The sequence below is a fragment of the Melanotaenia boesemani genome, chromosome 8 (assembly GCF_017639745.1).
Source record: "Melanotaenia boesemani isolate fMelBoe1 chromosome 8, fMelBoe1.pri, whole genome shotgun sequence".
Lineage (NCBI taxonomy): Eukaryota > Metazoa > Chordata > Actinopteri > Atheriniformes > Melanotaeniidae > Melanotaenia > Melanotaenia boesemani.
Window position 1 is genome coordinate 19,802,763 of NC_055689.1, and position 131,315 is coordinate 19,934,077.

A 131,315-nucleotide genomic window follows, 5' to 3' on the forward strand; every position below is an offset into this window, starting at 1 on the left:
GTCAGTGGTATAGTGTAGTAGTTCTTGGTGAGCTCCTCCACCTTTGGCCTGAATTCTCTCCGTGGTGAGCATCAGGCAGTCTGCAGCTGGAAGTGTTTCTGTGGTTTGGCCAGGTGTCTCTCTGCACTGCCCAGGACAAGGCCTCAGCGGGACCTGGGGCAGGAGTCTGGGAGCAAGCTGGAGGCACATGGAGATCTGGCTGCCCCTCTGCGTTCTAAAATGTCCCACAGACCCACCTGACTGACGGTCAGCTGGAACTGATACAACATGATAGCAGTGCTGGAGGAGGGAAAAGAGAAAATTAAGATGTGTGTGAGCATGTTGGGAAGAGACATGGAGACACAGATCTGTGGAGAGAAATGCAAGAAGAGGAAAATCAGGGGATGATGGAAATTTTGGACAAATTCTCCAACTTATGAGGCCTGTTGGTTAAAAATATGGAACACATACTTTAATATGGTTTCCAGGGGCTTTGGCAAGCAAACATGAACATATCAAGTAAAAAAACATAGTATCTGATATCTCTGCTGCTCTCAGTGGAGATTCAGGGCTGGGTAAGTGGAGATGCAGTGTTTCTAAATCCATTCAGCTGGGCTTTTTTTAAGGGACCCAGCTGTGCGCCCTGGAGGTCCTGAGTTGTAACTGGGGCAAAATCAGTGTAGTGAGGCCAGGCTGCAGTCTCAGAGCCTGGTTAGCCATGACCTGATGTTCCAGGAGACTCAGTAAATTGATGGGCCCCATGAGAGTTGTCACAGGGGCTAACGAACAATCACCCATTCATCCCTGCAGCCACAGTAAGAGGGCAAACACTCTGCGGTCTCACAAATCTTCCAAAAAGATTTTTAAATTGCAATTTGATATATGTGATTTTTTTTTGTTTGTTTTTTTTATTAAAGTGTATTTTTTAAGCCACATGTTTGTTTTGTGTGTTTTGTTGTTGTTGTTTTGTTTTGTCTTCATATGTGAGGATTTAAAATATTTAATATTTAATTGAATATTTTCAGTTTTTTTTTTTTTTTTTTAAGATTTTAGGATAGCAAGTTTTTGTGGCTGAACTGGTTTGGGCCCATCATACCTTATTATTTGCACACTGCCATCACATAAGACAGCTAAGCCAGTCCAGACATCTAGCTAGTCCTTATGTGGACAAAATGGGTGTGTTCACTGCCCTTGCCCAAATCCATTTACCATAACTGCATCAGCCAACTTTTCTCCAGCCTCGGTTGACTCTTTGGCTCCCAAACATGAGGGTCTTGGAGGTCAACAGCGCATCAGTTACATTTTTGTGTGACTTACACCAGTCAGTTATTTATAGAGCTAGTGCAAATATACAATGGAAGGAGAGTAGCGGTTTGGGTAGGAGGCAGGTTAAACCCAGGAACATCTGTCCTTTCAAAGGCATCGCTTCCTTGGAATGCTCAGAATCCACTCCAGGGGTGTCGGCGCTTCACTGGTAGTCAGAGAGCTGGCATGCTAGTCAAAACAAAGCTGAAGAAGGGGGAGTGAAGGACCTCATCCAAGCCCAGTCTTCCATATCGCCAAGTACAATACATGTTCCCAGCAAAGTCACCTGACTCCAGGCAGTACTAGGTTGGTTTCACCAAGCTGATTACATTCTCCCTTGTCAGGGTAAAGAACAAACTCCACTTAAAGTGTAAGAAGAGAAACCAGCAGTAGAGGGGTCTCAGCTCAACCGAGAATTAGAATAGAAGGCATCATCAATTTTATGATCCATGTTTTCAGGATACATAAATAAAAGAGACTTATCTTGGAGCAGTATTTTTTTATTCTCATTAACTATATATATATATTAGCCTAAAGATGGTTTTCAGTGTACAGTACAGTTGCCTTGCACCCAATGCTCAGACATGCAGTATATCTGGACAGCTGATTTCCTCAGCTCCCCTTTGCTTTGTTTCACGTCTGAACATACATATTTCTTCTCAAGGCTGGAACAAAGAAGAGAGCAAACCTGAGGATATATGTGTGTGTGTGTGTGTGTGTGTGTGTGTGTGTGAGGCCAACACAGTCTCTGTTTAGTCTGTCTGCGTCAGAGATGCTTCGTTACACGCTTGTAAATTCAACTGTGCTGACACTCCCTGTCCAGCCGCTCACTCTCCATTTCTCTAATTCTTTCTGACATTCATGGAAGCCAGCGCGCACAGACACACACACACATTCTCCAAAACACACCCTACCACACACATGTAAATTTATGGTAGGACCATGTCAAAATTATGTCACTTTCTGTACCTCATATTTTCCACTTAAGTGGATTTTCTGGACATTTAAACAAGTGTACAGCAAGTTGTAATCAGATTGCTATAATTTAACCATTCCTTCTGACACAGTAATTTCTATTCATAAGGCAATTCAGTCAAAATGTTCAAGAGCAAGGTAAAAAAAAAAAATACATAATTTTGTTTGAATGTATTTAAATAATTCTCACAAGTCTAAAGATATCACTGTGTAACATTTAACCTACAAAGTTAATTTTATTCAAATTCTTTATATGCAAGACCACAATAATACAGCTTGTTGTTATTATTTAAAATATTCACCTAAAGCATTACTCTTTTTCTTGCATGTTTGTGCAAAATGCTTAACGCATTTTGTAAGGAAGCTTCTAAATCATCTAACCTTAAATAAAACTGTGGGAAAGAATTAATTAAATGTTTCTTTCCTTTTCTCTGGTGTCTTTAACTTTCTCAGTCATGCATTGCAAAACAAGTAAGGAAACTTTCAGGATCGATAGCAGACTAAATAAACTAACTGAAAGCAGTAAGATCATATACTTGAACTGCCTGAGGAATGTTTCTTCACTAATGTTTCTCTTGGTGGCCTGTTTCATTCCTTTATTTTTATTTTTGGGTCTTTTTTTATTTTTATTATCTTACTAATGTTTCCAAAACTTTAATAAAAGCTTAAAAACTCCACACAACAGAATAAGTGTAAACTGAAAACAGTAGCTTATTCAACATTTTTATGTATTGTGTGATATTATTCCCAGTTAAACGGATTAAGTAGACATCTAAAAAAAAAAAAAAAAAAGTATCCGGTATTTTACAAGACAAACAACTATCTGAATAGGCGTTGTTGAATGTTGCGTTCATGGGGGATTATAGATTATTCTGCAGAATAGCGGTGTTTTATTTTCGTTACTGTTTTAATTAAAATTGAGCATACAGGTTATAAATAGATTTTAATTTAAATTATTTTATTAGATTTTTGTTAAACCATTTCTTAATTGATAAAAACATTTATGTTACATATTTAGGTGAAGACGTGGCTTTAAAATCAGCTTTGCTTGAGCCCCGACTTACCTCGTTATGTTTTAATGCACGCTGCAGTCCACACGGGCTGTAAAACACACTGAAGGTAATTGACGCTACTTCCGGAAGTCGGGTCAAATTCCCGGTCATGATTCTGGTCATGACAGCAACACAAGGACAAGATTAAACTTTTGAGATCGACTAAAATCGCGCAACTACATGGGATCAGCGTCCTCTTTGAACACTCAACATTCAGGCTTGACTGTTATGAGAAAGATGCTAAACACTTAATTTAAAATCCCATGTTGCATTGCAACCAGGCATATAGCAAACTGCGGTTAATTCAAGGGAAAATCAATGTGCTTGTGACAATGAAATTTCTGTTTTAATTTGTAGTAGAAAATAGTCAGCTCCGACATCCTCGGAGGGGGTATATTGATTTAATTGTTCGTGTTCAGTAAACCAAAACCCCCTGTTTTGTTGAGGCCACAATAAACTTGTTTCCCCGTCATGGACCAGTTATACAAACGTCTTGTAACTCTTCAGGCTAGAATTATATTATAAATTCAGAGAAATCAGGGTGGTTAATGAAATAAATTTCTATTGTTGTTTTATGTTTGTTGGCCTTAAGCATCGATTTGAATTTACAAAAAATATGAGTTATAAAGACCAAGATTGTTGCACAGTAATAAGTACTAAGAGTTATAATGTATTACGTATTTCAGATTGTGCTATACATATTTGTAAATGTATAGCTTGCATGTTATAAGATTAGCTATGGTGTCTAATATTTAACATTTAGGAAACAACTAAAATCAGAAACCAGTATGAGCTTTTAATATTGGGTTTGACTCACGGATATCAACCAGCTATCATCTATAACTGTATCATGAAAAGATGAGAATTCAACAGATTTGTGGAGAAGAGAAATCTCCCTGTAATTACATTTTAAGAGCAGAGGAAGTTGTAGGTATGAACCATCATTTAGCCAGCATTAAATAAACACAAGCCCTATCACACTCTCACATAGTTTCACTGTCAATAATGACTGTCATGACTGTGGGCACAAAAGTCTGAGGGTCATGATCAGGGTATGTGAAGAACAGTCACGCAATTGAGAGCTGATTTATTAAATGTGGGTTAATCATTAAAGCACCAAAGAGTGTAGCATATTATCACCTTAGTGTATCGACAGTTAATACTCCTTCCTGCTCACATATAAAGCTTAAGCTTTGAGGTATGACACAATCGGCAAAAGATGCCTATGTTTCAGTATGTGGAAAGATCAGGAAGCTGCATGTTATTACTCGTCCAGTAGTTTAACACAACATAATATCAGCAGAGTGTAAATGATGGCAACAGCTTTCATTTAGCGAATATCTCAGTTGACGAAATCTGGATGAAAACTATTGTTTCTGAGGAAAAACAAAAACAGTAATTGTTGGAGGGAGCAAAATGCCATTTACACAGAGGTTTGCAGATTGCCACTGAAGTGAAATGTGATATCTAACACATGTCAAGAAATTTCTATTCTTCATCTGCCCCAGCTTGCTTTTGATGATGGGCCAAAACCGACAGTGTAGCACCTATACAGATATGCATTATGGAGGAATTTCGCTATTCAGTGACAAACATTTAGTATGAGCAATTTTACAATTTAAAGCAAATATGCTTTGATAGTGAGAGATTAATTAATTTACAAGTGGAAAGGCATTATTGTCTCACAAAGCCATCCATTTTTAATGATTTCTTTTCTTTAAGTTTAATTCCAAACAAATGAGGTTAGGCAGAATAAACAATGCTGATTAAAATATATTTTTTAAAAGTGAAATAAAGATCCATTGTTCAGTTAAACAGATGCAGTAAACCCCCTACCAGTTTTTGTCACACAGAAGTTGCAGCTTTGTGATTTAGCCTGAACTTTGTAACTTTAAGGTTAACATCAACATCGTTTCAAGTGCCAGACTGAGGGCAAGCAGTCACTCAGTAAAGCATTTTAAAACTCTGGGTCTGTCTATTAAATTGGCAAGAATCAAGGTCACAAGCACAGTTACTTCTCATCAACTGTTTCTGCCTTATCGTAAATTATCGTTCTGTCTGTAAAGGTACCACTAAACCAGTCCTCTAAATGTAGGAAAAAGAAATCATCAATGATACCGCCAGATCCCACACTTCAGGTCTCAACTGTGCAACGCACCAAATATTTATAGTAATAGGTGGTTACTGTACTATCACTGCCACAAGCTGTCAATGTCTGCCCTGGAGCTAATTAAAAAGGCTGTGGCCTTTTATTTGTTTGCATACACTCTTAGGGTAGACTAGGAGAGTCAAGCGTGGGGGGCATGACAAGCACGCCATGCCTCCTTAAATCACTCCCCTGTGCCAAAACGCTGACACTACACCAATAATCCTGACAAAACATTTACACTGTCCCCACAACAGACAGGATGCATGCAGGGAAATAATCATGACAATTATTACTACATCAGGAAAATAATTAAAATACAAAAATGCATATAATTCATATGATAGGTTGTATTCCCTTTCCACATAATGCCCTGAGGCAGCACAAACAATATAAAGCATAATTACTTACAATATTTATAGGTATCCAGGATTTGCATCCATCCAGAAACATATGGGTGTCCTCATCCTTTACCCACTGTGATTCTTTATATTTATGAATAATTTTTGCCATTGTTCAAGTACTTTTCTATCTTCTGAACACCCTGAGAAGTGACAATAAGTTGGAGCTGGCATGGAATAAAAGACACATACACTGTATTTGTGCAGCAGTGGATGGGGCATCAGTTGCTGGACCCTCGTGGCTCTCTGCTGCCACCTGTCTGTCTGTCAGCCGCCATATAGAGAGACACTCAGACGTGCAGGATTTACTGGCTAACATCAAGAGATCAAATGGCCAGAGATTTAGTTGTTTGCTGTCTGTCATTAAGCTGGCGTTTTTCTATGATTGGATGGTTGATTTTTCTACTACAATAAGAAAAAGGATTTACAATTCTAAATGTATTTAAAATTAATTAATAAACATAGGTTAGTGAAAACTCTATACATTTAAAGAACAGTGTATGCACTACCCTTTCAGGAATTGCCTCTATGATCAAATGACACATTCAAGGAAAATACCAGGATCGAATAATTTTTTTTTTGTCATTAGACAAAGAAAAACAAAATTAATTAAAAAGAAAAATGGAGAGTACCATTTGAACCATCTTTCTCTGGATCAAATCTCTGCAAACCAGTATGTACCAAGTGAACCTCAGCTTTGCACGATTTGATAGCCTAACAGGAAGCCATTTAAACTCTAGTATAAATAGTAATCAGGCCCTGAGTAAACCAATCAGCAGCTTTGTTTCAAAATACGCAATAATCAATTAGAGAATGGATTTCCTTTCAAATGTACAGACCAAATCAAAGCATCTCAGGAAACAAGTTACATGCAATCCACAATTCAAACAGCTTTTGGCAATCTGCAGTCCTAACCATCTTTTTATTCACTTTTAATGTGTTTACATTGCAGAGATTTTAATCATTTAATCGATTATACATTTATCTTGTTTAAGGAAAACTTTCAAAAACTTAACAATTACTTTTTTTTTTTTTTTTTTTTTTTTTTTTGCCACCACATGAATTTATTTCAAATTCTCTTAACAATATCTTGTATGGTATGCAGATTTTAAGTGATCATCTTTTATTACATTTGTTTAGATGTTAAAAACTGTCTACTTTACAGGGTGTTTTAAACCTTTTGAAGACAGCCTCATGTGTCCTCCAGTCACACTTACACAGCTGTCTTCCAGGCTAAAGCAGAGCTCCATCACCTGCATCCAGCTGCAAACCACAAACAGATTGCAACGTTTCCCCGGAGGCGGATTGTGTGCAACGAGGTTACTAACTGCATGGCAGATGAAGGGGCAAGTTTTTAACTGAAACCTCACTCCCTATCAACAAATTGTTCTTTACAGAAGTCTCAGTCTTTATGCCAGCATGGAATGATATAGTAGTAGCTAAGAATGTAGTCTGAGCATGTGACAACATTTCCCAGACCACCAAAGATTGGAAACAGATCAATGAGGCAACATATTGTATTGATTTAGTCATTTGACAAATAGCTTTGGAATGAGTATCTTTGTCCAGTCATGTGTAAGTGGTTGCCTTATAAGTAGTGCATAGAAGAAAACATGTTTTTTTTTTCTTTTAAGAAGAGGAAATGAGACAATGACAGGAGGCAAACTTATCACATATTGAGATGATTGTGGAGACCAAGGTGACAAACATTTTGTGGATGATGATTTTATTGCTTCCTCAAGCTTAAACCTTGTTGTGGTTATACCATTCATGAGATTTCTCCTGCATCTGGTGCATGTTCACATGTTTACTAGATGGCATCTGGTTAGCTCCCATATCTGTCATCGCATTTTATCATAGCTTTTTTCCTGATATTTCCAATAGACTTTCTGCAGCTTGTTCTTGTGTGAAGGAATGATTTGCCGAGCTTTGATTTATCTTTGGACAAATTTAGTCTTTTAACTAATATATATATATATTGACAACCATTTAACAGGAGAACAAAATTCCTTGTGCAAATCAATGTGGTACAATGCAGTTATCTCTGCATACTTTGATGACAGACATATTCACTAGAATTTTATCATCCAGACAGAATTTCATAAAACACCTCACAGACAGTGACAGTCTAAAATGTGTGAACAAGCAGTTTAAATTAAGTTCACTCCGCATGTTGGTAATGACAAAGCCATCAGGCCTCACAGAGTGATTTCTCTCTGTTTGATTTTCCTAAAACCCTGCAAACTCCAGAGCGGAACTTCTGTCAATGAGAGCAGTGTAGTTGTGAAAACAGGATTAGTTGCTATAGCAACAACTGCAAGCAGCACGTGTAGGCAGGGAGAAAAATGATCCTGGTTAACTGCAGCAGATAATGACACTGCTATATTTATATTTGTCTTTGGCAAGGGACACCTCAGCCAGCTTTTGTGTCTAAATGGGACCCATAAGACTCTTAGCTCAGTGTCAGAGTGAAGTGAAAAAGCAGAGCTTCAAAATACTAACAGGGTCAATGGTGTCAAGAGTTATGGTTACTTGAAGGAGGGGTTGAGTTCTACAACATGCCAGCAAGGCAAAACAATAAAGTGGTTGGCACATAGAAAAAAAAACACATGAAAAGTGAAGACAATAGAAAGTGTTTCCTTATGTCCATTTATTAGATTGTAACACCTCCAAAACATGATGTTTCTGCCAATGAGCCCATTGTTTCTGTTTCATACATTAAAGACTGCAGGATAAGGTTAAAATTTATTAACTTGAGATTTGTGTGAAGCGCTGACATTTTCCTGGGTGAGAACCCAACAAAAGAAGAGTTTGAAGGCCAGAATGAAGCAGTCAAGTGTGCAGTTGTGGAGATGGACTACCTCAGAGGAGTAAAAGGAGTTTACAAAAGCAGGAAGGGCATGTTATCGGATTTCCTCAGAGCCAAAACAAAACAAGAATGTTTTGTACATAAATTAAGGAGTGTGCCTTTAATTGAAGAAGGAAATTGTCACTGCCTGAAGAAAACCACACAATTCACACATAAACACACATATATGTATTTTTGTTTTCAGCTCCCACAGTTTCATGTGGCATTTTAGGTTAGATCTGCTCCTTGTTTTTGTTTCTGTTCAACATTGGCACTAAGCAAATATTATCAGGATAAGTTAAAGCAGTAGCTGTGTGAAACCTGGAAAATATCTGCAAGCATTACATGAGTCATGACATGCTTATGCAGTGGACAGTCTTGATTTATTTATCATACAATGTCTAAGCTGCTGATAAAGGCAAAAGGCCACAATCCCAACTTAGCAAACCTCTCTTTTTCATATATATATATATATATATATATATATATATATATATATATATATATATATATATATATATATATATATATATAAAAAAAAACCCAGAGTCCCCAGAAAGAGTGCTGGCCTGTGGACTGAACCACTCCACTTATGTAGAGCCTTTTCCGGTCCATCACTGTACACACTGTGCCAAAAAAATGACGGCTATCACAAGAGACGTAGAGTCTAAGGTGAGAAAGGGCAAAGACATGTAAAAACAAAGGTAGTGAGCAAAAGATAAGGTGTCAAACAAATAGATAGCAAGAGCAGCAAAGAGAAAAATGTGTTATCGTCGGGCCTGTTCATCACACACTTAGGTCAGAGGAGGTGTGAGACATGAGCTGGCAGAGTTAAGAGCAGGGGCTAGCTGGAATATGTGTGGGGCCATAGGAAGTGCTGTGTGGAGAAGATAACAGTGTGTGAATATGTACGTGTGTGTGTGATGGAGAGGAGACAGTACGAGTGGGTGGGTTGAGGGTGTAGAGACTAACAGTGTCCTCAGCACTGGCCTGCTTTCCTCTATTCACTACCCACATCCTGTCTGTGTGCTGCTCCTTAATGGCTTTTAATGAGTCACTGGTGAATCCTGCTCCTTCCTGCCCTCGCATAACATACCAGGCAGGAGCGAATGAAAGGAAGAGGGGGAGAGTTGACACTTTAACATAGCAGGCTCCAGCGGGGGTCACTTGTTCTACTCTGCAGGTCTGCATGGCCATCAGTTAAGGTGCCATGAAGCCTGACATGATACAATAGGAGCCACATTTTACCTAAAAAGAAGAAAAAAAAAAACTTACAGCGGGTCAGCTTCAGGAGCAGATCTGATCTACAACACTCTGACAAAGCAGTAAAGTCACAAAAGAAGAGTTTTAGGTGAATTTAGTCGACACTCTCAGCAGGTTGTAAAATGCTATGGATCCTTTGATTTGTGCTTTAGAAAGTAACTACTTAGCAACAGTTAAGAAAAAACTTTTTTTTTCACTGCTTCATTTGCAGAAGTCATTTATCTCTCCCACTATTCATTTTCAAAGTAATTCACCCCCAAAAGCTCAGGCTGTGTTCTATCTTTCCCAGACTCACTAAAACAGAAACGCACATCTAAGCTTTAAAGCTGTGTTCACAAACTGTACGAGCGATCCTGACAACAAATCTTATATTAAGTATATTAACCAACTATGGTGAAAATTGACACCAGCAATACTGGTTCATTAAGAAATGTTAAGCACTGCTAAACACGTCCTGAATGAGACCATAAAAATATTTAATCTCACTAATTAGTGCAGCAATTTCTATCTGTTCTTGCTTATCTTGGGAGCTACAAAAGTAATTATTAGTTTTCAGGATATTTTAGGAGATGCCATATCAAGCTTGAAGCCAATAAAAGGAGGTCTTTTTGTCAGTCTTTTCTTATTTTGTGGTACTTTCACAGGAGTGTTTTTTGGCATCTGGCATGTCAGGAAAATCACATTTCAGGTTCCATTCTCATCATTAAAGTTTATTTCATAAACTCATAGTCAACAGTGATGATCATCTTACCTGATATTTACATAACTGTGACAGCTTACAGTCCATTAGCATGTATTGTTATAAAGTGAATACTTTTTTATTTATTTTTTCTTACTTATTAGATGATTAAAGACCTTTTAAACCAACAAACCTAATCCCTTCTGATATTAAAACACTTGAAATTATTACTATTTTTGTCTTTGATAGTCAATAAGTAACAATTGATTAGACGTTCCTGGTCTATTCCTTACTTTTCTAAAATTAAAGTTTGTACAATGTACAGTAAGTGAATGTTAAACTGGTGAAAAAAAAACTGAACTCTGAAATAAGCAAATAGACATGCGATACACCAGATGAGCACTGTATCTGTTGCGATTGCTCATTCATGTCAAAATGCATGAAGCAGCACTTCACGCTATCTTAAATGTCACCCTCTCATTCGCTGTCTCCCTCTGTCTGCTGTCCCATTGTGCCTGGCAGGATTTCATAGCTCATAGAGTTGTGTCCCGTCGTTGTGATAGATGACAGGTGAGAGAGTCTCTCTGATCCCACTGACACTTCGTAATCGAGTTAAGAATGGTGGATTAGAGGCCCCTTTTGAAGGGGTTGAGGTCAGCTCTCTATTCTGCTTGATACATAGCTTCAGAGAGCAAGAAAAGTCCTCACATTAATTGCAGGAATGTGTGTTCATGTGTGTGCAAGACAGAGAGAGAGAAAGGAGAGGAAGAGGCACAGTTATAGCTCATTTATATTAGATTTTTTGGGGGGCCTTTGGAGGAGATCTTGCCGTTAGGATAGACGTTTTATCTCTTCAGTTATAGTATATAGTATTTTTACTGTATGTGTTGTGTAATTAATAAATAAGTAAAGCTAGACTGAGATTATATGGTCTATGTGCTCATGTTGAAGTTTGAAGCTTGTAAAGACTTAAATATGCACACGATAAACACATTCCTAAATCTGAAATGCAGAATCTTTGTCTCCTCGTTTGGCATTGAGAGTGATTGCATAAATATTGTTGACAGGTCTTTAGCATTTGTCCTTGCTGTCAATCACTTTGATGTTTGAACGCAGTTCTTGTTTTGAACACAGTTTCTTTTTCGTGTGCTGCATGAGAAAATGTTCCTCAGATTTTCACTTTTTCCATATAGGTCACTCTGTTCCTATCAGTACCATTACTTTCCACTTATATACATTGTTTAACAACATTTAAGGCTTAGATGCTTTATTTCTATGGCTTTTTATTGTTCATTGTTACCAGTATTTTAGGCCAAGAAGAAAATTCTAAGAATAGCAAACACTGATTTGAGCTCCTTTCTTCTCTTATCAAGTGGACAGAGCCACTTGATACTCTTCTGTACTGGTAGTATGGCAAAAGTCATCCCAAAAGGCCAGTTGTTCTCATCATGTGAGGTACAAGGTGCTGTCAGTTACTATTTAAGCTTTGAAGCAGTGGTTGCATCAACAGAAAAACCTGGTGAGGTTGTGTGGGTCACCCCCACCCAGATGATATTTCAGGAATAGTAGAGTCCCAACAATGGAAAATGTTTTTGCTGCCAAGGACCAATGCTGGAAGAAAATGTGTCTCACTGAGTCTGTCAGCTACAGAAAATAAATGGAACTATGTTTGAAGGTTTACAAAAAACAATAACCATAGGTTTGTTTTTGTTTTTTTACAGAGTTTGAACCATATTCAAGTAATGAGAGGAACACTTGCATTGCATTCCTTTAAAAATAATTTCTGAAGAACTTGGAAGCACATAAAGTAGAATTCCCAAGTTAGTATATTGTAGTGTTGACAACATTTAACAGATGGTGGTTAGTTTTACATTAGTCTTAATGATGACCATGATTATGCCTGTAATAGCTACAGCAGCAGACAAAGTCTACAGTTGCAGGTGGGACTCAAGGTGGAGGTAAAAAGAAATGTGCGTGAGTGTGTGTGTATGTCCATGCGAGCACCTGGGTGTCTTAGCAGACCTCAGAGGAAGGGTCTCAGTCATCGGACATCCCTGCTGCAGGGCCAACTCCCTCCAGTACACCCGCTAATCAGTGGGAACAAAAGAGGGAGGGGGTGTAACAGCTCCAAAATAGCACAAGAAGGACTGGAAGGATGTAAGGAATCTGAATCAATGTCTATTATTGCATCCTTTAGCTGTAGCCAGTTGACTCAAGAAACAGTGCTTTGTTAATATCTGTCATGCAAAAATTACACATTCAGGAAGCCACAAGTGTAAAGTAGAGCAGGAAGGAAGAACAGATTCACTGTTGTCTGTCTGTTTGGGTTTACCAGGCATTTTATTTTTTTATAATCTGTTTCTGTACACATATTACACAATCACATTGCGGGGATCTTTTAAAAGCAAGCTCCATTCTGTGTAAATCATTACAGCTCTAGTCAATGAGCTGGGTTAAGTTAGGGTAAGAGTTATGGTCAGATATGCTAAAGCTTTGAAGGAAAGTAAATTAATTTCCTACAATGTTAAAAAAAAATACTGTGTGTGTTTTTTCAACTTCCTCAGCTGTTTCTTTAGTGAAAGCCTTACAAACTCTGGTTCTAGTGGTTGTATTGACTTCCTCAATCAACAAGTCACAGTGTTTTCTTTGACTTCACCTAGATGCCCCACAAGATGGACAAAGTGCGTAAAACTCATGGTTCGTCTGGAAAAACACATCACTATCTGTTATGTCAACCACATTAATTTCTACAAATACATGCACATAGATGCATTTTTCCAGACAATGCTGAGTTTTACCATGCATATTGGTGTTTAATGACAAGTGCAAGCTTTCTCGTAATTCACTCCAAACGGATTTCATGGTCTCCCGTGGCTCTTTTCCATGATAAGTCCCTGTCCGTATGAAGAAAAGCCCATCAAAAGCAGGAGATGATAAAGTGGACAATGATCGGGGGCCACCAGGTCCCCCTCCTCTGGGGGCCACAGATTAGGCCTCCTGCACTTCCTTTGGAAAACAGGCACAGGACCCAGAGGAAGCTCCTGTCAGCTGCGCTCCCTCACCTCTCTGGCCTCTCTTGGTCTAACTCCCAGCTCACTCTCTCCCTCTCTCCACCACTATATAGCTCTCTCTCTCTCTCTCTCTCTCTCTCTCTCTCTCTCTTGGTTTCTCTGTCTCAGAGATGAAATGCAGAGCTCTCCATCCAGAACTTGCCACTGTACTCCACCCGGATACCACAGGCCAAGCCTCATCAGGGAGCATGTCATGGTGACGCTGGTGTTTTTTTTTTTTTCTGTTATGCAGTCACATGCTAAGTGGTTGCTGACTTTAAAACTGAATCTTTTTGCGGGTAGGATTAATAAATGTGAATAAAGTGAGTGAAATTAATAGAGAAAATAAAATCTACATATAGATTATCCACTCCTCGAACAGCCGAGCCATATTATAGTTTGAGTCATAATGCAGACTTTGTTTCTTCCAAAGCACCTCCACCCAGCTAATCATTCTGCAAATAGATGTTTATTTTGTATTTGTCTGCATCACATACAGTACATCACAATATCTTTTCTTTATTCATTATTCATTATCTTTCTTTGAGTGAACAGCTCTTACATTGACTATTCATTCAAACTGTGTTATCATGTATATAAATGATTTGTGGTCACACTGGCATTATTATAGCAAAACAGGTCTTTCCATAGTTTTTATTTACAAAATGTTTAAGTATAAGAGGAAATTTACATTATATCTTGATTATTTATGAGTTTTATCTTATTAGTACTTTGGATTTTGACCGTATTTGTCATTTAAAAGTAACTGTTAAAATAATATTTGATTAAAACTACATATTTAGAGGCCTCCCATGGGCTCACAACCTGCAGGAGGGGCCATAGGGGTCGGGTGCAGTGTGAGCTGCGTGGCTGCCAGAGGCCGGGGACCCTGGCAGTCTGATCCTTGGCTGCAGAAACTAGAATGTCACCTCTCTGGCAGGGAAGGGGCCTGAGCTAGCGCGTGAGGTTGAGCAGTTCCAGCTAGATATAGTTGGACTCACCTCGACACATGGCTTGGGCTCTGGAACCACTGTCCTTGAGAGGGGCTGGACCCTCTTCCATTCTGGAGTTGCTCCCAGTTAGAGGCGCAAAGCAGGTGTGGGCATGGTCATTGCCCCCTGACTTGGCACCTGTGCAATGGGGTTTACCCCGGTGGACAAAAGGATAGCCTCCCTCAGCCTTCAGGTGGGGAGACAGGTCCTGACTGTTGTTTGTGCTTATGCACCAAATGGCAGTTCAGAGTACCCACCCTTGGAGGGGGTGTTGGAGAGCACTCCATCTGGGGACTCGCTCATTCTGCTGGAGGACTTCAATGCCCACGTGGGCAATGGCAGCGAGACCTGGAGGGACTGGGAGGAATGCCCCCCCCTGGCCTCTCCAAACCAGGACACTCTAGGCCGCAGTTCAATGATCGTCATATCATCGGACTTGCGGCCACATGTCTTGGACACTCGGGTGAAGAGAGGGGCGGCGCTGTCAACTGATCACCACCTGGTGGTGAGTTGGCTCAGATGGTGGGGGAGGATGCCGGTCCGGCCTGGCCGACCCAAGCGTGTTGTGAGGGTCTGCTGGAAACATCTGACGGAGTCCCCTGTCTGAAAGAGTTTCAACTTCCATCTCCGGCAGAGCTTCAACCATGTGGTGAGGTGGGGGACATTGAGTCCGAGTGGGCTGTGTTCCATGCTTCTATTGTTGAGGCAGCCAGTTGCAGCTGTGGTGACAAGGTTGTTGGTGCCTGTCGTGCTAGTAACCCACAATATTGTTGGTGGACACCAGCAGTAAGGGATGCTGTCAAGCTCAAGAAGGAGTCCTATCGGGCCTTTTTGGCCTGTTGGACTCCAAAGGCAGCTGATGGGTATTGACAGGCTAAGCGGAATGCAGCTTCAGTGGTCGCTAAGGCAAAAACTCGGGCATGGGAGGAGTTTGGAGAGGCCATGGAAAATGACTTTCGGATGGCTTTGAGGAGATTCTGGTCCACCATCCAGTGGCTCAGGAGGGGAAAGCAGTGCTCCATCAACACAGTGTACAGTGGAGATGAGAGGGCTGCTGATCTCGACTCGGGACGTTGTGAAGCAGTGGAGGGAATACTTCGAAGACCTTCTCAATCCCACCAACACGCATTCCGATGAGGAAGTCCGGGGACCCTGATGTTAGTTCTCCCATCTCTGGGGCTGAGGTTGCTGAGGTCCAGCTCTACACTCTCTTCAGGGTCTTGGGGGGGCATGGGAGTTCACTGAACCAGTCTACATGTGCTTTGTGGACTTGGAGAAGGCATTCGACTGTGTCCCGTCCTGTGGGAGCTGTGCCGGACCCCCTTGTACAAGCTGTCTGGTCCCTGCACGACCTCTGTCAGAGCTTGGTCCAGCAGTCAGAGTCGTTTCTGGTGAGGGTTAGACTCTGCCAAGACTGCCCTTTGTCACAGATTCTATTTATAACTTTTATGGAAAGAATTTCTAGGCACAGCCAAGGTGTTGAGGGGCTCCAGTTTGGTGGCCTCAGGATTTGGTCTCTGCTCTTTGCGGATGATGTGGTTCTGTTGGCTTCATCGGGCTGCAATCTTCAGCTCTCACTAGAGCGATTCGCAGCCAAGTGTGAAGCAGCTGGGATGAGAATCAGCCCTTCCAAATCCGAGACCATGGTCCTCAGCCAGAAAAGGGTGGAGTGTCTTCTCCGGGGCAGCAATGAGGTCCTGCCCCAAGTGGAGGAATTCACGTATCTCGGGGTCTTGTTCACAAGTGAGGGAAGGATGGAGCGGGAGATCGATAGGCGGATTGGTGCTGCATCTGCAGTGATGCAGACTCTGCATCGGTCTGTCGTGGTGAAGAGGGAGCTGAGCCAAAAGGCAAAGCTCTCAATTTACCCGTGGATCTACATTCCTATCCTCACCTATGGTCACAAACTGTGGGTAGTGACTGAAAGAACAAGATTGCGAATACAAGCAGCCGAAATCAGTTTTCTCCACAGGGTGGCTGGGCTCTCCCTTAGAGATAGGGTGAGAAGCTCGGTGATCTGGTAGGGGCTCAGAATAGAGTCGCTGGTCCTTCACATCGAGAGGAGCAAAATGAGGTGGCTCCGGCATCTGGTCAGGATGCCTCCTGGACGTCTCCCCGGTGAGGTGTTCCGGGCACATCCCACCAGAAAGAGACCCGGGGAAGACCAAGGACACGCTGGACAGACTACATCTCTCGGCTGGCCTGGGAACACCTCGGGATCCCCCTGGATGAGCTGGTGAATGTGGCCGGGGAGAGGGAAGTCTGGGTTTCCCTGCCTAGGCAGCTGCCCACTTGACTTGAATCCAGATAAGTGGCAGATAATGGATGGATGGAACATATTCAGAGGAAAAATAGGTAGATGAGGAGTAAAATTATTACCTACAGTGTTTCGATTAAAGGAAAATCTTGATATTTTGGGGATAGAGTTTTGATTTAGGATGCCAAATAAAGAAAAAATACAAAAGTTACACAAGACATGATATGACAAGCTTTCCACATGCTATTTCATGACACCCTGCAATATATGGAGTCGGACTATTTGTTTATGATGTTTAAATGATATGATATATACCCAATCATTTTGCTATGCCTAATCTCATGATCAAGTTACAACCCAAATGATTGGCATGTTTAGTGTCACTTGCAAATTGATCCATTCAGTGGTTGAAATCTAGTCTTTGTGCACAGGACAGGTATCTTAGAATACTATAGGTCTGTAGACTATTTGCAGCAGAGATGTCAAAGACAATTTTGATCTCATGCTGCCCAAGTAGAGCGCCTGGTGTGGGCACTCATGGAAAGCCCCAGTAGGTAACTCCGTCAGGCCTCCCTGCAAACCCACTGGTCATTGAAGGCTGGCACTCAGTACCCTCTTCACCGCAAACACTGCCACAGGTAATGTTTTCCTGAAGTCACGCCAGTGTTTTAAGAATTTCCATTTATTGAGGAAAAAGACTCAGGCCTGACTCCTGAAATATAAGCAGCCTTTTCAGCCAAGACCAGCACTAATGCTGTCTGCCTTTACAGACAGCAGGACTAAAGCTCTTCTGTCTTGGAACCAAAGAGGTGAGGGGATTAGGGCTTGCCACAACATTTAATGACATTGAATCTTGTTTGATTCAATCAAGAATGGTAAAAAGCAGGCCCAGACACATCAGACCTAAACTTCCTGTTTCTGACCCTACCACGCAATGCACAGTTATTTTCATGTGTGTGGGCTTTTGTAGGCGCATGCATTTTGTATTTTTGTAGGTGTGTGTCTGCTGCCTGAGAGACCTCTGGCGTCTTGCCACAACATCAATGGGCTGAGATGACAGATTGATCCTGAAGCAAATTTCATCATGTTTTCCCCAAACAAATGTGACAAATTCACAGGAAAATCCCATCCCTTGTAGTCAAAATGCACCTCTAACGAGATTAAAGGTGAGACACTAGGCCTTTCAGAGAAGCATTTACTTAATGTCTGAGTACTGAACCCTGCAAAGTTTTTTTATAGTGACTTACACCTTTTTAAAATATTGTGTCAACACAATAAATGTGATTTTTTGTTTTATTTAGCCAAAACCTCCTGCCTGAATATTCCTTTTGTAGCAATTTAGCATACATGAAATAATAAATAAACCAACCTTCAAACACAGCATTATAGCAGCTGAGTATTAACTCAGCTTTTCACTGAGATGTGTGGTATCATTCCTTCCCTTGCATGTGAGTCAAAAGCCAGACCTTAGCCAGACATCACTGCACCTTATTCCTCTAGAGACTGGTTCAGAGATTTGACAGAGTCTGGGACTCAGTCTGGTCAAGCCAGAGTGGAGCAAGCCACAGAGGAATGACATGTGATAAATGGGTCTTATCTGGAGGTTGTGGTGTTGGGAAGCTGACTCTGTTTCCCTCCGATTACATTAGCAGGCAGGAAAATGGGGCGTAAGGGGAATGGCTGGAATTCCATAGTGTGCAGGCAGACACTCGTTTTCACTTGTTTACTAATTGATAAAGAAACCACAAGGAGGCATAGAAAATGAGTGAAATGACTTTATGACTGTGCAGTCTGAGTACCTAGTTACCTTTGTCAAGCTCTTAAGTTGTACAGTTTGATAAACCACTCCTTATAGTATATTGTAAAAATATTAAATAGAGTTACCTGAATTTCATTATCTTTAAACAAATGATATGGGGTGCTATGTATGCTACTATCTCCTGACCTAATGCCCTCAACAAACAGTTTAAAGCCAATATCCTGGAGTCAGCATGGGTCCACACTGGGTGATTCATTACCAGGGACACCTGTACCACTTGACTACACTTGACTGAATTGTTTCCTATTCATGGCCCTCTACAGGGGTGCATGACTTGGTTAAATAGAGGAGTGTATCAGCAGTGTATTGTGGTCAGATTAAAAAAAAATTAAAGTTACCCAAGGACTCAAATGTTTTAATCTGCTAAATCTTTTACATGCTGTCCATTTTTTTCTGGTTTTTAATATTTCATGTTTAACTTTATGCTTTTCATATAACTGGTTCAACTCGGAAACATAAATTTTGAACAGGAGCGCATAAATTTGTGCAAACCACTCCATATGTCATTTGTACGATTCATGATTTTTTGACAGAAACACCGACATAGGGTATGATACTGAGGGTAAATGAGAGAAAGAAAGAGAAGGTAACTATGATAAGATGTAGGCAGCAGCCCAGACTAACATGGTGTGGCTCTTCCTTACTGACATCCTGAGGAGGAAGCTGTGCTGCTCTGGCCCCTCTTCTCCAAACCCTCAGAGACCAGCTCCTCCAAAGGATGATCCAAGGATCAGCATTTATTAGCACGTTCTCCTCTAGTTTTCTTCTCTCTGAGGCTCGTTTTCTGTTGAACTCAATCAAAAATAATCATGCTGTTTCCCTTACTGTTTGTCTAGATATCTATATCTCTAGTTTGCCCATTTTCTTTACTCCCACTATTGTCTCATTTTCCATCAACCTTCCCCTGTCTGCCTTCCTTTCCACTCACTACACCACTTATTTTCCACACCTGCTTGTCATAGTTCTGAATGTAAATCATATACCAAATACTTGCAGATATCCACCAGAGCAAGAAGAGGAAAATTCTGCTCCCAGCTCCATAAATCACTATTCAGACAATCAAACAAATTGTTGCTCAAATGGCTCCTAACGAAGTTCTAATTGAATAAGGTGGCGGGTGCATTGAGCCTGTGCAGCAAGTTGAAGTCTGGAAATGATATCTAAAGCTGTGTGTATCTGTGTGTGTGTATCTGTGTCTGTGTGAGCATGCGTGTGTACAACAGGCTTGCTGGCACCAGACACACAGTGGTAAACAGCTCACTTTAGCATTACAGTGGTGACTCCCAGTGGGCCTGTCCTCCATTGTAGCAGCAACCTGAAGAGCTGCAGGCACTTAAAAAGAAAAAAAAAAAGGAAAACAATGAGCATATCCAGAAGAGAACCAGACAGTGCTTGTAAAAAATGTTACTGCAAACAAGTAATTTATATGCAAATTATGTGTATTTCTGATCTAAAATTATATCATTTATGTACAGTTTATGTCATAAATGTTTATAGATTTTGGTTAATTACGTTTTTTGTTGTTGTTGTTGTTTTAAAACATGCTTTAAGCTTTCAAACACAGATATCCATGTTGTGAAAAAGGCTTTGCCATCAACAACAAAAGTCACTTTGTTCCACTGTGTTGAGTAGGTATGACTGCCATGTATTGTTATTCTGGCTTCATTTGATTTTTTTTTTCTCACATCTATTTATTCCATCATGGTTATCTACCCTCAACATGCCTGTTCAGCACAGCAGGGGTCCCCCGGGAGAACAAACACACACTGGTGGGTATGAAGCAGTCCCACAGTCCCCCTCTCCTCTCTCCTTCTGTCTGCCCCACTCTGTCTGCCTCCCCTGGTCCCACTGTGTCCCTGCCTGTACGCCCCATCAGTCTGCCCTATGACCTGGTTGCTGATAAGACCAGAGGCCCCTGCAGTGCCCAGCGCTCATTGCCAGCACTTCCCTCTCATACAAAGTCAGTGCTGCATATCCCAGATGGAATAGATGATTAAAACAGCAGCCCTACCAAAAAAATGAATAAGAAAAAGAGTAGAAGCTTACAGAATAGGGCTTGATTACATGGTAGATTGGATATTTATTTTACCCATATAGCTACATTTTTGACACATTTGGGACAAAAGGGAATAAACTGTATATAGAGATATTTCAAGGCACCCAATGCACTTTACACTGAATCCATTATTTATTCATGCCATTTTCTTGTGTTGTCAGCTTTCCTAGGCCAGGCTGAAAAATTATGCATGATCTTGATATTATGTCATTTGGCCTGAAAACTTGAGAGAATACAAGAAACATGCAATTCCCAACTGCTCCACCAGATACATGTTTACATGCAACTCTCTCTCATTCTTTTGCTTCTTTACTCAATAATTCACTGAAGAAAGCATCTATTGAGAGAGTGTGTGCGCTGTCTGGAACAGCTAAGTGTACTCCCTGTTAACATTTGTCTGGACATATATAACAAGGCTCATCAATCTTCTTCAGGGAACTTTTCAGAGTTTGGATAAAAAACATACAGGCCTTGCCAGGCTGACTCATGAGGTGGAAACAGGCTCCTGTGCTGTCAGAAAAGTGAAGAGTGGTCAGTCTAACGCAGTCTTACACAGATAGAAGATGAAGTCTGTCCCGGCCCACGCTGCTGCTAGAGCTATCTGAAATACTTGAAATAGTATTAATATTATACTTGCCTCCAGACCACGGCTGCAAAGACAAGAATGAGCTAGATAGCTTAGCATATAAACCTTTTAATAAATACAGTTAATGTTGGAAATTATAAGAAACAGAATAACTGTAATTGTGAGCCAGTTGCAGTTAAAAGCTGTGCTTATTGATGATATTCTTGTGACTCACTTTATAATACAATTCCAACTGGTTGTACATTGAAACAAAACATTAGAAAGTCTCAGCAGCAAGAAGGATATTGGCTTCCCTTTTGGTCTGTTTGCCTTCCTTAGCTGTTCTTGGCTCTCACAAAGATTAAGTCAGCTACAGAAACAAGAAAGGTGAGACCTGAGGGAAACTCAAGAGTGTGCCCATGTTGAAAGGCAGGTATAATCCACAAAAGGAAGGAAGAACAGGCAATCAGAGGGTGTTTCATAAGCACATTCCTGAACAAAGCTGCGATAGTGCAGACAATAAATTTCTCTGTGGAGACATTTAAGGCAATCCTTGCAAAGAAAAGTGATAGACAATGTGTCTGTGTGCAACTGCGAATTATGAGTCTGTGCACATGTAATTGAACCTGTGCATGTATGTGTCTGTGTGTGTGTGTGTGTGTGTGTGTGGTTGAGAGAGGTGCTTTGACCCCGGTCAAGTCACTTGACTTCTCGACACCTCTGCCTCCCCCAGCTGTATCAACACATCCCCCCTTTACCCTTGCAGGCAGGCAGTGGGCCGGCGTGTAAGGAGCCTGGCTTTAGCCCATCACGCAGAGACGGACTGGGTGTTTGTGTGAGTTTAGGTGGAGAGGATAGAGGCTGACTGCACTCCACTCTACGGAATTCAAATTATTCCTCACCATTACATCCCCCACTGGCAGTCATGCCCTGAGTAAACAAGCAGCCGGGGTCAGGGGCAAAGCAATCAGCGCCACTAGGTAGCTCTTAATAGATATCTGTGTTTTCTGACAGGTGTTTTGGTGGTGCTTCTACATAGGTATCAGTAGAAGTCCCTTTATTGTGTATAGAAATGCACCAGTTTACTATCTAAATATAATAATTATTTGCTAGAAAAAAAGTTCCTTAAATTTCACAAATTATATGATTAATTCAGTGTGCTAACACTTTATTTTGTATTAATTTACCCTGTTCCTTTGTGTCTGTCCTGCTCAATTATTCATCATACAATACCTGCATAAAAGGTAATCAAAAGGTTATTGTTTGATAAAACATTTAGAAACTTGCATGAACCTACCAACGAAGAATCAGTCAGGAGTAGACAAAAACACAGAGAGTACAATCTCTTTATACATTTTTGGCTTCATCAGTTACATAATATGCCCTTTTTGGACATGTTTACAACATTTTCTAAGGTCTCCATGGCATATCTATGACTGCTTTGGTTACAACACCACAAAAATGAGGTTTCACAGCATCCTTTTCACCCCTTCCTTTGCAGCCCTTTTACAAATGGGTGGTTTTAGGATGCAGAGGGAGAGTGGCTCATTCTTAAGTTATGTCTCTCTTTTAAGATTGGTCATACAGCTTTGTGTTGATATTAACTGTCTGCTTAAATTTTGAACCCTTTGTAGTTCCCTCGTCATTTCAGTGGAAGGGTAACTGAACTTCAGATTACAATATGATTTATTATAAGTGATGTGCAGGTACATGTTAGTACAGTTACCCTGAATTACAATAAGACTGAAGCAGGCTCTTAATTTTCTCCTGCAAAGGAACTTTTCCTGCACTGCCTAAAAAGCACTGTTGCCAACACAAAAATAATTGTAATAAATTTTAAATAAACAATAAAATATCCATAAGATTTAGAATAATCCTTAGACATTAAGGGTTAACTGTCACAGGCTTAACAGATGTGTTGACTAGTTTCAGCTTTTAATAGAGTATGCAGATGCCCATATATTTAATATGGGTTTGTTAATCTAAGCAAACTCATTTTATTACTGAAAATGATGATACATGGGCATACAGCTGGGTAGAACTACAGGTTAGAGGAGTGGAAGGAGATGGCAGTACATTGGCTCTATATATTGTATACTCTTTTTAATAATCAATGTCTTACATAAGCACTGAAAGGTCCAAGCTGCTGAGGGGGTATTTTTTATTCACTATGTACAATGTCAACGTTCTAAAAAAGAATAGGGAGAGGATGCTAACAAAATATGAGGAGTGATTTGGAACACGAATTAGTCATCCTTTTATCACTCTGATGTCTTGACAGTTGGCAGCTGTCTGCCATTAAACTTGATTCCAAGGAAATGTAACTGGATTAATAGAGGGTTGACACTGTAGAGACTAATCTGAAAAGGGGGATTTTGAACATGAGTAGCAGACAAAGAAGATATCCAGTTTGGATGACACGATGGAAAACAACAGATTTTCACAAGACAAATCTATTCAAGTTATTAACTGTTTAGATACCTATGCAGTTTAGCTATCTGATTACTTCACTTGATCTAATATATTTTAAGTCCTTTTCCATCCTTACTGTAATTAAACTGACTTGTAAGGGCGATAGGGTTATAGAGCACTTTTCATAATTTCATGGAAACAGGAAGATTGACTGTCTTTTCAAGCATCTCTTCTTAAGCAGCTGTTAAAGACATGGTGCATGTTTAATTTCTATCCACTGGGTGCCTTTTTGAGTGGATTTAAGGATGTTGGATGCCCTCTACAGTGACATTAAAAGCAAAAAGCTACTTTGCAAATCCTCTCTGAATCTTTAATATCATTACGCTGTAAATACATCTTGGGGGAGGAAGAATGAATGGGCCTCTTTGTTTTATTATTATTATTTCTGGCACAGGGAACCACACGTCTGTGCAGCACTGACCAAAGGTCTATACCCAGATGGCAATGGCGCTGCAACGTATTGTACAACAAACACATCTTTCAGGCTTTCCAGCTAGCAACGGCCTCACTATGCCCTGGGATTGGGGCCAAACAATGCATTACCTCTCACCGCCTAACCGTCACTACTTCCATTCTACATAGTTAGCTTTTCTTCTGAACAGGAGCATCCCAATCCCTTGGCTGATTTGCAGTCTAAGGGATGATATGAGTTTCCTGTTGCAGAGTATACAGAAGCCAAACACTATAAGACACAGCACAAAGCCATATGTCCTCTAACACTATTTTACATTCTACAAGAAAATCTAACACCAAGACACTTATTTACTGCTTATCAAATATTGTTTGATAAGATAATTGTTTGTATTGACTGCCATATGATGACTAATGACTTGGGCCCTTGAGTTCTTGGCCACAGTCTGTGTTCTGACAGCTGGCAGAGAAGAAAAAAAAACCTGGCAGAAGCTTTCCCTTCACAAAAAAAGTAGTCAATAACAGGAACTCAATCAAACTGCCCTGGTTTCCGGTAAGCTATGTACTCTGGACTGCCTGGTCTGACAGACGCTGGCTTGCTGAAATACTGTTGGCAGCAGGTCGGCCCCCACCACAGCACGGAGCACTCTCAGTTGGCTCTGTTATGCCACACTCATTTGTACCTCATCTGTCTGTGGTTTTCATGTTATATTCAGCTGGGTTAAAAATGTGCCTACTGCCATGATTTGTACTGAGTCAGGTTAAAGCAACCTGAAGATATGAGTTATTTTTTGTTTGCAAGAGAAAAATGAAGGGAATAACAAAAGAACATTACTGGAAAGAGAAACTTGCCATATGTACATTAGGGTTAACCCTAACCATACCCCTACCCTTACCTAAAGTGGGAATAATCATTATGGAAAAATCCTCCCAAATAAGTTTCTATGTACTTCAAACTATTAGAATACTGCAGAAAAGCAAAATTGGACTTAAGTTGGGGATAACTTCTTTGGACAATATGGTGCCATAGCATAAAATCTGTACAGGCTAAAACCTCATCATGCATAGAGTTATGCAATTTTTTACAGTTACAAGCATAGTGGTACTCAGAAAACACCTTGAGGTGAATGTTGCGGTATACATGGCAACTAATGTCACAGCTAGTAAAACGTCAGAGTGACAAGTAGTGTTAGTTTTCCAAGCTTGGATTCCACAGCGCCTGTCATCATCTATGCCTTGTTTAGTCTACATGTCACTGTCTATCAGCTCACTGTAACACTGAAATACCCTACAGACAGTGGAGGAGACAGTGCTGTGAAAATTTTTACATGCTTTATGGGAGCATTTAAGAAAGGAGAAAGTTCTAAAGTTTTATTCTCTTTGCATTATATTCTAAAGTGATTATTTAATGCAATAATCCAAATTCAGAAGATCTCTAGTGGTCATGTAAGACAGCATTAGCCAGTAAATACCTCAAAACAATGTTCAAGTGGCAAAATTAATTATGACAGAGGTATTAGTTTAGACATTTACAACAGCTGCTTAAGGTGTCATTTATTTTCCTCTCCATCTATAGTTCAGTGCATTCTCAGTTAGCAAAGAAGCATTAAATATTTCTGTTGTCTCTATAATTACTTCTCTATAGCACATGCAATTGCTGTTATAGAGCGGGTCAGTTGGGATGCAAACAAATTCGGGTCTACACATCAGCAATAATATTTTCAGCATCATATTGAGTACAACAAGAAAGAAAAGGCATTTTTACTTTCGCAGCAGCAATACACATTAACACCCTTTGCACCTTTCAGTTGTAATAAGTGAATGGATAAAGAAGGTGTGTAATGCATTAAATATATACACTGTAATTGTATCAATTAATTTATAAAATAGAAGCATATTTGGAACTTCAATAAATGAAGATAACCATGTAGCTTATTTTCATTGTTTGTAAGGTGTTGTGTGAACTTCGTTTTTGTGTTGAAAGCTGAAGCTGAAACCTGAAACTCCCATCCGATGGTTGAACTCAATGTGATGCAAGAGTCCCTCGAGAGGCAGCTAAGTGACACTGAGTGAAGACATACAGAAACAGTGACCTGGCCTGTCTGGGGATTATGAGATGGGACAGACTCAGGATAGCTGATTAGCACTGACTGCTCTTTCAAATGAAATATATGTGTGTATAACACCTTTAAACCTTTATAAGCATTACAAGGGTTGTTCCCTGTGCAGTTTTTAACAATGGCAGCCAAAAGTCTGTCCAGTGCTTTCAGTGTGACGTAAGTATACCCACTGCCCCATGTCAGCAACTCACATCTTAAAACAAGAAATTCTGGGCAGGCTTGCTGTACATGAAACGTGAGCTCCTTGAATAATGAGCCTCAACCATGTTTGTGTTGAAGCTGTATTATTTGTGTATATGTAACACCCTGTACATGTTAACAATGATATTCAACATCTCAGTTCGTCTTACACTTCTGTTATATTCCTAATCATTCTTTGAAAATACAATTTTCTTTCTCTTTATTCAGCATTTTATTTGTAGTAAACATGTCCAATTTTTTCCCTACACACATGATGGTTACACCTTTTAACTTTATACATCAACTTTATTTTTCTCCTAGCACTAGCACTGATGTGTTAGTTGTGTGTCACTGATGCATCTTCACATTCACGTCTACCTTTTTTACTTTGTGGTCTTCCCTGAAAAATGTAAGGCTGTCAATTTTTCTTGAGAAATCAAGGTTGTAATATTTTATATTTCTGAAGGGCTGTCTCAGATACTGTGTTTTGGTCTTCAGGTTTAGTGATGACCCCTCAGGAATGCAATAAACTCTTGTGTGTGTCTTATGAAGCTCCCTAACTTATTAACACCTACTTATGAGATGTTTTGTAGGCGCCACCCTCTGGCTGAAGACCTAATCTGCGCTCTGCAGCTATTCAGCGTCACCAAATAATTTCAGTCTGCGTTCATGCTGTTGTCTTCTGATTTTTGTGTCTTCTGTCCTGCTTCAACTGTCCCACACCATCACCTCCAACATACACAGACCCAAGGACCACCACCCTCTTGCTGTACACTTTCTCACAGTCTTTCTCGCCCTACCATGTTTAGACCCTTGGCTTCAGTCTAATTGAATAAGCAGCGACCCTGTGGACGGCCTCTCTGAGGGATTAGGATATGATCTCAATAGAGCACTCCTCTGAGGGCAAACACAGCCAATCTCGACCCTTTTCATGCTCTGCACTCCAGCACACGAAGGGCCGGCATAGAGGCCACACACACAAGCACAACAGAGAAAAGTAATTCATGAGCCCTCAAATCAAGCAGACTTTAAATTCTGACCTTTCTTTTATGAAGCACAGCTGTTTTTCCCCCTTTTTTTTCTTCTTCACCTCGCCTCCCAAAATCCTGCAGACTGATAATTACAAAAAAACAACATCTGCATTCAAAACTACAAAATTTATAGAAACAAAGAGAACATTAAAATTGCAATTAGCATTTTTACAGATCATTTGTGTAAATTGATTTGAGTGGATTTGAATTCCATTATTTATTTATTATTTTTTAATGCACCCATTAATGACTTTGTTATGTTTTAAATTTTGTGGCTGTAAGCCAATGTCTGTTTATATATATATATATATATATATATATATATATACATATAATAAAATATACCCTTCTTTTTTAGACTGTAGAAAACATTGCTACCATTTACTAATAAAGTCTTTATCTAATCATTCTGGCAGTTGCACTGGGTAGCTTTCTATAATCCTATGCCGATTATGTCTTTTTTTACATGCCTGCTTTGGCTTTTCATTCTCGCACTCAAAAATGAAATTCATAAGCATACACATCACCTTAAACACCATTTCTACAAGCTTTAGGGTTCAGAGGAAGCAAGTCAAACAGTGTGGGTTTTATTACATGCCTCAGCAATCCAGGAAAGGGGAAGCACATGTCTTGGTGAAATATGATCGAATTTAGATTATCTGCGGATATTTTGCCCCATTTTAACCTCTTACATAAAATGAATCATATAAAAGTCTGCCCCAAATCTATAAAGGTTATTTGTTACGTGGAGTGTCATCTTCTTCTTCCTGGAGCGGGCGGCGTAGTAGTTTATGTCTACCTTTCTTTTTCCAGCTGCCTATTAGGATTGTGGCTTCCCATGTGGCGGTGAATTTCTTTCCCCCCTGGCAGAAGTAGAAGTATGCCATTAGTTCACCAGACCTGCCGTTGCTGTCAAAATGTGAGTGGGGAGTAGATCTATTAGATACCTATATTTCCTGGTGGAACAGCCTTCATCTCTGCCTTCCCTTTTGGCACATTAAATAGAAAGACAAAACCCAGATGACTGGTTTTGAATCTATGAAAACATGGACTAAGTACACTGCTTTGGATGTGGATTCTGAAAGAAAATAATGAAAAAGCCACTGGTGGAAAAAAATTGCTTCTCAAAGGACAATTCAACTGAGAAGACACAGTTTGCTGTCATGGTTAGCCATAGGTGCATGCTTTTCTTTCACATTTAGTGCAGATTTTTTTTATAGCTTTTTGTCTTTTATATAAATTCCACACAGGAGTGGGGACTTTTTTTTTTTACTTTTACATGTTTCCCCTACAAACAAGTAGATCATTTTCCAGCCAGTTACAAATCCTCTTTGCCGCTTCACCTCATCTGTCTTTATCATAAGAGTTGGTTGGAAGCCTGGACTATTTAGTAGTGGGTTTCAGTTCCACAATGAGGCCAGTCTGATTCTTTAAATGGGAGAAGGAATGGCACAAGAAAGATTTGTAATAAAAGCCTGCTCAGGTAAATCACTTTTCAACCTGTCATCACCTGCAGGGGTAATATTATTGGAAACAGGTGGTGTGTATAACATGTGGATATTGGCTACTCATTTCACAGTCCCATAAGACTTGGGCACTGATGAATTCCACACTTCTTTTTGAAATATATTTAATGTCTTCTTTTTCCTGCTGTCATTCATTTGATAATTCAGTTTTTAATTTTTTGTTGTTTTATTTTTATTATTTCTTTATTTTTTGTTTAAAAGTAGCAATTTACAAGCAGTAATTTGGCCACAGTCAAGATATGTTTTCACATCTTCAAGCAAAAACAATTCCTAACTTTATCGATAGAAAAAAATGTTAATACTTTATAAAACAGATGTCCTGTATTATAGGGTACTATTAACAAGAAGTACTTAGTGTAATAAAGTGCTTTATACCAGTATCATGGCTACAAATACATTACATATCATAATATCATGTTATAATAACAACAACAACAACAATAATACTACTACTAATAATAATAATAATGATAATATAACACTAATAATAATAATAATAATAATAATATTAATATATTATAATATAACAATAAAAATAATATATAATGATATTATTATAATATAATAATAATTATTATTATTTATTTTTTTTATTTTTTTTTTATTATTATTATTGTTATTATTATTATTAGTAGTAGTAGTAGTAGTAGTAGCAGTAGTAGTAGTAGTATTATGCAGGAAATACAGGATAAAGGATAAACTCTGTATACATACAAACTAAAATGCAGTTATCCGTATCCAAACCAAAAAACTGTACAATATTTAAATTTAAAAAAATATTTGTTGTAGATTAAGTATTCAAGTATTCACATTTTAAAAGTTTCAATAAAATACATGCAACACAATAGTGTACTCTGTTGCAAATGAAAGTATTGGTTTAGAAAGGTTACTTACAGTCTTTTAAACAGAAGGATGTTTACTAACTAATACACTCATAACTCATTTAGTTCCATTTTGATGACATGCGTTAATGTAGAAAATTGACATTTCTGCAGCTGAGCCAGGACTTAACTACTGTTTTTCAAAACCAACAGCAGAAAGATTTTTTCTTTTTCAAAAACTATGAATTATTTTCTCTTTTCATTGATTAATAGTTTGGACTAAAAATATTTGAAAATGATAGTGTAGTCATAACATGAATAGTTGCCTGTTTACTTTGTATGTTAGAAAGTTACTTTTGTAAGTTGTAGAGCTTCAAATTTTTTGAGTATCCTGTGCAGAATTCTCAAAATGTAAAATAGAAAGAAAAATATATAAATATTTCTCCTAGAGATGCCATGGAGTGAGCCCTGACAATGACAAATTGTGAATTCATTAGTAATAGATTAGAATTCAATATGATATTTTAATTTGGGCTTTAAAAGCAGGATGGATGGGCCTTTGTAACACTTTTGGTGCTCAGGCCTAACAATAATTTAAATGAACCAAACCCAGTAAATATACTTTAACGTATTTAACAATTTTTTTTACTTATTATCCTTATCACAAATTAAACCAATTGAAGTCTTTTTTTCATTTTTGTTTTTACTTTAAAGAAAATCTAAGCTAATAAGGTCCCAATGGAAAAAACTTAGTGAGCACTCGTTGGGATATTAATTCAGCAGATATTTGACTACCCCCTCTGTCTGGCCCGGTCTGGCCAAAGCCTTATCCACTAAGCTGCATCTCTGGGCAGTCCACTGTTGTGTGAGCTCTGAATCTGTAGGCTTTATAGGCTTTCCTCTTCCCGAGGCAGGGTGGATGGGCTGCTGACTCCACATTATCATCCCTCCATCCCTCAGTGTCCTGTTTACTCTCAGCCTACAGTTGTGCCACCTCAGAGTCTCTCCAAACCACCAAGGTCCTGGCAACTGCCTTGGCCCTCACCATGGGAACAACAGGGTGAGTGGTTGGGTTGGGTGGGGGAGTGGCACTGTCAGTGGTGAAGATTTTCTTTATGATTTTGACCAGGCCGAAAGATAAAGATATGGTTAAATGTAGCCATCCAAAACATCCAAAATGTATGTTATTGCATTATGTGTGCAGGTGACCTCTTAGAATGTTCCTTGTCTCAACTGAAATTTTAGATTTTAATCTTTACAATAGCTGATTACCTCAAAAGCCATGGAATAATTAAGTAAAATAAGTGGGACTTTACAATGACATAAAAGAAATCTCAAGAAGTTGCACCTTCTAGTCACATGGACATTAAAAAATAAGCAAAATCTCCTCGCAGATTCTACTGTTACATTCAGTCTCAGCTCTGGCTGGCAGGAGGTTTCATACCATCCTCCTTAAATTTCCTCTATAGCCATGAAAGTAATGAGAGATGTTATTTTTGACACTGAGAAAATGGGAGGGAGATGTTGGCATGGAAATGTTCTGGGAGTCTTTCCAATGCATTGGTCGCCCTCTGCTGGTTAGAAGCCACAATGCTCTAAGTTCCATTTCAGCAATAATGTGTTCAGTTTGCACACAGCTACCACAAAAGCAAGCATGGCAAACTCCATCATGACATTTATTTTTGCATGGGTGGTCCACTTTACATTGTTGAACTCAGTGGCAGCAACCTCTTGCAAATGGACAAAGAAAGCAGTGGTCCAATTTTGGGCAGTAAAAGATTTTTTGCTTTGGTCAGTCTGTCAGCGACCCATTAAAGTAAACAGCGCTAGCCAAGCAGTGCATGCAGCTACAGTTTTGAGGGTTTTCTCAGAAACACTCGTTGGTAGGTCACTTTCTTCCCCGCAAAAAAGGTTACTGTTGTGACTGTAGTGGAGTGAATATGGAGAAGTTATTAGTTCTGTCCTATATGAGGAGTCCAGGACTATTTGGGCAAAGTGAGAATGTTTCTCCAGCATTCTCACTTTATCTAAGTTTATATAACAAAGACAAAGTGGTAAGAGGAAATTAGGCTGGAAGGGTGAAGCAAGGAGTACAGGTGTGTGTGTATTAGACTACACATGAAACCACTACACTAATTTTCTGCTGAGTTTCTGGAAAGTGGGCTTCCACTCTGAGGCAATCAGCAGCGTGTTTTCCCCATGCTGATGCATGCTGATGTGGCCTGTAGTTTCTGATGGCTTCTCCCTTTCTGACTGGAAGGAGGGATGTGGGGGGGAGGGGGTCTGCTGAGACAGCACATAAAGGAAAAGTGTGGGGCTTGAAACATGAGTTATTGAGCAAATAATAACTACACAAATACATTTTTCTTGTGTTTTATCATAAGTAGGTCCTCTTCCCAATTTAGATCTTTTTTAAAAGTTATGCATAAAATTCTGCTCCTTTGAGCAATGGCGCCAAAGTTTATTTAAGTTCAGATTTCATGTCTCCACCAACAGAAGGAAACACGCAACAAAAAAACACACTTCTGACAAATGCACTTTCCAGTTGAAAGATGACAAAGTATTGCTTTCAAGTCTTAACAAAAACGTACTCAAACTGAAACAAAACCTGGAACACTGAGGGTGAAAGGGGGGAATGTGGCTCCTCTAAAGTGTTTGTATAGGGTCTTCAAGATTTTGACAGCCACAGGATATGTATGGGCCATTGTTAGTCACTCCAAGTGCTACCTCAGTGGTACAGCTTCCTCCTCTCCCACCAGCCTCAATGCCCACACACACACTAACATACACACACATTTACATATAGTGTATGCACTCATCAGATTTCCATTTATGTCACAAATCAGGGCAAATCTAATCTTTATTATTATGGTAACTTAAACGCTCACTGTTGTTTTTGTTTTCGAACTGCTTGCATAGAAACATGAGGCATAGTTAGCTCCTCATACTGTTTTATTTTGTTTTAATGTTTTACTCATTTGCAGATCTTTTCAGCAACTAAAACAACAAAACAAAAAAAATTGCCCACATAACTGTGTCATTCAATCTAGCAGCAAAATAATATGAAGAAGCTTTAAAGCTGTATTGATCATAATGTCCTTGGGTTGCAGATCTCTAATAGTAAAGCTTTCATTTGAAAAATAATTTAAATATAGATAAAGTGCTCACTAAAGTTTTCAATTGTCTACAGATGTACAGTTTGTGTACATCTGTGTTTGTATTACTTTATGGTTAAATATATAATATGTGTGGTACAAAATCTGTGCTTTAACACTATGAAACATATTATTTCTTAAAATATAATATAATGCTTCATTGAATTTTTTTTTAACATAACTATCAATAATTCCTTAAACAGTATCATATATGGTATTTGTCTGTTGCAATAAATCTTCAGATCCTACCAGTAAGAGTATGACCATCACCCAAAATACCCCTGAATAGACATAGACACAGTAAATCTTTTTTGCTTGCGCTGCCTGCCACACAACACATAAAATTTCTCCCTCAAAATGGGCTCTTTGTGTGGTCAAGTGAATATGGCCTAAAGAATGAACCACAGCACTGTGACTCTTTTCCTGTTTCCCCTGACTAAAAGCAGACTGGCCTTAAAAGAAGGCAGACCCAAAAATGTCAAACCAAGAACAAACCAATGTGGAATTTTTAGCTTAGGTCAGGTATCAGTGATCCCCTGACACTGACTGACAAATAGGTGTTGTTCTCTGAAATAAAGTTTCATGACATAAATGCATCTATCAGGCTATTTTAGTTGTAAATAGTTCCACAAGTGTGTCAAACGTGTTTCTCCTTTTGTCATTCTGTAATACGTTTCAGCCAGAAATACCTATTAAATTATTTAATCTTTCTTTTCACCTCAGTCTCGCACTTGTCTCTTAATGTTAGTGATGTGTCATCTATCTAAACCTTCTATCCTGTCTCGAGCTCCAACGTGGGAAAATTACACACTACAATAGAAGCAGCTATACGGACTGCCATTTGGGTGCCTTGTCGTATTTTTCTTGGCCATGGTTGCTGTTTTTTAGGAGTCAGGCAGAGAACAGAATAAGGGTCTTTTCCCCTCAGTACAGTCCCTGTTGCAGGGAGACCAGGACCCAGCTCATCGATCACTGAGCAGTGGGATGGAGGACAAACTCAGTGGGTGGGATGGGAGCACGTAAATGAGACATGTAGGAAATGGATATATAAGAAGCTTATGTATGACTAGTATGCTGAATGCTGTAAAAAATGAAAGGTGCACGTGTGTGTGTGAGGGGGTATGTTTCACATACAGCGTGAGACTAGATCCAATAAAACATAACATGGGCAACCTAAGTAGATGTTTGCTGGGGTAAAGAGTCAAAAGGGAGTTCATTTGTCTGGATGGAAGGGTCTAAAATGATAAAAACATGTACACAAGCAGCATGTGCACCCACGCCTGCACACTAACTTCTAACACAGGAGTATGCGCCTGCCTCCATTTAGTGCCTTCAGCAAAGACTCCTCAGTTTGAGCTACGGTATAAAAGAGTGAAACATATACACACAGAGGCCTGATAAATTGTGGCTGTTTGAGCCGCAGAGGCCTCTCAGCAGGGCTGGCAGAATGAACAGAGACCCCATGCAGGCCGTGGGGTGAGCCAGAGGGAAGAGTAAATACTAATCTGATGGAAAGGGCCCCAGTGAGAGAGCGCCTGACCAGCAGTAGGGCCCAACCTGGAGGTGATATGGAGCCAAGCAGATGACCAAACAGCAGGGAAACCTCTGAGATCATTAAAGACTTTAGCATGGCCATTTGATCAGAGTGGAAACCAGCTAATGAAAATATTGGACAAAGCAAGCTGCGGTGTCTGGAAATCAATCTGTATGTGGGTGGGAGCTCTTTTCATTTCAAAAGTCATGTTGTAATGTTACTGGGTTAGGACTACAAACATCAGTTTCTGCAATGTTATTTATGCTAATGCATAAATATGCATTTTACACCTTTTAGCTCAACATGATGAAAAAAATCACAACAGGGATCAGCAAATGATTTTTGCAAACAGGATTTCTGGAATATCTCAGTCTGGTACAGTTTTCTGAAAGATCCGCTGTCAGTGACCTAAAGCTGCGGGTCTGTGTGGTCATAACACCAGATCACTTGGAAAACCTACAGTATAACTATGTTTTGCAAGAACAAGCTACTGCAGAAGATAAAGACACTACTCCTCTTAATCACTTTTCTCTCATGTTCAGCTATCTACGGGCAAGCAGACTAGTCTTGTAACATTCAAGATTTTATGTTGCATTAGTGCTGACCTCTACCTCTATCACATAGAGAAATTGTATTCTTAAGAACCAGGGGGAAAAAATAAAAAAACAAGAAAATCAAAGCTGATTTTACCAACTCACAGACTCATCCTCATTGTGCAAAATATATCTGTAAAATCAACTGAGAAAACAGAAACCTGACTCAAAACCTCAAGTAGGGATTTTCACCAGGGGTCTCTTGTAACAGAAATATAGAAGACTTTCCTTTCCTAAAAAGTCAAATGAGACATGTGTGAGTGTCAGCAGGAGGAAACCTGCTCAGTTCCTGTCAGAAGTACAAACACACAAGCAGTGCCATAAGGTTGAAAACAGGAAAAATATGCACAGTTTTGGTTTTTAAAAGTAGCAGAATGGCTGTCAGGGTGAGAATCCTTTGCTTATTAAAACAGATTATATTTTACAACTGTAAAACAGTAACTGTTTATTCTTAACTGCCACAGCAATAATAATTATCAAAACATGGAATGTTCCTGAAGGCATCAGACATAATCTTTTGCTTTGTTTTGTAGTTGGGTAGATTATCCCATTTATTTAAATACTTCCTGTAGCAAAAGAAGGAGTTGAACTGCTAACTCAACTCTAAACTGCTACAGTAAAGACAGGTAATGATCTAATATTTAACATTATATAAACTTATAGACTTATATAAACCAACATCAACAGGCCAAAGATTTACAAATCCACACCACAGTCTCAGGCAGTCTCCACATCATGGATTCATATCTTAATTGAAGGTTACAGTCAATGCTGCAATATTCCAAAATGTAAACCTGAGGATACAAGAATGAGAATATTAATGCAGGATCAAGCAGCTCACACAGATATAAGTCAGATTGAGAGACAATAAAAAGTGTACTAAGAGCTTTGTGGCATAAGTTATTTTACTGACCTCCTATGAACATGTCAGGCAACAGCAACCTATGTCTCTGATTCAGCAAATCCACCAAGTGATAGACAGTCATTCGGTCCAGGTTTTCACTTGTGTCCCTATGTAGGGCCTTGGAAAATTAAGTTAAGGAGAAACTACCAGTTAGTGACAAATTTGTTATATTTGAGTGCATCATTCTGCCACAGGTCAGAGTGCTTTGTTAAATCTTGAAACTGTAAATGTAAGACAAGATAAGGTGCAGTACTGTTGGTTTGCTACAGTTCTTTACACTCTAAGAAACAAGTACACAAAGGATTAACTCTGATGACAATGGAAACTTTGACAGAATCTCAGGTACATACAAATACTTGTAAAATGCCACAACATATTGTGCAGTCCATAAGTGACCCTAGTGAATCACACATCATTAAAAGCAGCACTCTGTTAAACTGCTATAAGCACTAGTGTTATATTTAAAAAGACTAGGGCCTGAAAGTGTAGAAACATAGCTTTACTACAGCTGTTTAAAGTTGAGAAACAAAGAATTAAAAATACTGAAAATGAAAATCTGAAAATGTTTGAGCAAAAATCTGGTGTGTAGAAAATGTCACAGATTTTCACCATACTATTATCATGGCCAGAAAATGTTTCAAATGTTAATATATATTGCTAATAAATATATTGCTTTGTTTTTACCATTTTTGGCCATTGAATTAAAAACAGAGATGAGAAAATGTGAAAACTTTGCAAAAACCCTAGTCTATGATATATAACTGATTGCATGTTGTTAGCTCGAGATCTTTTGATTTGTGTGCAGTAATGATGCAATGAGCATTCTGAAAAAGTGTTCTGATCTATTAAACAAAGCTAGCAGAAGAGTCAGAGAAATATCGCTCTGACAATGTGTGTATAGACGGGCTACTCAACTCGATCCTATGAGGGACGCAGTCCTGCAGGTTTTCTGTGTATACAGAATTGTCCTAGAACCTGCAGAACTGCAGCCCATGTAGGACTGCATTGAGTAGCCCTGGTGGCTACTGTCAAAATGACGCAAAGTGAAAGGTAAGTTTGATTTGCATATTCCCTTTTAAAATGCAAGTTCTAATCATGCCTTAATATAATGGTAAACTTATCATTATGATTCCCTTTTGCAGCTGTGTTCTGAAAGCTGGTTTAAGTTTATCAGCTACTAACTGAGGCTTATATATACAGCACCTGTAATGACATTTTGATCTCGCTTGTGAAACTTCCTTTATTCTGGTTTGCCCCTGTTTAGTTTCCATAGAAACGCTTCCAGCGTCCTCAGAGGAATTCTGTGTTCATATTTGTTGTAACAATATGCAGCACATTCGTCTATTTGGTTGTGGTGTGACTGTTGGCAGCATGTTTGTTTCTGTATCTGCAATTAGGATGATTTGCAGTGTGGTCATCTCTTTGGTCATGTTGTGTGCATGTATTTTCAAACCAATAAAAATATTTTCCTAATTGGCTTGTGTTGGCACTGGATATTTATTGTCCTGACCAGTGTCTCCCTGATCTCAACAGTCTTATGCCTGTTGTTTTATTCTGCCAGCTCTCTTCAAATCCATCTCCTTCTCATCTGTGCAAGTTTAGCAGTGGTTGCAATGCTTCCCCAGTTTTACTTCAACTCCATCAGCCTCAAATGCAATGAATTTAACATAATTAAGAAGGTGCACATCTGTTTGTAAGGTTGTTCAACTGAGTGAAAACCATATCACCAGGTCAAAAAAACTGAGACCTGCAAGACAAAATGATACAGATCTGGTGAATGATACCTGAACATTTTCCTGGACAACCACAGTTGTCATAATTATCAAATGAAAGAAGTCTATCGCCAACATGCTTTCCACATGTGGTTGCCAAGCTAAGTAATCACACATGTCTGGCTTTGGTCAGATGGAAACCAAAAAAGCCAGTGGTCCTCCAGAGATGGAAGAACCTTACAGAAGGACATGAGTGTAGCACTTTGCCAAATAGATCTTTATGGCACTGTGCTCTGACAAAGGAATCCCTCACTAAATGGCACATGAGAGCTCTTTGGGACTTTGTCAAAAGTCACCTGAATGACATTGTAAGAAATTTAATCTTCTGATGTCTTTTAACAAAAATTTAACCATTTGACCACAATTTCCAATCGAGTGTATGAAAGAAACCAGGTGCTGAAGGTTTATAATCCAAAAACATGATTGTACATGAAAACTGGATAAAACTCAGAATCCCTCCTTGCTTTTACTAAATGAATAGAGAAGCAAAGCCAATATTACCTTATTTATTTATTTATTTATTTATTCTTTTTTTTTTTTTTTTTTTTTTTGGTCTAATTTACCTGTTCAGGATTCTGCTTAGTGTTTATGCACAAACTATCTGTGAAAACAAATAAATTAATGTAAAATAAACTGAATATTAATTTTAGGGAAAGCTCAATGGCAGCATCACTTGAGGTGACAATAACAGGTCAAATGCAAAAGTTAAAATACAGGAAGTAAGTGAGTTAATTAATTTAATCTATATAGCTCTTTTCAAGAGCAAATGTCACAGTGCTTCACAATAATAACACCACAATCATACAATGAATTAAACAACTTTAAAATATTATTAAAAGCAGAGTAAATTTAATAAAACACAAATATAAAAAGTCAAATGCATAAAATCATGAAAAGGCAAATTTAAATAAATAGGTTTTAAGCTGCAACAGCACCAGAACTAAAACAGGAAATATTTCACAAGTCATTGATTATACCAGAATAACACTGCATATTGAATTTAGCAAAAGTAAGTTTAACTGTAAATAAAGTCCACTTTTTGTTGGTAAGGACAGTCCTTCTAAACTAAATAGGCATGCTGGGATATAAGAACAGTGATATCTATGTTATTCAGGTGTAACTTCTTCCTGGAAAACTGAAGGGATAATTGGACATTCTTCTTGGCACCAGAGCTCAGCAGTATAAAAAAACAGATCACTCACCCAGCATGTTCCCACCACTGGACGTGACGACACGTGTACTGCTATTAACTGAACATAAATGTGGCCTGTTCACCCACCCCTGCACAAATCAGAACCACCTGCCCCCAGGCCCTGAGAACTGCCTGGTCCTCTCCCGGGACCTCCTTTGAGAGAGAGCACCTCTTGTTTGGACAGACGTCAGGACCAGCTCCAGGGGCTCTTACATGAAATGAAGAGAGGAGAAGGGAATCATACCCTTCACATAGTCTCCCTCAACCCCGAGCCTCATCTCCTCCCTTCTGAGCAAGACCCAATATTTTTTAATTACATCCAGGAAACTCTTGTTACAAAGGACACTTTCTTAGTCAATCTGAAGGGGAGGCTCCAAGGAGTTCTGGGGTCACCCTGTCTTTTTTTCTCATTTGGTCTTTTCTTTCTGAGCGTGTGTGGGTGGTAAGAATATCGACTAACAAAGTGGGGAGCATGCCACCTAGAGATCCGAATGAATGTTGACAGTCTGCTAGCCCAAACTCAAGATGGCAGCAGCTCTGTAAATGTAAGCCTACAACACAAAAAAAAAAAAAAAAAAATGAAAAAAGCTACAACAGCTACTAATTCTTCTTTTGTTCACATTTGCTCTAATCTAATGCTTGCTAGTATTAATTATAATTTGTGGACTATGACAGAGAGCTCTTTTCCACTCCAGGCTTCTTTGTACTGGTGGTCTCTAACTGACAGGAACTCAAGCACTATTTGTTATCTTTAGGTCCAATAAGTCCATCTGGTTTTGGTTTGGCTCCTCGAGATCGCCCCTGGAGATGTGGATGGAGGGGACTTAAGGGTGAGGCAGCGTGGTGGAGGGGCAGCTCTTGTAGTCCTTTTTTTTTCTCCTCATAAATTGAATTTCTCACCATTTTAACAGGGGCCTTGGACAAGGGATAGAGCGAGAGCTTGCATTTGGCTTCCAACCCTCAGGCTTTGCAAAAAAAGGAAAAAAGAAAAGAAAAAGAGCAAGCAAAAATCCTTGGAATAAATCAGTTTCACCTGTTTTCCTGAGCGACTTGCATGTTCAGGGTAATGACTTATCTGACTCAGATTCTCTCTGCCTGTGTTTGTAATACAGGAATGCATGAACTCTCTCTGAACCATCTCTTACATGAAACCCTTCATGTCCTTTGAATGAAATGATGTGTGAAAACAGATAAATAGTAGACTAAACAAAACAATCAGCTCTAGGTAGGAATTCTGTGTTGAAACAATTTGAAATCCTATGTTTAGTGTGTTAAAATAAATAGTAAAAATGTTTGTTTTGATACGTGTACACCACAGCAGGAGAAGTCTTGCAAATGTATGTTTAATGTTGATGTTAAAACGTACAGTAGCTGAGGAAAGTAAAGAAATTAATAATAGTTTTCTAATTAATGTCTTTAGACTTTATTTACATGAGTTTTAATTTCTCTTATGTAGCACATACTTGCTCAACATGTCAAATACAGTTGTTTTTATCCTCATCACCATCAAGAAACATAACTAAACTCAAAATATTAAACTTATTTCAGACGCAACACAAAATCAGAAAAATGAGGAAGTTTCAGAAGTTAGAAGGACAAGAGAAAATACTATTTCCCTGCACCAAGAAGACTATGCTTTCTGTAGACATAAACGTCCAGGGCACAAGGCTGGCAGCTGGAAGTGTTCATTCATTTACAGCAAACCATCTTGACAAACCAACAAGTGTTCAAAAGCAATATTACTTATGAAGAAATAGCTGCCCAAAGCCTTCAGTAGGATGTGAAATCAAAGTATCTGTGCAGACTATAAGAAAACACCCAACAAGGTAGTCTTCATGCCTGAAATCTTGACTCATTACATTCTTGGTCAAAGAACACATTAAAATCAAATCAAATAAGTGGGAAATTTGCCTGTAGAGTACCATAGAGTTAGGTCTGCTTTAATGATGTGATGAAAGTCAAATGGAACTATTTGGACTCATGGATAAGTTGCCTGGCATCAGAATGGCAAGAAAAGGCCATGGGTTGGCCAGCAGGGTGGATTTTACTGCAAGACTGATATCCTTAAATTATTAGAATACCAGGTTAGGCTAAAACTGAATTATTTGACTTTTAAGAAAAGCAGCATAAGGGAAAAGGGAACAACATATTAATAAATACATACATATACATACATATATATATATATATATATATATATATATATATATATATATATATATATATATATCTTGTGTATATCTTTCAATCATAGATTGCAGTTTTACTTATGGACAGTTAATTTTTTTCTTTTTTCAGCAGGCATCAACATGGGATTTTCTAGTATGGATTTAAAGTTATATCTGCATGTTTATCTCTTTGTACACCCAAAGAAGAAGGCTTTTCTCATCAGACTCTTTTGTCACTGTCTACCACTCACTATTTGGATCACAACCGCTATATATGGTAAATAAAAACAATGAATTATTTTTTCAACCCTGAAGATTTTACAGCCATAACCATTTCCAAGTAAGTACATGTACAGTAAAAGTGGTCCACTATGTTTTTTGGTTGGTCTGTACAATTAAATATATTTTTCGCATGGTACTTTCCTCATGCAGTCTGCACTTATCCCTAACTAACCCTGTGGGTTCTGTAAAATAGGACCGTACAGCCCTTTAAAAAATAGAACGGGCTTAAATTTAAGGCTGGATTTTCTGGGAAAGTAGCTCGAACTGGACACATCCTCTAGATCAAGCCATTCCTTTGTTCTCTTTAAAGAAAAAAAAACGCTTTCACACACCTTTGTTTCAGTATATTTGTCTCCATTTCTCAACATCACCATCCCAACACAGTTTATTTTCTCAGGTGATGGTGTTGCACACAATGGCTTCCTCAGATGCTTTTTATTAGACTCCTGGAATCAGCTCTGCTTTATTTCTTCATAAGTCTGTGTGTTTAAATTTTAAACTGTCGAATGGGTCAAGATAAAAAAAAAAGATAAATAAAAATGACTAAAATCAGACGTTATCAGAAATTGTTTGCAATCACAAAGAGATGTCCATTCATTTTCTTTACCCACTTTATTCTCTAAATTTGTTTTTAAAATTTTCACTTTAGGTTTTCTTTTATGCCTTTTTCTTTCAAAAACATAATTTGCTAATCAACAATTACAAAAGCTTTTCCTAATCCTTTTATTTATTATTATATAAAACCAACAACTACATTTAAAAGTGTTATGATATGCAGTGCACTATTATTAGAAATACAATAAAGAAAAAAAAACAAGCAAACTCTTTAAGACACATTTTTTATTTTATGGGTGTGCTCACACTTCACAATTACAATTCACATGCTGATTATTTTAAACACTCAGTGAAGGCAATTGTCCTAGCACTCATTGTCCCAACAATCGACTTAACATTCATCCTCAAGGTAAACTAGACTACGTAAATGTAGCTCCAATAACTTTAGCAACAACAGGTTGGTATTGCAATATATTCAATCAGTGAGCCTTCACAGAAGGCATTTCAGAGATAACTTTGCTATGCGGAAGAAGCATCTACAGTTTTCCATATTCAGCCAAAAAGACACAAGTAGTATCATACAGAGCAGTTTTTAAAAAAATCTATAAAATATTAACTATGTGGGTTGTGTTTAAGCTTCAGTGGCTCTTCAAACATGAAAGTCATGCAGCGAATACAATAACATACTTTTCTGATAAGACATAAACTGTGTTGCTGAAGTGCGTTTCTACAGGTAAAATGTATTTTCTTTATAAACAGGTGCAGCAGACATGAAAAAGCAGCCATAAGTCTGTCCATCACAGTTAGTTGGTTTGTTATTGGTGTTTAAATAAATAAGATTATAAAGTGTGCAAACTACACAAATTCTATTCTGTCCACACACGCTGTACGCATCCAGTAGTTTTATGTACCCAGCCCTGTCTTAATTTAAATTAGCCTATAGCCTATGTACAGCTCAAAAGGAATATTAATAACTGAGAAGGGAAAAAATGTTGTGCAGAGAAATGAACTGACATAATGTGAATTGTTCTGTAACCTTCATACAACAGAGACAAAACTCTACTAGCATGAAACAAAAGAAAAAAGAGTTTTTGATTTGAAATCATGTTTTAAAAATAAAGTATAAAGTAGAGTTGTGCTTTTTTTTAACACCCAGTGCAAAGGTGGCGCACACAATCGGTCTCAAGTATATGTCTGTCAAAGCTTTCTCACATACTTTTAGCACCATTTTTGAATAAACAAATACCACATGATAGAAACTAGCAAACTACTGCAGTACAAATTACCACAAAATCATTGTCCTGACCATTTAAATATTAGGCTTACTGAACATTAACAAATTTATACAACCTAAATGGCAATTTTACTGAATTAATTAACAAATATAGTCTTAATTAGTCCTTGTTTGTTTTTTTTAGGCATAATTGTTACATCCTTTAAAAAAAGATGTTTTGCTAAATACAGCATGATGCACAATTATAATATTAAATTCTGATCAACTAAACCTGGTTTCTTGGCTTATTATGTCATATTAAGACAAGAAGGTGGATTACATGTCAAGAGAAGTTTAACAAGGCCAGAATTTCAGTCCATGTCTCAGGTGCATGGACTGGACTTTAGGTGATTTTCATGACAGAGGGGTTGGTCCAAGAAACCACAGCTGGAGAAATCCCATCAATGTGGTGCTCTAAAAAGAAACATCGAGATGGTTCACTTTTAGAGGACTTCATCTGTCACAGCTTTTCAATTTGGCTGCTCACTACAAAATTTGAGACATGCTTCCCCCTTGTGGATGATCTAAAAGTCACGTAGAATCTCATTCTGATGTATTTCAGTACAAGTGTACAGACTTTCATCTTCAGACTCACCTTAACCATCAGTGGGTGGAACACACGATGATCGCCGTGATCTGCACATTGTTTTCTAAGAAAAAAACAGGTGGAAAGATGTCATTTTAAAAAAAATATATTGAACACTGAATCTTGTGCTTCAAATCTTTAGTTTTTGGTACTTTTTCAAGGACTATTGTATTTTATGATGTTTTTCTGTTACAAATGTGTGTGTGTGTGTGTGTGTGTGTGTGTGTGTGTGTGTGTGTGTGTGTGTGTGTGTGTGTGTGTGTGTGAGTGTGTGTGTGTGTGTGTGTGTGTGTGTGTGTGTGTCCTACCTTTGTATAGAGGCGGTGATGAAGAACAGGGTCAGCAAGCCAAGGATGCCTTAATGATTCGCTTGCTCCCATCCTCCAGCTGATGAAAAAAAACACAGGCAGTTTTCATATTCTACGTCCTCACTATATGTTAACATCAGCTCAGGCAGACGCAGACAGAAAGCCACTACCTTTTATTTAAAATGAGGAGTCTTCTGATAAAGTCTTTGGCTTCTTCTGAGGTATCCACAAATTCAGGTTCATCAAAGTTCCACTGACAGGCCAAGATGTTGTTTAGAGTTTGGTTATCATCATCACCGAGGAAGGGGCATAAACCACTCAGACTAAGAGGAAAAGGGGAAACCATTAGAATTAGTTTATGCCTATATGCGTATGTACTTGTGTGTTTACTTACAGCATGTAGGTGATGACACCAAGACTCCACATGTCTGTGTTAAATGACACAAAGTCATAATTGATGACCTCTGGAGCAAGAAACTCTGGAGTGCCAAAATTTACTCGCAGTTTCTCTCTGGGTTTATATCTAAAAGATGATATGATTATGGTTTAATATTATTAGGATTTTAGGTTTTCAGAATCACACCAGTCAATCAAACTGTTGATAAAATAAGTAAACATCTGTACTTACACTCTGGCAAGACCAAAGTCAATGATCTTTATCTTGTTGGTGACTCTGTTCACACACAGAATGTTTTCTGGCTGGAAGTTTAGTAAGAAAGGAAAAAATATTAACCAATGCTGATCATTTTATTGAAGTAAAAAAAGATTCAATCATTATATTAAACTTGAAAATTTTCTTTTCTTTAAGGTTGTCTGAAAGAATTAGACTGTGCTGGAATCATTAAAAGACCTAAACCGGACTTTTAAATAACATAAGAAATAGAAATTAAAATATGTGTTAATTATCTGTAAATTCTAAGAAAATTTCCAAAGATAATGAAGAAATGAAAAATAAATTGCATAGCAATAAAAGGGTACAACTCAAAATGTACCCTAGAATTATAGTTCCAGCAATACAATCACAAAATCACCCATAAACAGTTTTAACATCTAATTCTCTCTCTCTCTCTCTCTCTCTCTCTCTCTCTCTCTCTCTCTCTCTCTCTCTCTTTATTCTTGTGCCGTCACGTTCGTGTCTAGTTAACGTCCCGTTGAAAGACCAAAGACACCTTGAAATGTGGTTAACACATTTTACTCCAACATACTTTGGTAATCTTCAGATTTGATCATTCCTTTGATATTTTAAATGAGTCCACCACCAGACAAAGCAAAGCAGTGTATGAAATAACTCCCACCATCATTTACGGTTGAGCACTCACCTTTTGTTCCTCTGCTCACAGAACATTATACCAGAAAGAATATGACTTATCTATGAATGTTCTTCCAAACTGTGGTAAATCCTTTGTGTGTTTTTGTTTTAACTATGTTGTCTGTCTTGGTATTTGCCAACGTAGTTCTATATGATATCATTTGCAATGTTTAGTATAGGCTGAAAATCACCACTTTATATTGCTTGATCTTGGTTTATACTCTGTGGGTCGATTTTTTAACTGTTGGCAACAACCATTTAAAACTCCTTTCATTAAGGTTTTTAAGCCTCTTGCCTTTAAAGTGTCATAGCAGTGTCATGACTGTGGAAAATGACTACAAGCTCTTAAATCAGGGATCTGAAGAGCTTTGGTTATTACTCTGTTGCCTTTTTTCCTTCACCAGAAAGAAATTGAAAACATTTATTTAACGTAAACAGCTATTTATTTATCTATTGTTTTATTTATGAAGTTTTTTTAATTATAGTAACAATTAAGGAGTGCTCATTTTCTGACAAGCATTGTTAGTGCGTCTTTCTTACCTTTAAGTCAAGATGCAGGATGGACATTTTGTGCATGTGCTGCAAGCCCTCACAGATCTGCCTGATAAACACCACAGCATCCAGCTCCATTAAAGTGTAGTTTTCATCAATAATCCTGTCAAACAGCTCCCCTCCACCAACACTAATGGTAAAGACAAATGCATAAAAGACATTACACACTCAACCAGCATTTTAAAGTGCTTTATATTCAAAGTACTGATTTCATTTTCAATAACTGCCTACACTACCAACAACAAAAATGTTGTTTATAAATTTAGTCATTAAAAGATAGAAAATAAATAAATTATCAACTGATGGGTGTACGTCTACACTTTCTGAGCTAACTAGTATTTTAAAAATAATAAAAAAATAAACTGAAAATATAAAAGGAGGGTCATACTATTCAAGTACAAGGATGATGTCATTCCTTGACTCATAAGCTGCATAGAGCTGGATCAGGCTGGCATGGTCCAGATTATTCATGACCTGGATCTCATTCTTCACCACCTCCTACCAAAAACACAAGCGCAGACAGATGCAGAGGCAGACAAAAAACACACAGATGCAGGACCCACAAAGACAGATAGACAAACAGGCAAGCACACACACGGACACGATGAGAGGTGTCAGCTGTTCTCTGCTATCAGAGACTAAGCATCTTCTCTTCTAGGTCAAATATTTCTCACCTTAGTGAGGAGTATTCCCTGTGCCTCAGTTCCAAGAGTAGCCTTGTGTTGTTCTAGGAAGTACTAAAAACTGTAGCTGGGCCCCTGCTTTTTATATCATGTGTGGTTTCGTTTTCATGGAAGTTACTAAAATAAAGTAATTCATTGTCATGACAACATATGTCAGGTGTCGTACCTTCTCTTTCTGACTCCTGGCTTTGATGACTTTTGCTGCCAAAGTGAGACCCGAGGAGTTCTCAACACATTTGTGTACCTGACCAAAGCGACCCCTAGAGGAGCGGGACAAACAAGAATCCATTTTACTGTGACTGCAAACTCTTCCAGTTCAGCTCATATATCCCAGTTCTGTACAAATAGTTCTGAAATAAGACAGCAACAGCAAAGTATATATTTTCCCATGACAAATCAAAAACTGATCTTTCTTCAGACGGTAAGGTTTCTGGAGAATGTGGTGTCTAATCTGTTATTTTATTAAATCTGAGCTGGCCTGCATCCCCTCTTTGAAGATTTGGATTAACACTAAGTGATTAGCTACCAGCTGGCATCGAGGATACAGTTTCACATACCAGTCAGACCTAAAGTAAAAATAACTGCCATGACTCTGAAGTTATGAACATCAGAGAGGGGGGCAGAGGGGGCGGTGGGGGGCTGGGGGGCAGGATATACAATTAAGCTTAAATGCGTAATTGAGAGCCACTTTTTCACTGTGTTTGATCTGCAGTAGTTCCAACTTGTCATCAATAGTCCATTTGCTTTGCATTTCATGGAGCTTTAGGGAAAGGTGCGATACTCACCCACCCAAGACCTCCTGCCAGTTGATGGTGTAGAAGTTCCTGATCTGGTTGGGCTTGGCTGACACGATGCGGTGGTTAAAAGGAGCAATTGGAGGGGGTGTGGTGTCTGAAAGTAGGATAGAGAGACAAGAGAGAAGATTTGATTTGTTTTGATAAGTTATGGGGAATGTGAGAACATACAAGCATCACTGATAATCAGGAGCTGCAAGGCTTTTTAAAGTGTACAAAGCTGTCATAATCAAGTTAGCACATTATGTACTAATGTGCTGAAATAAACATCAAGTAGAGGCACAGTTGTTTCAGTGTCACAGAGGAGCAACTGGGCTTTACTGAATTTCATATAACACACGCCAAGTCCGATACTTTTCTAAGAAGTGTATCCCTTTTCTGGACCATTTCAGTGTTAATGTATCAGCTCTCCGTGCTGTTTGCTGAGATGAATTACCTGTACACAGTGTGCAACGTTTGCCTTTTTTGTTTGGTTTTGTTTTGTTTTGTTTTTTTTTTTTTTTTTTGTTTGTTTGTTCATTTGTTTGTTTGTTTTTTTGCTTTTTTTGTTTTTTAGTTTTTAAGTTAGGGAATTAAGAAATATAATCATGTTTACTAAATATATATATATATATATATATATAAACATATACATATATATATATACATATATATATATATATATATATATATATATATATATATATATATATATATATATATATACACTACCATTCAAAAGTTTGGGGTCCCTTCCCTATTGAATCCCATGGCAAAGTGACCCCAAACTTTTGAACGGTAGTGTGTGTATATATATATATATATATATATATATATATATATACACACACATATTGCTTTAAAGCTAAACTACATAGGTTTCCAACGTTAAAACTCTGCTTCTGACTCATTTTGACTGGGGCATCATGTGTCACCAGCCGTTCAGCAGTGCTAAAAATCTGCAGTAGTGTTGATTTAACTCTGTCATGCATGGTGTTCACCACATTAGATTTTCTAGTATATGCATGGGTGAGGATGAATATTAGTGAGTCATCCAATTCACTGCCACTCACTGAAGAGTGCATTAATATATTATAAAAAGTTCATATATATGCATACAAAGTAATTACCAAGTTTGCCTCAGTGATAAACAGGAAAAGAAAATAATATAGCTCTTTTTTATAAGAAAAGATATAAAAATATGACAATATAATTTTGTAAAAAGTTCTATAGAATAGCTAAAAAAATAAATAGAATGTCAAATAAGATTAAAAATAAAGAAAAGCATGATTGTACATGTCCGTAAACACTAAAATATTGTAGCACTGTTTTTTAATATTTCATGCATCAGAGGGTTAAAGCATTAATGACTCCAGATATGGTGCATTCTAGTTGTCCTTGGAACTCGAAATTCTGCTGAAATGACGAAGTGATCTCGTTTTTCCAAACAGTGAACTCATATGTTTCAGAGGACCCCAAGATTACAGATTTAAAGATGGCTGTACCCAGTACCACTTGTAGTCCTTTATTAAAGTTCTTTATCATATATATTGTGTTCGTTAAGTTTGTAGTGTAAACTGCAGCAAGTTGTTCTGATAACTACGTTGATACAGCGGGATTGTTCTTAAAAAATCACATCAATATCTGTGGTTTATTAATCATTATCCCCAAAATTGGCTGTTGTTCTCATGGTGCACATTTATACAAAGAATTTGTTATTTTCTAGTTTTAATTTTTCGGAGTTGGTGCAACAGGAACACCAACTGGTAATGACGTCAAATACACTCGACAGCTCAGAGGACAATTGGAACACACCATTAGCTCCCTACAATAATATTAGTTAGCTTAACTTCTTCCAATATTGATAAATGCTTTTGTGTCCAAGCTTTTTGCACCTTCTCCTGGTATCTTCTACAGTTATTGTCATACAGTGTTCTTCTCATTATTTACTTAATTTTATCACCTATAAAAACTGAAACAATTTTTTTTCTTTTTTTTTTGTTTGTTTTGCACAAATAAACAGGTTTGAATTTCTATCACATGCTTGTTTGTTTTTCTCAACAGATTCATTCAAGATGTTTCATTCAGGTCTCTTGTCTTGACACTGTTCCGCATTACCTAGAAAAAAAATAACTTTCTCTGCTTAAAACCATTATTCGTCTGTTTGATTGGGTCTTGAGAAGACTGTAAGTTAACACTGATGAACCTTGTTTATGTTTTTATCATCAAAATGGTGGACAATAAGTGTTTTATGCTCTTATTTTATGTCTACTTTTGTTTTGTTTTATTATTGCCAAGCAAACATTTTTAAATGCATTCATTAGTATATTATAAAAAAAACACTATAGAATTAATCAGACATTGAAAATACTAAATAAAGTTTCTTCTGTAAAATGCAGAAGTAGATAAATCAACATTTTGATACACTTACTTTGACATTAATTTTAACAAAAATTTAAATAATAGAGAGGTTGTGACTCACCGATATAGAACCGCTCAACATCATCATCATCATTTGTTTCTTCAGTGTCATTTTCTACATTGTTTTCCTTTCTTTCCCTCTCCACCCTATATTTAAGGTCCAACTGGAATTCAACTCCATCGGCCTTAAAAACAGCCCAGCCTTCAGAATCAAGGTTCTCCTCATCCTCCTTGTCATCATCATTTTTCTCCTCTTCATTCTCCACAACAAGGCCCTTTGTGTTTTCCTCCACTACGAGGTCCCCCTGGCTCACATTGATCTGGTCCAGCTCAATCTCTGGTGTGGAATCTTTGTGGATGTCACTGTGGATAAATTTAAAGGGTGTTATTTGTGTGGTTTTGTCTGGTGATTAACTAAAACTAGAGCATTACATCCATACATATGGCAATACCTGGGAGAAATCCCTTCATTTTCATCTTCAAGGGAAAGAGGGGCTTCTGAGACTTCTGCAGCAGAAACACTCTCTTCTTGTGTTTCCTCTGGAACTTTGAGCTTTTCTTCTTCTTTCTGTTGCTTTAATTCCTCCACATCAGGCTTAGTTTCCTTCTCTGGTACTGTTGTTTTGTCCTCAGGCTCCTCGTCAACAACTTTGTGCTCACTATCTGAGTCTTCACCCTTGTGCTTCTCAGCCACAGCAACTTGGGTGTCTTCACGCAGGTAGTCCACCAGGTTGCAAGCAGGGGAATCAGGTTGTTGATCTTTGGGGGACACTCCAGCTTCAAGATCCAGAGGTATGAGCTGGTGGCCTAACTTCTCTGTATTCTCTTTGTTGAGTTTCTGGACCTCTTCGAGGAGGAGAGCCTGCTTCTTCAGGGAGATATCTACATGAAATCCACATAAACTCAGATTTAGTCTCTTGCTGCCTTTTAATTTTCATCACAGCTCTCCTTTAAATTAAATACTGGAAGATACAGGAAATACTGAATATTGTCTTAGAGAGGTTAGCATGAGGCTAACATATTTCACTTGAACCTTCTGTTCTTGGTTTCTACACACGCTAGTAAGCAGCTACATGATAAAAGATGATAAAAATCTTGTCCAATCAAGACACATTTGGAGGATAAATTGTCAGATTTTCCTGATATTTTATGTCAGCTCACTTCAACTGGAACAGACACTTAAATTTAAGTTGGTCACTGCACCTGCTGCATCCGGAGGCTTCATCTTCTTTTGAGCTTTCAGACTCCTCTGACTTAAACTGGCCTTGTCTGTCCCATCTTTTTCTTTCAACTGTGAAATACAAAAGAAAAAGAATGAAGGCAGCAACATTGATCATTTACCCAAATCAAATTATAAATCTTCAAAAGAGAGAAAAGAAATTTTACTTGATGTTGCTGAATGAAAGTTAGGGTTTTATCTTTGACTTAACTGGTTCACTTTGGCCTAAGATAAACCATCAAGCCAATTAAGCATCCTAAAACTAAAACAGAAGGCCACAATATACCTCCTCCCCCTTCCATTATCTCTTTTACAATGTTATACATTTAAGGAAAATAAATCTAATAAGATAGACAATATGAAACCGGCATCTTAATTTCACAATATACATAAGAAGGCACCAGTCTGCATTAAGCCAGAAATGCAAAGCGCACACACAGATAAAATATAAAAAAAAGAAACAATTTCAAGTCTACATTACACACAGTCTGCAAGTATAATAAACCTACAAATTTTCCACATTTACGTGAGGCGAGGAAATGCTTTGGTCCATGGGGCTTTATCTTGTGAGAAGAATGAAGAGAACTGGGTTCACATGCAGAAGTTATCTCTTGTTTCCTTTTACTGGCTTTAAAAGAGGTAGTTTTCTAATGAAAAGACAAGATGGAAATGCTTAGCAGGGTTGTATGAATGCACGGAAAGCATATATTTTATTATGGAAAAAAAAAGGAAAAGATTTATGCAAAGAGTCAACACGAACATGTTGATATCTTGGCTTTAGGCTCATGTACAGCATACAAGACTTTTTTTTTTTTTGTGAAATATTGAACAACACTTTCAATAAATGAAACTTTACCTTACTTTGAAGATAAAGTAATGCAACGGACAGCCCTAGCAACACCCACCCCACCTGAACCCCTCAGCTTCCATATAGGCACATTTATTGCATGGCACCGCACACGGACTGGCTTGTATAATGGCATGCCTTTGCTTATTCATGGCTGATGGATAGATGGCAGCAGGACAGTGAATTTATAGCTTATCACTTGTCGCGCTCTGCAATGGAATGCAGTGCTGACCCTGAGTGGAAAATATTACATGCAACTGAGGGTTGTTGTTCAAATTTCTCAACTGAGGTTGAGGATACTCCCCATACACATTCTGATCAGGTTAGCATGGAAAAACCTGTCTTCAACCTGATGTATCGTACACTTGTTTCTGAATGTTGTTGTCAGATCAACAGCAGAGGGGATATTTCAAGCAACGTTTTCCCAGAGACAGGAGTATGGTTCAAACCTGTAATAGGGAGACTTAGGAGTACATGTAGAGGCTGTATGTTAACATTACATGTTAACAATCTCACACCTCTGGATGTGGAAAAAGATGGAGCAACCACCTGACAAGCACTCTGACGACAACAAAGATTCCCTGAAACCTGAGCCCTGAAGCTATCAGATTGATGAATGGTCATGAATACTTAGAAGATCATTTTGATGTAGTACTTTAATCAAAACCATTTATCAGATCCAGTCAGGAAAGTTTAACTTAGAAAAGCTGAGTCCATGGTGATAGTATTCTTTCCATGTATGTGATAGTGTTATATGACGTTACAACCCCTTTAATGAGTCTGCACTCATTTGTAGCCCTTATTGAGATACAACCTCTGCAGCCACATCAGTGACAGGAGTCTGATAATGTCTGTAAGTGCTATCCCTGCCTTTGCTGCCAAGAAGCACTTAGTGACCTTTTTATAGAGTCATCATGGTGTCTGCGTAATGATGGAAAATAAAGGCAGGTAAATTAGGTTAGATGATTTTATTCATTTTGGATGATCAAGCTGAGGAAAACCTGCCACTGAGACATTTTACTCAATTTATCTTCAAGGCATGCATGTGCACAGTAATGTGCAACCAACAATGACTGCAGTGAGAATAAGTAGGCTATTTACTATTTTACTTTTCTGACCATGTATTAATTGATTACATTAATGAAATGCTATAACGGAAGCTGTGTACATAAAGCAATAAATCTACAGTATTATCACCTAAACTCACATTAATGTTTAATAAAGAGTTTTGCAAAGGATATTGTGGCAAAGACTTCAGACAATGCACTTTACAAATTATGGGCTAGTTGTGACATAAAGCACTTTGCACTGAGACTTTTGGATAAAGACTAGTAGTGATCATGCAACAGGTACACGGAAATGAGTGCTTGAGAGAAACAGACTAAAAGAGAGATGGAGGGAAATTTGACTCATCGTAAATTGCCGGCACATGCTAAACTGAAGGGAGCTTAGAAACCCCACAACCACTGTGACCCTGATAAAAAAAAGCAGGCCACTCCTGTTTCACCCCTGGCCGCCTGCTGGAACCTCGCGTGTGCTGCCAGGGATCCAATAGTAGTATCATGCCAAGGAGGCCACTTTTCACTCATCGTGGGGAAAGATCCAAAAGCTCTAAATGTGAGTTAAATGTAGATTTTATTTGACCTATAAGTGTCACACTTATTATGCAGTAGATACATTTTTTTAAAAATAAATATAAAAGATCTTATCCTTACAAAAAGCAGTTGGCAGGTTTATACATGCCAAAGCCCGGACACTACCTACTACCCCACCTCATTTTGAAGCAAACACACAAGCCAAGGCCACATTCAGGAGCAAGAGAACTGTTGGTCAGCTTTGATGCTATGATCATTTTCATATGTTCTGCCAAGAACACAAGCATAAAAAAAACAGTTTATATGCAGCATTGACAAATACAAAAGTGCATGCTCATCACAGTGGGTGGGCTGTGATACCAGGCATCACTTTTAAGTAAATCAAAATCATGAAGGTAATATGTACAATATAAAGCCAATTATTCATTTCAGTAGGGACAGAAGTCCTATTACATTTAACCAAAACTATGTTAATGCCAAAACAACATATTGTAACATATATGCCAGCTTTTTCTCACCTTGTCAAGCTTCTTAATTAATGCATCTGCAGATGATTTCCTCTTAATAGCTTTTTTTCCTTTACTGTCTTTGTGTTTGGAGCTCTTCCGAGCAGCCGGGCCTTTAAACATCATTTCCATTACTTTCGAACTTTTCACCATATCCCCAACGAAGCTGATAACTTGCTGCATGCTGAGGACCAGTTTTTCCATCCCCTCCAACTTCAGAGCCTGCTGCTCAGACCGCTGGTTCACCACCGACATTATGGTGCTCATCTCCTGACAGATCTCTCTCACCTCTCGCCCCATCACCTGAGTCTGGTTCATCACCTTGGGTGGGAGATGGATTTCCTCCTTGTCAACCTTCAAATTCTCCATATCCTGTTCAATGACGTCAATATCCTGAGACATCCCATCTAATCGGTTGAGGACCTTCTCTTGAATGTGGATGAGCTTGTCCATCTTGCTGCTCAAAGATTCAATGCGGTTTTGGATCAGGTCAAAGCTTGCACTATTGCCCTCTCCTGCTGCATTAATAACCAAGGAATTCATGGTTTCCAGCTGTATAAAAATCACGTCAATGCACTAACTCGGGACAAAAATATCACTAATAATGTCCGTGAAACAGACAAAAATACTTTTTCATAAATGGTAGCCAGCTCTAAGAAAAGAAACACAAAAGCAAAAGAAAATGAATCCAGAAAATACTCCAGACCAAAAATCCGCAGTTAACAAATTACCTATCAGACAAATTGATTTTAAACCTGTGAACCATAAAGCTCAAGTAAACTGAGCTCTGATTGTTATGAAGCCAAAGCTCTGCTCCTCTTCTCTAGATAGGGTATTAAGAATAGAGTGAGTCGGTGTGCCTAAATGTAAATGGTCGGCCTGCGTCAGCAGGGTTCAAGTGTTTGGGGTGGGGGCTTGGCAATGCTTGGGCTATGAGACATTTAAGAGCCGTTAAGTGCTAAGCCAATCTTCGTCATTCGCTTGCTAGGTGTCAAAATTATTACTGTACACAGTTCTTCCTTTCTGTGTAAGACAAGTAGGAACATGTTCATTGATTTGTACCACTACCTTTTCAGCTGTAAATATGATTAACTCATAACAAACAGATAAATGGTTCGTCATTTTAAGTGAACTGTCGGCATCCAAGAAGGAAGAATTTTCTTCAGTCATCATTCAAGATTTAAAAAACGCAGAACTGGAATGACAAATTTAAAATTAGTTATATCAAAATATTCATGGCATTGAAGAGTCTGAAAGGACACAGTTGCCAGTGATATACTTCATGTGGTTTTGTGTGTGTCCAGTTGTGAATGTGAGTCATGCTACAATGCAAATTCCCATCTTATCTCTTGAATGCCAGTAACATCCACTCAGTGTCAGGGGGAAAGAGAAGAAGCCTGTGGTTTCTGGCTTAGGGGACCTACAGTAAGTTGTTTAGCCCTCAGGCTGAAAGAAGAGATGGGTGACACAGATGATTTATATGATGCTTACTCACTGACAAAAACATCCACTGATAACCTTCCTTAAGAAAGTAAGGGGTCAATTTTAACTGAGCTTGTGTAATATGACCATAATCCAGTTTCCTTATAAATCAAAAAAGGTCATGTGTGATTTATTAGAAAAGACATATGTCAATTCACACAATAAAAAGATATCAAGAAATTTCTTGACAACTTTGCCTTTAGAAACTTCCCAAACTCATTCTGTCCCCTTAAATTCATGGATGATGGAACTGAGGAAGAATCCAGCCTGCTCAAGTACCATAAAGTACTTTTGACAACAGGAGCACAGAGTGTAAAGTGGGCTATGGTTCCCCCAGCCAAACTCACTACAGTCCAGTGACTAAAGCCAAAGTCTGGGCCCATGGGTGCAGCAACCACTGAAGTGGGGTAAGGTGAGGGGAGGAGAGGAGTCTACCTGTCAGCTTGGATTTAAAGACGAGTCGCTACACCAGATCGCACATTAATCTCTTTCCTGTGTGCAAAAGAAGTGAGCTGTGCTGTCCAATACCCTCTGAGATCTTCATAGGCTGTTTTTTTTTTTTGGGGGGGGGGGGGGGGGGTTCACTCAAGCAACATGATTACAGTAGAGGGACCAAGTAACTATGACGGGGTAGAAACACATGGCAGAGAAAGCAGCCATCAATCATTTGTGGACAGATATGCTCACACCTGTCTTTAGATGCCAACAGATGATAGACGGCGTAGGTCATTTGCAGAATGGGGGGGTATGCTGCAAATGAGCCTCCACTGTCCATGCCATGTCCATCCAGGCATGAAGAGTTAACTTTATTATTGCTGTGGAACGTGGAACAGACAGACAGACCTTTTCCACACAAGTAGCAAGAAGACATTAAAGAATATGTGGCAAACACTTAAAAAACAGCTAATTAAATGGATAGCTTGAATTATTAAACACTAGAATACAAAAATACAGAGACAGTGTTCTAGAATATCATTCATTGCTCCAAGGCAAGAGGCACAATGACATAGTCAAACCCCGCAGGGGGATATAAACAGGCCTTTGAGTCTCAGAGACTTATGACATACAGCAAATATCAAGTTTATGTCCCTCAGACTTCACAGAGAATTTGAAGCCAAAGAAAGTAACAACATCATATCCACTACTCAAAGATCTCACTTGTGTACTCATGCTTGCTCCTGGCAGAGAAAGTGTGAGTACACACAAGGTGACAGCTGAGCAATCTCTACTGCTGCATGATATAATGTTGTTTAGTTAATGTGACAGCAAAATTATCAGGATGTTTGGCGACAAGTGTCAACTGTAATTAATCGACCGAACAAAAAAAAACAGAAAATAATTCAGTTTTTGTTTACGTGTGTATGTGTCCTTGTTGGCGTAACAGTCGAACTTTAAAAGTGGAAAAAATGCTGAGGTAAACTGATATATAGCACAGGGGATAGCTCCTTTAAATACTAAAGCTTTGAACATTTAATGTCAGTATGCTTCTTTTGTTGCCCTGATGACTGTGGAATCAAAATCTCTTTATTTGATGTCATTTAACTATCATCATATATGGTTTATTGCCCCTATGAGGAAAAAAAAAATCTCAGGTGTAGCCACTGATGTTGATTATTTGCTAATTAACAAGTACATTGTATGTACTATATATTTTTTTTTAAATAAATAACTCAGATAAATGTAAATGAAAGATTAAGTGAATATTTTATGTCAAAACATGTGCTTAAATGCACAGGTGTTTAACTCTTTGAAAAGCAACTTATTTTTCTTTTCTATCAACAGTGCTAAATAAAAAGTGAAATGTGACCTACATGACCCATATTGGGGTGTTAGTCTGGCACAGAGACAAGGCCAGCTGTTAAAAATGGAGTGCCACTGCTCTGACAGAGAACACAATGTCCTGGGGGGCACGAGGAGCGTGTGCTGTGTGGCTACTGTCCAGTCACCTCTGCCGTCTCCACTCACACATAACCCTGCCTGCCAGGTCTGGCTATACTTTCCCTTGGAAACTTTTAGGCTTACGTTAGTGCGGCAGCTATGAAACTGAACTCTCCAAGCTAATGTCTGAGAAGCTGTCCCTGTTCTTTCCCTGACATCTCAAGTTTTCTCTTGGCATGTGAATGCAGAGTGTGGCTGCACTTTGACAGTCTGCTTGGTTCTGTTTATGTAATGTAACAAAACCACGTCAGAGCTTTTTTCCACCAACACATGCACAATGTTATGAGTCTACATTTCACACACCAAGCTAAAGTGTCAAAATATTTCACAGTACTGGGTAAGCTAAAAGAGATATGAATTATAGGAATGCTCATATCTCAAGTTCACTTAAAGTGGTGGAAAGGTTTGGTGGAAATTTAGCACAAATTCAATGAACTTGTACCTTATTTGTATATATTTTTGGAAATACTGCTTTTTTATAAATATGAGTGTCTTGGTCTTCTTTGGCAGCAGTAGATAGTTCTTCATGAAAGTTGGAGGTGGTGACGCTCATCTGCAGAAAAATATGGATCTCTTAAAAAATAGTCCAGTTAAAAACAATATTATCAGTTTAAACTGTTTAACTGGTATATTGGACGTTCCTGGAGCCACCATTGCCCTACAATGTCCAGAGGCTGAAAAACTGCACTTTTTTTTCTATTCCCAGCCTGGAACACCACGTGACAGCTATGTTTTGCTTCACGACAAGCATCACAATCCAATATCTGCATATCAGCATATTGCTGATTGATCAAAGAAACACAAGAGGACATTATCCAAGGAATTGGGGAAAAGAAAAAGAGAAAGTGGCAGAGGAATTAGCCTATGTTAGCACCGAATTTTTTGATTTTATACTCAAAATGTCCACGTAAACGTTTCAGTTTTGAAGTTAAATCTCTGCTGAAATCCAGCAGTTCAACTGACCAAAAGAAGAGCAGAAAAGATGTAAACACAAGAACACTTTATTTGGACAAAGATGTTTGAAAATGTGTTTAGTCTACAAGTAGCACTTATAAAGGCAACCATTTTTCATATAAAAAAATTTGAACGAATTAAAATTTCACCTACTCCGATTTTAGGTCTATGATGCATATGCATCACATATGGTCATATGTGTTAACCACCTCTGACCCAAGGTACATTAAAAAAAATAAATAAATAAAAGACATTTAAAATTCAAGCTTTGTTTGGGATTTCTGAAAAACTATCCAGCAAAACCTTTATTTCCTAACCTCTGAAGAAACATTAAAAATAAAATAAAAGCCATTTGAAAGGGTGAAACCTTATGCTTTTAGAGAAAATCAATTTTACCCTATAAATAGTTTAGAGAAAAATTTATTGTGTGCTTTGAAAATGTTGTCATACCAAACTTAAAAAGTAAAGACTCACAAGTGTCACTCTGGGTCTGGATATGTATAAACTTTACTGTCAAAAAAGTGTCAAAAAAAGACACTGCAGAAGTTTTATTATTATTATTATTATTATTATTATTATTCAGCTTCATCTATCTTAATTGTACTTCTATAACATTTATATCAATCACGGATATTCAGAGGAAGATTTTCCCAGATGCACTATTATTATTAACATGGATATATAAGAGGTGCTTTGCTTTGAAGATTCCGTCAAGGGTGTTAAAGTCAGTGACAGACTGCAAAGAAAGCTTATTCACATACTTGTGGGTATCTCACAGTAAATGTCAGTGTGGATCTCCTAAATGCCAAGAGAGGAATGGAAACAAGAGAAGGTGAGAGGACTTCAGCTAGTCTCTGAGGTTTACTATCACAGCATTAAAGATATCTACACAGCATGTGTATTTATAAGCAATGTTGTATATACAGTACTGTTTGTGTATTTACAGCCCAGCAGACTTCTCTCAGATAAATGAAAGAATTTAAAATTGCAAGAGGGACACATTGTTGTACTAGAAACAAATATCTGTAAGAAATGTCTAAACAGATAAGCTGAGCTCATATGAAGAGCTACACACACTGAAAGGTCATTTCTGGACGAGAAGCTGCTCTGCATTGACCTGAGGTGTCAGGTCTTTTGAATGGGCAGTAATGTCACAATTGCACCGATGCAAAGTGAAGCTTCATCCCAGCAGCCACTAGATGACAGCAAATCAGAAACATGGCATTGTACCTGTCCAGAACTACCACTAGAGTTCACTGTGTGCCTTTGCAGCAGATTCTCCAAAGCCCTGCTCTCTTTAACTCCACTGATTCGCCTCGTTTTATCCTTTCTGCTTCTATCCTTAACATGTCAGCATCTTAACTACCACACTCATGTTTCACAAAGATTCACATTACTGCTGTGAGGATAATCCATATGTTAACTAATCCATTGGAATGTGACATTTACATGCATCACATAAGATGAAAACATCCACCTAACATCACTTCATGTGCAGATAAGTGCGTGAGTTTCTCTCTTGAACATTGTTTTTGTTATTTTGTTTGTTTGTTTGGTTTTGGGGGAAGGGGGGTACAACAGCTCATTAATAAATTCTATCATATGATAATACTGTCCAATATAGAACAATGGTGTCAAACTCTATTGTATGTTTGCTACTCAGTCAATTGAATACTGATATATACTGATGATGTCAGATGTTTTAAGCAAAGAGAAAAGTGTTTCAAACACACTGACTGCCAGTAACAAGAGAAGTGTTTGTTGTCTAAAGACAAAGAAATTACAAAGGAGGCCCATATTTCATTAAATTCATTACATTTTCTTTAAGACATGAATGCATCACCTCTTCACGAACAATGATGCCACAATAAAACACATCTACTGATGATTTAAGATGCCTTACACTCATAAGAGGACGTTGTCTTAGCTATGGAGATAACTTCATTAACAAGCACAAACTTGGGTGGGTTGTAAGAATGAAAAACAAGATTTTTCCACAAGCATGATGGTATAAATGACTTATAGCACATATAGTATATTTCTAATTAAAAAGGGTTTTCTTGTTTGTTTGTTTGTGGCACATTTTACAAATCTAGGTTCTGAAATGTCAGAGAAGTGATATTCTGCTCACAACAAGGAGAAAAAGAACAAGAAGCATGTAGCCCCAATGTGTCAGATAACACTTAATGATATGATTACTTGCTTTTCTTGTAGGACATTCCTATTAGCAGAGAGATTATCAAGTAGCTATTAAAGCTCATTAAGGCTTAAAATGTTGTTACCAACCAGCTGCTGTCGCGCTTTGATAGAAATGATAGCATTAGTCTGACATTCTGTTTAATGACCAGCAAGAAATTATAACACAAGTAGTGTCTCAAGAGAAAAGAGAGCAGAACTCTAAATTCAATAATGCTTTTCTGCAGTATAGGGCCACTTGTGTGCAATAGACATGTAATGATGATGAATATGCTATATTCAGCCTACATAAAATAATTATATGCTAATAGCAGAAGGAGCCAGAGCTTTCCTTTAATGAACTTATGCAGTGGTGCGACCTCAGCATTGCCTTGCAGGCTTGAAGGCATCGTGTGCAGCTCTTTGGAGATGAAAATTTGAATTTTATTTTTTGTTTTTTTTTGTACCACATGTTCTCATAAGAGTTTGTGCTAAAGACATTTTCAGTGAACTAAATGTGAATACAAATATGTTACCTCCAAAGGTAGAAATGATCTTTTATACATTTGGCAATAAATTAAACAAAACATACAAAGCTAATTTTGACCTTCACAACAGACGTGTAAGAAAACACTCTGAAGCAGAATTAGCTCTTTTCTGGGGGCTGACATCTTGTTATATTTTTCAGGGGTTAAACTGAATATTTCTTAGTACCATCATAGTTATAATAGTTAGAATAAAAAATAACTCTAAAATGAATTTGTTTATAAATTAACTAATTTCCAGTGTTACAAATCATGATTTAATATTTTTAATTTTACAGATCTTGCGGTTTGTTTGCAATGAGATTTTTGCTAAGATCACCAAACATTTACGAAATGTAAACTGTTTTCAGCTTGATTGTCAAAAGACTGCCAACACAGGCCGTGTCATCATCCCAGAGACACTTTTCACTCATAGTGGTCAAAGCTCCAACATATAAACAAACACCCACATTTAAATGTTGAGTACAAAGCTCAACATGATGACTCTGGATGCTAAATTATCGATCCATGTGAACATGACCTCCCTGAACATCTATTAAAAATAGATTGCTTGCTTTTATTTTAAAAATTCAAGCAGATTTAAATTTCAAAGAGCTTTGGTGCATGCTGGGAATAATCAAGCGGCTACTTATTAGCTTCAGGAGTAAAGTCAAGTTTTTTAACTCCAAAAATTTCTTTGGCAAGGGAGTATTTGTAATGAAAGCTAAGGTATAAACTTAAAAAAAAATCAAACCCAACAACACTGACTCTAAGAAAGATAGTTTTGGAATTGTCAAGTGATAAATTGTTCAAAAAGAAAATGTAAAATGTTGAAAACTATGTTTACTGAAACCAAATTACCTGCCATTAGTACTTGGTTAATATTTGGGATGTTCAAGAAAAATATCAGTGTTCTTATGCCAATGTTTGAGTGTTGATCCACAAGTCAAATATCTTGGTAATACCTGAATGGCAGATGCTCTGTGCCTCCTCCTGTAGCAGAGTAAACCACACAGCCTGCGCCAGAGGTAGGAAACAACCAGACACATGCTGTTGACCAGCCAAATGTCCCCCACAGTGACAAAATTCTCCATGGCTTTCATTTCACTTCTCATCCTTCCTCTACAGTCTTGCTTCACCTATCTTTAACTACAAAGGGCCCCTTGGAGCTTAGAAAGAAGTACAGCAGATGACAGTGCCTTCTCCACGTAAGCACCGCTCAAACACTGATGCTATGCTATCCTCGGTAGCTTCTGTTAATTCAGTCAGCCCCCTACTCCAATCGACACATTGCAGCCAAAGGAAGGGCAGTGTGTCCTCATGACAAAAGAGTGACAGGTGCCAGCAAAGACAGCAAAGCAGAGAGACAAGCTGTCTCTCTCGTCATGCTCAGTCCCTTCATTTTCATTAGAAAGAAAGTCATTTTTTGTTCCATTTCCTACTCTGTGAAGTGAAATCCAAAAGCAAAATTAATTCACAATACAGAAATGACAGTTAAAACTGAGAGAATTGCAATAGGGGGGTCTAGTCTCCCTGTCAACACACCCACTTAAAAATGGAGTAAATAAATAGCTTGCGCTCTTGGATTACTGTTGCAAATGTCACACTATCACATGAGGGCTTCAGCTCCTTAATAGAAGCAGTTTTATTAATGTTTATTCATTACATCATCCTCTGGGAGCTTTCATTTAATTTTTAAATGATGATAAAATGCTAATCCAAACTGACATTGAGGAAAAGGGAGATATACAGTGTCTCTCAGGTCTTTTCTCTAAGCTTAACAACCTAATCTTCAGTACAAGTCACAGTAAATACTCTTGCCAAGAATGCATCATCCAGTCAGTGGTGGCCAATCAGATATGTATGGCATGCATGGAAACCTCCCCAACCTCTTCTGGCTTCACCACCGGCACTGCCAAATACAATAATGAGCTCACCTTTGGATAAGAGCTTTGCTCTCGCTGCTCAAATTAATCCACTGGCTGCCATTAAGACAAAAACACTGGTCTCAGTTGACTTTGTAGTAGCGTCCTCATGTTTAGCTGCAACATATGATTGACTGAATTCCACAACACGTATTTAAAAGTGGTTTTGGCACAAGCTGGCAATTTGGCAGTTGTTAAAGGTGACATGTCTAAAGTTGGCAGTTTTGTATCTTGTGCTTTGTGCTGAGTAGGCAAGAAACATGGTGTTAATATGTTTCCACTTGATGCTTTGGTAAACTTTTTAGAGTTTGTTTTCCAGAGCTTATAACAACAGATGCACAATGACATTGAGAAATATCTGTGTTTGGCACTCGTCAAAAAAATTCAATAATATATATATATATATATATATATATATATATATACATATATATATATATATATATATATATATATATATATATATATACACACACACACACACACACACACACACACACACACATATATATATATATATATATATATATATATATACATAATATCAAAATAAATATGTAACTTTTTGCAAGCAAGTTGAAGTAGTTTTCTTCTCTTTCCAAAGACTATGAAAGGGGGAAAAGAAAGAAAGATAAAACAAATGCAGTTAACTCTGCCAAACACACATTCTTCACAATTGGTATCTGCCAGAACTAGAACAGAAAAACACACATGTTGTAGGTATGGGATATTTGTTCATAATCAACATACCACTAATAGAGGAATCGTCGACAGTCCTATTAATCACATAGAAATAACGTGTTTTTGTTAGAAATGTATAATAGGTGGTACAACTCTGATGGCGGAAGTTTTCACCTGCACCTAAACGCACACCGAACAGAAACAAAAACAAAGTTTGTAAAACGTCAAAATTTACATGACCATATATTTTTATTTACTTCATTATAAATACAGAAATTGTATCAATCCATGGCAATAAAAAAGTAACACACACACAAAAAAAAAACGAAAACTTTATGTAAATCATACGTGGTCATGTGACTTAAGGTCAACTAACATTTCGCGGGAATCAACATGGCGAACGAGATGACACCTCCAGCACCGGATACGGTGCTATGTCCCGTATGTTTTAAAGACTTCACACCTGTGACAATTAATGGGCATCTTGACGTATGTCTCCTGAAGAGTGTGACTGACAGCAGTCCGGCTACAACTGTCGAGAGCGGACCTCCTGGCAAGAAATGTCGCGTTAGTGCGGAACCTGGAAACAGATCTGTGTCGAGCGCCTCCTCCTCCTCCATGACTGGGACGCAGTCAGCGGTTTTCTCTGTGTTTCAGAACAAGGGGAAATCTTCCGTCCAAGCCGACAGAAGTGCAGTGTTTACCAGTAAACAAAGTCCTGTCAGTGTTCTCGGTAAGGGGCTGAAACGTACGCTGACAGAGACTGAGTTTGAATCAGCAGGCACAGGGAGACTGCAGAGCCAACAACCAACAACTATGCCAAACGAAAAAACTTCAAAGACAAAGGATTTCTCACCGCAGCTATCTTTTGCATTAGACAAGCCGCTGGCAGAGATTCTAAGACCAAACACACTGGAAGAATATTTTGGTCAAAATAAAGTTGTTGGCCAGCAAACGCTCATCCGGTCACTTCTGGACACTCATGAGATACCATCTTTGATCCTCTGGGGCCCACCTGGATGTGGAAAGGTGTGCAGGTGACAGCCGAGATAAATGCAGTATTGCCTTTTACTCCATGTTACAAATATGGACACAACATCTAATATTATTTTCTGTATTGATCAGAATGTTTTTGATTGAACAAGTAATCGTAGGATTTATATATTTCTAATTGTCCAACTAGTACAGAAAGGAATTTAAATATAGGGTTAACTTCATGCAACAATCGGAGAGTAACTAACACTAAACAACAATGCTAAATTTATTTGCTACCCTAGATTTATGTATATCTAGGGTAGCAAATAAGTTTAGCATTGTTGTTTAGTGTCAGTTACTCTCTGATTGTTGCATGATATGAATATTATTGGTTAAGACTGAAAGATCATCAGTGTTATTGAATGAAATCAGCTTCTAAAAACTAGTTGAGAAAGAATTACCCTTTATAAAAATAACAGTTTTACTCACATATTTCACAAACTTTCTTGACCTGTATTTTTTGTTTTAATCTACTAATAATACTAATACTTGAGATATAGCTTTTCCAAATACATTGGAGAGTAAATGACAGTCTGGTTATTGCTTACCTCTGGTTTCATTGTCAGATGACCACTGCATGTTAAAGACTTCTTAGGCATGCTAAGCTACTATTGTGGATTGTTCAGCAGCTCATCATTGTTAGATGTTATCAACATGCCTCACCAACACTTCACCTCTTTAACTCCTCCTGCCACCTGTCATACAGTATTTACTGGTTATTTTTGTAATTGGTTGTAAATATTTTAAGTGCACAGATTTACAAGGCTCTATAAATAAGTTGCATCACTGTACATGACCTGCCCATTCATTGCCCACATTTTGCTCTGATTTGTTTTCCTTCAGACAACCCTAGCCCACATAATTGCCAGCGCCAGTAAGAAAAGGGGAACAGCTCGTTTTGTGACGCTGTCAGCCACCAGTGCATCCATCAATGAAGTGCGAGAGGTGATCAAGCAGGCGCAGAATGAGCTCAGACTGTGCAAGAGGAAGACCATCCTGTTCATTGATGAAATTCACAGATTCAATAAATCCCAGCAGGTGGAGTATTGAGCCATAAGAACTGTGCTCTGAACAGACTTTGTATTGTTAACTTCAGGAACAAAATCCAATCACTGAGGCTCAAGGATGTAACCTGTGTTACACTGCAGATGATCAAACTCAGTTGTGTCTGTTTGGCCAATCTCTCCAGCAGTTAAATCAAGTTGCATTTCTCTGCAGGATCAATAACAAGATAGCTGGCCTGGCCTGTCAGCTTGTCTTATTTCCACCATTGTGTAACATAAACACTGAATCCCTGAATACACCTATAATGTTTGGAGTTAGTACTGTGTAAAGATAACTTGTTTAGAATTGTAGCATTTTCTAGCATTTGGATGTTTTTCAAGTGTGCTAAATAATATAAATAATTAAATGCTTTCTTAAAGTAAATTGACAGTTCTGCTTGTTTCAACTTTTTATTTTATTTATTTATTTGTTTTTATCTTTATCTATGGCTTCAGTATTCTGGGATTTTGGGATGAATACACCTATAATGTTTGGAGTTAGTACTGTGTAAAGATAACTTGTTTAGAATTGTAGCATTTTCTAGCATTTGGATGTTTTTCAAGTGTGCCAAATAATATAAATAATTAAATGCTTTCTTAAAGTAAATTGACAGTTCTGCTTGTTTCAACTTTTTATTTTATTTATTTATTTGTTTTTATCTTTATCTATGGCTTCAGTATTCTGGGATTTTGGGATGTCTTGAATTATGTAAGAATAACTCCCAGGATCAGAAAACAGAAAGGCTTTGGTCCAAATTCCTAATTAATGATGTTATAAGTGTTGAAATGGCCAACAAAGTAAATGAGTGACATTTTTTTGTGATGGTGGCATTAAAATAAGCAAGTGTCCATAATAAAGTTAATTGTAGGGATAGTAGTGAAAATGTAAACTGTATTTTTCCTCTTTGTGTGCATCTGCAGGACACCTTCCTTCCCCATGTGGAGTGTGGGACAATAACCCTTATTGGAGCAACCACTGAGAACCCATCCTTTCAGGTGAATGCTGCCCTACTGAGCAGGTGCAGAGTGCTGGTTCTGGAGAAACTTTCTGTGGAAGCAATGGGTTCGATTCTGAACAGGGCTGTGGCCACACTTGGGATCAGAGTTCGGGAAAAGGGTCCAGCTAAACCCAAAAATGAAGACCATGTCAATGGAAATGAGTAAGTGCTCTCCTGTACTTCCTTACTGAAGTGCCACACAGCACTAGTATCCTTTAGCTTGATGTTAGGACTTGTGCCTAAAAAGAAATCGGCCTAATCTGATTTTATCTTATATGTTGATGGAAGAGGTTTTGTAGACAACTGTTACCTGCAGGTAGTTATGTCAGATGTACTGTAGTCAGGGCATTTAACAGATCTTGGAGGGTTTTTTTTTTCCCCAACCAAACCAGTTCCAGTCCTGATTCAGAACTAGAGCCTTATTTAGAAACTGTTCTTCTGGGAAAAAAAAAAAAAAAAATTCAATACCAACTCTCTGCTAGACCGAGGATTAAATTCTTTAAGTCTGCTTCGATCAAAAGAGAACAAAAAAGTTCCTCTCATCTTCCTGCTTTTAAATCATTTATATTTCTTGTTTTGTCTCTGAATGCTAACAAATGTACCATGTAGAGCAGCGTTCACAATCACTGTTTACAACTGAATTTCTTAACAGTTTTAACAGCTAAATTTCTGAAAATTGTCAGGCGTCTTAATAGAGTCAACTACCATTTATAGATTCCACTCAAAACGGTATGTAAAAATCCTTTAGTATCACAATATATAGACAACAGTTGAAAATGCCAGTCACTGCTGCAGAGAGTATTCACAAACATCATTTGTTGTTTAAAACAGTGTTTAACACGAAGACTGGTGAAATTAAGGCATCTATTTACTGGAAAAATAAGTCAAAGACTGTAATCTGTTATGTTTGTGAAGGTAAATTGTCTGCCTGCGCTATGGTTGTCGACAGGAATACAGAATATGCTGAAAAACCAGAGCAGAACTTGGGTAGAACAACATAAAACTGTCTCAAGTAACTGCAGTGAACTAGACTGGAACCGATTTGGTTGAAAAGGAGTAAAGATAAAATGTTAGTCATTTAATCTGGGTTTTAAACCAGGATGAAGCTGGTTAAACGTTCATCCTGGATACGTCACGGTGGCAACTCTCCACCTGAGGTAAAAAAATCTGTCAACAGGTTACTTTCACCTCAAAATGAAACCAACTCTTGAAAACTGAAATCAACATTTAAAGTATTGCATTTACATCACTGAATTTAAACATTACATCATGCATGTAGTACCAGTCAAAAGTTTGGACGCACATGCTCATTCAAAGTTAATGATTGGGTGAGTACAAACTTTTGATAAGTACTGTACTTTAGCAGACTAGTCATATCAGAACAAATGGCATTATAACATTAATGTAATAAAATATTTGATGTTTATTCATTTTCTTAAACTGATTCTATTTATCTGATATATGCTGTTGATTTTAGGCTGAATATATTCATTGAACAAAAAGCCTTGGAAACCATAGCCTACCTTTGTGATGGTGATGCAAGAGCAGGACTGAATGGTCTCCAGCTGGCTGTACAGGCTCAGATGAACCTAACACAACCGGCACAAGACGGTACTCCCCAAGAAATAGTGGTGACGGAGGAGCATGTCAAGGAGGGTCTTCAGAGGTCCCACATTCTCTATGATAAAGCCGGTAAGCTCAGATGCATTTATTTTGTTAGTGTTTTTAGGACTGTTCTTGCTATTAAACCTTTTAATTATTTTGTCCTGTAATAGACCAATTTGATATGTTCAGACAACTTTTCTGTTCTGTCAGTTTTTTATTGTTAAAAGAAACTTTCATTTTAAGGTTGCCATCACATTTGCACAGTGGCCTGTTAATATTGACTATCTAGTTGCAGACTCAATATCTGGATTGAATGGTCCAATACTAAATGCTGCAAAGCCTTAATTTGTTCACTCCAAAGAAGTTGGGAACCACTGCATTGTGATCGTTCTTCTTCAGAACACACTGTATTTAGTGAGACATCACTCGTAACTTCATATCTTAATATTCTTGCTGCAAAAATGCTTTCTAGTCAGTGTGTTAGAATAAAAGCTTTAGTCTAAACATCTGCAGTCATTGTCTTTACTTATGTAACCTTTTTAGCTTAACATCCCTAACATGTTGCCTCGGTGTGATCTTTATGGGGCTTTCACATGAAATTCCTGATTGGTAGAAGGAGGAGAAAAATCCAAATTTATAGTCTGTTGGTGTTTCTATTTTTGCTTCACTGTTTCTCTGGCTTTATGTCTATTGTCTTTTTTTTAAATATACATGTGGTCACAGTTCACATAATTACTGATACTACTCATACTCAGTTATTACGTATTGGTGCTCTTTTAAAAAGAAATGACTTCACTCGCGTGCTCTGCTGTGCATCCATAAAACCATAAGCATCATTTGGTGAGTTAATCGCTGTGGCAGCTAACTAATGCAGAGGTTTCACATTCTTTGCTCTGAGTCACAGCTTCTATCAGCTTCTAGTGTTTAATAATAGATGGAGTTTTTAAAATCTGCACCCTGCAACTTCAGCAGCTCCAATCATTGACACCTTTTTCAGAGTATCCATGGATAACTCCCTTTATAAGACACATTAGTCCTTGCCCCTGACCTGTTACACAAGACTCAGCTGTCCTAAAAGATTGAGATTTACTGTTCCCTGCTTCACCGGATGATGAAACTGGCACCCATCTTCCCTTCTGACTTTTATAGAGACAGTGTTTGTCACTTTGTTGTTGGATAGATTTTCTTATGTTTAAGCAGCATTTCAGTGCATGGCATAACATGTCAATGCTATGACTTTCTTTCTTTGTCACATGGGTTCCTGGCAGGTGAAGAGCATTACAACTGTATCTCAGCGTTGCATAAGTCTATGAGAGGCTCTCACGAGAATGCGTCTCTCTACTGGCTGGGCCGTATGCTGGAGGGTGGGGAGGATCCACTCTATGTGGCCCGCAGATTGATCCGCTTCGCTAGCGAGGATGTGGGTACGTCTGTTATGGTCTATCATCATCTTAGATTTGATTATTATTTGTGATTTTGAACTGTAACCTTATGTCTGTATCTATGGTTACATTACTGGTGGTATAGCCTTATTTAAGCCAGAAGCCAGACTTTATTTCCTTGACAGGAAGGAAATTTATTTATTTAGTCTTCCAACTTGATCCTGAACACTTCTTGTGATCGGCCAGTTCCTTTTTTAGTATTTTATGGGAATGCTTTTGGGACACATAAGACCTCTACAAATTGGTTACTATGTGCAGAAAAGAATAGACCCTGGACTGAAAGGCACACATATGCATATGTAACACATATGTGAAGGAAATGTCTTTTTTATAACTCGTGTGACTATATGTTGTCTCCTGTCTCTCTCAGGCCTGGCAGATCCCTCCGCCCTTCCTCAGGCTGTGTCTGCTTTCCAAGCCTGTCATTTCATTGGGATGCCTGAATGTGAGGTAGGCTCACTTACCCACTAAGCAGTTGTTTTGCAGTGTTTAGTAATTCTTATAGAAGTTGTTTCTCATCTGTATCAGGTGATCCTCGCTCAGTGTGTCGTCTACATGGCACGAGCACCCAAGTCTGTGGAGGTATATAATGCCTATACCAACGTGAAGGCCTGTTTAAGAAACCACAAAGGCCCCCTTCCTCCCGTCCCCTTGCACCTCCGCAATGCTCCCACCAAGCTGATGAAACAGCTGGGCTATGCTGAGGGCTACAAATACAACCCAGCTTTCAGTGGTCCTGTGGAGCAGGAGTACCTACCTGAGGATCTGCAGGAAGTTAACTTTTTCACCAGAAAGACCTCACGTCCATGAGAATTTCCTGTACTGATTTACTCTGCTGGTTATGAGGTCTAAAACCAAAACAACTCAGAGAAGACAGTCCTGTTTATAGTTGTTAGCCCAAAGATCTAAATGGCAGTAAGGATTTTAGCCTGTGCTGTCATTCCCTGATCATTCACTAAATCAGTGATTCCCAACCCTGGTCCTCAAGGCACACTAAATGAAGAAGAGCCATCAACTCATCCATTTACATTCAGATCAGTCAAATAGAATATTTGTCTCAACCTGAGCTGTAACTTTGTTTCTTCTAGATACGATGTCTTAATTCCATTCAGTTACAATAAAAAGCATTTTTTTCTATAATACTTAAACAGTTAATGCTTAATCTGTGCCTTTTAAAATTTCACTTTTTTTGCTATTGTTGTAAAAACATCTTACATTGTTCAAAGTTATTATATTATTGTTTTATTTTTATCAAAACCACATCATTTCCTTTAATCTGTATAGATTAAAAATGCAGGTCAAATGGAAAACAATGTAATTCTATGTTTATTGTTTAGTCTCTTCACCAGTTATGAAAACGTCCTTAGTTTTGTGCCATTGTCTGCAAGGAAATATAACACAATTAAATTTGCACACTTCACAAAGCGCCTCCTGTTTCTTCATTATGAAAAATGAATGGTTTTGGTTTCTTGGATGACTTACCTCACTGATCCACGGGATGAAAGAGGCCACACGAGTAAAAACTGTGGGTTTTTTAGGTGTATTACATCCACGTCCATCTACAAAACTAGTGACTCCTTCAACGTACCATCTGCCGTCTCTACCCTGACAGTTCAGAGGACCTCCAGAGTCGCCCTGCAGTTTCAGACAGAGATCTGAATCACTGAGCAGCACGAGGAGATCTTAAATTGAGTTCTCTGGTTGTTTCTCACATGGCATGCTGACTTGCTTTCTCCTCCTGCACAGACCATTGTTGTCTTAGCTGAGCTGCCCCACCAGTCACTTTGATTACAGACACTGTGAGCCACCACAGGAAGCAGTGCCTGCTGTAATGTCGTTGCCTGTGGACCACCAGCTACAAAGAAATTAATTTGATACTATTTATGTGAATGACACAATGACACACAACACCCCGCATGAAGAGAGTGATGGCATCAGCCCTTACAGTAGAGACGACCCCAGCCTGTGATGTAACAGGGCTGGTTGTGGGTGAGAGTAGCACCATGTTGTGGCAGGCAAGCAGGCTGAACCTTGTCATGGATAACAGCACTCTTCTCCAGTTTAAGCAGGGCAATGTCATTCCTACATAACAGACCATCAATAATTCAACCTGATTGCTTTGAGTCTTTTCAAGTCTTTTCTGTTTCCACATGTTTATTTAAGATGTCAAAAAAAAGTTGATCAGCTGCTCTTTGTCACAAGGACTTAAGAGTTTGTTTATATTCCATAACAGACATGCAGGTGCAGCTTACCCACATGACACACAGTTGTCATTCCACTTGGGATGAATGAACATTTTTGCCACCCTGATGGACTGTTCAGGTCCCTCTTCTTTGTTCATATCATGTTCAGCAAGAACCACCCTATATGTGTGAAATCTGGATGGGAAAGCAAAAGCTTGTTGACACGTTCAAATTATAGATATATTATTTACAAAATACACTATAAGCAAAGGGAATTTTGTGCAATTATTGCACTAATTCAAATACTTCATGTCATTTTAACTTTAAAAACAAAAGCTTATGTCTGTTATCTAAATGCCACAAAAACACTATTCTTACGTGATGCAGTGTGCAGCAGTCAAGACCCAGTCAGGAGCAATAAGTGTTGCACCACAAGCAGGGAAGAAAGACTCCAGAGAAACCTAAAAAGTTTAGGAAAAATTTACTTCAATAATATACTGTTTTTGTTTTACTTTAAATATATTTTCATCAGTGAACAGGCTAGTAAAATGTTAAGAATTAAAAGCAACTAAACCACTGAAGAAGAAAAAAAAACTTTGTCTAGGACGTGATATTCCACAGAGTAGATTTTAAGCTGATTCACCTGCCATGGCCAACTGTACGGACGAGCTTCCTCACCATTCACCACACGGCTGGTGTCGGGAGGGTAACTAGGCACACCACACCCATTCACTATAACACAGTTAGAGACAAAACAAGTATAAGAAGTGTAAAAGGCTTCCCATAGTATAAAAAGATTTACCAAAGTCATGACAATCAGCTTGTTTTAAATGGATTGTTGCTGTTGCTTTTAATTAATATGAACATGTTTAATGTGAACTTACCAGCTGTGACAGCCAGCAGTAGAATGAGTACCTGTTCCATCTCTTTTTTTCCCAAATGAACTGACTTTTTAAACACAGCTGTTTATAGGAATCAGTCCAGACAAGACCAGAAAGAGCCTGGGAGTTTTCCTTCCATATTCCAGGTGGCAGAGCTACCAACATTAAATTGGACACACTAGCTTTAGCTTGATACATCCCATTAATGCAAACAAATATATAGATTTCTGTTTTTAATCTTGTATTTAATTCTGAATCTATGGTCCTGTTCATCCTTGCATGCAGGACAATGTCAATGCTTATTAGGTGATTAACCAGTAACAAAGCTTTTGTTGTACAGTTTTTTTTTTCACACCTGGTGAGATTTCATCTGAAAAGAAGGGAAGTCATAAATTCCATAAATCCCCCAAAATATTGTTGATATTTTAACAATTAAAATTCTGAATTAACAAACATTGAGATATAAAACAAAGATTTTACTAATACAATCAATAGACGTGGAGCACAACTATAATATATCAGATTGCAACTTGCAGTATTTTCAAGAAAGGGTGATTTTTTTTTTCAGCAACAGATTGATTCAGAAAATTGTGCAAGGAAGAGACACTTTGAAAAAGATGGAACTGTGATTTTCAGTGCATTCAGTTTAGTTTTGTATTTTGAGAATCTTTTGAATTATATCATCAGCCGTAACAGTAATAGACTACGTAAGGGTTGCAGCTTAAAGGAAAACTCATGCACACTGAGGGATAAATGATTAAACAAACTGGGTGTAGGCATAGAGCATAATGGAGGGAGACATATGATACCTTGGCTAGAGCCTTTGTTTGATTTCACCGTTAATATTGTGTATTAGTAAATAAATATGCACAAGAATTATTATTATTATTATTATTATTATTATTATTATTATTATTATTAATACTAATAATAATAATAAAGAATAATAATAAAAAGAATAATAAATAAATAAATAAAAGCATCAGAAAGAATTGCCAAATTAGACAAAGATTTAAAGCCAATACAAAGAGACTCAAACACCTCCAAAAAAGGCACCTGAAAGGCAATCATAACTATGGAGAGAATGATAATGAATACAGACAAAATTTTGAATGTTACAAAGCAAAACCTACAATTTATTCAAGATTTACAGAGATATAAAAATCATTTTAAAATGCTAAATTATTTCTAAACAAAATATCTAAAAGAATGAGTTAGAAAATTAATCACAGATGTAATGATTTTATATGACTTTTTTTTATTATTATTATTCATTTATAATTTCAACCAGAAGGAGTCGCTGTGAAGTCGGTTGTTTTCTACAGATCAGGGGAAAAGAAGAAGAATTTGTAGTTTAAAGATGGCGATACCCGGTGTTCTACTCGTGCGACTTAGACCGCTGTGCAATCTTGCCACATGTGTGCACATTAGAGGAAAAACAGCGTCCAACTGGAGGACAGAAATGCGATGGCATAGGACTACAGCTCGAAGTTTGGGGGAACACGGTACGCCATATTTCCATAAAAAACAAGGTAAGTGACAAACGCCGGTTAGCTTAACTTTAGCTAAGAGGTGACAGCTCACACCAGGAGCGTTAGCCGCAAGGACATTCGTCTGGTTACAACCCATTATTCCATTTTGTCTTTTAGGAGTTTGTTTATTTTCTGTATTTATTATGTTGGCTGGGGTGACCTATAAACAAAGAGGATATTTCTATGTGTCTGACATTTATTTATTTTCGTAAATGTTTATATTTTATTTATTAGGCAACGTTGACCCAAACCTCCTGAAGGAGTTCCCAGATCCAAAAAGCCTCTTGAACAACACAATTTCCCGGTCACTGGGAGTGGGCGACCTGTCAGAGCTCATCCAGTACAGCTGCACAGAACATGCGGGAGTCAAGGTCAGCACAGACATGATGATGGGGTACTTCTGGATTCACCTTATACCACCTACAGCTTCTTGTATGATGTTTGTGTTTATGTAGAAAGCCACTGTCACACTGCTGTGGCCCTGCAAGATTGAAGAGGAAGGTTATGCTTCTAAGAAGATTGATGCAGAGCGATTTGCTGCTGCAGCTGCTTGTCTCAAGCTTCGAGTAAGCTGGTGTAACAGAAATGGCCACATGTTTGAATTTTTGTCTTGCCAATATGGAGATTTAATTTTTGTTCCTCTGTTTGTGTACAGAAAATGGGCGTTATTGGTCCAAATAATCAGCTTCCTAAAAGAAGAGCTGGCCTGGGGAGAGGGGAGCTACAATCCCCAATTTATGATAAGGAAGAAGAACGTTGGACCAATAATGACTATGTATCCAGAACTAGAGCAGATGAAAAGTCTCCTCCTACAGAGGACTCCCTCAAAGTCTTTGAAGCTTTGTCCATCTTTCCTCAGCCTAAGTCTCTCCTGACTAGGATCATTCAGGTGGCTACATCATCCAACAGAATGAAGGTTGGTATATGTCTTCCTCTTCTACAATCCTAGCGTATAACTTGTAAATCCCTATATTTCATAAGTTACTCCGTAATGTACTACTGCAGGAGTTAATACAGTTCAGAACAACCGGGGGGAAGCTAAAGAAGTGTGAACTGACTCTGCTTTGGCCTGAAGAGATGACATTCACTGCCACAGCAAGCACCCGAGTGACAGCAGAGAAAAAGGTTGCAGCACTCGCTTGTATGAAGCTAAAGGTGAAGAGAGCTTTGGTAAACCACATTGCCTATTACCTACATATCAGAACTGCATGTGTTTAAAATTAGTTTTATACTGTCTGATGCAGGAGCTGGAGCTGCTGGATAAAGACAACAATCCTCTGACTCATGCCAAATACCATCAAGAGAAGGTGAAGGAGGCTAGCGAAAGGGAGCGACGTCCACTTACACTGGATATCCCAGAATACCTGAAGCAAAACATGCGGGAGTATCTTTCACAGGTCAGTTCTTGTCCCAAATGGGTGGCAGAGTGTGTTTATTTATCCCTTTTTATTTAAATATGTGGGCTTGATAGCTAAAAATATAGGTGTATTTATTAGTCATGACTCAGTAATCTGTCTTTCCCACAGTACCCAGTAGCAACAGAAGTACAGAGACTATGGGAGGAGGAAGAGGCAAGAGGACAGCAAACAGTAAACCAGGAGGAAGAGGATGAGGAAGATTTTGTATCTGATGCTATCACCGGCAGGCCGTACAGACCTTTGTCTGAACATCAGGCTCAGCAGCTCAGCCTGTATCTACAGAGGAAATGGGAAAGGACCAACCCTGGACTGGGTGTGGAGCTGCCGGTTGATGGCCACCGTCAGCATGTAGTCTCTGCTGTGCAGTCCTCTAGAGTGGTCGTGATTGCCGGTGAGACGGGATGTGGTAAAACAACACGGATCCCCCGCTTCCTGCTTGAAGAACATGTGAAGTGTGGAGAAGGAGCAGAGTGCAACATCCTGGTGACGCAGCCTCGGCGGATCAGTGCTGTGTCAGTGGCGCACCGTGTTGCACATGAGATGGGTCCAGCACTGAAACACTGCGTGGGCTATCAGGTATGTTGAGTTCATAGAATAAAGTTTGTGTTGTCAGAGCTGAAAAGGTTTAAATGTTCCTAGCACTTGAACACATAGACTTGTGTTTTAGGTAATTGTCGGCTTTTTACTTTTATTTTCAGACACAGGTATTTAGGAGGGTAAAAGAAAAGAATGAGGGGGAAAATTGGCAAATTACTTAAATTATTGATTTGAGCATTTGAAACATTGAGATGTGTGTGTGTGTGTATATATATATATATATATATATATATATATATATATATATATATATATATATATATATATATATATATATAATTTTTTTTTTTTTTTTTTTTACTTTTTCTGAAGGTGTTCTTCTGATGCATCCACTCAGATTTACTGTTTGTAGGGAAAATGCCAGTATTCTGTTAATTAATACATTTAGTTCAATGATTCTTCTCTCTGCTAAGGTGAGACTTGAGAGCCGGCCCCCAGAGCAGAGTGGAGGAGCCATGCTCTTCCTGACAGTGGGCGTCTTGCTGAAGAAGCTGCAGTCGAACCCGACTCTGAAGGGAATAAGTCATGTCGTGGTGGACGAGGTCCATGAAAGAGACATAAACACAGATCTGCTGCTGGCCTTACTGCGCTCAAGCTTACAAGAGAACCCTGACCTTCGAGTTGTGCTTATGAGTGCTACTGGAAATAATCAGAGGCTGGCTGAGTACTTTGGAGGCTGCCCTATCGTAAAGGTACCAGGTTTCATGCACCCAGTACAAGACAAATTCCTGGAGGATGTGCTGAGAGAGATGGGATGTCCACCAGCTCTAGTCCAAAAGCGAGTGGTGACGGGCATGAAGGTGAAACTCAACACTCCCAGACTTGTTAGCTTCTGATGTGATGAATCACTTCATGTGGTGATTTTTCTTTTTTTGTGTGTGTGGGTCTTACGAATTTGCTTCATCCATTCTTGTTGTAGGAAGGATTAGACGAGGCCTCGCCAGATCTGGATTTGGTTGCAGATGTTCTAGAGCACATTGACAAAAATGGAGATCCAGGTAACTAACACACTTCTCAACAATGGGACTTTACTGTGTTTGAAGTTTTGGCCTGCATTATATTTTCTAACGTTCCTTTCCTTTCCTTCTGTAGGTGCAGTGCTATGTTTCCTTCCTGGGTGGCAGGACATCAAAGCAGTTCAAGAGAAACTTGAGGAAAAACCACACTTTTCTTCAGGCTCACACATGATCCTGCCATGTAAGAAAGAACAGATCCACCAAGGATTTCTTTCTCCTGCCATAACAATTCCATAATTTCTTCCATTTTCATTTTAGTGCACTCTAGCTTGTCAGTAGCAGACCAGCAGGCTGTGTTCCAGCGCCCCAAAGCAGGCCAGAGAAAGATTGTACTCACCACCAACATTGCTGAGACCTCCATTACAATAGATGACATTGTTCATGTGGTGGATGCAGGAACACACAAAGAACAGAATTATGACCCACGGACAAAGGTTTGTTCATTTGACTTCCATTTTGTTGTCAGCAAAACAGAAAATGAAAAATATTTTGCTTTATAAGAAAACTAATCCACCCATCTGGTTATCCAGGTCTCCTGTCTGGACACAGTTTGGATATCTCGCTCTAATGTCACACAAAGAAAAGGTAGAGCAGGGCGTTGTCAGCCAGGACAGTCTTACCACCTGTTTCCAAGGAAGCTGCTGGCATCTATGACTCCTTTCCCCGTTCCTGAGATCCTTCGCACCCCACTTGAGAGTTTAGTAGTTCAGGCTAAAACCCATAGTCCTAACTGCAAGGTACTAAACTGAGACATTGACTTTCGTAGATTTGAACCTACTTCATTTCTGTCATATTAATCACTCATTAAATAATAAAGCAATCATTTTGAAAAGGATTATTAAAAGTAAATGCATATGGAGCTTAAGTGTTTGATGCATTTTGCTAAAATTTATGACTTTTATGTGTAGGCTGTAGAGTTTCTGTCCCAAGTGTTGGACAGTCCAGAGCAAGATGCAGTAAGAGATGCTGTCCGAAACCTACAAGATATCGGTGAGGGGCTCAGAATTTCCCAGAGGAACGACACAAAACTATTATTGATGAAATGTTTATAAACTTCAATGTAGGATTAAATTTACCACATTGTTTTCATTGACAGGAGTTCTGGACAAAACTGAAACCCTGACTTCTTTAGGAGAGCGTGTTGCCTGTATGTCATGTGACCCTCGGCTTGGAAAAGTCCTGGTCCTGAGTAGCCTCTTCAGATGTGTTCTGCCCATGTTGTCCATAGCTGCTTGTCTTAGCAGGGACCCTTTTTACAACAGCCTGCAGAACAGAGCACTCGTCAACAAGGTGAGATTATTCTTCTAAAAATCTAAGTCCAACATTTTCAAAGAATGCCCATATTTAAATATCTTTTTAAGGTTCAAATGATTATTGGGGACAAATATTTGTAATTACACTGTCTAAAAACTAATCTAGGGGGCAGTTGAATGAAAAGTTGTTGCTGTAATCCTGTCATGCTTTTGTCCACTTTGATGTCAGGTAACAAAATGACGTGCTCTGGATTAATTTGAACTGATGCTATACTAACCAAATAATCCCCAGTTAATCAATTTTGATTTTGATATAGCAAGTTTTTTCTTTTTCAGGTTTATTTCATTCTTTTTTTTTTTTTTTTTTTACACACATGTTAAATAAATTGACTTAAATATTATTTGATCATTTCTGTTCAGGCCAAAGAAGCTCTGAGTGGCTCAAGCTACAGTGACTATCTGGTGTTCAGTAGAGCTGTACTCGGCTGGAGAAGACTTCAGCAGGAGGGCAACAGAGAGGACAGAGACGAGTATTTGGACAAACACACTCTGTCTAAAGCCAGTCTCCGATTCATCAATGGTTTGTCTGACTCTCACTTGAATTTATAGTTTGTGTTAAAGTGTATATTTTTCTTTTAAAATTTTTTTTAATATATTTAAAGTTTATTCCTGGCCTTGTTTCATCCTATGGCAGGTCTCATCTCTCAGTTCAGTGAGAACCTGCAGGAAGCTGGACTGGTTTCTCGTGCTAGTGAATGCCAGCGACACTCTTCTGTATACAATGAGCACAGCAGCCAAGATGAGCTTCTGAAAGCTGTGCTGCTGGCTGGAATGTATCCAAACCTCATTCAGGTACATGGCAACATGCCCGAGTGGCTATGGTGCAGTTTATTTTCTGCCATTCTTGCATAAATTACTGGCAGTAATTTTTGTATGGGATTAAATATGTGCATTGTGTGTTTTGTTCCCCCTAATATAAATGATCATTTAGTAAGAGAAGTATTAGATTTACATTTACATCATATTGTGTTTGTAGGTGAAGAAAGGTGTTGTGACCAAAGGGGGGCGCTTTCGTCCTAATAATTTATCTTTCCGCACTCTCAGTGGACCGGTTCTGCTTCATCGCTCCTCAGTGAACAGGTTTGAGCATGCTCAGAAATTACAGCATTAGAAAATTGCATAATGTGCAAATAAACTTTGTGTCTTTTCTGTTGCAGGGGAAAAGATGATCTCCCCAGCCGCTGGCTGACATTTTTCGGTGCAGTGAAGTCTAACGGGAATGTCTTCATCAGAGACTCTTCAGTGGTCCATCCACTTGCACTCCTGCTGCTCACAGACTGTGATATCACAGAGAGAGGTAGCGTATTGTAGCTGTCTGCTGTTTTAATGGCACAAATACTGTACTGTTTGTGTAAGGTTGCGATGGTGTGTGCAACTGGAGGACTAATGTTTTACTGTAGCGTTCAGTCTGAAATCATTGTTTTAAAATTGAGGGTTTATTGGTGTACCATGTGAAAAATAACCACGTTCTCAAAATGCAGTGGGTTATCCTCCTCACTCCTCCTGCCATGTTGGCCTTGCTGTCACTTATTTGGGAGTTGGTGGGGGTTATTCATTTGGTTGCAATGTTAACATGTGCTTTCAGTCTAAAACAGTCTTTTTAATACATTACGAAATAAGCCAAATAAATCCAGCCAACTTTTCTACTTTACATCCAATTTTTTTTTTTTTCCTTTTCAAAGCCCAACAACACACCATAAAGGTCAGATCTGGGTTTAAGTTGGGAGTGGTTCCCACATTCCTTTAAGGTTAAAATGCCACACTGTAGCAGAGGAATTGATCATTCCCTCTGTCACTGACATGGTTTTAACTTTAGCTAATGAAGAAGCAACCAATAAACTAAAGACTGGCAAATTTCTCTGTATCTTTCTTTGTTAGCATAGATGTGCATGTTGTAGTGGGATTGTTGTCTATGAAAAGGGGGCCCTGCAGAAGAAGTTTGGGAACCAATGAGTTAAAATCAGTTAATGTTGCCTGTAGGTTTGGTAAACTTGCTCCACGCCTTCACATTTGGCTGATAAGTAACTGTTGGGTCTTTTCTGTGGTTATTTATTTATAGCTGTTTGGTTTTGACAAGCTAAACTAAAGCTATATTTTGGCTGTACTTTTTTTTTTTTTTTTTTTTTTTTTTTTTTTTCCCTAAAAAGAAGCTTTTGTTTGTTACAGAAATATGGCCCTCCTGACTTTGTCATACCCTCATTGATCTTTATTCTAGTCGTTTTCTAGTTTTAATTTTTTTTTTTTATCAATTTAATGATTATAGATAGTAGAGATGTTCCCCCTTTTTTCCCCTTCAGCAACAAAAATAGTCATGACATATTTAGACCTAAATTTTCTTATTGTTTTTCTTGTCTCAGTGTACGATGACATGGTGGAGGTCTCGTTTCCTGGACGCTCTCTGGTGCACTGTGAGCTGTCAGTTGAGACATGGGAGCTGCTGTGGGAAATTCGTACTTCCATTCAGACCATGCTGCACCGAAATCTCCACAATAACAACAGCGCAAACGCTTCTCAAGACGGAAAACTCACCTCCTTAATCGTGGAGCTGCTCAGCAATTCAAACCCTTTTCTTCACAATGAAAGCAGAGAAAGTGAGGTGGACTGAAAATTTGTCTTGTCTACATCTGCTTGTCGGACCAGCTTGATGGTGCAGAAGAACCAAACAGCATTTGTTTTTTGTAAACACTTATGCAGATTGCTCATGGGAAATGTAGTCTGTTAATTAAACAGTTCCTGATGAACTGTTTAACTAACAGGAATCTCCAGTGGACTGTTGGCTGTTTATTTACTTTCTTTTTATAAATGTCAAACTCCTCATGGTGTGAGGAAATTCATCATTTGGATTTTGGAATTTCTTTTCCATTTTACTGAATGGTTAATTGCTTTCTGGAAAGCAGAAGTTGGACTTTACTCTAAAGTGTAAAGGTAGTTGAACGAGTCTGTAAATAATGTCATATTTATTGTAATAAACACTTTCATGCTGACACGAGAAAGAGATTAATCTTTTTATTGACTGCAATGACAAAATGGCACTTTGTTTTTGTTTTTAAGAAAAATCCCTCATAAACTTTATTTGGAAGTTGGTCAGGCGGTTCAGGAATTCCTCCATGAGTTCTTGGGTGGTCATAATGCAAAATCTGCAGAGACAGAAGACAGTGGGATACCTTACAGTGGGAAGCTGCATTTTTTTTTTTTCTTTTTTTTTTAATGTTCTTTTGTATCAAAATCCAGTAATGACTCGAACCTGATGTGGTAGGTGCCTTCCTTTTGTCCGTACTCTGCACCAGGACTGGTCATCACCCCGACCTCCTCCAGCAGTTTGATACAGTAAAATGTGTCTGGTTTCAATCCTTCTTCCTAAAATAACCAGTAAGACATGAGCCATTTTTCTTTTGACTACTGTCCTATTTAGTATCATATTACAATAGATCAGTGTGTACTTCATTCTTTGAAATACTATTGTAACCTTGGCTTTCTGAATGGCTTTAGGTGGAAGATGCACTCTTGGGAACGCAAATGCTCCTCCTTGCACTGGTTGGCAGCTGAAACCTGGCAGGCTGTTGACAGCCTCAAAGGCTTTCTTCACATTTTGAATTAGTGTGGCCCTGATGTGTTCTGTCTCCTGCACAAGACAGAGCAGCCTTGTGAAAGTCAAGGGCAATTTCACTGTGACATTTTGGAACAAAATGCTACAACTGCAGTTCTCACCTGATAATAAAGGGGGTATGAGGGGTCTCCTTGCTGTGGAGGGTGTGTCATCAGATCCAAGGCAATCTGCCCCAAGATGGGTGCGCAGGCATCAGTGGAGAATAGAGTGTAGATGTATTTCATAACAGCAGGGTCCAAATTTACAAGCTCAACATATCCACCACGGAGACCACACCTGTTAGAAGAGACTTGAATGAAGCACCTAAATGGTAAAATTCAATCTATCACTGTTTTAAAGTTTCTGCAACAAATGAGCAGCTGTCATTGTTTTGTAGAACAAAAACACACTCTAATCTGTTGGGATAGTTTTAGCACTTGAAAGAACAATAGACATTTATTTCATACTTTATAACACAATACTTTATAACACAAGAATTTTGCTATACTTAAAGTTTTAAAATACTTCTGTAACACAAACACTTGAGTGTCCTTATTCCTTTTTGCAAGCTATAGTGTTTTTAAAAGCAGCTCATTGTTTAATCATTGTATTAAATTGGGGATTTGCACATTTTGAGCCTTTCAGACAGTCTGACACACTTCAGACACTGATCAGGACTGAAAACTTACTCTCCCATGAAACCTTTTGATGCTGAGTGGAAGGAAGCCAGCTCTACTGTCTCTGAGAGAGGAGGCCCCATCTCTTTCAGAACTCTTTTATAGGAGACAAACTTGCTGTTTTCCCCATGAACACAGTCCTGATACACCTGAGGAACCAATATATCTGTAATTTGATTTACACAAGACAGGCACATTGATGTTTCACAATATGGCTGAGTAGACAATGATAATCTGAGCCATTCACCTCATCAGCCAGAAGGAAGAGTTTCTTCTCTGAAACGAACTGGATCACCTCTTGCATTGATTTTCTGCTTTGAATAAGACCTACAAGCAGCAGGGCAAGAAATTACCATATGAAATGCCTTCTTAAATACGAAGAAATAACTAACTTATCCTCTTGCTGTTTGTATTGCACAACCTGCAGGGTTTCCAGGGTTGATGACATACAGAGCAACAGGATTACAGACTCCCTTTGCTGACTCCAGTGCCTGTTGTAGCTCCTCCACCTGAAGCGCCCAACCCTGCTCCTCATTGAGGTGGTAGGGGACGACCATTGCTCCCTGTTGCATGATGGACAAAATGGTGGTAGAGTGGCACGGCACTGGAGCTAACACGCCTGTTCTGGGTGAAGCATCAGCATTCGCCAAGATGTTGAAAATGTTCTAATAATTACAGCGAAAGACATGATGTGTTAACTCGACAATCACCTCTAGGAAGAGACCATATGCAGCGTGTCGTTGATGTTACCGTTAGTGCCCACTGTGACCCTGGGCTGATGTAAATGTTTTTAGGGTTAGATGGAACCCCACCATCTCGTCTTGTTATGAATTCAGAGACTCTTTGGACTATTTTAGGTATACCCGCTGTGGCAGTGTATGAACCTGAAGGAATAACAAAGATGCTGTGAAATGCTCACACATGGATGAATAAGCAAAGTTGCAATGGCTGAGGAGAAGAGATTCTACGTACTTCCACATTATATGGCTGCTACTGTGCTCCTTTTGATCTGCACGTTAGTTTCAGCTCTTGGATAACTTTTACCATGGGCCTTGGTTAGATTTAGTTTTTTAAGGTTATGGCTTGTCCTTCCATCTATCCAGTGTCTACATTCACTTTTTCCAGTACAGGATTGTAGGGGAGCTGGAGGCCATCCCAGCTGCTATCGGGTGAGAGGCAGGGTACACCCTAGACAGAGGGTTGTGGCTTGTTCTGAAAAGGTCATATTATGCCATTCTAACTAGCTGCCAGGACTCTAAATGCGAATATAATGGATGCCCACACATAAAGAAACTTTTCAGGTGGGTAGCTCGTCCATTATAATTCAGAAAAGGTAGTCAACAAAAACGGAGAAGGCTAAGTTGAAATCTGCAACTTTCCAAAAGAAGTGCTTGTTGGATCACTGTAAAGGCAAATCAGAAACCATGTTTTATTTAAAAAACTCGCAGTCCTGGTGCATTTTGCTCCTGTGCAATCAAAGTTAGACTGGAGCATTCTTTCATATATATTTATCTGTTTTTATTATCCTTTTATTATGCAACAAGCAAAAGTGTACATGGAGGGGGAATAGGAAAATTTCATGAGAACATATCTCCAACTGCTGAATCTTGTAAAGAGCTTTTGTTGCAGATGGCAACACAGAGAACATTTCACTGACAGAGGGACACTGAACACAAGTAAATTCTGGAGGTAAATATTAAACTGTGTAAAAAAATGGCAGGGTTGAATCCCATAAAAATGGGAACAAATTCCCAAATAACAACTAAAAGCCTCTTAGCTGACTACTAAAAGCATTTGCAAGCTGTGGTACTTGCCAAAGGAAGTGTTACTGAGAACTGAGTGTGTATCATGTAAAGTTTTGCTTCAGACCCCTTTATTTAATTTATGATTTTCTTTTTTATTTCTTCTTCAGTTGTTATTATTTTAAAACAGAGTAAAGAGGAAAACAGAAATAAAAAGGAATTAAACAGAAATACTGACCTAGAAAGCCCAAACTTTTGCTTATATTTAAAAAAACTGGAACAGTCAATTAGCCGCACATGAGTTAAAAAAATTTGTTACAACAATGTACCATATATATGGTATATGGACCTGCAGATATTTCTGAATGTATTTGCAGAGGCTCTGGGTGTTATATTTTCATCATACAAACATACCTACACTCCCTCCAGCACATCTCCCCAGCAGCATCTGAGCCCTCTGTCTGACATCCACTGGAAGTTTGTCACTATCTATAAGCTGGGGATAAAGACAAGCTGCGAGAACCTGTAAGACAATGTATGACAGATATTTTTGGCCAAAACAAATTAAACAAGCTTTCAAAGTCTTTTGTGGAGCTCAAATTACCTGTCTGACAAATGTCAGAGGCTTCACACCTGCCCGGTGTGGGTCTCCCCAGGACACATCTATCACCTCCTTGTAAGGCTTTTTCACTCCCTGTGGACAAGTGAGTTAAAAACACATATCATAATACAGGTGGCAAAATTGACTTTAACCTGTATCTGATTGTTTTGTCATATTGCAGATCTTTCAGAATTACTGTTTATCCTTACCTGTCTGAGCTCTTTCTTTATCTGATTTGTCCGTCTAGCTAGCACAGAATGCTCTAACTGCTTCATGTTCTTCACATTTGAGCTGATCTCCTGCAGGACAGACATTTTTCTGGTTTGTCTTCACTCTGACTAAAGGCTGAGCTGAGAAGCCTGAACTGCTGAAGTTTGTCTCCTCAGTGTGATGCAAATTAAATTAGCATAAGATACACATAGAAGAAATGTGGTAATATGTTCCATATTAACAGACAGTGTAACTGGGTAATAGTTGCCTTATTCCTTTAAAAACCATTTACTTCTTTTTTATATGTTAACTTAGTGTCGACCATGCATGACAAATTTTGAGTGTTTTCTTTCAACAGGACTGTAAATAGATGAATGCAATTTTTCAAGCATTTTTAAATGTTTATCAGTAGTGTATTGAGGAAGATTAAAGTAACATTAAATGTGTTACTTTTGAAATGGCCACAAACTGAGTAAAATATATCTTCAGTTTATTGATTTATAAACAATATTAAATCACACAAAAGAGATAAAAACATCAACTGCAAATAAGTTCTTAAAAGCAAAAATAACTGATTCTTTACAGCTAGACATCTTCTAAAAGTCCTTCTGCCTTACAAACTCACAATATCTCACCACAAATACCAAAGACAAAAGTACAGATACCAAAAAAAAAAAAAAAAAAAAAAAAAAAAAGGAAAGAAGTGGTGTTATTAAATCAACTATCAACTGCTGTAATCATTGACCATGGGTTCTTATAAATTAAATATGTCAATCCGTTACAGGTGCACTTGCCATGTTAATCATTGTCTATACTTAATTAGCTGATATTACTTCTGTTCTAAAGTTTCTATTCTGGCTCAAAGGTTGCCTTAAATTACATACTGTTTGATGCTTTTCTGTGATTTAATCTTGACAATACAGCAGAGAGCTTCCAAAACCTCTTTAACTAATGTACTGTTAGAAATTAAATCCTCACAAAGACCAACAATGCAGACTTTCAATGTAATGAAGTTTACAATTAAAGTATAATTATAATGGAAATATACTATTTATATATTTGTGTGTGATAGAGTTTGACCTATGCAGAGCTGGACCTTTATTCTTAATAAATTTAGTATTTGATTAATTTAATTATACTCAGTTCCTTTCTTCTTAATCAATTAAAGGGAATGAAACATGTTTAATATATAAATAAGTGTAAAAATACAGCTAGATAAATAAATAATACTTTATTAAACGCTTTCATTTTTGTCTGACTTTGTGTGAGGTAGGAAACATCCACGCTCAGTTTCTCTACGGACATCAATAACAGACGTACTTCTTTACTTCCTGTTTTGTTTTTCTTTCGCTCCTGATCTGTTCGGGTCGGGTAGAAATGGGAAACAATGCGTGGCGAGGAGATGACCACAGTCTGCCCGTGAACAAATGTGATCTCTCAAAACACCGGCGGAATTTATAGACTCAGCAGCTGAAGTGGGCGGCGACCCTCTCTCCGCTCCTGGCGACATGGCACTTAGCTCGGGCGGCTGGGCTCCTCCAGCCTCGGTCCCTGCCTCGTCCCAACAGGCTGCGCAAGGCGGGCCTGCGCCGACCGCTTGCTGCAGTACGGTTCTTATGTCGGTCCGTGTTTCTGTGTCCCATTCTGGGATCCGACCCCTGTGCCTCCCCGGAGCAGGCAGCGAGGCTTTGCGTCTGCAACTCAGCATGGACCCGAGTCGGGCCGGAGAGTTCCGACTGGCGCTTCGAGATACGAGCGGAAACCGCAGTGTGGTGAGATTTCACGCACACACCTGTATGATTAAAAGAGGTGCTGCAGTTAGCTGCTCAAATATATTTGTAAAAACCGTATTGAATCACAATATTTTGTACAGGTATAGGCCTGTACTATACACGTCATATTGAGGCATCTAGCCCCGCATATTTATCCATGGGGAAAAGGACAGACTGTCACAACTGCAAAATGTAGAAAAATACATTTAAAATTATACAAACTGTCAAGTTACCACCAATTTATTCAGCTTTAATTTCATTTTCAGCCTTCTCATAATATAACTCCATGAGGAAATCCAACTTTAATCATTTAATTTTCTTACAGAAATTTGACACAAACCTAGAATCTTCAGCTGATTCGGGTCCTGGCATCAGGCCTCAGAAACTGTTCTAATGATTAAGGATGCTAGATAATAGTGAGATGAAGAAACGTAAATGCAAATTAAGTATTGCCCTTGAAATGTTGGGGTTTGTAGATGTTTATAGAGGTGAATATAGCCATATTACTAGTGAAAAATTTCTATTTCTATTTTACCTAAATCTGATTTATTAAAAAAAAAGAAGCTCAACTAAGAAATGCCCAAATGATGGGCTTGGTTTTACACAGGGTGAAGTCTCTGTCTACAGTATCTCTCAATCAGTTCACTATGACCGCTGTCAAAATGTAAAAGTTTGAAGTGCCCTGATGGTATAACCTGCAGAAAACTTTTCTCTGAAAGATTTTGCATTACAAAAGACAACCCACCCCCCCTACAAAACATGACAAATTTAGTTTTTTTTTACATTAACTTTACATTCTTTGCTTTGGTGTGGGTCTCAATGTTTTACTTCCCTAGTAGCTGCACACTAATGACCATTACAGCCCTTCAGGACCCCTTTGCTCATTTCCTGATGTGGTTTACAGATGTGAAGCTAGCAGTTTGGTTAGGTCATACTCAGAACTGTTGTGTTTGTTTGAGCCAGGCCTTTGAAACTGTGTAAATCTGTAGGTAGACTGATACAAAAAGTAAATAAGCATTAGAAGTACCATACTTGAATTAGTTCACAGTGAAGCAGTGGTACCAGGTTATGTTTGGCACTTCAAAACTATTACGTATCAGTTATTTGATTAATTGTTTCTGCTCTAGTTTAACTAATAATGACATTGAGTTTAAACCAGAGGTATAGCGTAAAACTCTGATTATCTTTGAACAAATCCCAGCTCAGGCATGGCTAGGATCTGCTCAAATATTATTAGGAGTTTTGAGTTCTTAAGAGTCTCATGTAAAAAAGCTACTGTGCTCCCTTGAGTCAAATAAATAATTTCTCTAGATCTTTTATTCCTTCAGCCATTAGACTTAGAGAAAGAGTTTTTTTAATCAAGTGATATTTTTACATGGACTTTTATCTATTTTTCTTGTATCTATTATTTTTGTGTTGGTGTTTTTTAAGGAATTTATTATTTTTCACATATTCTGGTCTTATGATCTTTTTGTCTGTTGCTGGTGCTGACATAGACCATTGTTTCTTGTTCTGATTGTGATATGTGATGTGGGTGAACTACAAATTAACTGCACTCCTAAGATCAATAAAGTTGTCTTGAATCTTGACAACAAAGCGCTGCGAGAGGAAAAGTAGACATTAGCGTCTTCTCTTCCCCACTCAGGCTTCAGAGACTGAATCATCAGTTGTCTGGCCATGAGCTTGCATCTTTACCCTGAATTAATGTGAATATTGATCTGACATTAAACTTGCTTTTTGGGGCTTTTCACAAGTAGTTACTTAGAATGATAAATAGCACAGGTTTAATTTAAAAAAGGAAGTTAATTGCAAACCTGTTTTCTAATTAACTGCATAAAGTTGAATTAAGGCCACAGACTCCATACAGCATTTCCAGCTTAAACATCATTGGATGTAAAAGGTATTTCATTAAAAAAATATATGTCTAGAGTCTACATCCAGCCAAAGTATGGACACTTAAACGTTACCTTAATTTGCACTCTGAATGACTGAGTGAATGATGGCTCGCCACATCCAAACTCGACTCTCAGATCTGTCCCTTGTTTGCCAAGTTCGCTGCATGACGTCTCCCTAGTCTCAAGCTCTAAATTTCCTTTTTTCATCTCAAAGTCAGACAGATTTCCCCCTGACAATTGAAGCGCTCCCTGATTTGCATGGTTTTACTTTGATCCCAGTTTCTTTTAGATCATCTGTAAGACTTTTGCACACAGTCATTTCAGAGAACTTCTGGCAGGAGGCAATTCCCTCTTTGCTGCTTTTGTCTCCAGACAGCTGACTTCAATGCCCTTAAGTTCCCTCTATTTCTGCAGTGAATAAGGTAAAACAGATTATGTAAAAGAAACATTTCTGTTGCCAAATGTATTCCCTGATGGCAGTCTGTCTGTGTTATTAAGGATTTCACACATCAGCCATGTTCTGGGGGAATATTTCCTTTTCTTCTGCAAAGTTTAGTTCACTCTTTTGCACCTTTTTTTTCAAGTTCATGTTGAGTTTAATGAGTATTTTTAAAAAAAGTGTTCCACCCTATGCAGTGATTGACAGATTCCTAAGCTGCCTTTTGTGGATCTAATTCAGTATTTTTCCAACTTTTCAAATTTAAGGTTTTAAGAGAATTTTGTTGTAATCTGATGCATAAAATTGTAATAATTATTAATGTTTCAGATTAACTTGGATGGACATTTGCTTTTATATCACATGTGATAAAATCAGTGGAAAAGGAATTTAGTTTCAGAACAAATTAACATCATTTTGTGTTTTACCCTCAGTTCATTGCAGAGTTTGACTTGCGTTCGGTGCAGTATGAGGTCAAATCCTCTCGATCCCATGAGATGCGTCTTGTTGCTCCACCTCATGACTGCATTCGCTTCAACTTTCGCTGTGACAGAGAAGCTGAGGAGTGGGCCACTGTGGTGATGTCGTCACTAAGAGAGGCACACAGAGGTTAGTCTGACATCTGTTTCTCTCTTTTTTTTCTTTAACCCCAACCTATTTTTTTTTCTGCTTAGAAAAATGGAGATGACTTGAAAATTGTGGATGTTATTAAATAAGGATGTGTGTCATAGTTAATGGAAAACTTAAGACTGCTTTATATATTGATTAGTTTAACAGGTAGTTTTCAATTATTTACACTTACATTCATATTCTAGACATGAAGAACATGTTCTTATCATGCACACACTCACATGCCACAGCCATGTTTAGTGTTTTAGCTAAGGGATGCACAAATACCAATTCCAGTATCAGGTATTTGTCAGATACTATGTGCTTGTACTTGTACTCTGTATTTTTAAACATGTTCTGATAATAGAGAACCACATTTCAATGTTAAAAAACTAGGGCTGTTGAAATGAACATGTTAATGCAAATAAATTAATCTGTGGATTTAACACAATAATTTCTTTTAACGCATAAACAACAAAGTTATTATCTCATTTTCAAATTTGCAAGATGTTGGCGAGAGAAGCCGGTTTTGGGTATGTAGGTGCTTGTGAACATAATCCACCGAAAACATTTTATCCTCTTTATTTATGAAAGTTCTGATAGTTTTTAGGCCTTACATTTAGATAATGGCTGAACCACTGAACTGTAATGGGATTTATTTGTACTCAAATTGGTACTTTGTAACGGCAAGTACTCAAATGTAAGTACTTGTACTTGGTTTGAAAAAAATGTGGTATCCGTGCATTTTAGCAAAGATGAATTAGATATGGGGAAGAGAATTATTCCATGTTAAATTGTAATGCGTACCTCTTGCACCGTTTGATTTAAAAAAAAAAAAAACATAAGAGGTTTTTTTTTTTTTTTTTTTTTTTAAAGTTCACTACTTTTTCTGTTGTGTGTTGTCTCACTCAATACTACTAAACAAAATAACGTGAAAAAGAAATATTTTTAATAGAAATGAGCCAATATAATATTAAGCACAAACAGAACTGCCCCTTTGTGCTCTCATGTAAAAATGGAACTGATTAAAATGTGAAATGTGGTTTTGCCACAAACTTTACAAAAAAAAAAAGGTTTAAAAAGCCAGAAGGTTGTTAAATTAAGTTTTTAACTCGTATTTCAGATACCTGTTTTAGCCAGCTTTCAGTGTGAATGTTTCTGTGGTTAAGTTTCAGGTGTAAGATCTTGATACTGAAAACTAAATTAAACCAAACTACCATATAGAACAACAACTTAGAGGATTTAATGTCTTTGTAAAGATTCTGAAGTCGGCACAGTTGCCAGAAGAATCAGTGATCTTAAGATTCTTGTGTTAAACTGATTCATAGATCAGTGTCATGGTGACGGGGACGTTGGTAATTTGTCAGCTCACTGCTGCTGGAATAAAAAAATGACATCAGTCATTGTGAGTGTGTAAGCAGCTGGTTGTTATAAAGCACCTTTCCTCATCTCTCCTCTTGACAGTTGCAAATATTAACACATATGAATCAGATGATAAACTGAACAATACATTGGCAGCGATGGAGCAGCTGAGTTCAGCCTCGTTGCCACTCTGCGGTGAGTATCTCCGTGTATCTCCACACAGTCTTACTGTCTCTGCTTAAAGGCTTGCATTTGAATGATGGCTGCCGTAAAATCACTTTGGATTGGTTTTCAGAGGAGCTGTGTTTGGAGTTGGCCAGGGCGATTGAGGCAGGCGACACTCGTGCTGCTTCACAGCATGCGTCTACGCTGGCTCGACAGAAAGCTGTGCTCACAATACAACTATCCCAAAAAAACTATGCTGATGGAGAAGTCAGGTTAGACGTGAAGAATGCTGAGATTAATATGACTTACAATGTTTTTTTTTGTTTTTTTTTAGGCAACTGTGTGCATTAATGTGCAATGCTGTATCTGTGTTTTAGTTTATCTGTGGTGGTGGAGGATGTTTCATCTTCCTGTTGTGTCACAGTGAAGGTTTTTCCCTACATGACTGTGGCTGCACTCAAGCAACAGGTCAGAAAACCGGCAGCTACTGAAAGCTTAGCTAATGATGGACTTTCATTCGCTAACTTCATCAACTCTTTTGCCTCAGGTGTTTCTCGAGTACGGCTTCCATCCTCGTGTGCAGCGCTGGGTAATTGGTCAGTGCTTGTGCACCGAGCCGAGGTCTCTGGCATCCTACGGGGTGCAGAAGGATGGCGATACGGCGTACTTGTACCTGATCTCTGCGCGACAAGCACACATTACACGCCAGCTGTTCCAGCAGGACCTGGAGAGCGCTCTGCTCGCCCCACCTCTCCCCCCAGGCAACGGCCCCTCCTCCCAAGACTGGAGGGGTTACAGCACCCTACCTTCAAAGCTGCCACACAATAGTCATGGTGAGTTTAACAAACATCTGTTCATTGGATTTATGACAGTAATAGATATTCAAGGTTTTTTTTCCCTTCTTGCATGCTGAGCCCAACTGTAACCATACTGCTGCTCAGGATGAGGGAAAGTTTGTGGAGACACTGAATCTAGTCTATCTCCTGCTGCTGGAAAAAAAAAATCCATCTTACTGTTTTGCCACGAGTGCTGATGAATTTCTACAATTCCTATACTGCAATCTCTGAATCTTTCTTATAAAAAAAAAAGGCGATAAACATAGCGGTGATCCCCCCTCCCCCGATACTCCAATCTAAAACCCAGCATGCATTATGATAATGGGCATTTTTCTTAACACAGGAAAAAAAAATTGCTATTCAGTCCTCAGAACTTTCCCCAATCTCTGCCCAACAACAGAAGACATAAACTGGAAGATTTGAACATCCAAGGAAACTATGAAACCAGATGTTTAGCCAGTATCTTTAACTCAGTCTTCACTGATTCCACCAGGTACAGGTGAAGGGAGTGATAGACCAGGCGACATCAAAGATGCCCTTGATATTGAGAAGCTGCAGCTCAATGATCACACCAATAAAGCCAGTAAAACACAGGTATTTGACCTTTTTAAATCTTCGTTTAAGGGATACGTGAATACTAAACATAAGTAGTTAATTAAATTATGGAATTGGAATATAGTTTTTTTCTTATTAAGGATTAGAGGTGTAGTCCAAGAAAGTCACCTATGATCACATCTGAGCTTTTTATTTAGGTGAATTATAGATGTAACTATAAACGTATCTTCTCACATCTCGCAGCAGACAGAGTGGGCTTGTCCTTCATGCACTTTTATCAACAAGCCATCTCGTCCCGGCTGTGAGATCTGTGCCACAGCCAGACCAGACACACACAGCTGTATTCAACAGGTGCTGCAAGATAAATACCAATTTATTTGATACACTCGTCCTTAATATTATCTACACTAACAGTCACCTCTTTTTCATCCTTATGTAAAGGAGAAAGGAAGGCGAGAGGATCGTGGAGAGTGTGGTTTAAGCAGCAGCTGACTGCTCGTCATCGCTCTCTGGATTTAATTTCTCCCTCACTTCCATACATATATTCACTAACACAGCGAGGAGGCTAATTCTGCCACATTTATGAAGCCAAAATACTCACACGAAGACAGTCAAGTGCACTGAGAGTCCTCTGAAAGCTGGCTGCTGAAGACTGGAGCTTGGAAGCAGTGTAGCATGACGCAGAGCTGCACCGGTCGAGGCTCACGCGATGAACTGCTGACAGAGCTTTGTCTGCTAATATGGACAAACATGACCATGACATACATGCATTTGGCCACACCTCTTTGCTATTTATTTTAGAGGGTGTGTGTGCGCGTATGGCGAAAACAACACAAACAGTATGATATTTATTTTAGGGAAGAGATGATGAAATTTCTTGGTGTGATTTTGGCTGAAGATGAGAGACTTTCATCCTCAGCATCTGCCAACTGTGAACTAAGAGAGGTGAAGCCTTGTGTAAAACCCTGCTCTGTCTGTTAGTGTGTCATCTACATTGTTGGTGCCAAAATAATGTTGGAAGTTTAGACAAGAAAAAATGGTTGAGAGGAAGAAGAATGTGTTTACAGGGTCGTCAAATGCGTTCATTTTTTATTTTATTTTAATAACGTATTTAGTGTATTATTTTTTAACAAGATGCATTGAGTATTTGATGTACATTTTAGCAAGTGTTCTATCTATATTCAGTTCTCTCTGAGTTGAGACAGCAAAGGAATGATTTGTTTTCAGTACATAATCTAATAATAAAGTAAAGAATCTCTGTCTGCGTGTCCAGTCTTTAGTTCTTTTTCTCAATTTTTTTTTTATTTGTTTTGACCCACAGCAGTGGACGAGCAGCCACATCCATGCTTTACATCTTTGGAAAGGAGTAAAATTCTCTATAAATATGACAAAAATCCAGTCATTTAAAGTGTATATATTCCAAGTAAAAGATTTGTGATTAATTTTGAATTTGATGCCGTCATGTTTTAATATAGTAGCACACCTTGTTGCATCTTTTCCTTTAAAAATCCTTCAAGCATTTCAGTTGGGGACAAAGATGTAAGTTTACAGCATAAGTTGCTCCAAAATTTGTTATTTTATTCAGCATCCTTGGTGCCCTATCGCAGTGTGCAAGTTCCTTTTTTTGTGTTTATGAATACATCCTAGTGAAATAAAGGATGCTGCCTCTATTTGTAGGCAGAAAAGTCAGATAATCCTTTAGTTTGTAAGACGCTGTGTCCATAAATAGCTTATTTTTAGCATTGCAAATCCTCCATTATATTTGCCCTATCTAAATATGTCTTATTTTAAAATAGAACTTTGTCATTGCAGCAAAATTAAACATTTAAAAATGTAACTGGCAATAAATTGAGGGCATTTGTTTAACCATATACGCTATTCACAAAAAAGTGAGGAATATTTAGCTTTTGGATTAAATTTCTGAAAATATAAAAAGTTCATCCTACACTGATTTTAAATTATGACTGTTGGACATTTAAGTAAAATAATACAACAATAACGCTAGACACAAGTGCAGTAAAATACAAAACGTGTTAAACTTTTTTTATATCTTTATTTTGGTAGTTATAAATAAACTTAAAAAAATTCAAAACAAATATAAAAATGTTTGATAAAAAGAAACTTGGTAGTACACACGCAATAGTGGATTATTCTTTACGTACCACAAACACAGAAACTTTGTCCCCAACCTGACAGTAAAATGAACATCTTCCCTTCTCCTTTATACGTTTATAATCATTCTAGGAGTACAAAACAATTCATTCTGCTTAGTTTAAAACTGTTTTAATTCTTAAATGACTTCAGTGTTCAAAGAATGAAATACTTGGGGTAAATATTTTTATACCAACAAATTGTCCAAGAAATGAGTATTTCATTTTCTCTAAAGCAAATCTTCTTTTCTAAACGTTCCTGTGGAGTTAACTGTTAGTTCTTCACATTCCTCCTGCACAGACAAACCTGAGATCATCTTAGAGGGTGGCTGTAAACTCAAACTCCTTCAGTGAGCCTGCGGGCTACTTCCAGAAGAGGATGTTCCAGAAAAGCAGCCAGCATGGATAGATGAGCAAGGAAATGAGTGGGTACACCAGAGATCCATAAAGGCTGTGATCCAAAATGCCCTGTGAAATGACGGAAAGGTACAGCAACCAACCATCTTGGAAGCTGATGGGCATTTCCTGTAGCTCTTGGAAGAAAAAGACTGAAAAGAGGAGTGTGCAGGCAGGACTGAGGATGACCAGGATGAAAGCTGACAGAGCTCTGAAAAGAAATGAAGAGGTTTTATTTTAGTGAGACTGAACTGTGGCACAGTAGAATAAAAATGACCAAACTGTCTGAGGAGGGTTATTACTTGGGCACATGGGGTGTGACGAAAGCAGCAACAGGCACCAGGGTGATAGCCAGGATGAAGCCCAGGGAGAAGTTGATGAGGGCAGTGCAACCCAGCAGCACAGCCAGATACAGGATGGCAACAAGCTTCAGCACCCTCCAACCCTGTTCCGTACCCTCACCTGACAGCAGTCTGCAACACAAGTCAAGACAAACGGCTCACTCTGCTGCAAGACAGAAACAAGTCTCACTTCATCTGCATTGCAAACTACTCAAGTACGAGTCAATTACTCCAAAGCCTCTGGTTATACAAGTGTACTGAGGCCATTGTAAATCAAAAGCAAACAGAAATATGAGTTGTCTAGGGGACGGGTGGACATAAGTTTCAGTGATGATGGCTATAAAATTATATGGTTACAACAGTGTGAGAAATGAGTGCTGAGTTTCCTGTAGGCTCCTGTTTTGAATTTGAGCTTGCATGCTGAAAAAGCCTTTTTCAAGATCTAGTATGTAAGCTACCTGATGATATATTTCTAGGAAAAAAATTGAAAGACTGGATATTTAAGACACTGCTATAAATGAACATGGACATAAAAGGTACAAAAAAAATCTACTTAGAATATCAATATCACTTAGCTATCTTTGGTTATGCTCACACTGCATGTAAGTTGGATTAATTTTTCAGATCAGACAGGACAAACCATCTGCACCCGCATTCGCATGCGATGACATTATGTGCGGGACATCACCAACCGATCTATATGGGCTGCTGTGATAATGATTAAGCTTATCTTACCAATAAGAATATCTGGCTAAGCTGGCAATGGAGCTTTCCAGCTTGACCTTTACAGGAACCAACAGCAAGTCAAACAACAGTCTGTCAACAGTGTTAATCTGAATGTTGCACTTCTGATAGAAGTGACTTCCAAAAATTCAATTTGAGCTGCCAGAACAACCCAGTGAGATACAACTGTAGAAGTCTGATCAGAATAACAATTTAAACCACCTCCAAATGCTGTCTGGACCATGTTTAATATAAAAATTGCCATGTTGCTTTTTTGCTATATAGTTGGGTTAAGACAAAAACAGAACTGGCATGACGGGTCAGTCTGAAGAGACTGAAAACAGCATGAGGAAATTAAAAGTCTACAAGTCATAAATCTAAATCAGTGGAACTACCTTTGAGTATTATGAGGCAACGCCAATCCTGCTGTGTAAACAGCAATGGCTGTCAAGACAACAGCTTCAGTCTCAGAAACTGGGAAGTGTTCAACAGCCATCTCCTGAAAACGGATTGGTAGCATGTACAGAGCTGCTCCAGTCAGGTGGCTGATCACCAGAGGAGTCAGCACAGAGAGCACTCCTGGACTGGACTGCATGGAGAAAGCAAATTTTAAGATTCAAAAATTCATTAAAAGAAGATTGTATAATTTTTAATGTTTTTATTTATATCCAACCTGCTCAAGATCAGCAATTGCATCCTCCGTTCTGGGTGGTGGAGTCGAGAGTTGAACCCACAGATCTAAGGCCTAGATCACAGTTAAGTAGAAAACTATGAAGATTACTTAGCCAACATTTAATCAGTGACACCTACTTTCAGTTATCTTGCACAATATTTTAGGTCATCTTAAAATGTGTGAAAATATTTCAAAAGTCAGGATACACGAAGCAGCAGGATAACGGCGAGGAGGCCAAAGGCGGGCATGTAGTATCCAATAGAAACAAAGTGAGACAGAGATGGCATGAGGTAGAAGAAGTAAGATTGGTGGAGACGCTCCAGGAGGTTGTTCAGTTTACGATACATTCCTTCCAGCAGCCTGAAAATCATAAAATATTCTAATTATAACACTCCTACTCAGGAAATACATAAATAACACACACACGTAAACAACAAAGTAAATATGTGAGCTCTAACCTGCCAATGGTGGTGGCGTCAGTCTTGTACTGGCGGAAGCTGTTGATGCCCTTGATGGTGGCAGCCTCAATGTGGTAGCGGAGAAACAGACCATGGTCTCCCCAAGGACGCCCACTGGCCTGCTTCATTACCATCAGCATCATTGTCTGAACTGCATGGCTGTAGCCTGACACACTGTCCCAGTCATTCCTCTGCAGCTACAGAACCATGCACAAGGAGCAAAATGTCAGATTAACTCTCTGCTCTGCAAATGCAACACACTGGATGGTTTCGCAAACATTTACCTTGCCCTGGATGGTGCAAAGGACTCCTATCTTCTGACAGAAGGCATAGAAGAGGTTTGTTAAATCCAGGTTGGGTAACTGGCCATTGAGGCCTTCCAGTACTATGTCCAAACTGGTGACAACATCGCTGCTAAGCTCCAAGGACAAGGCTGCCTGGATTGAACCCCCACGACCTTGTAGTGGAGACCAGTCCATACCTAGATGAATCATTCCAGCACATTGAAAAATACAGCTGTTTAGTTTTTAACAATATTCTACAAGAAGCTGAAAGCACTAACTAAATGTATGTGACTAATTTAGCTGTTTCTGGGATATTCTTTGATTTTTTTCACAGTATTAAACCAAATGATCACCTGTAGTGTTGGTGTGATGGTAACCTTCCAGCCAAGCCTGCATACCAATCAGATCATGCTCATTTACGAGAAAGATGATATCCTTGGCCCAGTATATCTGATCTATGAAACACAGAGTTAACTAAGAAATGCAACAGCAACATCATTCCAGTGTTCTCCGGCTGAATTCATAGAAACAGCAGTTGGTGCTGAACTCACTCCGGAAGTAATGAGCCAGGCCGAGCAGTAGTCCCACAGCCTGGCTGTTGTCGTCGCCCTGGCTGCAGGGAGCGGTGAGCACCAGGGCCTCAGTCCGCGGAGCTCTTGGAGCCCGGAGGATGCCGTATACATTTGTGCCTTTCACCATCTGCAGATAAAAGAATGGATATAAATTTAAAAAGATGGTCTGTCAGTAGCTGAAAGCAGAGATCTGAGGAGAGCACATAAGGGGGATACTGAAAATCTTTTCTATCATCAACTTACGTATCTCTCTTTGTTTTCGTCGGGAAAGGGTAGTGTGCGAGAGAATCTCTGTGTAAACACTTCCAGCCCTCGAGCCTGCATAGTTTTCACCAGCCAATCCACTGGCATCCCCCTGCAGAGAAATTTTTCAGAGGCGTCAGAGAACATCTTGAATTGTCACAAATTTTAGAAAAAAAAAAACACAATAATTACAAGAATATGGATAACAACTGACCCGACTTTCTTCTTGTGAGCAGCAAACTCTCTGCCCGTGGCCAGTGCCCTCTCTCCTGCAGGGAAGCGCTCCTCCACCATGGTGGATCCCATAGCATTCTCTGACATGTAGGTCCGCAGGGTGAACGGCTCAAAAGCCAAACCCATGAACCATGCCACACCCGCAAAGTAGCAAACCACACTGGCATGGAGAGATGGAATTATGGAATAGAAATGATTAAGTATGTGTAAAAGAATTAATTTAGAGTGCAACCGGAAATTAAAATACGTCCTCCAGTTACAAGCACTCACCAGATTGGAGCATTGAGGCGGGTCAACAGGCTGATCAAAGCCCGTCTTCTGTTGGGGTCAGACAACAGTCCCATGCTGCCTACTGCTGTAACCTTAACGCTTGGAAACACCGGCGGACCCTGTAGGCAGCACATACTCAACTATCAAGTGAACTCGAGATTTTACTATAGATTACTGCCAGTAATCTGACAGTGCAATCTGCTGAGGAACTTAATATAATCGAGTTTATCAATAGCTGAAGTCCACCAACCAGGCAAACATCATTATGTAGGTTTCCATACAGCTCGAGCAGTTTTCTGCTGCCCATTGTCATACAGCAGCATCTGACAGCTATGCTTAACTAGGCGCTAGCTAGTTAGCAGACAGTTTCGAGGAGATCGTTAATGCTACAAGCCATTGTCCTCTATCAAGATTGACTAGTAATGGTAAGTATCGGAGTATTTTTGTATAATTTCAAAAGTATATACGTACCTCCGGCCAGTGGTCACGTCCACCTGCAGAGGTGGAAGTTGCACTCAACAGTCGCTGCCTAACGTTTGCAACTTCCTTGTTTCTCGGGGAACACTAAGGTTGCGGACTGATTTCCGCTCCAGCTCGTAGTAGTAGTTTGTTATAATAGTTACAAATTCTTGTCAATTTTATGAAACTACTATCACAGCACCATATTAAGAAATACCTATTTAAAATTTTTTGTGTGACAAAGCCAATTGTAGTAGTTGAAAATCCTTCATGGCACACAGAAGTTGGTGTTGCAACGGTTTAAAATAACTTTGGAGTCTAAACTGGTTTGTGTTTATGGACTGCTTAATATGTTTTGAATTTAGTTAGTTACAAAAATATATCCAGAGAGATAAATGGGTAGGTTACCACAATAAAAATAACACAAAATTATGAATAAAAATAAAATGAGGGCAGAACTGCAAACTTGTGGAACAAAATCTTCAATATGGAATAAAGATGGGTACATTTTTAAGTCATCGATGCATGCACATTAAATTCAGCAGTGCAATATTGTTGTCCGGTCACACAGAGGTGAGCAATTGTTGTGTTATAAGATATAGATAATTCCCTTTAACATTTGTAGTAACAAATTGCTGTTTTAAAATTGAACTTGTACATGATAAACATTAGCTTTCTCAAAATAAACAGCTGGCTTGTCACTACAATTATGTTGGTTTTCCAGTTTATCCCCTTTAATGTAGCCAGTTTAACTGGTAAACACTGTTAAACAGCTATACAAAACAGGTTTGAGTGTTCAAATAAAGAAAGAGAAAAATTAAATAAATTGTAAATAAAAATAAGGTTGTAAATTGGCATATTTATTATCAGAATAACATATATACAAAGTATATGTGAATGAATATAAAAATAGAGCTTCACTCAGAAGCACAGTTCAGGTGTTCTTCCCCTCACTGCACTTTACTCTCTAGTGAGCATTGAAGCTTCTTGTAGATGTTGCCTCACTACCTCATCCAGCACTTTGCTCACACCTTTACAAGCAGTCATTGCAGCTTCAATCAGGGTCTCGAGATGATCCTGATGCAGTCTGGCATCCATTTGAAGCAGAGCAATTTGTCCTCCTCGGGGCAGCAGTGCTAAAGCCAAAGAGCTCACTCCTCCACTTTCCTCGGCATAGCAAAGATCAGCGAGAGGCGTCTCATCCACAAAGCCTACTGTGCAGGCACACACATAGTCCCGCATTGGGATGCCAGCATCAATCACTGCCAATGTTGCAGCATTCACACACACGCTGTAGTTCCCTCCATCTGACTGCAGAATCTGGAATATGAAAAATATTTTATTTCAATAACAATAAATTGTTTTGCTTTTCTCAAGATGCAGTGTCAAATCTTACCTTGACATAAATGTCTATTTGAGAGCGTGGGTAGAGCTGTGTCATTACAGCAGCTTCAAACGTCTGCTTCAGGTGGAGACTCATCTCGGTGGATTTGCGGTCACCATGCGGTCTCCTCTTTCTCTCAGCTGTGCTGAATGTGGCCATGCTGTATTGGCAGTTGATGACAGCTCGATCATGAAGCGTACGACTTCTTGAGCCCCGCATCTGGAGGGAAAACACAATGAGGAACATCAAAGAATCAATGCTAAGCTCATAAAACTATATAACTGGAATCTGATCAGAGCTGGGTGACTTGTGCCATGATAATAATAAAAACTCTTAAATTAATCAAAAAGTTTACAATCCGGGATTATGTTTACATTTTGCATATTGCTGTATACCCATGACAAGTGAATAATATAACTAAGCAATGCTCTGCTGGGTAACTTGCATTCTATTTTTATTTTTCTTATATTTCTGTATTTTTATGTTGTTTTATAGAATTTTTTATGTAAATATTATATTTTGTGAGTTTTTTGCATTACTAAAATGTTCTTGTGTAACTTTTTTTTTTAGTAAAATTGTTTTGCATGGAAGTTAATTGTAACCATCTTAGCTTAGTTTTTGTTGTGCCACAGTTTTTTGGTGAAAGAAAATCCAAAACAATGAATCCTCTGTCAAATCATGGGGACATGGAGACACTGCATGGAATGGTTACAATGAAAACACAAGCCAAATAAAATTATAACCCCTATTTCAGAATAATTCCCACCAACTGAGTATATATTGGTGGACTCTTACCTTAAAATTGCTACCAGTGACTATTTCTTTGATTTAAAAAAAAATGACTGAATTCTTAAAAAGCCTGTCTTTTTTTGCAAGAAGCTACGTGGTCTCTCACCCACGTTTACAACAAAAATGCACTTAATTACATTTGACTAGAACTAACCAGTGAACTGTACCTACCTACGTAAGTTATACTATTTAAAGACACGTTTTAAAAGCTGCATCACATCAGACAGTTGACATGGTCATTCACTGTCTATAATCCCTCCCAGACACTACTTACCTCATGCGGACCGTACACCACAGCCAGAGCTTTTGTGTTTCCTTGCTCTAAATAAGCAGAACCGTCAGCCTGGGCGAACACACCCATACGAGCCTGAAATTTCCGCAGCTCGCTAGCTTTTCTTCCATCTAAACGGTATCCTTGGTCAGACAGAAGCTCCAGGCCCGCCATGTTTCCGCAAACTACAGCTACGCAACGTCCCACGTGTCTGCTGCTTCACTACATTTCCCATCAAGCACTTAAGAGACCACCTACGGCAAGGCCAAAGGTCCAAAAATACATATTTGAAGTAATATTGGAGAATAATTTAATATGATAAATTTATGTTGACAGGATTTCAAGTCTCTTAAACAATCATTAATAGTCACAACCTTATGAAATTCCACCGTATTTGGCTCATTGGTTATTCTTTACCAATTCCAGAAAATCTAGTTTTTAATCAGTTGAAATAGATTACATGCAATTATTAACTATTCCTACTCATTATATATATATATATAAAAAATGTAATTTATACCATCTGCTTCTATTTTTGTGACTTATTTGATCTATTAAATTGATCTAAATATATTACTACAAATATTAATTTTTTTTATATGAATATACATTAGTTATGTGTGATTTTAATATAGGTGTGGAAAAATCTTTATACTAGCAGCAAAAAGCTCTTGTATGAACCTAGGTTTGACAAACTGAAGCACATTGAATCAATATGACTGGGAATGTTTCTGCACAGTCACCAAAGCACTTAATTTAAATTTGCTAATTTCCAAAGATTTAAATAAAAATAACTTTCTCTTCAGATCCCTGGTAATTCAAGAAAGACTGGGTTCGCATTAGGATTCAACCTCCTTCAGCAAATAAATGAAATATGAGATTAGTTGCTTCAAACAAGGGTGCCAGTGAGGAGGAAGCAGAATTTCCAAAACCGCCAAACTTCAACACTTTTAAAAATAAAATTTATTAGCATCTCTAATGTGTATAAATAAAACATATATGAAACAATGCATATACGTATAATGTAATGAGCTTAACAATAACAGGATTACATGTGATACAAAGGAGCAGTCTTTAGTTCAGCCAGTGCATTGTGAGGAAAATGTACTTCAAAAATCAAGCTTTTAAATATGCATAACTAGAAGTTGAAAATCTACATTCTTTGACAAGAATGAAACAAAAATTTTAATGGGGTGATAAAAGGGAAAACATGGTAAATATACTGTTTTGCCTTCCAGCCTTTAAAGGTTAGAGCCTCCTCCATTTGGTAAATTATAAATTCTGATTTTATTTGACTATGTTAAGGTGCAAAGCCCCAACACTATTCACAATGATCTTTGCAACTTTACAAAACACGCAATAAAAATCCTGAAAAAGATTTCAAGTCTCCTTTCCCTTTACTGGAGTCACATTGTTCCACAGACAAAGGGTCCTAAGCAGACCTGAAATCTAGGGACAAAATGACTAAAATGTTAAACACAGTAACAAAAAACAAAGAAAAAAACAAAACAGTAATATAGCAAATGACAAATTTTACATGTAACTAACAGACCCAAATGGATCAAACAAAAGTGATTTTGCATTTTTTTTTTTAATGCAAGGTTTGTCATTATTCGCAATGGCTTCCTGTGCCTGGGTCAGAATACCAAAAAGACAGTCAATGGATGCTTTTGTGGGGATCTGAGGACTTGGCTCTCTAAGGCAAAAAGCAAAGAAAGGAAAGGACCTCTCTTTTTGTGTCACCCAGAGTTGTCTATTTGGTCATGCTTTAAACACTCAATTGTGTTTAAATGCCTTTAAAAACTGACAGATATGCACATAGGACAAAAATCTACCTTTGTATGCTGGCTAGAACTAATGTGATGTGGACTTCAAATATACACTGCTTATGATATGAGGGAAAATAAACAACCCGCTCAACTGTGTCTCAAATTGCTGCAGACAAGTCAGTTACAGTGTGTGGATTGTTATTGGCCATTGTCTCAGTTTCTCCTCATAAACTGAAAAATATCACATTTTAATTGGGGACAAAAACACCCAAGACTAGACTGCCTTCAAAGAAAAAAGAAAAGAAAAGTAAAAAACAGAAAGAGAAAAGTGATGTGTCCGCTTTAATACGCAGGTGTATGCAACAGTGAGAGGTTATCGGCACCCAAGGATCATGGCGACCTCATTCAGCCTTGTGGAATGAAGGGACTATGTAGTAGATCTGAAAAAGATGGTCTCTGCTCCATCCCAAGTCTTTTAAAGAGTGCAAAGAACCCCATATTTTCCCTGATATATCCATGTTCTCACGTCCTAAAACTCGGCAAACTCCTTCGCACATTTTTCTGTTAAAGAAACACGGATTTCCTCCTCCTCGTAGTCATCAAAGTTGCTGGTGTCCCCAGGGCCTCTGCACTTTGGTATGAATGGAGCTTCAACCTGTGAGAGCAAGAGAGATGTATTTTACGTCAGGGCAAGATTAGATTCAAGTCTATGCTGTGAAAGTGAGAATGCAGACTGTGTTACAGTGTAGTTAAAAAAAATAGACTAAATTAAACACAGCTTCTGGAAACTGGTAAAAACGGACTGAAATCATATGTTTTACTTACAATTCATTGTTATAACAGCATTATTGTAAACTATTACAGCAGTATTATGTTATATGTTAATCAGATTATCAGCATCTGAAACCCTCCACACTGGATCCAGCTGCTTTTGTAATTTTCTATGATGGATAATTGTGACGTTCATGCAGTGTGTTTTGAAAGGCGACAGCTTGCAGTTCTTTCTGCAGCTCGGTTTCCATCACTTCTCATGTCTACAGCAGAGTAGGTAACTATGAAATTTCTTGATGTTGAAGCATTGGTCAGAAAGTGTGCCTAACACCCCCTTGGGGCATTTTGTCCTCTATCTGAAACAACTATGAGTGCCTTGTGCCTTTACATGTTTCCACTGGACACTTTGTAGAAACTTGCTCATTTCAAGCCGGAGCTTATAAAGATTCCTGAAGTCATGGAATTTCTTTCCATGGACCAGTAAATCACAACTTCACTGGCAATGATTTTTCACATTTTGAATAATGCTTGGACATTCCCAGTAAGCACATGTTTGTAGTCACTGTGAGGTTGTAGTTTTACAGAAACCTGTAAGAGTGACCATGGAAAAAAATATATTTATATGCTGTGAGGCCATTACATTTTAGCACATGCTATTGTACTAAAGTGTATATATAGACCAGAAGGACTGAGTCTCTAAAAGGTCTTCTATGTTTCAGTAGAACACCACAGTACTAAATTGAGAAAAGAATGATAAAAATAGCATATTAACATTATTTTCAATGACCAAATAATTCACACCATGAAAAACTGAAGGCTCATTTCTTATTTAGAGGAGACAAACTCCCTGCATGGCACCCTGTGGTTTCAGAGTGCTGAATTTGTGTACACACACTAATCTAATGAAGACAAATCAGCCAAACTGTGTGAGCAAATTAACTGAAATGTGAGCACAAATTTACCTCAACTTGCAAACAAATAGTTTTTCATGCTCAGGTATTTAGATTTCACACATGAAATGTTATCAAAACAGGGCCTCCAAAAACATATTTCAAAGCATTTTTTAAAATACTCTCAGCTTTCGCATGCTGATATTAATGTTATTAAAATATAAAGATGTTTAGGTTGAAACCTATTCTTAATTAAGTATTTCTGTTTGCAGCTTACATGCAAATAAAAACTACTGTACATAGTACTTTCTTAGTTTTACTTTTTTTCCAACAAAAATGCTACCTACCTCCTGAACTACCATTTTGGTTAAATTATGCTATTTCATGCGTTTTTCCATTTCTTGGCAACATTACAGCTTACAAAATTTCCAAATAAAACAAATAATTAAATAGATACTTGCATATGTTGCATTTTTTTGAGGCAAAATCTTGACACAAATGTCAGTTTGCCAGTTCTTCAGACTCAATCCCCCTCTATCAAAGCTGTATTTACTAAACATAAGAGTGTGTTTGGCTGTTGTAAAAAAAGGACATACACAGAGACAAATAGCATGTTTGTGTGCAAACCAAGACAGACGACTGGTTGAGCCTTGAGGGCTAGATTGGCTTAAAGTTTTTACTGCTTTTATCAATTTTTAAATGGTTAAGGAAAATGCTGTTTTTCTCAAGTAAGTCACCCTTTTCAAATACCCTAAATTATGATATATGATAATAATGCAACTGTTACTGCACAAGAAAAAAAACATCCTGTGCTTCATGTGGTAAATATGGCAAAATAACCTTTTGTGTGTCAACATAATGTCAGAATTCATTTGCTCTTCTGAATGCAGCAGAACTTAGAAGAGAAGAGATAAAGAATAAAGGGTGAAGAAACATAAATAAACAGGAACTAAAACTGAGGCTAAAAAATAAATAATTTCATCCTGGAAATCAGTATTTATAAAAAAAATGTAAAAATATTTGTTTAATTTTATATCAGCTAAAGCTAAACAAAATTATCACATCAATGTCCATCAAGCCTGAGCTCAACAACAGCTTCGATTAATCAAAACAAACCATCATCGCTACGGCCTTTGCAAAATGGTTATTGACCCCAACACCTCACAGCGAGCAGTAAAGTTTAGTGATGTGAAAAGACACACAGAACACTGACTTGTGGTATGCACCTACAACAAAACATCCATCCATAAACAGGACCAAAATAATACATTCAACTTCCAAGAAACACTAGAGTATGCAAAAAAAAAAAGATTGAACACACAAAAAAAGCTTCTGTAAAATGTGTTTGGTGTCTTGCCTTTCGCTCATAGATGGCGATCCAGTCTGTGGTGGCGAACCATTTGTGGCCCTTGATGTCGTTGACTCCATTCTTTAGGTTGCCATAGCGTTTGGTCAGATCCACCTGCAGGAGGTTTCTCAACAGGTCCTTCAAATCGGAGCTGAAGTGGGAGGGGAATCGTACCTGGAAAGGTTTTTAAAAATGATTTTTTAAACAGTAAAATTAAGGGACTAATTTCCTGTGTGTACACAAGACATTTCCAAGTTACCAGTAGCAAGACCATTTAAATATAATATTCAAAACCAAACAATTCTTACCTTTCCTGACACAATCTTCTCGTAGATTTGGATCGGTTGATCTGCAAAGAAAGGAGGGTAGCCAGCTGCCATTTCATAGATGAGGACTCCGAGAGCCCACCAGTCCACAGCTTTGTTATAGCCCTAAAACAGACATGACAAATGTTAATAAAACCAAAAACAAAAAAAGCTAAAATAAATAGAAACACTCCCACAACTATAGTGTAATAAATACATAAGCAAAAAACAAAAAGAAAAAACAGCAGGCAGCATTTGTTTGAAATTTCTTCTGCCTCTGGATTTTTCAACAAACCTAAAATATTAAATGTATAAGAGCATCCCAAAATCAAATAACCTAATTGCCTGTGTCAGAATGTAAATATGGTTCATGACATGACACAACAAACTAGGTTAAAATAACAAGATAAATGAACAAGTATACACATTAATTTTAGAATTTTGATTTAAATAGTGACAGGCTACTAACTTCATCCAATTATTTCAAAAGTGCACCTGAACATAAAGCAGACAATATTTACAAATGAATAGTGATGTCATGTCACGGTCTATATTACATTAACATCAGCACAGAGTGAAACCACACTTCACTTGATCCAAAGCCAAAAAACATGTATCAAAAATATATAAACAAAATAAATAAATAAAAACCTTGTCTGAGACATTTATATATGAATATGAAAACTCTCCGAGTGTCTGTTGTTGCCAAGGCAACATTTATTTGTGACACAAAATGGGATGAAAACAGCTGGCTCTGCCTTTAAAGCTACAAGTGAACAGGATGCTAATTTTTAGAGAAGGCATAGTGTGGTGTAGAGCATAATTTAGTTCAAAAGCTCCACTTAAGAGGATCTGCAGTTCACTGAATACTTCAGACTAAGCAAGGACTGCAGACAAATATATATGCTGGGACACCATCTGCACTGGATGAAAGGAGCTCCAAAGGTCAATGTACTGAAATTTACTTCTCTACCACAACTGCTCCATTATTTATCTCAATACTCCACTTTGTGGTTGGTTTGTCAAAGACGTTTTGTTGTAGGTTTTTTTTTCTTAACAAAACAATAGGCTAGTCTGTGATTGAGTTTAAAAAGAAATGAAAAAGTGATGCTTATATCTTAAAAAAACCAAAAAAAAATTTTTTTAAATCAAGCTGTAGTTTGAACATGTCCCTGAAGCAAACTATGATCATGTAGTACATATGCAACAACAAGAGGGAGAAACATTTGTTTTTCATTGCTCAATGACACATGTATATGATCTACTGAGGAGCCAGACAGCTGGAAAAAAATGGTTTTATGTCACAGTGGGGGGGGGGGGATCTGAATTTCATCCAAATTATTAAGAAGTTTTTTGTTGATATTTGGTCAAAATATTTATTTTACGATGACACTTAAAGACCATAACCTGAGTTTTGAGTGTTACCCAGAAGACATTTCATCTGTGAACTAAAAACAATTTAAAATCCGTACTTTGCTGAGAATGATTTCAGGTGCCAGGTACTCTGGTGTACCGCACAACGTCCAGGTTCTGCCTTTTACACGTTTGGCAAATCCAAAGTCTGTCACCTGGAAGATAGACGAATGCTGAGTATTTTGCATGTTGGTCATTAATGTTGCAGCAGCTTTATTAATCAATTTGTTGCATTTTAGCTCACCTGAATGTAGCCATGGTGGTCAATGAGAAGATTCTCAGGTTTCAGATCTCTGTAAATGAGATCTAGCGAATGTAGGTATTCAAACGTCAGTACTATCTGGGCGGCATAAAATCGTGCATGTGGTTCACTGGCAAGAAAAAAAAAAAAAAAAAAGACGTGTGTTTAGAGAGAGAGAATAAAAAAAGAGAAATCTTATTTACACAAAGATTCATTCTATAGATCAAACATAGCAGCAAGGATCTTGACTCTGTTTTATCGTTATGTGATTGAGTCTGTTTATCTTTTTGCTTGGTGGCATAATTCAGTCAGACCTCTGTTACAGAGACAAACTCACTGAACCAAATAGTGGGATGGTCGAGTCGCCTGCTTGACGAGTCACAGTCCTGCCCAGCCTCCCTGTACGCTAAACAGGTACAGAGGATGGCTTTATCAATTCTTAATGATTTCCATCTTCTGTGGACTGAATTTAAACTTTCTCCCTCTGGATGGAGGTTTTTAGTCCCAAGGTGAAGGACAAAGCATTATAAAAACAGTTTTGTTCAGGAGTACTCTTACAAACATCTGAAAGCTGAAGTGTTTAAACAAAATCAGCATTTGTTGTTTTCTGCTGTTCTGTTCATTAAAATATAATAATAAAACTAAAGTAATGTTTTTGTCAGATTTTTAAATAACTTAATGAAGTACAAAGCATTTTGTTATTTAAAGATAAATAAATATATATTACAGATACAACCGTTATAATTTCCCTCATGGGAAAATTAAATTATTTTTCATCTATTTCATTCTTTCAAGAGCAAGTGGCAGTCAAGATGGATTTAATTTTATTGCTGGTCTTCCAAACCCCATCAGTGCAAAAGACTGCACACACGTCAGATCTGCTCCCTCAATCACTCCATAAATGTCCAAATTATCTGCGACTTTCAGATCCACCTGCTGAACGAGGTCTTTAATAATTAAAATTTACAACAACTGTGTCTTTTTATTATAATAATTGCTTTAATTAAGAAATAAAGGTTATTTCCTGGTTAATTACACCTATCAGACTCACCGGGAGGATTCATGAGATGCACCACTCGCTCTGTAGGTGAACCACAGAGCGAGTGGCACCAGCAGGTGAAAATTTACTTTACAGATTGTATAATGTACAGTAGGCTATGTAATGAAATTCTATTCTACAGTGTACCACTTTCCCCTTCAGCCACGGCACCATGAGGATGTGCATCCTGACACCCTCATGGGACCAGACTAGAGGCAGCTGTCCAAGATCAGGAATAATTATTGATCCATTTGTATATAAAGCCATTTTTATATTATTTGCAGCTTACCATGTGATTATTTATGATTAAGTAATAACTTTAAAAATGAGGAAAATCGGGCTTCATTGCACATTTGTGTTATTATTATTTTTTTTATTATTTATTAATCATTTTGTCATCCTGTTAGTTATTTTTCCACATCTGTTTCTCCTCCGTGTCTGTTTGCATACAATCTCTAAATCATGACCTTTTATGGGCATTTTTTGGGGGGTTTAGCTATGCAAAGTAGGACCAGCTGGTCCATCCTTTCAATTTACAAGAGATTGGTATTTACCCATCTAAAAGGAAAGATACTAACAATTCTGCAGTCTACGAACACACTCATGAATCTGACGTAGGATTTTCTTAAAAAACTTCTCAAGTACAACTTAAGAAAAAATGTACGAAGATTTGTTCGAAGATGTTGGTGAATCAGGCCCATTGTTCTTATCCTGGTTTTTATTGCAAAGATTTTTATATTCCTAAGGTTTTCTATTGTGTTTTTTATCTACTTATTTTTATCTATCTTGATCTCATTTATTGTATTTCATCTTTTTACTTATCCTTGCTGCTATATTGATTAATAGCGGAAAGCACTTTTTGTCTTTGTCACTCGATCAAGTACCTGTCTGTCAGGTTCAATGTATGTTTTTGTTTTGTTAGGGAATGCTAAATGCTGCCACTGTTTCTGCAAAACAAATCTACCCACAGGTATTAATAAAAAAAAAAACATGAAAACCACATGAGGTGAAATTAAAAACAAAGACACCACTAATTTACATTTAAGAGCTGACAAATAATTCTCACCTGAACCTTCCGATTCGTCTTAAGTGTGAGAACATTTCTCCTCCTGGTACATATTCCATTACCATGTACAAATTGGAGTTGTCCTACACAAAAAACAAACAAACAAATAAAGAAAAAAAAACACTAAAAAGAAACACATTTTGCAGAAAAACAAAAAACAGAATTTCTATTTTCTAACTTAAAAAAAAAAATAAAAACTGTACCTTAAACGCATACTCGAGTTTGACGAGAAAGGGGAAGCTCACTGCTTGTAATATCCTCTTCTCATTTAATGTGTGTTCTATTTGCTTGAGTTTCACCACCTGACAGACAAAAAGATAAGATAGCTTTAACAGGAGAATCCCACACAGAAAACTACAAAAAGCAGAAGCAGATTTTAGTTAATAATAATTCATTTTATTTGTGTCCCCCTCATACTCCCATTATGAAACACATAGTTTAAAATGCTTTCCTTTTAAAGAAAATAAGTCATTTTGTTTGGCTGTTTTAAGTAGCACCCAACTTTTATTGTCTGTTCACATTTACTGCTCATGTTAACACAATTGCTGGTTTGAAATTCACCATGAGGCCTCAAAGAGCTGCCACTGACCTTCTGCTTATCCAGTATTTTCATGGCAAAGTATTGCTCGGACCCTTTGTGTTTCACCAGCATGACTCTTCCAAATGAGCCAGTACCCAGAGTCTTTAATCTGTCAAAGTCATCTAGGCACGTTGTGCTCTGTGAAAACAGCTTCATGTTAGAATCATTGCTGTATAAATGGACGCTGTAGTATGTTATGTTCAATTACTCATCATTCTGACCTGCGGTGGGCATTCCCATTTCCGTAAGAAGTCTTCTTTGGCTTTTGCTAGAAACTCTTTCACTAAAAAGGAAAAAAGTGCAAAGAGTCAGTTTGCATGCATTGTTCTTGAGAAATAATTTTAGTTATAGGCACTAAATACATATTTGGGGTTTAACTGAACTGGCAATAATATCAAATGCTATCATAAGAGAAGAGGAAAGGTGGAAAAGCTAGGAATGGAAATTAAATTGTAAGTCAAAGGAGAACAAGGGGAGAGTCAACTCTCATCTGGATATTAAATAAAATGCCAAATAGTTTAGTCTTACAAGAGGGAAAAAACACAAACACAAGACAACAGCATCCACAACAAGCTGAGAAGTGATGCATGCCAAGAAACTCATTAAGTTTTCTGTTTAGTTTAGTAGCCTAATTTAAAAGAGTAACAGGAAACACAACACTCTGAAACTTTTGGTGAAGTTTCATTGAGCATCTTGTGCATCACTTACAGTAATACAGATTGTGGGAAGGCTATTAAACACAGCTTAAAAATGGTGAGCAAAGACAAACCAATGTATGGGGAAACACAGCAGATCGCAGGTATCCAGATTGAGAGAATGCGGATAACAAAAAACAAACAAACAAAAAAAAAGAAACCACTGACTTATTATCAGAGCACACAATAAAAGCAAGCAGGTCGAGCAGGTTTTCACAATGAAACCAATGCTGTTCGGCCATTCTGCTCATCTTTTTTTGAGAAATAAGCATACCAAAAATCTCTATTCATCACCAAGGTTTTGCAGGAACAATCACCCACATGGATGGGATGATACAGAAGAGAAGACAGAGAGAAATATAGAGTTCATGTACATAACAAGTATATCACAACAACAAATATGAGGCATATGTCATGAAATAAAGCAACAAAAATGAGAACATTGCTGACAATAACCTAAGGAATTTAAACAGAGACTAGGTGTCTACGGTGGTACTCGAAGAACAGGTGTACCAAAATGCCATGCAGTAGAAATTCAGTCATGCACAGTAGTACAGATTGAAAGGATAACGCTCCCAAGCACTAGAAAATAAAGACATTCAAATTCTGCACACACGTCAAACCATTCAAGTCAGGAAAAAGTCCGACTTTTTTCTTCCCTGCACCTTGGTTTGACTTCTCTCCCTGAAATAGCTATGAAATGATAATGAATGCACTGGGCAAAAAAAAGAGCAGAGACTTTAATATTTACAAAACAAAACAAACAAAAAAAAATAATAATAAATTAGTAGATATCTTGATAAGTGTTTGACTTTCTAAGAAAATGCTAAACATTTCTGTAGTTTCAGATTCTCAGTGATGAGGACGGGCTGCTTTTCCTTCTACTGTGCAAAACTGCCAGTTACAATTACTCTCAATATTAGCTTAACCTGACAACGTAATTGACTGTTTAGAGTATAGATATCTGAGCTTCAAAGCCAAAACGACACATTTAAATGTCAAAAACAGTAAATCTTTATATTTGTGAAGCTGAAACCATGAAATGATTAGCAGTTTTTCTTAAAATGTGACTCTAAAAAATCTGTGGGGCTTTCAGAAACTTCTCTGTGATATTTTGTATCTGCAGAGGAAAACTTATTTGCACCAATTTTCAAGTTAGCCAACCCTTTCTTAGATCAGTGCCAAAATTCAGCCAAGCATAACTTGACTAAGTTATGTGGACCTATCCAGTTACACTATGGTGTGAACACAGTAGATGGGTACAGTGAAATAAAATTAGGTGTCACCATGGCATGTGTCTAATCCTCCTGTCCAAGTGGGACTGTGCCGGTGTTCATCCAACTGTTCCAGCCAGTGACATATATATACAGTAAACATACAGCGCTGTAGGTAACCAGGTCGTCTTGTCAAGAGCGACTACACTCCAGACAAATCTGCAGCTCAGGGCACAGTGTCAGCTTATATGGGTTTAACAGTTAGCTTCGGCCCAGGATATAGGGATCATAGTTGCATTCAAAAGAAGTGCTTGGCAGTATACATACTATTGCTGATCTGATCATCTCTGTCCGCTGGTTGGCAACATTCACTGCGCCTGCCTGGTGTCTCTCAACAGGTCAATAAATCTCAAAGGAACACACTCACCGCCCTGGGACATCATAACTAAGGCACTGACTGCATCATAGAGTGCTGTTACTTTAAACAAACTGAACACGTGTGGTTCTCTGTTTGTAAGAGAATGAAAATTTATCATTTATATCATTTCCAAGAATAACAATTTTTTGCCCAAGACAATAAATCTCTACAACTTTCATGTTTACAACTAAGCATAAGGAAACAGTTATGATTTACTACATTACAAGGGGTGTTCAATGATGATCAACTACACATCAAAGTATATGAGTGTAAAGTAACACTGGCCTAGGCCGAGTTACGTCAAACCTTACAAAGCTTGTAATACCCCTTATCCTCTGACGAAGGTCCGATGACAAGCTGCTACAGTCAATGACAAGCTGAGTGTGAGAAGTGAGCCCTGATGGCCCTTTACCACAGCAAGATTAGAGAAGGGGCTCTAAACAAACACAAGTTGCTTGATTTAGGGGGGTGTGCATATACCGGAAAGACAGAAGAAGGTCCCAGTTTTATGAATGGATAGAGAGGATTTGTAATTTCTTCACCATATTTGGTCATGGTGCTGCACAGAGGGAAAGTTTTGTTTATGTAGCTAAGAATAAGATGTGGCAGTGAAGCCTGAGGCAGAAACAGTCCCACACTGCCTTCAAATAAAATTTAATGCCTATTTATCCCAATTATTCATGGGTCTGTTGTTTATTGCTGCAAAATCAAGTTCATCAGCGCAAAGTTTCAGTCTGACTGCTGAGAAGAAGCCTGAAGCTAAACTTACAGTAAAGAACCACATCTTCAGCGTTACAAGTTCAAGATGACACTGCACAGTGGTTGTTGAGGTGAAACTTTACATGTAAGACTTTTAGCCAATTTCCAAGTATTTTGAACTGAAACGTCTGCACGCCACTGCTAAGGGCCTGAACAGCTACCACCATCAGAGGAAGGAATGAGGGGCCTTCTGAGTGCTAATCCCCCCCATCAAAGCTAAAGTTAGCTGGCTAGCTGGTCACTAGGCTTGATCATTCTTGAGCTCCAGCTGGCATGCAAACGGCTGTTAAACGCTTGCAATAAGCAGTATCACGACCATATCGATAAGTAATCATTTGACGGCTCCATAATAGACTATAATAAACTGATTACACCATCGGTGCACCCCTTCCCCACCCCCTAGATGCTATGGCAGCAACAACAATATTGTGCACTTCTTCAGCAAACCATCTTAGCTTAAACTGCGACTAATTCTATATACAGAATCATATAAACATCCCCACTTGGCCCCTTTTTGACAACTTAAGAATAACTGCTTCCAGAGTTTGAGAAATATATGAAAAGCTGTGAGAGATGATGGACGGCCTCCGCTTTACAATGACTGTCAGTTAAGTCAATATCAGGGTTATCACAACCTAGCTAGCTACTTTAAATGCATCGTAAATAGCTTAAATGAAACATAAATGACCGCTGGGACAAACATCAGGCCAAACTCACCGCTCTCTAGCTCGTTGCCCTTCTTGGCGGTGGCAGCGTTCCCCATGGTGTGGAAGACACGGCGGTCGCTCCGACTGAGAGGAGATGGCGGCAGCTAGCTAACCTTCCAGCTGATGATTTCGAGGTCCTTAAAATACGTGAAACCAAATAGATACAAATATTTACTCGGTTCAAATATGATAAAATAATGTCCTTATTCCCGTCCGGCTGCCCCCTCACGCTCCCTCTCCTCCTTCCTTCAGAAAGATTTCCGCTGCTGCTGCTACTTCAGTGATGTCTGCACGGTTGACATGAAGCTAGCGGTCACTTGTGTTTCTGACTAAGCTGCTCCCCCCAGCCCTCACCAGCTCTCAGCTGCATTCACGGCGCTGTGGCAAGAGCTCGGATTGGCTCGAGATATTATGGACAAGATAACAGTGGAGGTTTGCTTCCGCGTTTTTGGACTGTATTCGCATATATGGGGTGACATCTGACAACTTTGCTTGACTTTGAGGATAAATTCTTCTTGTTTCTTGTTGACTGATAAAGGGCATAGCTTGGGCTGGGAACGATAGACTACACTGTAACTTACTGTTGGACATAATTTTTCTCAGTGGCACTTTTAAGGACATTATTTTGTGAATTGATAGCAAATTAAATTATTATTTGACAGAAAATTTGATAATAGATTATTTAAATAGACGTTATTAAATAATAAAATATTTATTTTTGCAAAGACCAATCATGCTCCGACTCCCACCCCTCTTACCTGTCTAATTCACTTCTGCTGTAATTAGAAGCCATTCCATTGGAGACAAAACTAATACACGCCCACAACTGCAGGATGAGTCATAAACATGTTCAGCTGTTTTACAGGTTCTCCCCGTGGGCCAGACGGGCCAGAATAGCGGCAGATTTCTGAAACTGGTTTCATGTATATCTCATGTAGTACAGCATTTGTACACATTCACTTAACAACCTGTTTAATTCTGTTTTGGGGGCAAGTGAAACTGAATAATAATAAATATATCTTCTTTCAGTTCACTCAGGCCGATGTGAAGGCAACCTCTGCGTCTCATGTCTTGATTCCACGTATCCGTGTTTACCAATGGGATTAACCCACAGTTTATTACGGCAGTTGTTATGGGGCTAACTAATCTCTAGTATGTGTGTGATACTTCATCTATTTTTGTCTGTTTGTTACCAGATCTGCAATATGTATTTATAAATACAGACATAGCCTCTAGTTTTATAAAAAGAAGTTATATATATATATATATATTCTCAGAGTACATAACTAAATAAAGAAATGAATAATTATGTGAAATTAATAAAACACATATAATGGGCAGATAGGTGTACTGACTAACATAAACATACAACAACGGAGACAATAGCAAAAAACAATGAACTGACAGACAAAACACAAAGTGAGACTATTAGACTAAGAGACTATTAAAATATGTGTCCCAGTCAGTAACAAAGGACCAGGTGTAATAGAGGGATAAGAAGTAAAAACCACAGAAAAATAAGGTGATAAATTCTAGAAAATAAAACAGGAAACAGCACTAACACTGCAGAACAGAACAAAATAATACAGAAAAATAAATAAAAAGAGTGAAGACATAACAATACAAGAACTAAACCTAACAAAACCAAAATCTCACGGACAATGACAAACTCAGGGCATATATTAGGGCAGGGTTAAGTTAAAAATTACAAGCCGATACAACAAGACTTTAAAGCTTCCACAGTTGTCTGTCAGCTCAACACTAACATAAAAATGCCCATGAGGGAATGTGGTTGCTGGGAAGCTTCCTAGTTTGCAGATACCCTCAAGTAGTCTCTAGAACTGTCTGCTCCAAAAGCTCCCATAGAACCAATTTATGCATGCAATTCATGTCTGAAGTCGGTAAATCTCCAGTAGACTTCTCAAATCTTCTCATAGATGCAGGTGCATCACTCAATAAGAAGCATGTTTATGTTCTATACTGTACTTGTACATCCAAAGGGAGAAAAGAAAAGTTTGCTTTTGATGTTTACTATTTTGCTCGTGGCAACTTACAGGCAGAGGGAAACTCATTGCCCTGCCCATAGCATCAACATAGCTGGCTGTTGTCTTCCTGTATCTCTGTAAATTTCAAGCATTGAATAGAGGTCATTTTATAAACCTTCCTCCTCTTGTGTCCTGACATGTACAGTGGCATCTTAATTAGTCTCACCAAAACTGTATTTTCTCCTGACTGTACAGAAATCATCTGTTAAACTAAAAAAACGGAACAAGTGAGCACATCACAACTGTTTTAGCATCCTCACATGGGCTCCTGATATCTTTCAGAATTGATTTTAGGATTCAACTATTGACTTTCAAAGCTCTTTGGGCTGACCTTTAAGTACTTTGTAAGCCCAGAGGTCTTTTGTTTGTTCAAGAGCATGTCTGAAGACCAGAGGTGGTCAAAGCCTCTAAACCAGGGGTGGCCAACGTCGGTCTTCAAGAGCCACAATCCTGCAGGTTTTCCATGCATCCCTGCCCCAACACACCTGACTCAAATTAAATGGATCCAGCAGCCTATAAGGATCTGCACAATGACTCATTAGTTTAAGTCAAGTGTGTTGGTACAGGGATGCATGTAAAACCTGTCAGATTGTGGCTCTATTTGAGGAAATCAGGTCAGCAGTCAGTGACCTCTTCTTAAAACATTCTTTTATTCAGGCAGATTGAACCTTTCCTGATTATACATGGCTCCTTTAATTTTGATTTGTATGACTGGATGACTAACCTACTATTACTATTACATAAGTATATTACACACACACACACACACACACATAGAGAGAGAGAGAGAGAGAGAGAGAGAGAGATACATATATGTGTATAGATAGATAGATAGATAGACAGATAGATAGATAGATAGATAGATAGATAGATAGATAGATAGATAGATAGATAGATAGATAGATAGACAGATAGACAGATAGATAGATAGATAGTCATATTATGAATAAATGAAAGAAAACTAAACAGAATTTAGTCCCAGGAAAGACTGTTCACCTGGATTGTCAAGAAGCTGCAAAAAAGTACCACTGAAGTTAAAGACAGCTCAGATGAAAAGGGTCCCTGTCTATTGCAGGCGATGATGTGAGTGACCCGGGTTAAGATTGGGTTTCATTTTTGACATTCACATTTCTGAACAAGTCTTCTTTGCATATAAGCTGCGTCTGTCCTTGAAATTTTCTCATCACCTGCATTTTGGAGGAAATCTGTAGATCTAATTTACAAATGTTAGTTCCCTTCAGCAGGCTTAAACTGGTTTATGATGTTGGGATAAATTGCTTTAAATGTATGCTATGAATCAATGCATTGGTTCTGAAATACAAGATTTCCCCATTCTCAAAGCTCCAGGTATGTAAGCGCAAAGCATGGTTGCACAGTATCAGAACCTCCCTCTCTGTGCTCCTGCTTTCCTGGTCTCAGTATGTTACAACCAGAGAACAAAAGGAGAGTAAGGCCATTCAAATGTTGCAGGACTCAGTAGCCTACCTTTCAGTAATGACTAGTAAACAGGGTTGTGAATTGTTATCATGGCACTTCAAGCCACCATGTCTAATGATTATTGTCAAATGTAGCTAAGTCTTTTTTTTAGTTAGAAGCAGAGAAAGGACCTTACTGAATATATTTTTCTTGTACATATTCAATTCATTGACTGTCTTAATCTTAGAAGGCTTAACCAATACAAAATTCTTTATAATCTGGATGCCACATTGAATCTATTTCATCAATTCGTTCAAACCATATTGGTGGAACACCTTTACAGATTACAAAATAAAAAAACAACAACTTGTGTCTCTTTATTTTATTAAGGAAATAAGTATGTTTCAGCTTTTAAGTGCAATTATATCAGTATGCTGTAATTTCTAGTCACCATTTCTTTGCATAACTAAGACACCATATGAGGACAGCCCCATATAATGGTGGCTTAGGGATGGAAAGATCCTCATTTACTTGAACTACTGGTTTATTTGTACCCCTTCTTTCCAGGAAATGTAACAGAAAACATCCATGGTCCTGTGAGTTGGGAGTAAAGCTCTTTTTACCCAACATAACAGACCCATTTCATTGTTTGGGCTGACTCGGGATTCAGAGGCAATTCTTGCCAATTTCTTTCTCTTTCTTTGGCTCAAGCATACACTTAGTATTATAATACAAGAGGCAGTGCCTTGAGGAATTGAGGCTGCTCTCTCAGGCTGTACAAATGATTTGGAGTTGTTATGGAGAAAGCTCATGTTTTTTCTTTTGACAGAGAACAAAAAGTTGACATAGCTTCAGTGATCTGTTGCCTATTTTGAAGACTTTAATTTAGAATTTTGGCATGGATTTCTTTTTCTTTTCTTTCTTTTTGTTATTGAACATGACAAGAGATCTGATTTGACAATCCACAGAAATTTCAAATGCCAATGTGGAAGCAATTTATCAGTCTCAGGGTTTAATTGCTGTAAAGCATATCCTGCATCCTCCTATATCTTACTATAAATGGGACGACAATTTTAAAGTGGATATCATACAATATAGAGGTGCATATAGACTCATTAAAATGTTTACTGATGTACTGACACAAGTAGGATATAAGCTCAGTTTCTCACAGATGTTATTGCCCACATTCTGAGTCTTTTGGATAGGACCCCCTGGCAGCCTCCAGTCAGGATGGACCACTGATGGGGGTCAGCAACCCTTTGCTGGTCTTTAGCCATTGGTTTGGCAAACCATATATTACTCAAGGACACCTTCCCCAAGAGTAGTTTACAGAAACTTTAGAAAAGGCTGTATTTTAATAATGGATAGGATCCAGTGATAGATCTAGTTGCCTTTCTTTTTGCAAGACATACCCTAAAAAGTATTTGGAGCTAAAGATAATAATTGTGTGCATTCAGAAAATGTTGCATTTGAACTGTTTTGTTTTTTTTTCTTTTGTTTTTTTTTTACAGCAGATGTAAAAAAAAAAGGCTAACAAAAATGGCCACTGAGTAAAGGTCAACTATTTTTTTAAGTCTTCCTTGTAAAGATTATGATTTTTATATATCATTGCATCACTGACTGTAATGTTGAAATAAACTCAAGTACACGATTCAATGTATTTTTAACATGTGGTATTTTATTACAATGCAAGTACACATCTCAGTACTTCTTTTAACCACTGTAGTATTGCATGCTAAATGACTGTTTTAATGGTTAAATCCCAGAGATCCATTCACCACCTCATCATGAAGACCAATAATGAGTTTGGAAATTGTTGGATAACCATAAGCCTAAAGATCTCAAGACACAGTGCATTAGAGAGTACATGTGATTACAGCAGAAGTGGATGAGACGGAAGAGCTTACTGCTTGGCCCAGTGCACATATCATGAGCTTAATTATCATCAGCATGTGGGATGGGAGGTTCCCTCTTCACTGACAGAGTCAACCAGCTGTCATGGTTTGATAAGGAGTCTGATGATTGGCTTCTTGTTTGAGTGCAAACTTACAGCATATATAATATGAGCTGCACTCATTCATAATTAGATTGTGTTTATGCTTTACTTTAGACAGAAGGCATTGTAGAATATAATGGCTCGACAATATCATCCTCTATACAGACTAACCAACTGACTTCAGTCATACCTAAAAATGTTTATTAGTTGTTCCCAGTGTTCATATCATTATTTTTTCATTATTCTGACAGAATGTCTATATACTAAAATTAAGATAATGTAATGCAGTCTTTTTGTGCATTTTATAACGTATCCATCTGCATAAACCAGAGAAAATTTGCAGCATCTTTGACAGCTCAAGTGCAAGTTATTGCAATTCTTTAAGTGCCACATTTTCAAACATTTAGTAAAGATATGAGCTACAATTATTCTAAATGACTATTCATTTTTTTTTTTTTTTTTGGCATTGATTAATTTGAAATATATTTGAGAAATATAGAATCTAAAATTGTGCAGTATTTCACAAGCTAGAAACAATTTCTATGTTCCCAAAGTTTTAGTCTCAGATACCGAAATAAATTTTGGGGAAAATAAAAGTGGGCATCACTATGGTAAAGTAATGTACTGATGGACAAATAGATTGACAATTAAAATTAAGAGAACATGGATTCTTCTTTCTTATCCCACTGTTTTTAAGGCTGTTTTGTGGACTTTGAGATTTATCCTTAAAAATGTCTTGAGCAAGAAATTAGAACAGAACTTATGGAGTAAAATGAAACCCGCAACTAACAGTCTTTAAAGACAAACAACAAAAAAGAAAGCCATCATCTGCTTCACGATTTAGAAGGGGTGTTTTCTATTACCCACACTCTACTCTATAGGCTATTCATCCTTAGATTTGGTGTAAACTTGCTGACAAACAGAGCTGAAAGTCTACATCTGTCTCAGCTCACACCTTGTCAGCTGAATAATCTGCTGCTTGGCATGAAATGCTCTATTCACTGCATGCTGTCTTGGCATTGTATCAAGCGAGCCAGACATACTGTCTGCTCATTATACTTTACAACACAGGAGGGCAGCAGATCTCTGTTACATATTCTGCAGCAATAACCCCCTCAAATTCTGTGTGCACTCGTGTTTTGCCTTGACCACCATCTGAAGGGGTTGATTTAATTTCTTGATTTAAGTTCACTGCGGTCAGTTTAGTAAGCTGTTCAGTGTGTCTGTTTATTTGATTTGGCTGACGTAAGTCTGCTGGTTGTCTACTGTGTAAATTTAGGACTACAAGGCCTTCTCTTGTAAGTAAGTTGCACTTTTTGTAGCTCACATGTGACAGGGTGTCCTGTTCAAGCTGTGGCATGTCTGATGGTTAAAAAAAGAAGCACTTTGTGGATTGATAGCAGTCCATGTGGCTTTTTTCTTTGAAAACAGTGTAGTACTTCACTTTGCTTTGCATAGACAATTTGTAAAAGTTTGTGAAGAGATATATTTGTTATTGAATGTTTTCACTCTTTTATCTCCTCATTTCTTTTTTTTTTTTTCTGTTTTTTTCTCAGTAAAGAGCAGGTCATGCTCACCCCAGTTAACCAGCTGCTCTCCATATTGGCTTTCTTATGTTTCTTGCAAACAGGCTTGGATGTGCTTCAAAGGGAATGATTCATGTCTTTAAATTAATGAATGTAAGGCTAAATCTATCTTGTTTTAAGATGTGGTCTTTATTTAGAGTGGTAGCTATAGAATGTGCTGCATTATTTCGGCAGTCATTTCTCTAGTTTTGATTAGAGCCGTGATAATTATTGTAATCATGTTGCTGTAACCACGAATATATGTTTGCTCGATTATTAGCATAATGCATAGATTTAACACTACTCTAAGTCTTTATTTGTCCAAGCAATTGAAATATTGGATAGAGTGGCTGTATTCCAGACACACCCTGCTTCACATTCACACAAGAGCTGCCTAGTACAACCACAGATTTCCTCTGCTGGCTACAGACCAATTCTACTCCAGTGGTAAGGGCTTGAGTGGCTTCCTCCACAGCACATCAGTTGAATTTATAGGGAGTAGGGTGTGTTATATTTGCAGCTCTCCAGCCTCTGGTTGTCACTGACTCTAAATTTACTCCATCTTGCTGGGATTCAAATCAACAGGACTACAAGACAACAGGGTTACTGCAATAATTTTGGGATTACCAAGACCTGGAGGTTGCAATTATTACACTCATTTTCTTACAAAATCTGTTTTGAGGGCAGGTGGTGTGAATTAATTGCTTGTCACTGGCTGTGTTAATATTTATAACCGTTTACTAGTTTGAATCCTAATTGTTTTCTTGTTTTTTTTTTTTTTTGCTTTTTGTAAAAAGAGAGCAAATAAATCTGTTTTCCTTTACATAATGCTCACATTATTTTAAAATAGTGTCTGGTTAAAAAGAGAAAGGGAAGGTTACAAGTTGCACACAGACAGAGATGATGTGGTTATCTAGCTCTTATCAGTCACCGGCTTCTATTAAGAGATTGCATGTGGTTCCAGGACATTACCCATTTCCTCTTCTGTATATCAAAGCCTCTAGGTCCCCCTCCCTTTCAGCGCCTAATTCACTCCAGATGAGCACAATGGGACATTTGATTTAGTGTGCAAAGACACATGTATACAGCTGTGTCAGCCTGCCTCAAACAGCTGGAGCAGAGCTTCAGCACAACTTTTAATCATGCATTGTTTATGTAATTAAGCCTAAAAAAAATAGCACTGAACACTGTGTTTCACTGTCCTCAGCCGCAGTTTGATCAGACATTTCAGTATGATGTAGGTCCTGTCTTTGTTTTAGTTCACATTGATAGCAAATGCTCATGGTTTAATGACGTGCAGGTGATACAAATCATGTGCAAACTGCTGAAGGTCTTCCAAGTGTGTTTCAACACACGTGACAGCTCTCCTGGTGAAAATAGTTCTGTTGAATATGTGTTTTGGATCTCAGACAACAGACTCCAATGACCTGTTGCAAAGACCCAAAGTCAATTTTTTTCCTAATAGCTGAACATTTTGTCAGCTTTTATGAAGATGTTTAAAAGTTAACAGGAACATGTATGCAGAACATGCCTTGTATCCTCTGTTCCCATTTTTGTTTTACAGCCTTCAAGTATTGCGGCTTGAATTTGCAACTTGGCACTGATTTTTCTGTGTAAGCTCCAAGCAACACCAAGCATGAAGAGGTGCTGCATATTTACAGCACGTCTGCCTGGGAATGTTGATCTGAAAACCATAAGAGCTTGTCTCAGTTCAGTCTCTATTCACTGTTACAGGTCTGCATTGTGGCTTCATGCAGGGATATATATCCATGTTTTTTGTCCTTTGGCAGGCCCAGTGGTGCACTACAACATGAATGCCTGTAATTTCACAACCACAAGATAATGTATTCTTACCAACAGAGGATGGTCTCAAATCTCCGACAGTTGCACTGGCAGCTAATTTAGGATGGATGCACAATATCCCTTTGAAGTTCTGCTTTAGAGCCAGCACAAATTTCCCCCTAGAAAACAGCACATTACAGCGTCAATGTAGAAGATGGTTTTATTTGCTGAAGGGAAGATGATGATGATGCATTTGATTAAGTAGAATGTTGATTCATTAACAAAGGAGGGCATGCATGAGGAAGCACAAAGTACAGCCAGAAAGAAGACTGGGTCACCCTGTGTATTCTGTTTCAAAGTACCACATTATTTTCTTCCCTGGGAGGTTAAACTGTGGATTCTTGGATGGGTTTTGCTCAGTTTTATTCACAGGATGATTTGTGCTTTCAGTGAGGGGTAAAAAAATTGGCCAGTGCAGAAAAAGAAGAAGAAGAAAAAGAAGAAGAAGAAGAAGAAGAAGAAGAAGAAGAAGAAGAAGAAGAAGAAAAACACAGTCTGCACCACTGCAGAGTTTCGAGATGGCAGAGATTATGGGAGGATACACTGCACAACATGGCTGCCCCAAACGAGATCAAAGCAAAGACAATCAAAGCCAGAGTGAAAGCTACAGCAATAAGCTCTTTTAAATGTCTGCCTCCCCCGCCCCGACAGAGCACAAGCGTTACCCTCAGCTCAACTGTTTCCATCCCCATTCTTTCCACTTCTGGGACCGACATAAGACCCCTTTGCATGAAAACTGGACAGCGAGTAGGCCAGACATAAATCCTTCAAAGCAATGCAAACAGTGCACTAAATGACCTATGATGATATTAAACCTGAGTCGTCTTGCTGTAAAGCCTATGTAATGCTAGTACTGATAAGACATGACACTGGTCATAATCATTTATGGGGTGGATTTAGGCTATGTAATACTGTCATGATAAATGATTTTTCTTGACTACTGCATGGTTTTATGTGAAAGAGTTAAAACATGGGGCTTGTGCACTGCAGCTTAGAATATGACACAGTCGTGCCTGAAAGTTGGTATACCCTTTAGAATGGTCTGTATGTCTGCATAAATGCAATTTAAAACATAAGCAGATTTTCCTACAAAGTCTAGGAGCAGACAGAAAACCCAGTTAAAGGAAAATGAGGAAAATAATCCAGTATTAAATATCTGTGAGCAGCAAGTGTGTAAGTGATTTATTTCATTTAATTAATAAGCTTCTTGATTTATCTCAAGAACACTGTAATGGACTGGTGACCTTTCCAGTGTGTATCCTACCTCTCACCTACTAAATGCTGGGTTGGGCTCCAGTTGCCCTGTGACCCTTCACTGGACGAAGTAGTATAGATAATTGATGGATGGATGGATTTATCTCAAGAACAATCATCTATCAAATTTTATTTTTTTAACACATTTGTGAAAGTGTATTATGGCATCTTAGAACCTCAGGAAAGTTATTGTAGCTCAATAAATTGAGAAAGGGTACAATACTGTCTCTAAAATGTTTGGGCTTCTCTAAACCACAATAGAAAGATTTAATACAAATGGAGGAACTTCCAGACCATTGTTGCTCTCCACTGTTCCCACAACACCTATTATGTTTGTGCAATAAAGTTCATCCCAAGGGCAAGGTGTGCAGAAGTCTGCAAGGTCACAAAGGAACACAAGTTAATTTCTAAACAATTGAAGCCCACATTCCCATTTGCTTATGGTAATGGTAATGGATCCATCTTTAGGAGAACACTGAATAACTGCATGCATGTGCAGGGCTGCAACGAGAGAGCCACTGCTCTTCAAAGAAAACACTTGCAGTTAAAGATCACACCTGCAGGCTGTAAGGCTGTTAGAAAAGAAAATGTTTTGTGCATGGACCAAAACAGGTCTTTTTGGTTTGAACAAGAAGCATTATGTTTGCAGAAAGTAAGTGATTGATGTTCAGGTTAAAAACTTTATCAGGGACCCAGCAGGCAGCAGGTTAAGCATCATCGTATATCCCCTCTAACAGCATCACACAGCATCACTTCACCTCACATCACCTCACTTATATATATATATGTATATATATATATATATATATATATCTTATAAGTCTTTGACATTCAACCTCCTTGACTTTTACATACATTGTTTTAAAACGATGGAAACTATTTTTTCCCCCCTTGACAGCTGTTGGTTTTCATTTTTTTCAGTGGGATGTGAAATTCATCAGACTTGAACCGTTCTTAGAAAAAATAATCCATCAAAATAAAAATTTGTCTTCATTGTTAGCCTGTGTAACATTAATAGTAACACACTTCATAAGCTTGAGCTGTGGTGAAAACACTGAAAAATGCTGATAGGAGGTTGCACCTGCAAAGAGTTGCTTCAGAGGTTATTATAAGTTCAAGTATGGATTTCAGATTTAAAACCAATCTTCAATGTACCGCTTATGCCTATTCATGATGTGGAAACTTCACAAATATTTCATCTACAAATAATCTTTTAGAATATATGTCATGTTAGATAAACTTTCTCAAGCAACTTTCAAATATCAGCAAATGCATTTTCAAATTGAACCAACATTAAACAGTAAACAGTGGCTGCCTGGAAGGAATAAAAACACTTTGATCAATCTAAAAAGCTGCTGTATACTTAGGGAAGTAGTTGGCAGCAGCATTTAATATGCACAGTACATAGTAAATGGACAAACCCTGCTAGGAATGTCTATGGACTCTGATCCTGCATTTGTAAATGATTGATTTTGCCTCGGGGACAGAGGTGAATGGTACAATTTACAGAGGCACCTTCCTGGGAAAGGTTTACCCCTGGGAGCATGGATCAAATGTTTCACCTGGACATGCAGCAGTAGGGGACAAACGTATATCATTTAAGAGCATCGTAATGATCATGACTGAGATCAAACACCCGACCTGGCCCTGCTTGTCAATTTCACAGGCAGCATCTCTTGGGCTGCCTGTTAATGTCTGTGAGAGTGAGGGTGAGAACACTGAGGGGGAACTCTCATTCTGATGATCCTTCATCAATCTGTTTGAAGTCTTTTTCGTCCCCTTTTCCTTTTTTAGCTGCACTCTGGATTGGTTGGCAACAGTGTTCAGTCTTGGTGGCAACGTATTACTTTCTCTTTGTGTCCTTGAACATTTCTAGATGTGAAGAAATTTAAATAAAGGTTAGATGAAAGATTTTCATAGTAATTTGATTTATTTATGTGCAATTTAAATAGGTCAAGCTTTGGGTTAAATTGTTTATTGGCTGGTTTGTGTTAAATTTTCCAAAGAAAGGTCAAACAAAAGATGACTGGATAGATAATCTCATCAGGTACATCCTGTGTTTTTGGTTAGTTTTTTTTTCTTTTTTTTCTTAAAGCAGCCTTAACTCTGTATTTTCCCTCACTATTATAAGAGTTATCCAGTGAGTCAGCTGCTGTTTCCTTATCTTCAGCATAGCCATGTATTATTTTCACCAGCAGTCTTATCAATAGAGCTTCTACAATTGTGTCAGTTCACTTAATAACTTCTGCATTGTTCTATTTTCCCACTCCTTAGTTTTCTGAGTACTGAGTAAATTACTTTTTGGCAACAGCACAAGACACTGTAGTTGTGACTTCCAAGCCAATAAAATGTCAACTGCCTCTGCTCTAAATATTTACACATCGCAAACACAAACTTCATGTATTGTGTCTGCTTTAATAGTATGTGACTCTTTTTTGGATTTAAACTCCATGAGCATTACTGCTATTTTCGAATAGCTCTAAATTTTGCCTCGGACATGGGAGACAGATTTGGCCTAAGGCTTCAGTGTTCAGCAGGGAATGGATTGTTAAATAGCCCCAAACTCAGAGCTCAGAAGTCTGCACAGGCTCCTCAAACACGCTGCTCAAGACATAGCTGATTCCAGGGGGGCTTTCTGATCTTTGCTGCATTCAGCTTGACTCCAATTTTCCCTTTAAAAATCACAAATATGGTAGTGGAATTTGTAGCTCATCTTGATAGCTCTGTCTCTGTGTTCAACATCTTTTTCTAGCCTAGGTTTGCCTGCTAACACTGTAATTAAGACAGAGAATTATGAAACTGGAATCAAATGAAAGGCTCATAAAGAAATGCTGAATTCAGTCATATGCCAGGGGCCAGATCAGTTACAGACTTAATTCATATTCCCTTTGTTCCTCTCCAATCTCACAGAGGGCTTGAGGCAGCTGAATGACTGGTGGGCCTAGTGACAATATAACAGGTATAAAATGGACCATTTCCAGTGCCACCATGTGGTACCCGAAGGCTTCAAAGGGCTGGCAATTTGCTATGAAATTAAGCCAGGAATACTGTATATCTTCAGCGATGCAGTGTGAAATGTTATGATGAAGACATTTAGCATGCCCTCAACAGAGATTCCTGAACATTATTTTCATGTAGATATTAGCCCACTGTGGCATCAGCTTAGGGAGTTGTGTTTATTCATGTTGCATATGAATATGATGTGTTTCTTGATATTTGAATTAGAGAGTGCTGCTTCACCCTTTTTACCTTGCATTTTTGGTTGAAACATGCAGACAGGATATTTAAAGTCTTTTTGTGTAAACATGGCAGAAATTATACAACGTAGCACTGTGAGTCAAACAATGCTGTTTGTAAAATCTGTTTGGAATTCTGGTCATTGTCAACCAAACCATCTGTTGGCGGCCTTTGCACTCTCCCTGTGGAATATTATTCTTAATCATGTTGCCCTATCACTTGCTACCTCATTAAAAAGAGTGATGATAATAAATCCCACAAGCCACGTGAAATGAAATCATATTGATTTGCAAACACACATATTCTGCCTCATCATATGCATACATATCAGTTCGACAAACAAGTCCCTGCAGAGGCAGTTCAAACCACAGCACTATTAAAATATTTCATTTCAAATCCCTTTTCACAGTCCAGCACCTTTGTAGGTGCTCAGTACCAACACACTGAAGAGACATAGTGAAGGCTGGGTTTTCAAAATAGAGACTAGAGAGGAATATTTAATCAGCCAAGGTCACTATGTGTGTTTTACAGGCACTGTTGTTGAAGGAGGTTCTGGGTGAATAGAAGGACCGTTTCTCATCTGTATTCTCTTCAGATGGCTTACGTTAGTAGGATCATGCAGATATGGGATTTTTCTCATGGAATTAAAACCCAGTTGTCATGCTGACAGACACACACACACACATCCTTACCACAGTAAAATGTTATTTACGGCTCTGCAGTAAGCAGAACTAATGCCCACACTCAGCAATCAATCACTGTGAACAATGCAAAAAAACTGTGTTTAATTTGAACTCACTGGCAATAATCCAGTTCTTCTCCTGTATCAGAATTTATCTGCCTTTCTCACTCTGATCACACACTTTTACACTTGAACGTTAAATATAAAAAAAATATTCCACAAAAAGCAAAAGAAAACAGGCATGTTTCTTTTATTTTAATCTGACTGTGGCCTCATGCAGTCTCTAGATATTAGTGTGAATGTCAAAAACACTGAGTGTAGGTACTTTCACCGCATTGTTAGGCTGTATCTTTGACAAATCCTTTAAAAATCATATAATCCTTTATTGCAATGTTAGAAGAATGGAGAACACATTCCCTTTTGCATTTGAATGGGTTATGCAGCAAACGAGAAGTGTGAATAATAACTGCTGTCAATCAATAATTTTGTACTGAGGTGAAAAATTAAATCCTGTATTCACTTCATATGTACAATATGAAGCTGCCTATTCAATTTACAGAAACACAAAGTGGTAATATTCTGTGTTAGAAGCTTTTCTCACAAAGTGATTTTTAATGCCTTTCTTTTCATTTTATGTAATATAATCAATTCATATTTACAGAGCATCACTGTATCTGCAGACTGATTTGACAATATGATATATTCATGCATTTCACCATATAGCAGATATTCCACACCCATTCTGAAGTGGCAATTGACTGAGCTGCTGATATAAAACCGTCAAGAGCTTGCTGCTGTTTTACATAGAAGACAGAGGCTTTGATGTTCCCTGATGAATTGTACTGCAATAACTGAGTCTTAACAGAGGAGACACATCAACACATCACAGGTGCAAGCAATGCACTAATATAAAAACGGTTTTTCATGCAATATTTGAGTATGGTAATGCTACAAAACAAATAAAGCATACACGCAGACACCAAGGAGCAGGTTAATATGTCTATTCTTTTACTTTAAAACTACAAGCTGATGTATGTATTTCCTATTATTTGTTGCTTACTGGAAAAACAACACATTTAAAGCTCTTTACCTTACAATCATCACTTAAAACTACTACAGCTGTGAAATACAAGCTGCATAATACAGTAACTATTGTAATATGCTCTAAAAAGACAAAAAGCACTGAAGCAGTGAAGTCAAACAGAACCATTTAAAGTCTTTGAGCTGACTGGTCTTTGTTTTAATGTAATCATTTTTCCCATTTTTTGACCATCATTTCTGTTAAAGGAATACAAAATCTAAAATGCATTTACTGAATTATAGGTTTGAATAATATTCACAACAAGAATACAGTTTGTATTATAAATTGGTTTAAGAAAACAAGGTTTTTTATTATGATTGCACCTGTACTAAATAAAAGGAGTCTTTCCTGCTCAAAGGACGTGACTTCGAA

General features: G+C 38.2%; 8 protein-coding genes across 10 annotated transcripts; 2 read left to right on the forward strand and 6 right to left on the reverse strand.

The window, feature by feature from the left end:
- Positions 1-42,405: 42,405 nt before the first annotated feature.
- mylk4a (myosin light chain kinase family, member 4a) lies at positions 42,406-54,983 on the reverse strand. The gene is made up of 14 exons (XM_041991467.1): positions 54,188-54,983; positions 51,212-51,299; positions 50,461-50,890; positions 50,070-50,371; positions 47,600-47,705; positions 46,981-47,074; positions 46,520-46,629; positions 46,120-46,261; positions 44,899-44,969; positions 44,665-44,793; positions 44,441-44,593; positions 44,271-44,349; positions 43,972-44,026; positions 42,406-43,790 (listed from the first exon to the last, which is right to left on the reverse strand). Exons 1-13 carry the CDS (start codon positions 54,716-54,718, stop codon positions 43,973-43,975), a joined length of 2,289 nt encoding a protein of 762 aa, XP_041847401.1. The 5' UTR covers positions 54,719-54,983; the 3' UTR covers positions 42,406-43,790; position 43,972.
- Positions 54,984-64,241: 9,258 nt separating this feature from the next.
- Positions 64,242-70,932, forward strand: wrnip1 (WRN helicase interacting protein 1). Its single transcript, XM_041993659.1, has 7 exons — positions 64,242-64,883; positions 65,733-65,927; positions 66,854-67,092; positions 68,408-68,622; positions 69,804-69,959; positions 70,348-70,427; positions 70,506-70,932. Exons 1-7 carry the CDS (start codon positions 64,248-64,250, stop codon positions 70,785-70,787), a joined length of 1,803 nt encoding a protein of 600 aa, XP_041849593.1. The 5' UTR covers positions 64,242-64,247; the 3' UTR covers positions 70,788-70,932.
- Positions 70,933-71,222: 290 nt separating this feature from the next.
- LOC121645259 (chymotrypsin-like elastase family member 3B) lies at positions 71,223-73,084 on the reverse strand. Its single transcript, XM_041993664.1, has 8 exons — positions 73,045-73,084; positions 72,804-72,892; positions 72,539-72,621; positions 72,230-72,355; positions 71,923-72,059; positions 71,690-71,832; positions 71,460-71,612; positions 71,223-71,358 (listed from the first exon to the last, which is right to left on the reverse strand). The coding sequence occupies exons 1-8, from the start codon at positions 73,082-73,084 to the stop codon at positions 71,341-71,343; spliced, it is 789 nt and encodes a 262-aa protein (XP_041849598.1). The 3' UTR covers positions 71,223-71,340.
- Positions 73,085-74,393: 1,309 nt separating this feature from the next.
- On the forward strand, positions 74,394-81,901 carry dhx30 (DEAH (Asp-Glu-Ala-His) box helicase 30). Its single transcript, XM_041993657.1, has 19 exons — positions 74,394-74,573; positions 74,808-74,944; positions 75,029-75,139; positions 75,229-75,489; positions 75,579-75,728; positions 75,818-75,970; positions 76,100-76,567; positions 77,002-77,388; positions 77,508-77,586; positions 77,681-77,785; positions 77,863-78,038; positions 78,135-78,341; positions 78,513-78,594; positions 78,701-78,894; positions 79,278-79,437; positions 79,552-79,709; positions 79,894-79,997; positions 80,075-80,214; positions 81,275-81,901. Exons 1-19 carry the CDS (start codon positions 74,402-74,404, stop codon positions 81,520-81,522), a joined length of 3,492 nt encoding a protein of 1,163 aa, XP_041849591.1. The 5' UTR covers positions 74,394-74,401; the 3' UTR covers positions 81,523-81,901.
- A 7-nt stretch (positions 81,902-81,908) lies between these two features.
- On the reverse strand, positions 81,909-94,048 carry LOC121645258 (alanine aminotransferase 2-like). 3 transcript variants are annotated; one of them, XM_041993660.1, is made up of 13 exons: positions 93,965-94,048; positions 90,265-90,426; positions 85,733-85,822; positions 85,527-85,616; positions 85,337-85,445; positions 83,931-84,064; positions 83,602-83,845; positions 83,428-83,507; positions 83,193-83,329; positions 82,626-82,800; positions 82,384-82,539; positions 82,162-82,274; positions 81,909-82,054 (listed from the first exon to the last, which is right to left on the reverse strand). In XM_041993660.1, exons 2-13 carry the CDS (start codon positions 90,355-90,357, stop codon positions 81,964-81,966), a joined length of 1,512 nt encoding a protein of 503 aa, XP_041849594.1. In that variant the 5' UTR covers positions 90,358-90,426; positions 93,965-94,048; the 3' UTR covers positions 81,909-81,963. The 3 variants fall into 3 exon arrangements, with proteins under 3 accessions (XP_041849594.1, XP_041849596.1, XP_041849597.1); XM_041993662.1 differs by lacking the exons at positions 90,265-90,426; positions 93,965-94,048 and adding an exon at positions 87,054-87,450; XM_041993663.1 differs by lacking the exons at positions 85,733-85,822; positions 93,965-94,048 and having other exon boundaries at positions 90,265-90,338.
- A 1,348-nt stretch (positions 94,049-95,396) lies between these two features.
- Positions 95,397-100,270, reverse strand: gpaa1 (glycosylphosphatidylinositol anchor attachment 1). Its single transcript, XM_041993658.1, has 13 exons — positions 100,179-100,270; positions 99,708-99,826; positions 99,418-99,597; positions 99,204-99,315; positions 98,940-99,087; positions 98,742-98,843; positions 98,389-98,585; positions 98,105-98,301; positions 97,853-98,006; positions 97,647-97,718; positions 97,369-97,562; positions 96,212-96,382; positions 95,397-96,120 (listed from the first exon to the last, which is right to left on the reverse strand). The coding sequence occupies exons 2-13, from the start codon at positions 99,779-99,781 to the stop codon at positions 95,877-95,879; spliced, it is 1,845 nt and encodes a 614-aa protein (XP_041849592.1). The 5' UTR covers positions 99,782-99,826; positions 100,179-100,270; the 3' UTR covers positions 95,397-95,876.
- A 735-nt stretch (positions 100,271-101,005) lies between these two features.
- Positions 101,006-102,857, reverse strand: exosc4 (exosome component 4). The gene is made up of 3 exons (XM_041993665.1): positions 102,614-102,857; positions 101,563-101,769; positions 101,006-101,486 (listed from the first exon to the last, which is right to left on the reverse strand). The coding sequence occupies exons 1-3, from the start codon at positions 102,782-102,784 to the stop codon at positions 101,127-101,129; spliced, it is 738 nt and encodes a 245-aa protein (XP_041849599.1). The 5' UTR covers positions 102,785-102,857; the 3' UTR covers positions 101,006-101,126.
- Positions 102,858-103,555: 698 nt separating this feature from the next.
- On the reverse strand, positions 103,556-116,193 carry prkacbb (protein kinase, cAMP-dependent, catalytic, beta b). Its single transcript, XM_041992734.1, has 10 exons — positions 115,836-116,193; positions 112,254-112,315; positions 112,042-112,170; positions 111,656-111,754; positions 111,453-111,535; positions 109,351-109,477; positions 109,166-109,261; positions 107,697-107,819; positions 107,398-107,562; positions 103,556-105,034 (listed from the first exon to the last, which is right to left on the reverse strand). Exons 1-10 carry the CDS (start codon positions 115,879-115,881, stop codon positions 104,909-104,911), a joined length of 1,056 nt encoding a protein of 351 aa, XP_041848668.1. The 5' UTR covers positions 115,882-116,193; the 3' UTR covers positions 103,556-104,908.
- Positions 116,194-131,315: the final 15,122 nt, after the last annotated feature.

Excerpts from the sequence above, each read along its gene's own strand:
- LOC121645258 (XM_041993660.1), bottom strand. The coding sequence starts at position 90,357 with ATGAGGTGGAGCAACAAGACGCATCTCATGGGATCGAGAGGATTTGAC. Across the intron at positions 85,823-90,264 it reads AACTCTGCAATGAACTGAGG|GAGATCAGCTCAAATGTGAA; the intron begins GTAAAACACAAA and ends TCTGTCCTGCAG. Across the intron at positions 83,330-83,427 it reads TCTTCCTTCTGGCTGATGAG|GTGTATCAGGACTGTGTTCA; the intron begins GTGAATGGCTCA and ends TTGGTTCCTCAG.
- exosc4 (XM_041993665.1), bottom strand. The coding sequence starts at position 102,784 with ATGGCGGGCCTGGAGCTTCTGTCTGACCAAGGATACCGTTTAGATGGA. Across the intron at positions 101,770-102,613 it reads TGGTGTACGGTCCGCATGAG|ATGCGGGGCTCAAGAAGTCG; the intron begins GTAAGTAGTGTC and ends TTTTCCCTCCAG. Across the intron at positions 101,487-101,562 it reads AAATAGACATTTATGTCAAG|ATTCTGCAGTCAGATGGAGG; the intron begins GTAAGATTTGAC and ends TTCATATTCCAG.
- prkacbb (XM_041992734.1), bottom strand. The coding sequence starts at position 115,881 with ATGGGGAACGCTGCCACCGCCAAGAAGGGCAACGAGCTAGAGAGCG. Across the intron at positions 112,316-115,835 it reads GGGCAACGAGCTAGAGAGCG|TGAAAGAGTTTCTAGCAAAA; the intron begins GTGAGTTTGGCC and ends TTTCCTTTTTAG. Across the intron at positions 112,171-112,253 it reads AATGGGAATGCCCACCGCAG|AGCACAACGTGCCTAGATGA; the intron begins GTCAGAATGATG and ends CTGTTTTCACAG.
- wrnip1 (XM_041993659.1), top strand. The coding sequence starts at position 64,248 with ATGGCGAACGAGATGACACCTCCAGCACCGGATACGGTGCTATGTCCC. Across the intron at positions 67,093-68,407 it reads GACCATGTCAATGGAAATGA|GCTGAATATATTCATTGAAC; the intron begins GTAAGTGCTCTC and ends TGTTGATTTTAG. Across the intron at positions 69,960-70,347 it reads CTTCGCTAGCGAGGATGTGG|GCCTGGCAGATCCCTCCGCC; the intron begins GTACGTCTGTTA and ends TGTCTCTCTCAG.
- dhx30 (XM_041993657.1), top strand. The coding sequence starts at position 74,402 with ATGGCGATACCCGGTGTTCTACTCGTGCGACTTAGACCGCTGTGCAAT. Across the intron at positions 74,945-75,028 it reads CAGAACATGCGGGAGTCAAG|AAAGCCACTGTCACACTGCT; the intron begins GTCAGCACAGAC and ends GTGTTTATGTAG. Across the intron at positions 78,342-78,512 it reads CCCATAGTCCTAACTGCAAG|GCTGTAGAGTTTCTGTCCCA; the intron begins GTACTAAACTGA and ends TTTTATGTGTAG.
- mylk4a (XM_041991467.1), bottom strand. The coding sequence starts at position 54,718 with ATGAATTCCTTGGTTATTAATGCAGCAGGAGAGGGCAATAGTGCAAGC. Across the intron at positions 47,706-50,069 it reads TGTTGAGCGGTTCTATATCG|ACACCACACCCCCTCCAATT; the intron begins GTGAGTCACAAC and ends TCCTACTTTCAG. Across the intron at positions 44,350-44,440 it reads CTCCTCATTTTAAATAAAAG|CTGGAGGATGGGAGCAAGCG; the intron begins GTAGTGGCTTTC and ends TTTTTTCATCAG.
- LOC121645259 (XM_041993664.1), bottom strand. The coding sequence starts at position 73,084 with ATGGAACAGGTACTCATTCTACTGCTGGCTGTCACAGCTG. Across the intron at positions 72,356-72,538 it reads ACTGCTGCACACTGCATCAC|ATTTCACACATATAGGGTGG; the intron begins GTAAGAATAGTG and ends TTTCCCATCCAG. Across the intron at positions 71,613-71,689 it reads AAAGCAAGTCAGCATGCCAT|GGCGACTCTGGAGGTCCTCT; the intron begins GTGAGAAACAAC and ends CTGAAACTGCAG.
- gpaa1 (XM_041993658.1), bottom strand. The coding sequence starts at position 99,781 with ATGGGACTGTTGTCTGACCCCAACAGAAGACGGGCTTTGATCAGCCTG. Across the intron at positions 99,088-99,203 it reads ACGAAAACAAAGAGAGATAC|ATGGTGAAAGGCACAAATGT; the intron begins GTAAGTTGATGA and ends TTTTATCTGCAG. Across the intron at positions 98,586-98,741 it reads CCATCACACCAACACTACAG|GTATGGACTGGTCTCCACTA; the intron begins GTGATCATTTGG and ends TGATTCATCTAG.